General features: G+C 43.1%; 1 protein-coding gene across 1 annotated transcript; it reads left to right on the top strand.

Moving 5' to 3' along the window:
* Nucleotides 1–17386: 17386 nt before the first annotated feature.
* On the top strand, nucleotides 17387–101352 carry RSBN1L (round spermatid basic protein 1 like). The gene is made up of 8 exons (XM_060244684.1): nucleotides 17387–17837; nucleotides 25564–25683; nucleotides 43280–43923; nucleotides 88959–89096; nucleotides 89677–89819; nucleotides 97343–97510; nucleotides 100074–100182; nucleotides 100270–101352. The coding sequence occupies exons 1-8, from the start codon at nucleotides 17387–17389 to the stop codon at nucleotides 100885–100887; spliced, it is 2391 nt and encodes a 796-aa protein (XP_060100667.1). The 3' UTR covers nucleotides 100888–101352.
* Nucleotides 101353–101840: the final 488 nt, after the last annotated feature.

The raw sequence follows: 101840 nt of genomic DNA, 5'->3' as shown, positions 1-101840 counted from the left end.
TGGTGTGGAGTTGTTTTCTGTTGCCCCAGAAGGTTGGACCAGAAACAGGAAGTTGAAATTAAATCAGAAGTTTTTGACTAAATATTTGGAAGAACTTCCTGACAGAGCAGTTCCTCAGTGGATCAGGCTTCCTCGGGAGGTGGTGGGCTCTCCTCCTTTGGAGGTTTTTAATCAGAGGCTAGATGACCATCTGGCAACAATGCTGATTCTGTGAATTTAGGCAGATCACGAGAAGGAGAATGGGAAGGGCTACATCAGTGCTGTTCTCATGGTCCTTTCTTACATGCCCAGGGAAATGTTGATTGCCACTTTGGGATCAGGCAGCAATTTCTCTCCAGGTCAGTTTTGCCAGGGTTCCTGGAGGAGGTTTTTGCCATCTTCTGGGCAATGTACAGGTGTCACTGTGTGTGTATGGGGGGGAAGTATTTATGAATTTCCTGCATCGTGCAGGGGCTGGACTAGATGACCCTGGCAGACCTTTCCAACCTTCTGTAGTTTGTCTTTCCAGAAGCACATTCACAGTCTCTAAGATTATGGGAGTGTTTGTATTCCAGCTGACATTACTTGGGAAGGGACAGAATCACACATCTTGTGAACATAAAAGCTCTCCTACGTTGAGGAACAATAAAAACATCTAAATATGATTAGGGCACCTTTGGATAAACAGTCCCAAATATAAAGGGACACAATAGCTGAGAAAGAAAGAACAGGCAATTTGAGGGTATACCCTGGAAAATATTGAACAAAAGGGTCAATGGTCATAAGGCTAGGTTCTGCTCATTGGAGGAATACAAGGTGCCTGAACCACCAAATTTACTTGCATAGGGTTACTTTTAAAATTACTTTAGTGGATACACTTTCAAATTCTGACCATGTTTGAAGATCTATGAAAATCAGTGTTCATCCCTAATGAGAAGTGCCTCCAGAAATAGGTGTATAGTACATCTGTCTCATAATTTGCTTACAAAATATGGGTGTATATGAATATATCACATACATGTATTTATTTACATAAATAGCCAAATGTTCCAACAGATTTTATCTGCAATGCTGTATTCTATTATTTTTCAACAGGAAGCGTTTACTGGCATTTGACAGGAATGAGACAGTTTATAAAACCATGCTCAATATCAAATGCAAGAGAAATACAAGAAAACAGCGCAAAATGTTCAACTCAGAATCTGTGTATTACTGTTGTGCTTATCCCAGTAATCTTCCTGGAAAACTTTTTGAATAACCTCACACAGTATGATACATTCCTACTGTAATTGCACCTTTGCGTTTAGTATTTCTCATAAGAACATAAGAGAAGCCATGTTGGATCAGGCCAATGGCCCATCCAGTCCAACACTCTGTGTCACACAGTGGCCAAAAACAAAACTAAACCCAAGTGCCATCAGGAGGTTCACAGGTGGGGCTAGAAGAAGAAGATGAAGAAGATATTGGATTTATATCCCGCCCTCCACTCCGAAGAGTCTCAGAGCGGCTCACAATCTCCTTTACCTTCCTCCCCCACAACAGACACCCTGTGAGGTGGGTGGGGCTGGAGAGGGCTCTCACAGCAGCTGCCCTTTCAAGGACAACCTCTGCCAGGGCTATGGCTGACCAAGGCCATGCTAGCAGGTGCAAGTGGAGGAGTGGGGAATCAAACCCGATTCTCCCAGATAAGAGTCCGCACACTTAACCACTACACCAAACTGGCTCTTCCACTTTGCGCCCCTCGCCCAAGAATACAGAGCATCACTACCCCAGACAATGTGCTGTGGCTAATAGCCAGTGATGGACCTCTGCTCCATACGTTTATCCAATACCCTCTTGAAGCTGGCTATGCTTATAGCCGCTGCCGCCTCCTGTGGCAGTGAATTCCACGTTAATCACCCTTTGGATGAAGAAGTACTTCCTTTTATCCGTTCTAACGTGACTGCTCAGCAATTTCATTGAATGCCCACAAGTTCTTGTGAGAAAGGGAGAAAACTTCTCTATCCCATGCATAATCTGGTAAACTTCTATCATGTCACCCTGTAGTTGACGTTTCTCCAAGCTAAAGAGTCCCAAGCATTTTAACCTTTCTTCATAGGAAAACTGTTCCAAACCTTTAATCACTCTAGTTGCCCTTTTCTGCACTTTTTCCAATGCTGTAATATCTTTTTTGAGGTGTGGTGACCAGAATTGCACACAGTATTCCAAATGAGACCACACCATCGTTTCATACAGGGGCATTATGATACTGGCTGATTTGTTTTCAATTCCCTTCCTAATAATTCCCAGCATGGCGTTGGCCTTTTTTTATTGCAATCGCACACTGTCTTGACATTTTCAGTGAGTTATCTACCACGACCCCAAGATCTCTCTCTTGGTCAGTCTCTGCCAGTTCCCACCCCATCAACCTGTATTTGTAGCTGGGATTCTTGGCCCCAATGTGCATTACTTTGCACTTGGCCGCACTGAACCTCATCTGCCATGTTGATGCCCACTCACCCGGCCTCAACAGATCCCTTTGGAGTTCCTCACAATTCTCTCTGTTTCTCACCACCCTGAACAATTTAGTGTCATCTGCAAACTTGGCCACTTCACTGCTTACTCCCAACTCCAGATCATTAATGAACAAGTTAAAGAGCACGGGACCCAGTACTGAGCCCTGCGGCACCCCACTTTTCAATGTCTCTGTATATGCTAAACTACTGGTTCTGCTATAAATACAATATTAGGCAAAAGCTTATTATTTGTACAAATACTCAAATCAAATGGACATCTTTTTTAAACCTCTCAAGGCTGTAACTACAAACAATAAAGTTTTTTGGCAGGAGTGATTTTGAATGTCTGGAGCATAGAAAGAATTGTGGATGAGTTTTTATTATGATGGTTCTAAAATTAGAAAATGAAAGTTTCTGCTTTGGGTACTGAAAGTTAATTCAAAGATTCAATTTTCTTGATCTAAGCTGTGAGTGATCTATGGCTGAGTTCAGACATAATGGTAAAGCCTCAGGCTTATATTTCTTCCCCCTCCTGTGCCATAAGCTAATGAACAACTTACTGCTTTTTGCAACAAACCACTTTTGCATTTTGGTCAAAATAACAAATTATGGGGGCATAATGCCAACAGGGAAGATAGAGAATGCCTGTTAGACTAGCTCCTACACTTCCTGCCTTGAAAACATCACTGAAACCGGATCAAGAACTCATTTTCCCGATTACGGGAAAAACTGGTAAACATAAAGATAAGTCATTACCAACAGAAACAAAGCTGCTTACCACCTTTGTTTTAATAGGACAAGTGGGGGGCCTCATCTCCTTCAACTCAAGTCTCTCCAACAAAGATGGCTACTAGGACAGACACCAAAAAACCAGCATGAGACAACCTCACCAAACAGGACCTTATGGACTCTTTCGAGGATTTCAAAAACCAAGATTCAAGAGAATATACATGAAATTTTAAAGACAGTGATCAATTAAATAGAAACTTTCTAGACTTCACTTCAACAGACCTCACAAGCAGCAGATATGGCACTGGAGTTGGGTCAAACCAACCAGGAGGAGACTCAGCATCTGCAAAACCAAGAGAACTAGGCCAAAGACAAAATACTCTTGACAATAAACTGACAGAGGAAATTAAAACTGCACGGCTTTGCAGAACAGGTTGAGGAAAACAACAGATTTTATAAGTTTTATCTCAACTTCATTAGCGTTGGCCCTCCAGCTAGCCTGTGCAAGAGGCTCAAGTGACATAATCACTGAACTCACTGCTCTAAGTTCTCCAAGAAGTGTGGGAGAAAAAGTGGTCTCCAACATCAAGGCTTAACAGTCTTGGTCTTTCCTGACATTATCACATAGGCTTCAAACCACAGTAGATTTGTAAAGCCTATCAACTCAAAACTTAAGAAAGCAGGGGGGAGGGGCGGCGACGCGGAAGATGGCGGACGCTTGAAGCAGTGGCTCCCGGCTCACAGTCCCTTCCTGCTTCTCCCGCTCCCGTTCCCAACCATTTCTTTCACCTGGCATGGGCAAACGAACTGCAGGGAACACCAAGGCAGCCAAGAAAACTCCTGCGAAAGCCACACCGACGCAGCAGGTATTAAACTTTCTTCCAACGAGCCCCGGGCCCTTACCTCTCTCTGAAATGGCGTCCAGCCCTTCCCCCGGCCCTGCTCAGGAAGAGGGCTCTTTATTAACAACTCAAACATTTCAAGAGGCGATTTCACGCTTGGAGGTCTCAATAGGGGTCACAATGGGGGAGAAGATCAGCAAAGCTATTACCCCCTTGCAATTAGAACTAAAAAAAATTAATGAAACACTTTCAGCAGTCACTCAAACTGCAGACTCAGCGCTGGAAATGGCTACGGTGGCCCACGAGGCTGTACAAGCCCTGCAAAGCTCAGACTTATGGCTCCATGAGAAGGTGCTTTACCTGGATAACAGATTAAGGGCTGCCAACCTGAAATTTAGATGCCTGCCAGAACAGGCGGAAGAGAATCAGGAGGTAAAAACCTTCTTAGCCTCGTGGCTTGCTTCAGCCCTCCACCTCCAAGATGGAGTCGCCCCTCTTATTGATTCTGCCTACCGTCTGGGGGCATTACAGCCCAAGTCAAAAGACTTTTCAAGAGACATACTTGCCACGGTTCCAGACTCCAGGACCAGAACCCTGATTTTACAGAGAGCCCGATCTGAAGAGGGTCTACTCTACAAGGGCAAAAGGATCTTGGTTCTAGCTGATCTTTCACCAGAAACCCTGCAGCATAGGAAAGAAATGAAACCGATTCTAAATTCACTATTTGAACACAAAATACGCTTTCGCTGGGCTTCTCCTATCCAGATACTGGTTGTTCACCAGGGCCTTCGGCTAACAGCTTCTGACTTCACCTCCGGCTGTGATCTCCTTAAACAACTAAACATTGACTCTCCTTCATCTCCTGACTCAGGTGGGGCTACTTCATCTCGTTCAACTAACCCACCATTTTCTTTCAAGCCAAGAAGACGACGCTGACTTCTTCATGGACGTTCAGTTCACCTCCTGTTACTTCCATCTCCTGCTACTGAACAGTCGTATTTGCACTGCCCATGCCATCTTGTTCTGGTTTAAGGGAGCGGGGTTTTTCTTTCCTCTTATTATGTCACATTGTTAAGGGAACAGCCGGGATGTTCCTTCCTTCTGCTCCCTTCATATTAGATTGTATATTTCTTATATACTGAGTAAAGTTGCATTGTTTCCTGGTAGGAAACAATGAACAGTTTGGTAAGATTTATGTTGTTAATATTGTTGATTTGTTTTTTCAAAGGGAAAAGGTACCTTTTACTGGTGTTTATTTATGGCCCTCTTCAGACGGTGCCTTTTGACCAGCACTGGTATGTCCTGGTATATTCTGGCCACGACCCTCGAACTCAGTGGATCCCTTTAGCGGTGTTTAGGTTTTTGGAAATTTTTACATTTATACTGAAAAGTGTTTTGTGTTTGTTCAATTTGGTTCAGACAAATATGGTTGTTGTTGTGAACCTAGACTTTGGCAGCCAGGTCACCAATCCTGGTACTCCCACCCCAATGTTCTCTCTTTGTTTATTCTGTGTTTTGAGAACAAGGGAAATCTGGTCATTGTCACCTGTTTATTCTATTTTTTTTTTTCATCATTGTTATACTGAGCCCCAGTCCGGGTTCTGCAGGCGTTATATGGATTTTAACAATGTTTTTTTTTACTTTAATGTACCTAAATTATGTCTGACTTAAAGCTAATTTCTCTTAACTGTAGAGGTCTCAACAACATTATTAAAGCCAAGCGGCTTTCTTCTGCTTTGACCAAACTACAACCTGATCTTCTTTTTCTACAAGAAACTCACATTAGGTCGGCAAGCTCCACCATACTTCGATCTAAATGGTTCCATACACAGTATGTAGCTCCCGGTTCTTCTAAATCATGCGGAGTCGCCATCCTACTTTCAAAAAATACCCGATTCGTTTTGTCAGCTCAAGAAGTCGATCCCCAAGGACGTTATATCTTTATAAAAGGTACACTCAATGACTCTCCTTTCACTTTGGTTTCTCTATATGCTCCCAATTCCTCACAAATTACCTTTATAAAAGATACGCTTTCTAAACTTGCCCTTTTCCAAGAAGGGGCAGTCATTATAGGGGGGGACTTTAACCAAATCATAGACCCCAAGTGGGACAGATCATTTAAGCCACACTCTCCCCCGACTTCTCTCCCAGCACCTATGCAATCTGTCCTTCATAATTTTAACCTATGTGACGTTTGGAGATTGCATAACCCGGGGGTTAAGGACTACACCTACTTTTCGGCACTACACAATACCTTTACAAGGATTGATTATTTTCTTATTTCTCCCTCCTTATTGAACCAAGTTTCTCACTCCAATATTGGCCTTAGGACACTTTCTGACCACGCTTGGTTGGAGTGCACACTGCACGTTGGTTCTCAGGACAGGCCTTTATTCAATTGGACATTAAATAAATCACTCCTTCTGAACCAAGAATTTTGTACACAATTAGAGCAAGAGATCAATCTCTATTTTAAAAACAATCTGGATTGTGGGGTTTCTAAAGAAATTGTGTGGGACGCAATGAAAGCTGTTCTGCGAGGCAAGTGTATTTCCCTGCATTCGGCCTACAAAAAAAGAAAATTAGAACTGAAACAACTCATTTTAGACAATATTAAACACTTGGAACAAAAACACAAGCAAACCTGCTCTAATAAAGTTTACCAAAAACTTGTTCTCGAAAGACAGAAACTAGACTTATTGGAAACATCCAATATTCGAAAAAATCTACTATTCGTGAAACAAAAATACTGGTATAACCACCCCCGTTCGTTGAAACTACTCTCATGGAAACTCAGGAAAGAGTTAGGTGAGAGACAGATTAAATGTCTTAGAGACAACTCTGGCAAAATACACTCATCAAACAAAAAAATCTTGGACACTTTCCATCAGTTTTTTCAACAGCTATACACCTCGTCCAATCCTCCTTCTCACCTAATAGACCACTTTTTTCAAAACCAGAAGATCCTTACCCAACTCTCCCACGAACACCAAGCCTTTCTAGATTCTCCGATTTCTTCTCTTGAAGTTGTTGACGCCATTAAGGCCTCTAAAATCAATAAAACCCCAGGTAGAGATGGACTACCTTCAGAATTTTACAAAAAATTCAATCTTTCCCTGGTACCTCACCTTACTACTGTTTGTAATTTCATTCTGGACTCCGGCCGTATGCCTCCCTCCTGGTCCCAGGCGAAAATAGTTATGATTCCCAAAAAGGACAAAGACCCATTAAATGTTAAATCTTACCGCCCCATTTCTTTACTAAATAACGATTATAAAATATTTACTTCCATTTTGACTGCTAGATTGAACACAATCATAGGGCTCTATATTCACACCAACCAATCAGGCTTTATTCCGAATCGCGATATCACAGACAATACTAGACAAACAATTAACTTAATTCAATATTGCACTTTTCAGCCATACGACTCTTGCATTCTTGCTTTAGATATAGAGAAGGCCTTTGATAGTGTAGAACCTCTCTTCCTTAAAAAAGTCTTATATCATATGGGTTTCGGACCTAGGTTCAGAACGGTTATAGATTCTTTGTATTCCTGTCCATCGGCGTTTATACAAATTAATGGCCAACAGTCCCCTTCACTTATCCTAGAAAGAGGAACTCGTCAAGGGTGCCCCCTATCACCACTGTTATTCGCCATGGTCATAGAGCCCTTTGCAAATTTGATACGGTTTTCTTCAGAGTTTTCTGGTATCACTGTCCAAAATTCTACTTTCAAAATAAGTTTATTTGCCGATGATATAGTCTTATATATTACAAATCCACTACAGTCTATTAAAGCTGTTTCCTCTCTCCTGTCTGATTACAGTAAACTTTCAGGTCTTACAGTTAACCACTCAAAATCAATTCTCTACCCAATTAAAATCTCCGATACTTCTAAAAAAGACATAATTGCAAACTACCCCTTCCATTGGGTCTCTGATTATTGGTCCTATTTGGGGCTGAAAATTCCCTTAAACATAGCTGGCCTATTAAAAACTAACTACACGGCCACGGCTTCTGAGATTACTACCACGCTAAAGCAATGGGATAAGTTGCAATTATCCTGGATGGAAAGAATCCATGTAATTAAATCCTTTATTTTTCCCAAGTTTTTATATCTTTTTCGGGCTCTTCCTATTGAGATCTCTCAGCCTACCTTAAAATCCTGGCAACAAATACTGACCTCCTTTATCTGGAAATATAAAAAGCCTAGAATCAAAGTTTCAACTTTATGTCGATCAAGACAAAAAGGTGGCCTAGCAGTTCCCGACATTGCAAAGTATTATAAAGCTACTATTTTATCCCAGATGACCAAAATACTGTACCAACATCCCCCACCGCCATGGACGCCCATAGAGGAAGCTCACTTTACCCCACTGAAATACTACGAACTACTATGGCTTAAGAAAAATGAACGCCCACCGTGGCAATTTATGAACCCATTCCTCAGGGCGCTCTTGTCAGTATGGGATTCGGAGCGTTATTTTCTAGCTCCAGGTCTCTCTACCATCTCATCCTTTGTGGGACAAAAATATTTCCTCCCTGCTCAACTACCCTTCTCTTTCAAGGTCTGGAGAGACTCCTCAAAAGTTTTTTTCTTTAATCTTCTTTCATCTTCTAAACAACTTCTACCTAAAAATGACCTAGACCAAGTTTTGACCAAGCCAGCACCTTGGTTTGAATACTTTCAAATCAGGCACTTTCTTCAGGACCCTAATGTGATTTCTTCATTTTATCGCCCTTCATCTGACTACGAATATCTGGTTCTTCATTTTCACGAAGAGAGAACGCCTAAAAGTCTCATTTCACGGCTGTATCGAATCCTATTGTCCAAACTTGAAGCAACCTTACCCTCTTACACCACTCAATGGCATAAAGACTGTGGCATCACCCTTTCCCCCGACCAATGGGATTCTATATGGGCTAGTGATGCCCTACAATCTACTATTATAAATATATCTCAACAAAACTTTAAATTGATTGCACGTTGGTACCTTACTCCTAACCAGTTCTCCCATATGACCCAGTTAGGCTCTTCAGACTGCTGGAGAAACTGTGGGCTCAAAGCCTCTTATTTTCACTGTTGGTGGGACTGCCCTAAAATCAGATCATTCTGGACCTCAATTTGTGCCCATCTCTCCTCCCTAGTTGGGGTCCTGATCCCAGATGACCCATCAAGGATACTTCTTAATCATTGGTCTGATACCCGTCTCTCACCTTCTAAAAAATCCTTGATAGTTAAACTCCTGACAGCGGCTAAAACCACGATCGCGCAGTCCTGGAAAAACACATCGAATTTGACACTTGACAACTGGCTACTTAAGGTCTGGGAACACATTGTAATGGATAAAATTCAGGCAGCCATAGACCACAAAGATCCATACCAAGCCTACGCTAAATATCTGGCAATTTGGCTTCCCATTCTGGAAAAGCTTGACACCGATCCATTTTATGCTAACTCTTATTCTAAAAATAAAATGTATAAGGATTTCCTGTTGTTATAAAATTTGTTTTTTAACAAGTTAATTTCAAGTTACTTAAAGGGTATTATATCTTCCTTTTTCCTTTCCCTGATCTTATTTTATTTTTAAATACTGTGTTATAACAACTATAATTATTATTACCTTCTGTTTGTATTTTGTTTATTTTGTTTTTTAAATGTTGTTTTTGCTCTGTATTTTGTCTATTAAGCTTACGACGTTATCTCTGTTAATTTTCACGGTAAACTTCTTGTGTTATGGATTGTAAGCTACTTTTATACCTCAATAAAAATGTTTAACTTGGAAAAAAAAAAAACTTAAGAAAGCAGGGGTAAAATATTGCCAGTCACCATCTGGATAAGTACAAATGCGACATCAAAACAGCTTCTATGCTACGGATCGTGATAGCAGCTGCTTGATTCTGTAATCTTTGGTTTTAAACAATTTTATTGATAACACATGGTAACAATATCCATTTATATCGTCTTTATCTCTAACCCATATGATATTTTCTAATCCCCCCTCCCTCCATTACTAGACTCCCACCGAAGTTATATACTTAAAGTTAACTTCTAAAGGTACCTTTAACTATAAAAATCTAAATTCTACCTTTTTCTAATACTTAATCATTATTAAAAATTGTCCAATGTCTTTTTACATTCCATTCTTTCTCTACATAACATCTAAATTTCTTCCATTCCCTTTTAAACACTTCCAAATCATAATCTCTTAGGATTCTTGTTAGTTTATCCATCTCGCTCCACGATAAAACTTTCACAATCCAATCCCATTTCTCTGGTATTTTTTCTTGCTTCCACAACTGCGCATACAATATCCTAGCAGCTGAGAGCAAGTACCAAATTAAAGTTCTATCTTCTTTTGGAAATTTTTCCATTTGTAATTCCAACAGAAAGGTCGATTCTATAATCTTGTTCGGAAATTCCCTAGGCAGACTCAAAAAAGATGATATTGAATTTATATCCTGCCCTATACTCTGAATCTCAGAGTCTGAGTGGTCACAATCTCCTTTACCTCCCCCCCCCAACAGACACCCTGTGAGGTAGGTGGGGCTGAGAGAGCTCTTATAGCAACTGCCCTTTCAAGGACAACTCCTACAAGAGCTATGGCTGACCCAAGGTCATTCCAGCAGCTGTAAGTGGAGGAGTGGGGAATCAAACCAGGCTCCCAGATAAGAGTCCATGCACTTAACCATTACACCAAACTGGCCCCAGTAAAGAAAGTTGGACCTTCCGTCATCACCAAAGAGGTGGAGCAAGATTCTCACTGGATGTGTAAATTGTCTCTTTTGCTTTACTTGATCACTGACTGGGTGGGACATTGCTCTCCTCTGCCAACACATGCTATAGAACTCTTCTGCCAAACGCTGCTTCTGCTGAACTATAAGCGTCCAGTTTGTAGTGGCACACGAAGGTCGAAACCAAGGACCAAGTTGCCGCTCTGCAAATTTCTTCTATTCAAGTTTGTCAAGGGCGGTATTGGCTGCTGCACCCAACAGAATGTGCTGTAATACATTTTGGCATGTCTAGCTTCATGGCTTGGTGTGCTTCTGATATACACAGTCTAATTGCGTAGCTGACAGCTGACACCGACATCTTTAGCCCTATTCTTGGAGGGAAAATGTTTATAAACATGGCATTGGTTTTCCGAATTGACTCGGTTCTAATTAGGTACGCCTTGAGATGTTGTACATCTAAGGTATGCCAGGTCTTTTCCCTTGGATGTCTCGGATTTGGATAAAGAGGGTAGGTAAAGTTTCTGTGATCTGTGGAATCTAGATGTGACCTTCGGCGGAAAGGTTGGGTCTGTGCGTAGAATCACCTTGTCTTTTTGAAAAATGCATGTCCTTTTTAACTGAAAGAGCATTGATTTCTGAGACTCGTCTTGCTGATGTAATTGCTATTAAGAAAACAGTCTTCAATCGTAACCATTTCAGTGAAATGTCCTGTGCAAAAGGTGGTTTAGTAAGAGCTACAAGAACAGTGTGTAATCTCCACGTGGGAAATCTATGGAGCTGTGGTGGACTCTGTAGTGTAGCTCCCCTCAGGAATCTATGGATGTGTGGATGACTGGCCACATCAGCTCCATTCATCAGGTGGAAAACTGAAGATAACACTGCTACTTGTCTCCGTAGCATCGCAGGCTTCAGACCTGACTTCAACCAGTCTTGCAAGAATTCAAGAGTGGATTGAACAGATGGCTTTAACGGGTCTTTAGACTTTATGCGACACCACCTGTGGAACGCCTTCCATGTAGCATTGTAAATTCTGGTTGTGGAATTTTTTCTGGATGCCAGTAATGTTTGTCACATCTGACGAATAACCAAGATTCAGGAAAGTAGACCATTCAATTTCCACACAGTCTATGTATTTATTTCCCCTTGAAGCTGGAAGAGATAATATTCTTGAATCATATAGCTATAGTACAATCTGTTACAGATTTAGCCAAACAATGGAACCCCAGTTCTTTGTCACTGATGGAAGGGGTCATGTTAGTAAAAAGTTTTGTTTCCTACACTTTTTTACTTACAAGCAATACCCTTTGACATTCCAGATAATCTCTTGAGGCAATGGCAAACCATGTTTAATAATTTAATCTGGCAATTTAAAAGCCCAAGAATTAATTTTGACACAATCAGAAGGCCAACCACTGCAGGTGGCCTAGCTGTACCGGACTTGAAGAGTTATTATCAAGCAATGCTCTTAGCAAATTTAGGTGAACAATATAAAGATTCTTATGAAGATTATTGGAAACACATAGAGGGATGTTACTTATTTCTCCAATCTTTTCAAGGGACCTTATGGACAGATCACCAGAAGTTTGCATAGATTTTACAATAATTTCTTTATTAATGCCACATTAATGGTCTTGTTTAAAAACCATAATATTTTAGCACCACCAACTTAGTTATTAACAAGTTTTGTGGGACAATCCTGGTTTCCCGCAGGAATGGAAGGTAAGTCCTCTGCAATGGAGAAAGGCACACCTGACTAGATTTTTGGATGTCACAAATAAAGGCCCGTTTCACAACAAATCTAAACTGGAAAAGAATGTAATGTTTCTCTACCCTGCTATGAACACATGCAATTTAACAATCTCATTTCTTTGTTTAACATCAAAAAAGATTCCCCTACACAAGTCCTTGACAAATTTTGAAAATCTGCTGGCTGATTTAACTTAAACTTAATAATGTTTTTAGTTTCTAAAATCTATAAAATTTTCATACATGACTCCACGAAAACAACAAAGTAGGAGTCAAGGTGCACCTTTAATCAATCAATGAAACAATATTGCATTAGCAACAAAATGCCATAGCAACCAACAACTAGACTCAACAATAAAAAACCTCAATAAAACATTCAATACAATAGAATTATGTTAATCATGATAAAATTTAGGCTGAATTATCAATAAAATTTATCCAATGACATCCTAAGAAAACAACCCACAGTGGTAAAAAGGCGAGTAGTTAATATATCTCATTACTCGTTTTTTAAAAAATCTTTAAGACCAATAAAGTCAGTGGAACCAAATTTGGAATTCACCATATACTACCTCCAAAGCTCCGAATATTGAACTATAAAACTATGAAGTTAACTTCACGATGGTACTTGACACCAGTAAAATTAGCACATTCCCTCAGTACCTCCCATTTGTTGGAAGCTCTGTGGGGAATGAGGGACCTTTCACTATGGCTGGTCTTGCAAACTAATTAAGAAATTTTGGATTCAAGTTCAAACTCAGATTGAAACAGTCACCAGTTATTTGATCCCCATGACTTCTGAATTAATCCTTCTAAACGTGTGCAACAGTCCAAGAATGCCTAGAATACAGCAATAATTATGATGTTAACTGTAGTAGTTAAAAGGCTTCTTGTATCCTATTGGAAGGACACATCTATTCCAGCATTGTGAGAAAGTGTGGGATATTTTTTCTTTTAGATAAAATCACAGACAATATAATTAGGCTTAATTCAAATTAATCCACTCTTAGAAAAATTGTATCAATTCACAACCACTGGTTGGGCATAGCTAATAATTGTTATGTATTAAGTCAGTATCTCTGCTCACACCAATTTCATAACAGTTTACTTATCTGAAAGGTTATGTATGCTGTGTTGACTGTATCTGTAAGTTATGATAAAGCACCCAGATGTATATATGAGTTTATTATTTATTTAGCTTACTTGTATTCCACCCTTTCACAAAGGCAGGCTCAGGGCAGATAACGTAAGTTAGGCAACAATTGACTTACAAATTAAAACATAACAATACAAATAAAACCATAGAACAATAATATAGACCATAGATAGCTGTATCAGTTGGGCACATTCTACAAATCAGTATACTAATGGTCCAAAAATACATAGATGGATGATGGTGATAGGATAGCATCACAGCAAGGAAGGCCAACAGATGGAATAGGACGTCTGCTTCCTCAACTGAAAGCCTGGTGGAATAGCTCCATCTTACAGGCCCTATGAAATGATAACAAATTCAAAAGGGCCCAGATCTCTACGGGGAGCTGATTCCACCAAGCTGACATCCCTCAGGCCATGGATGGCCAACAGATGTTGTGAACTGGATCGTAATGATCTCTTGGGAACAAATGGGGAAAGGCAGTCCCTTAAGTATGTTGGTCCCAGTATCTTTCTCTGTACCTTAAGACTTGTAGTCTATTATATCATAAAGTTGTAATTTTCAATGATTTTTTTAAAAAAGCAACAAATTATGGTTCTGTACAGGAGTTTATTCCTAGTTTCAAATCCTGGTTTACAGGGGGAGTGAGAATTAACTGGGCCAAAGTTCCCACTCCCCCCAGATTTGTTCATCTGACCTCAAACTGCAATATAAGTCAAGTGTAGACAGATTATTCTGGACTTTTTGATTGTATTTTATAGTTTGAAGGTTTTATCTTGCCTTGAGAATCTTTGTATTGAATAGGTTATGAAGCATTTTAACAAGAAATACTAGACAAATATGAAAGATGAAAAAGTATTAACATTTTCAATAGAGAGTTAATTTTGTAAAAATAGTTGGTATGTTCCAAACAGAGACCTTACTATCAATACCTTCACTGGTACTTTATAATTCTCAGCCAAATGAGTGGACAGTTTTCACTGACAGGCATTACAGAAATGAAGTGATTTATTAATATATGGAAATCCTCAGTTAATGCTGCAATCATAAGTAAATACACTGGATCAAAGACCAATTATCATTTTTAAACCTTTGTATCCCAATGACTTGAATAAAAACTTAATGATATACAGACAGGCTGCCCTGTTTATCTGAAAAATCCTAAGAGTACAGCAAGACTTGCTTGGAAGTGTGAATAGGATTTCAGCCACCATTGAAAACTGAAGTCTCCATTTTATAGGGCAGAAGCAGTATATGTTTAGAAAATTTTTGTACTACCTCTCCAGGGAATCTATATGAGGCAGCTTCTGGGTCCTTAACAGTTTATATCAGCTTGCTGAGAGAACTTGCCCATGGTAGCAAGGTTTTGTAAATAAGTGTGAAATTTACTAAAATGTTCTCTGCCATAAAAATGACCAGCTCTATTTGCATTCCTGTATCTGTTACGGATGTAGCAAAGTCAAACAAGGCCAACCTGACTGATGAATAAACCCAGTGACACTTCTGTACAGCCACTATTGCAAAAGTCATGTATACATATGATGTATGCTCCTATGCATAAAAATGTATAATCATACTACTGCTTCTTTTCATTTATGGCAATGTGCTAAAATTTAATTATGAACTGCTTATGTAAAGTACTGTCAAGTCATAGCCTATTTAGGGGGATTCCTTAGGGTTTTTAAGGCAAGAGACAAACAGCAGTGGTTTGTCATTCCCTTCCTATAGCAACCCCAGACTTCCTTGGTGGTCTCCCACCGAGGCTGATCCTGCTTAGCTTCAGAGATCTGATGAGACTGGACCAGCCTGGGCCATCCCTGCTAAGTAACATAGTCTTACGAAATTTTAAACATGGTCTTACTTTGGATGTAACACAGAAAATGTATATTTGAAAAGTTGCTCAGCCAAGGTGATTCCTCAGTCACTTGCAGTTGTGGAGGCAGATGAAAAACACCCTATGAGCAAAGTCCTTGTTCTCTTCAAATGTACTGCTCATTTAGGCCCAGGGCTGGAAATGCATTTAATACCAAGCAGCAAAAACACACTATACAATACCAAGAAGCCAAGTATTACTTGTTAGTCTTTGTTACCTACTAAATTTCAAGAGCTGGCTAGCAAGCTTAGCAATGCTTGTATCTACAATAGTTTCTAGGCTATATTTTTTTTTAAAAAAAACACTTGCTTGGGTAATATGACGACAGTAGACTAAACCTTACTATATTTGACTATGAATACTTTTGTTTTCAGATAATGTATTTCACTATAAATACCTCAGGAGTGTCAAACATGCAGTTTGGTGGCTGAATAAGGCCCCCAGAGGGCTCCTATCAGCCCCCCCCCCGGGGCAACTGGCTAGCATCTGCTTCCTTCTCCCTATATCTTGCTTTCTTCTGCGTAACAGGTTGCTTTGCAAGGCTTGCCCAATCACACAGGAGCTACAGAGCAAAGCCTCTTATTTTCTCCATTGGCTTCCTCCCTTGGAGAGGAAGAGGGAAGGAACAGCTTGCTTTGCCAGGCTCTCTCAATTGCACAGCACATCTTCTGATCCAATCCTCTCTTCCTTCTATTGGCTGAGGCTCCCCTCCAGTCCCCTGGGGAAGGAAGGAAAAAGCCAGAGCTTCCTTTACCCAGTTCCCTGGATCCCATGGGAGAAATACAAAGAAAGCATCTTCTTTAAAACTAATGAGTGCTAATATTTTAAGTATGTTTTAAGTTTTAAAAAATATATATACATTAGGGTTTGTCTGTGTTCTTTATAAAATTTATATCTGCTACCTAATCTTAACTAGGTCCACGCGTGGCCCAGCAAGGTCTCATTTGTGGCAGATCTGGCCCTTGTAACAAATGAGTTTGACAGGCCTGGTCTTAGATGGTATAATACTGTGATGCCAATTTTTGTAAATTCTTGTCTTTAAAATTATCTGGCGACTCTCTTGTATATAAGCACATTAAAAGGCTTTTAAACATTTTGCATATCCAAGAGACCATCTTCGAGGAGGAATTCTCATCTGCGTTGGAGGGATGGCTTTTAAGATGGCTGCCACCCAGTTTGGGCCTTCAAATATGTAACACAAAATGTGTTTAAATACTTTTTATGCACTCCAACGCCTTTGCAAAGCCAATTGCAGGGCGCTTCAGCAGGCGGTCCCAGCAGAGGAAGGGGAAAGGGGCCTCTCGCAAGATGGCTGCCAACAAGTTCCTACAATTAAAGGAATTAGCCTTTAGCCGCTGTGTGGCCACCTTTCAAAAGTAATTCAGAAGACTTCTGTGTGAAGCCCGGCGGGGCTGAGGAAGTTTTGCACGAGGCGCATCTCCGCCGCGCTGCACGGAGCCGATCCTGAGGCAGGTTCCGCCGCGGCCTCCCCCTCTTTTCCCAGGCTGCGTGCGGCCTCCGCGGCTCCCTCTCCGGCTCCTCCTTTCCCGCCTCCCGCCGCCGCCGGGCCTCCTCAGGGACACCGCGGCCACCCTCGCCTCACTTCCCCTTCCCAACTGCGCCACTCAGCCGGGCGACGGCGGCCCGCTCCCTTCCCTTCCCTTCCCCTGCTCCCCGCAGCCATTGGCGGCTCGGGCTGTCGCTCCGGCCCCAGCGCCGTTCCTATTGGGCGGAAGGCAGGGCGGGCGAGCGGCGTCCCGCCCCCCCGGGCCAGCCGGGCTCTCTCTCCAGCGACTCGCGCCGAGGTAAATACAAGCAGAAGCTCAAAATGGCGGAGCCGCCGAGTCCCCTGCGAGGCGCAGTGGTGGCGCCGCCGGAGCTCGTGGCGGCAGAGGCGTTGCAGCCGCCCGCCAGGCGCGCGAGGGGGGCCGAGGAGCGGGGCCTCAAGGGCCCGAAGCGCGTCAACGGCGAGGGAGGCGAGAGCGGCAGGCGGCAGCCCCCCCACGGCGGCCCGGCCCTCTGGAGCTTCGCGGCCTTTTCCTCGGCGGCGCCCGCGGGCGGCACCAGCAGCAGCAGCAGCGCCGCCTTGGTTTTCCCGCCTCCGCTGCCCCACGAGCTGCTCCTGCCCGCGCCCGCCCACTCCCACCGCTGCCGGAGCAGGAGCAGGAGCAGGCGGCCCAAGGGGAGGCGCGACAGGGACAAGAAGAAGCTCGCGGCGGCGGCGGAGGAGAACGGCGAGGTGAAGCGGCTGCTGCAGCAGCACCGGTGCCGCCAGGAGGGTGAGCCGCACACTTGCGGGAGCGGGAATGGCCGCGGGCCCCTCAGCCACATGCGGGGAGGGAGGCGCCGCTCGCCAGACCCGGAGGGCGGCCGCAGCAGCAGCACCCTTGGGCGGCAGCGGGGTCGGGCGCCCAGACCCAGGAGGGAGAAGAGCTGGGAAGGAAAGGCGTTCTGCCGCGAGGGAGATCAGCTGAAATCTCGAGATTATGCATTGGTGGGCGGAGGTGACCGAATAGGCATGGCAGAGGCTGGATTTGAGTTTGGGTCTGCCAGATTCTAGTCTGGCCCTCTAAGCACTCTTCCATACTCTCTGAAATACCTGTTATTTGTATTGTCTACACTTCAGCCCTGCATGATGTTGTACAATGATTATGGAATTGTTCATGCAAGTCCTATATATATATATATATATATATATGACGGCTGTTGAAGGTGTACTCAAGATCATAATAGGACAATTCTCTGAATGCTGTTAAAGATAAGCATTTGATTAGTTTTAGCTAAAATTAAAAGTTCCTTAAAGTGAGTGGAGTAATCACCAATGGCTCAATTCTATGTTTATTTGGGAATTGAACACTGGCTCTAATTCCCCAGGAATTGTCCTTAACGTTGCCTTGCTATGGGGGAGAGAGTAGTAACCTTAATTGGGCACTACTGCCAGCAGGAATTCATTCTTCTTTAGACTAGCTCAGGCTATCCTGACAGCCCTGCTGTACCACTGCATTGATTTCATGTGGGCATCAATGGGACATGGTAGTTGCAGTTTGAAATTGGGAAGCATTGAGGCCAGTTGGAAGCTTTGAAAAATGAGAGAAATTGCTTAGACAAGATTGTCAGTGCAGTGCCCAGCAGTGGTGGTGGGAGGAAGCAGGCATGCTGTCCTCTGTGCACATGGATGGTAGGAAACCAAGAACACTGAACACACCTAACAGGCCATGCTTCTCAGACACACATATAGAGCCCACCAGGTTGCCTTCCAGAAACTTTCTCTATCCAAGTCTTGAACTTCTGTTTATAAAAGTTGCAAGCTGCAAACTCTTAAAAGTGTTGGTCACATGTTTGTTGGGGTATTTCTAGGAATCTGCATACGTCGTTCCAGAACATTGTTTATTTAATGTGGGACAATTTCAGAGGTAAATTCTTAATTATTTAAAACAGAGTTAAACCAGCGCAACCCATTGATTCAGAGCTCTAATGGGCTGCACTGTTAATGCTTGTAAGTTCAGAACTCGGTTACACCTCTGAGGATGCCACTCATAGTTAGCCAGTCACAGTTGCTGGCGAAATGTCAGGTTTCACACAGCCCGGAAAATCTACAGCAACCAAAATAATTCTGAACAGTTTAAGGAACTCTCATTAACCTGAAACATGAAAACTGAAGTCTGTGCATGTATTGGTTTTACCTCAGAAACTTTACCACTGCTTTTACCTAATCTTTCTCCTCTTTGTAGAATAAAATATTTTGTTAATTTGGAATATAAAAATGTATTGAGTGCTATTTAAGGCAATGGCAAACCACCCCGTAAAAAAGTCTGCTGTGAAAACGTTGTGAAAGCAGTGTCACCCCAGAGTCGAAAATAACTGGTGCTTGCACAGGGGACTACCTTTACCTTTTTTTTAAGTTAAAGAGGGCTCCCATTCCTCCTCTCAGGTTCCTGGGCTGAGCAAACAACCAAAATATTATACTGTGACAGGGTGGGGCAGCCAGAACTCTTCAGGAAAGAAGAAAACAGACAACTAGGGTGGCTTTGTCACAAAAGGGACAGAGAAACAGAGCGGAAATCTTGTCCCTAGGAGAAGGAACAGGGGCATCATAGAAACATATTGGGCTGTGGACCGCATTGAAATGAGAAATATACTTCACCAAAAATTAATAATAAATTGATGCATACTTCCATTCTTGTCCTTAAATTTCATTGCATATATTTATATTAGCCTTTAGACCTTGAGGGAAATAATATCAAATTAGATGCTTCTACCTAGACCGGGGTGGCCAACGGTAGCTCTGCAGATGTTTTTTGCCTACAACTCCCATCAGCCCCAGCCATTGGCCATACTGGCTGGGGCTGATGGGAGTTGTAGGCAAAAAACATCTGAAGAGCTACCGTTGGTCACCCCTGACCTAGACCTTATTCTAAATATTTTTTTATTAGCCCCTTAGCAACAGTGGACTCATTTCTTGGGCGGGGGGAGGGTGGATTATTCATAGACTGGAATAAGCATTTGAAACTTCAGTTGTAAAATCACATAGATGAGATGAAGGTAGGATTGGGGGGGGGGGAGCAGTGCAGGACTGATGATGTTAGGGGCTGGGTGAATATTCCTGAGCAATAGTGGCTTAGCACATTTTGCTTAAGCATTGACAGCTGAGGTTTCAAGTTAGGTGAGCTGGAAGCAGCTGGTTTTGCCCTAAACTTGAGCAATACACTGTGGGGAGGAGGTATGAAGGAGCTTGAGGGAGGCAGCGCGCATTTCATGATATGCATTCTTAACCCTATTTTTACACAAACACCATTCCAGGAACACTTCAGTCTTCCAGAACATTCAGTGGGTGACCTCAAAGTAGCTGTTTTACTGCAAAGGAACTTCAGGAACAGAATGGAAAGGGAAATTGCTAAATTACAAGTTATTATGAAAATTGAAACAACACCTCCCCAGGACTGAACCAGGGATATTGGTTTCTTATCTCATTACATACGCTAAACCCATTCACAACAATTAGAGCTATATATCCACTGTATTCCACTGTATTTATTTTTAGAATAATGTATCAGAATAAGTTCTGTGATATTATACAATATAACAGAGTAGAAATCTCTCTGACAGAACTACTCTTAGAAAAGGATGATGTTAGTTCAACCCATAATCCGGGAAATTACAGGCCAGTCAGTCTGACTTCAATACCGGGAAAGTTGGTAGAAACCATTATCAAGGACAGAATGAGTAGGTACATTGATGAGCACAAGTTATTGAGGAAGACTCAGCATGGGTTCTGCAAGGGAAGATCTTGCCTCACTAACCTGTTACAGTTCTTTGAGGGGGTGAACAAGCAGGTGGACAAAGGGGACCCAATAGATGTTGCTTACCTTGACTTCCAGAAAGCTTTTGATAAAGTTCCTCATCAAAGGCTCCTTAGAAAGCTTGAGAGTCATGGAGTAAAAGGACAGGTCCTCTTGTGAATCAAAAACTGGCTAATTAATAGGAAGCAGAGAGAGTATAAATGGGCAGTCTTCGCAGTGGAAGATGGTAAGCAGTGGGGTGCCGCAGGGCTCAGTACTGGGTCCCATGCTCTTTAACTTGTTCATTAATGATCCGGAGTTGTGAGTAAGCAGTGAAGTGGCCAAGTTTGCAGATGACACTAAATTGTTCAGGGTGGTGAGAACCAGAGAGGATTGTGAGGCACTCCAAAGGAATCTGTTGAGGCTGGGTGAGTGGGCGTCAGCGTGGCAGATGAGGTTCAGTGTGGCCAAGTGCAAAGTAATGCACATGGGGCCAAGAATCCCAGCTACAAATACAAGTCGATGAGTTGTGAACTGGCAGAGACTGACCAAGAGAGAGATCTTGGGGTCGTGGTAGATAACTCACTGAAAATGTCAAGACAGTGTGTGATTGCAATAAAAAAGGCTAACGCCATGCTGGGAATGAGTTCGCTTGTGGAGAGGGTGGGATAGAAATTTAAAGTAATAAATAAATAAAATAAATTAGGAAGGGGATTGAAAACAAATCAGCCATTATCATAATGCCCCTGTATAAATTGATGGTGTAGTCTCATTTGGAATACTGTGTGCAATTCTGGTCACTGCACCTCAAAAAGGATATTATAGCATTGGAAAAAGTCCAGAAAAGGGGAACTAGAATGTTTAAAGGTTTGGAACACTTTCCTTTTGAAGAAAGGTTAAAATACTTGGGGCTCTTTAGCTTGGAGAAACGTCGACTGCGGGGTGACATGATAGAGGTTTACAAGGTTATGCATGGGATGGAGAAAGTAGATAAAGAAGTCCTTTTCTCCCTTTCTCACTATACAAGAACTCGTGGCCATTCAATTAAATTGCTGAGCAGTCAGGTTAAAACTGATAAAAGGAAGTACTTCTTCACCCAAAGGGTGATTAACATGTGGAATTCACTGCCACAGGAGGTGGAGGCTTCTGCAAGCATAGCCAGCTTCAAGAGGGGGTTAGATAAAAATATGGAGCAGAGGTCCATCAGTGGCTATTAACCACAGTGTGTGTGTATGTGTATTGGCCACTGTGTGATACAGAATATTGGACTGGATGGGCCATTGGCCTGATCCAACATGGCTTCTCTTATGTTCTTACTTGAGAGGTATACAGCTACTGTATTCTAATGTATTTTTGTATTTGAACAGAGTAGACTCCAGCTTCATTCTACAGAAAAAATGTTATTTTAACCCATGCTTTGGAGGAGATTAATGGAATATTACAACAGACTCTAATTTATTATTCTTCACAATTAAGACATGGACATCAGTCTCCAATTCTGATGTTTATTGCCTTTGATTTCCCCCCCCCCACCCAGTCAACCCAAACCAACAATTACTAGACCCCAACTTCTTATTCTTTTAATTTGTTTTTTAAAATTTCAGTATTTTGCCTACTAATTCACTGCCCTCTCTCTATATACATAGAACTGCTAATTCCATCCCATACTATTGTTCAATGAAGTGTTCTTTAAGCACACAAAAGCTTACACTCTCAATAAAGCTTTGTTGGTCTTAAAGATGCTACTGTACTCCAACTTTGTTCTGTTTCAGAGCAACAAGTCTGCCCACCTGGAACCATTCCAAGATACATTAAGATAGAACTTGACAGATCCCCCAAACCAAGTAGCCCTTGCACCTAGAAGTCTTATTGTATTGTCCAGTATTTCCAGCAGTGATTATATTGTAATGTTTGTCATCCGCAGTAGGTGATGCAAAGTTTATTTATAATTTTACATGAGAATATTTTTGTATGACATAAAAATGCATGATGTTCTTGTCATTGCATGTTTATAGGTTAACTAGATCAGGGTCCCCAACCCCTGGGCTGTGAACCAGTACCGGTCCGTGGCCTGTTAGCAACCGGGCTGTGGAGTGAGGCAGAAGCACCACACTGCCTCTTTCATTCGCCCAAGTCTCGCGTGGGCAGAAGGGGCAGTGCGGCAGTGGCCTTCGCCTACCCCTCATTTAAAGACCCCCCCATAGGGGGGCAGGGACAGGGTGTGGGGCCAGCCTTGGGCAGCAATACTCCGGCACCCCCACCAGTCCATGGAAAAATTGTCTTCTACAAAACCAGTCCCTGGTGCCAACAAGGCTGGGGGCCACTGAACTAGATGATTCTGTAGTAGTTGATGCATTAGTTACTTAAGTTGCTTTCTGTACTGGTTCCAATATTCATATATTGCAAGAGTGTTAATCTTTTAAGCATGTTTTAACTTAATTTTTTAAAAAAGTCTTTAATTATGTTTGTGCCCTTTATAATGTTTACATCTTTGGTACCCGGCATTACATTTTATTGCACACATGGCCTGACCTGACGAGGTCTCATTTATTCAGATCTGGCCCTCATAACCCCTGTGCTTGGTTAGTTTCTATTTTCTCGTCAGTTGTCTATGTAAAAGGTAAAGGTAGTCCCCTGTGCAAGCACCAGTCGTTTCCAGCTCTGGGGTGACGTTGCTTTCACAGCGTTTTCATGGCAGAATTTTATGGGGTGGTTTGCCATGGCCTTCCCCAGTCATCTGCGCTTTCCCCCCAGCAAGCTGGGTACTCATTTTACCGACTTCAGAAGGATGGAAGGGTGAATCAACCTCGAGCCAGCTACCTGAACCCAGCTTCCGCCAGGATTGAACTCGGGTCGTGAGCAGAGCTTAGGACTGCAGTACTGCAGCTTTACCACTCTGTGCCACGGGGCTCTTAGTTGTCTATGTAATTTGGTACAATTTGTTGATCAACTTCTAATAAACTTTTTGTTTTCTAGTAGTATGCTTTAGAAAACCGATATAATATATAGAAAAGATCTTAGAACTAAGTCAATAAACCTGGATTCTCAAGTAGCAACTTACTTCCCTTGTTTAAACTTTTATGGCATGAGGATTACTATTTAGAGAAAAAGTTAGAAGTCCCCTTGGGTACATTCGTAAACCAAGACATGCCTGATGTATTTTATTGGATGCTAGAGTCCAGACTAGCACGGACTATTCTTTATCCTTGGCAAGTTGTTCTGAGCTGGTTGTAAAATAGGAATGATACTGGCCACAATTGTGTTAACTTAAAGTATCATATTGATGGTAAATAGTTATAGTAAACAGCATTGCATGGAGTTCAAATAGTATATTGTAGTATTTTCTTTGTATTCTTAGGTAACCTGAGGTGCCGGGAGATAAATGAATAGGAATGGGCATGAACTGAATTATAAACCAGATTTCATTATGAACCAGGCCGGTTTGTGTTTCATGAATTCCTTGTTTGTGAACATGCCTGGTTTGCGATCTGCCCATGAACTGCCATGGCATTTGTGGCAGTTTGTTTGGTTCTTTGCCGTGGCTGAAGTTCATCAATCAATCAACATTTTATTTATATCCCGCGCTCCCTGCCGAAGCAGGCTCAGGACGGCTAACAACATCAAATACAATAGGTTATACAATAAGTATTTAAAATCAGTATTTAGCTTTAAAACAGTCTAATTTAAAAATAACATTCTGGTGCTATTTCCAATAAGCATGGTGGCGAAAATCACTTGAACCGTGGTTTGTGAAACCCAATGAACCATGGACATCAATTCCCCTGGTTCATGCCCATCCCTATAAATGAGTATGTAAAAGTAGTAATGACAGAGTGCCATAGCTAACTTCCAAGTACTTTTTGCTTATATACCAATATCATAAAAAAAACAGAGTTTACCCATGATTCACATCAGTTTTTGAAGTGAACTGATCTGATCAGTTGGCTCCTTGGCCTCCCTTCATACTGAGTTATAACCTGATTGCCGTTTCTGTGCAAGGATATAGCCATTGACATTTTTAAAACATTTGCGAAGAACAAATTTGAAGATATCAAATTACTATGGGCCAGCCTTTAGTCACATGACAAGCAGTTTGAAATTTAGTTCCTGTTTTCAGAAAGCAGTTTTGTCACGCTCAGTCAGTATGATTTTGGAGAGTACATTGGAGCTGCAATCATAAGAATACTTTCCTGGGAGTAAGCCTTACTGAGTGGTATTGGGCTTACTACTGAGGAGACCGGCTTAGGCTACCTCCCTCCCTCCCTGCCTTTGTACACACACACATAATTACATCTTGCATTTACTAATAATCTGTCATCTGCCTATCTGTCTGTCTGTTGATAGATTTTTAGTAAACCTTCCTTCGTACTGAGTTGTAACCTGATTGCCATTTTTAAATATATTTTATATATAATATATATATTTTATTTATATGTATTGTTTTGTTTATGAATAAATATTTATGAATAAATATGAATACAATTACAAATACAAAAACACAAATACATCTTGTATGCTTTACTAAAAATCTAAACATACATGCATACATTCATACATATATGTGTGTGTGTTTAGATTTTCAGTAAACCATTCAAAATGTAATTGTGAATAAAATGCCTTCTCTTAACAATTCAATACTTTTTTGCCTAAGAACTATTTGACTATATAAAATATAACTATTTTAATTTTCCTGCATTGGTTCAGTATGAAAATATTTCCATTTTAGATCAAATTGCCAGAGATAAAGTTACAGAAAGGGACAAGGAAAAGCAAAAAGAAAAGAAGAAACACAGATTAATATCTGAAATAAAGAAAGAGAATGGAGAGATGAAATTATTTCAGAAAGGTAAGTTTGCATGAACTCACAACAAAAAGTTGTGTTTATTTTTAGGTTGCTCTTAGTGTACCCATTGAATTCAGCCCCGTTTTTAAACTACAATATAGGTAAGGAATGTCAAAAATATGGCCCGGCAGGTTACTGACTCTCTTGCTTCCTTCTCTGTGGCTGCAACTCCCACTGCATCACAACTCGCTTTTGCCCAGCTCCCTCTTCCTGGTTCCTGCTTTGTGTAGGAGAGAACCAAGCCAAACCTCCCCTTCTCTCCATTGGCTGAGTTCTCTTCCTTTGGGTGGGAGGGGAAGGAATGCAGGAGAAAGAGCAAAGCCTGACTCCCTTGGCTCCTTTAAGACCTGCAAAATGTTATTTTCAGGTATAAGCTTTAGTTCTTCTTCAGTCATTGCTCACTTCTTCAGATACAGCTAGAATGTGAGTCCACTGGTTCTTATATCTTGGAGAGTGGAGTGATTGCAGATGCCAAATGACAATAGCAGGCATTGGTAATAAGTCAGGAAACCTAGGTCTCAATTCAGTCCTGAAGGATGCATTGAGCTTCATTACCAGTTGCAATTCAGTAGTTTTTCTTTTTAATTTCCCTTTGAAGTTCCTTTGTAAGAGAACTGATGCTCTTAAATCAGCAACTGGATGTCCTGGAATTTCCCCCACTGATTTCTGAATATTGTGGTTTCTGTTGTCAGACTTGTGTCCATTTATTCTTTACATGCTTCTGGATTGAATTCTCCAGGACTGAACTGAGACCTAGGTTTCCTATCTCATTACCAATGCTACTACCCTCTGGTTATCACACCTAATCCAATCAAACTTACTATTGTGATTCATCTGCTATTGCAATTTGGCATCTGAAATCACCTTTATAAAGTTTATATCTCTGGTACTTTGTGTTACATTTTATGGCATACATGGCCTGACAAAGTGACACTTATGGAAAACTAGCACAATAATACTATGTCAGTAAGGAACAATTGTGACAACAATTTCTGTATCCAACCTCTGGTATATTATAATAAAGAAAATAAATGTAGCTGACAAATAGGCACTGTCCATAAGGTTGAACAAATAATGTCCATCAACAATATCAGTCCAAGTAATATTCCAAAATAATCCTGGAGTGGATCACAAATTTGAAGAACAACAAAGGTAGGACACTGCAGCCAAATCAAGAAGCTCAGGACTGGTTTTGGTGAAGACACCTTCTTCAACTTTTAGGCTCCACCTGCAACTGTATAGAAATCCTAGAGAGGTAAAGTAAAAAATCAAACATCCACAGTTTTTCATTTTTTACTAATAATTTCAAACTGTGGTTCTTACTTGTTTTTGCTTAAAGTGACACTTATGTCAGATCTGAGTTAGATAGCAAGTTAAAAATAATCCTTTGCCACTTCTAGATTTCTGTTCCCACTGAATCCCCTTAACTTTCTGCCTTTAAATTCTTCCCCATGTGATAATTTCACCACCCTTACTGCCATTTTCTTTGCCCCTCATCCACAGTAACCCCTCTATCACACCTTTCCTGATTTGTTCCTGTTCCCTTTATACAGAGTTTTCCATTCCCTTCCACCATCCTTGAGAGCTTTACTCACCTCATGCGTACATCCTTTCTATTCTTCCTTCTGTCTCCCTCTTCTTTCAACCCCCTCTGCAGCACTCACTTAAATTCCTTTTTCTTTATCCCTTCTCTCTTCCTTGCTGCCCTGGCTAGTGCCAGCTCCTTCCCATCTCCATTGGGGTCCTGTGGCAGTACTTGGGGCATCTGATCAGCTTGCTCAGGCAACAAAAACAATGCCTGATTTCTTATAAACTCAAGTGAATTAATTTCTTTTTAAACATTTCCTTTATCCTCTTTCTTTCTCTCCAGTTGGGATCCAAAGTAGTTTATATCATTCTCCTCTCTTCCATTTAATTGTCACCACAACCTTGCAAGGTAGATCAGACAGAGTATGTTAGTTACATAAAGTCACCCAGCAAGTTTCCATGGCAGAGTGGGGATTTGAACCTGCAGTCAGATCTGAAACTAACCACAGCGCTAGAATAATCTGTTTTGGGATATAAATATGTGAAGGATCATGTTCTTACTTTTGTCCCTGTGCACCAACTAGAACGTGGGTGTCAAAAGCCCAGCTTGTGGGCCAGAACCGGTTTGCCCAGGACTTTAATACAGCCTGCAAGCTGGGCTCGATAACTGGGTGTTTTCCTGTTTTTTTGCTGGCCTTCTTTTGCTTGATTCTCGGTGCAGGTGGCTCCACCTCCCCTCCTCCATGTTTTGCCTTCCTACAGTGTTTCTTTCTTTCTTTCTTTCTTTCTTTCTTTCTTTCTTTCTTTCTTTCTTTCTTTCTTTCTTTCTTTCTTTCTTTCTTTCTTTCTTTCTTTCTTTCTTTCTTTCTTTCTTTCTTTCTTTCTTTCTTTCTTTCTTTCTTTCTTTCTTTCTTTCGCTGGGTTTCTTCTGCCTTGGCTTTCCCCAGTGCAGCTGGCTCCGCCTCCCCTTCCCTCTTCAATGCTTTGCCTTGCTACAGTGAGTATGTTTCTATTTTTTGGGAGGGCTGGGCTGCTTCTGCCTTGGCTCTCCCAGTTGGAACTTCTTCCACCTCCCCTTTGCCTCCACCATGCTTTGCCTTGCTACAGTAGGTAGGTGTTTCTGTTTTGGGGGGAGAGGTCTGGGCTTCTTCGGCCTTTGCTTTTCTGGGTGCAATTGGCCCCGCCTTCTCGCCTCTTCCGTGCTTTGCCGTGCTACAATGGTTGTGGGTTTTCCCCCCCTTTTGGCTACGTTCTTCTGCCTTGACTCTCCCAGGTGCAACTTGCTCCATCTCCCCCTTGTTCCTCCGCTCTTTGCTTTGCTACAGTGTGTATTGTGTGTTTTGCTGGGCTTCTGCCTTGGTTCTCCCAAGTGCAATTTGCTCCCCCTTGTCTCCACGGTGCTTTGTCTTGCTACATGAGTTGTGTATTTATTTTTCTTTTTTGCTGGGCTTCTTTTGCCTTGACTTTGCTGGGTCCAACTGGTTGTACCTCCCCACAGCCGCCTTTGTGCTTTGTCTTGTGTGTGGGGGGGTGTTTCCATATTATTTTGGGGTGGGCGGGCTGAGCTTCTTCTGCCTTGGCTCTCCTGAGTGTAACTGGCTCCTCCTTCCCCTTGCCTCCTTCATGCTTCTCTTTGCTACACTGGGGAGTGTGTGTTTCTTTTTTTGCTGGGCTCATTCATGTTGACTTTAGATTGGGGGAGTGAGTTGTGGTTCAGCTGACGAGCCTCTTCTTGGCATGCTGAGAGTCTCAGTTTTTATCCCTGGTACCTCCAGTTAAAAGGACCAGGCTGTGGCTTATAAGAAACACTTCAGCTTGAGACTCTGGAGAGCCACTGCCATTCTAGACTGGGGGGGGGGGAAGCTTGCAGTGCCCAGCTATTTCATGTTTACTCAAGAATCCTAGGCTGGTTCAGAGCATTGACCATGAAAGCTGGTTTGGGAAAGTGTTTGCTCCCCACTCTAGGCAGCACAGGGGCATCAGCCCAGTGCTGCTCTCTGGCTCTCCAACCTGCCTATGTGGATTTTCCTCTACACCTGGGGCCTTGTGGTGGGGACGCACCAACTTGACGCTTACCAGGAACACACCAACTCATGCCTGCCCAGAAACTGGTAAAATATCTTTAATTGTGTGTGTCCTGGTTCTTTATAAAGTTTAAAAAACTTTAGATCTCTGCTACCTGACATTACATTTTTTGACACAAATGGCCTGGTCTGACAAAGTCCTATGTATTGTAAGATCTGGCCCTCATAACAAGTGAGTTCAACACCCCTGCACTAGAATCTTCAGACAGCCATTTGTTCGCTGTTGCACTACTTAGAGTGATCTGCCTGGCATTGACTAGAGCTCTTGTAATTTCCATTGTGGCTACTACTCTGTAGAATACACTTCCTGAAAAGGAGGTGAGCCCCTCCTTGGAGAGCTTGAGGAAGTGCTGCAAAGCTTTCTTGTTTCTCAGTTCTTTTGAAGGGAAGTATCTCTGAATGGCAGGTATTCTTTGGGGGAGGAAGGGATAGAGAGAGAGATTGGGGAGTTGTTATTGTATTCTGGTTTCAACTGGAAATATAGTAAGCTATTTATTTTATTTATATTTTTAATTTCTAGGCTTCCCTCTCCACAAGTGGGCTAAGGGTAGGTAACAACAAAATAGGATAGAACAATCAGAATAGCATAAAACCATTGAACAATATAAAGTTAAATCTAAAATAAAAATTAAAATATCAGTGATGAAAGTATACCTTTATATAGGACCCCACAGCTGGAAGAGCCAATGAAATTGAATCACTTTTACACAATGTTCAAAGTGCTTTGGGCAGAATTAGGGCTATTATAAGCAGGGAGGCCAGATGGTTTGGTGTCCACCACCTCAACCAAAAGCCTGGGGAAATAACTCTGTTTTACAGACCCTGTGGAATTGTATCAAACTCTGCAGGGTCCAGATCTCCAATGGGAGCTTGTTCCACCAAGTAGGGGCCAGGACGGAAAATGGAGAACATAAGAGAAGCCATGTTGGATCACGCCAATGGCCCATCCAGTCCAACACTCTGTGTCCCACAGTGGCAAAAAACCCCAAGTGCCATCAGGAGGTCCACCAGTTGGGCCAGGACACTAGAAGCCCTCCCACTGTGCCCCCCCAAGCACAAGAATACAGAGCATCACTACCCCAGACAGAGAGTTCCAGTGATAAGCTGTGGCTAATAGCCACTGATGAACCTCTGCTCCGTATGCTTATCCATTCCCCTCTTGAAGCTGTCTATGCTTGTAGCCACCGCCACCTCCTGTGGTTGAGGTTAAGTGGGATAGCCAGTAGATGTTGATCAGCAGAGCACAAGGTCCTCCGGGGTTTGTATGGAGAGAGACTGTCCTTAGGTACACTGGTTCCAGGCCACTCAGGGATTTGAAAGTTAATACCAATACCTTGATTCAGTACTTGATTGGTAGCTAGTGCAGCTGGCAGAGCACTAGCTGCATGTACATCTGCATAGGCGCTGCAGTTAGCAGATGAGCCACTGCATTCTGCACCAGCTGGAGTTTCTGAGTCAGGTTCAGGGGTAAGCTGTGGCGCAGATTTTCTGGAGCAGAGTCCGGGCAGCTGTCCATCAGCTGGGTGTCATCAGCATATTGATGGCAACCCAGTCCATACCTCTGTACCAATTGCGTGTAGGGGCACATATAGATATTAAATAGCATTGGTGAGAGGATTGCCCCTTGCAGCACACCACATTCTAGTGGATACCACTGGGAGACTGCCTTGCCAAGTGCTACCCTCTGTCCTTGACCCTGGAGAAAGGAGGAAAACCATTGCAAGGCAGTCCCCTTAACTTCTATGTTGACAAGGTGGTGGGTCAACAAGTCATAGTTGACCATGTCAAATTCTGCTGTCAGATCTAACAATACTTGGAACTGTGAAGGAAGGCGGGGCATAAATGTTTACATAAATGACTCCATTGTTTATTACAGTCCTTGAACAAATAAATAAATGCAAAACAGCAGCAGTGTTCATGAATGCCAATCAGTAATTCACTAGATTACACAGTATATATACTTGAAATCTGAATTCTTGGTGTTACTGTTGATCATGGAATACATTTTCATTTGTTGTTTTTTAGTATCGTTCCAATTTTAGTATATATGCTGCTGAAGCAAGCACAGTTTCTGTATCAATCTTGTATTTTAAAACTATTATCCTGAATAAATTAATTTCTGGCTTATGTTGAACAACTTTTATTTCTGTGCTTTAATGCTTAGAGAAATAGAACTCTTAAGAGCAAAACCTACTGTACTGTGGTGATCAAACTGTGGTTTGGTTTTTTTTGTTTACAAGGATGGAATGTAAGCCAGAATGTGGCTCACCTTGTTTCCAGAGTGTCATCTTGCTCAATTTGGATGTTACAACAAATAGAAGAATTCCAGACTTGGAATTAACTGCAGCTTCCCACCTACATATAATGGGGAGCAAGCATGTGAGCCCAGGGATTTCCCTGAGGTTTGTTCATGGTACTGGAATGGTGTTACTAATTGTGTCCTTTCTGAAGATTTATTTCAGAGCTTTGTTAATGTTCAAATATAACAATCCTTGTTTACAGTGGAGAATATTAAAGTTGTAATATAGAGACTTTGCTAAGTCTGTTGGTAGATCAAGTAAGCAGGTAGAGCAGCAGAAAAGATTTGAAATCTTAATTGTGATAATGAAGGAAAGGGAAAGAAAGTCCGGTCATCTTTGGCATTTCCCTTTTGAAGGCTGGCAGGCCTTGTAGTTTGTGTGTGTGGTTTTCCTCACACATTAATTTACTACATTATTTTACTTGCTATGTTAGTAAGAACATATAAGAACATAAGAGAAGCCATGTTGGATCAGGCCAATGGCCCATCCAGTCCAACACCCTGTATCACACAGTGGCCAAAAATTTATATATATAAATTAATTATATAAATTATATATATACACATATACATATACACACTGTGGCTAATAGCCACTGATGGACCTCTGCTGCATATTTTTATCTAACCCCCTCTTGAAGCTGGCTATGCTTGTAGCCGCCGCCACCTCCTGTGGCAGTGAATTCCACATGTTAATCACCCTTTGGGTGAAGAAGTACCTCTTTTTTTCCGTTCTAACCCGACTGCTCAGCAATTTCATTGAATGCCCACGAGTTCTTGTATTGTGAGAAAGGAAGAAAAGTACTTCTTTCTCTACCTTCTCCATCCCATGCATAATCGTGTAAACCTCTATCATGTCACCCCGCAGTCGACATTTCTCCAAGCTAAAGAGCCCCAAGCGTTTTAACCTTTCTTCATAGGGAAAGTGTTCCAAACCTGTAATCATTCTAGTTGCCTTTTTCTGTACTTTTTCCAATGCTATAATATCCTTTTTGAGGTGCGGTGACCAGAATTGCACACAGTATTCCAAATGAGACTGCACCAGTAGTTCTCTATTTCAGCACAGTGGCTGGATCAAAGGAGTGAGATATTTGAGAGGTGTCTGAGGTAGCTCAAAAACCAGTCATCTTGTCATGTTTCTAGGGCTGAAATGCATATAGCAAGTGGCCGCATTTGTATTTTTTAAATTGTAAGCTCTTATACAGTTAAGAGGATGTCCATGTTGTTTATATTGAGATTTTTTGTTTTGCTCCTTTTCTTCCTCCTGTTTTTACTTCAAAACTCGCAGTCTGAATTTGCCAGTTGTCCACTAGCTTTCTTTTCCTCCTAAATTTTCCACTTGGGAGAACTAGAGTTCACAAATTTTGGTCTACCAAAAATTGTGGTTGCCATGGTTTCAACTCTTCTTTAACTTGGATGAGGAGGGTTCACACTGTCCTTTGGGAGCTCTTTAGATGGCTGAAGCACTGTGCGAGAACCTGTGCGAGATCTTTTATCTCAAGAAGATTAGAGGCTTGTGTTGTTCTTGAAAGAGACTTGAAATTGCACCATTAGAAGAGTGACTACAGGAATGATCCTCTTCCTCAAGTTTGGAGGAAGGGTGTGCCTTGCCATATTTGCACAGAAAAAGGCAGGTTTTAGTGTAGAATGCAAATTTGTGCACCCTAGGGAAAATTCTGAAGGTTCCTTAAATCAGGGGTCCCCAACCACCGGGCTGCAGACCGGTCCTGGTCCGTGGCTTGCTAGCAACTGGGCCTCGAAGCGAGGCAGGGCAGCCCTGCCCCCCTTTCATCCATCTGAGACCTAGGCAGGTGAAAGAAGCAGTACGGCCTTACTCTGAGGCAGGGAGCCAGCCACAGTCTTGAAAGCATGCTGCAGTCCATCCATCTGCCTGCCCGGTGCAAAGCAGCCATTACTCAGCCGGGAGGTAAGCGCCCTTGGGGATTGTCCTGCTCCCTCTCCAGTAAAATTTCCGGAAATTTTGAAACTTGGGAAAAACTCCGTTTTTTCCATGGAAAAAAAATGGAAATTTTTAGAAAAAATTTTAAAAATGCTACATTAGCGCATTTTTTCTTTTCCAGATTGGAAGTCATTCTGTTACTCTAGGAACATAAAATATGACTATGGACAATTTTACTTTTTACCGATAAATGAAAACTCTTTTAAAATTAAGTATATACTTTCAGGTCCTTTTTGTTGCCCTGTATTTTCTTCCAAGGTTTTGAGACCGAGTGAAGCCTGAGTGCCAGTATACCCACTCACATGCAAAAACAAAACTGAAACCTTTTTATTCTCTTGTGACAATAGTACCTCTTAAAGGAAGAAATGCATCTTGGTCTTGCATTGGAGACTTCAGTTTGTAACCTAGGAGTTGCTTGTCCTCAGTGCACAGAAATTAGAATGATACCATACATATTTTTTAGAAATGATTTGGAAAATATTTGTCTTAAAATATTTTACTCATCATATTAAAATAAAACCTTCCATAATCAATTTTTTTCTTTTCTTTTTTCAATTTTTCCAGAAAAACCAAAAAAGGCTTCAGAAAAAAATGTTTTTTCCCGGGTCTTTTTTTCTCGGGCCTTCACATTTCTACTCCCCAGGCCTTGAACTTTTTGCAAACTTTGGGAAGGGCAGGGTGGAGTGGGGGCCTTTACTTCCAAGGAATCTTTTGTGGAGGCTGTCCCTCCTGGAGAATGCTATGGTGGGGGGAGTTTAAAGTTGGGAAGAAACTTTTTGCTCACTTTTTAGAGGTTTGTGAGGTTTTTTTGCACATGCAAGGGGATCAGGGTGAGAACGAGGTTGTGTTGCAGTGACCCATGAGTAAGCAGAGATAAGTGGGATGCACATTCTGCAAACAAACAAGGCTCTGGTTTAGGGGGGGCATTTGAGTTGGGATTGGGGCCACATTCTGGTCAGGGAGAGGTCTGTTTGTGAGTAAGCATGTGCAAGCTTGAGATGGGCCATTGCTCAGGGAGGGATTGGGGCACAGGGGGGTGGTGAGCTTACTCTTGAGTCAGCTCTCAGGCTGATGCATGCACTCTCCTGGATCCTTCACCCCTCCCTCTCTTGTCCTTTCATTGTTTGTGTGTGTGTGTCTTGCAGGGAAGGGGGAAGCCTTGCAAGAAGTGGGAAGGGGCAAAGATGTGATCCAGGAGCCTGTTGCGTACAGCTGGGAGGAGGCTGCAAAGCAAGAAATGTAGTCTCTAAAAAGAGTGACACTTTGTGGAGGGTCTTGGGGGAAGCGAGGCTGCCTGGGGAAGGAAAGGAGGGGAGGGAGAGCCTGCTTCTTGGAAATAATCAAAGTGAGGAGGGGGGAGCCAGGCAAGTTTCTGCCTTGGAGCCCCCTTTCACCCTGGCTTTCTCTCTCCAGTCCCATCCTGTGCCCCTCCACTCCAGAGTAGTGGGGAAGGGGCTGGACCCTCCCCCCTTTTTTCCAGTGGCCAGCAGAGACCCAATTTTGCCAACGCTTGGGGGGGCTTCCCCTCCTCTCTCCTGCTTGGCTGTCCCCAGATCCTGGAGTCTCAGAGCGAGGCTACACAACCTCTTTTGTCTGCCCCATCAGTTGATCTGGGGGGGTCTTTAAATGGGAGGGGGAGGTAGATTGGCCTTCTACCACCTGGCCACCCAGCGGGAGGCAGCAGAAACAGCCCTAATTTCTCCCCCCCCCCTCATTTTAAGAGCCCCCCCATGAGGGGCAGGGACGGTGCGGGCAGCCTGGGGCAGCCAAAACCCCAGCACCCCCACCCCCACCAGTCCATGGGAAAATGGTCTTCCATGAAACCGGTCCCTGGTGCCAAAAAGGTTGGGGTCCACTGCCTTAAATAATATGTAAATATTGAGTGACCTTTCTCCAGTTATTCAGGTCTTAGTGATTTAAGATCTTGGTGACATGTTCTCAGTTCATAATATTTGCCTTTAGTCAAGACAATCCAGCATTGTTTTGTAGAGGCAAAAAGCATGGTGTTAATGTTTGACATTAAATCCATTACTCACATCTTCACGGACTTCATTAGATTTAGTTACAGTATACATGGCTTCCAGCAGACAACTTAAAGGTTAATCCTTGGGAGCCAGCCAAGATTAATCAAAAGAAAGCTCCACTTCTCTTGTTATGTTCAGGAGCTGAACTTTATTTTATTTCAAGTGTGTTCACTTTTTTAAATGAAATTTCTAGTCTGCTTTTGAACTTTGGTTCTCGAAGTTGCTTGCAATAAAAAGACTTGTTCAGAGATGTATTAAGGCAGGGGTGTCGAACTAATTTGTTATGAGGGCTGGATCTGATATAAATGAGACCTTATCAGGGCAGTCCACGTGTGTCATAAATGTAAGGCCAGGAAATGGAGACATGAACTTTATAAAGGACACAGGCAAACATAATTAAGGATTTTTCTTTAAAAAAACACACCTTTGAATAAAACATGCTTAAAAGATTAGCACTCTTGCAATATTTTATTTAACAGTCTCTGATAACAGAAGAAAGCAAGAGAGAGGGAGAAGGAAGCAGACTTGCTCATGGGCCTGATAGGAGCCCTCTGGGGGCCTGATTTGGCCCCTGGACCTGCTTGACACCCCTATATTAAGGTGTTCTTAGGTTAGTTAAGCAGGATCTGGTTTCTCTTGCCATTTTGCCAGTATTAAGGATTATATGCTACTTTCAGTAGGTCTGGTAAACTGGGTTACAGGCTTGTGCACCTCTTAGAGTTTTCTGTTGAGGTACATCCAAAAGATTGATCTGGGGGTGTATATCCTGATATTAATAAGGTTAGTTGATATTGGGCGATTCTTCTATTTGAGAGTTGTTTCCCAGAAATACCTGTTGAGTCATTTCATAGTTAAAAAGAAGAACATAACTGATGTTTTCTCTGAGCTTTGGGAACAAATGTTCCTACTTGAATCTTCTTACTTTCATAGATTTCTCCCCTTGACTGAACGTGCGTGTTTAACAGAGATCTATTTTGTTTTTCCAAGAATCTGTACAAATATGCTGGATTTGATCCCATCTCTTCTCCATGTAAGAACTGGAGCACATGCTCATGCATCGGTTATCTTTCCCTACATCAGAGATTGGAGCAGAAGTGTAGCTTCTTGTAAGGCGTTCCCTTCTGTCATTAATTGAGTTTGAATTTATTAGACTTATATCCCTCCCTCCCCACCGGAGCAGGCTCAGAGCAACTCACAATCAGTAAAATCAAAATAGTTCATATAAATTGCATTATACATTAAAATAAACAATTAAAACACGTAGAACAGTCTGGTGCTAATATCAGTTGACAATATTACATTTCAGATGGCGTTCAGTATATAAGATGTCATTCCCTGCTCCCACATCCGTCATTCCAGACTAAAGGTCAGCTGGATTAGTGTTGTTTTACGGGCTTTGCAGAACTGGGCAAGGTCCCGCAAGGCCCTAACTTCTTCCAGCAGATGATTCCACCAACAGGGGGCAGCAATCGATAAGGCTCTCTCTCTCTCATAGACTTTAATCTTGCCTCCCTCGGCCCGGGGATCACCAATAGATTTTGTGTACCAGATCTAAGTACCCCCTGGGGAACTTGTGGGGAGTGACGGTCCCTGAAGTAAACACGTCCTCGGCCATATAGGTGATAACCAGCACATTGTAGCGAATCCAGTATACTATTGGCAGCCAGTGCAGTTCCTGCAGCCCTGGCTGTAAGTGCTCCCACTTGGGGAGCCCCAATAGCAGCCCAGTCACCGCATTCTGCAGTAGCTGCAGTTTCCGGGTTTGAGATAGGGGCAGCCCCATGTAGAGGGTATTACAGTTGTCCATTCTCTAGGTGACCGTTGCATGGATCACAGATGCTAGGTTGCAGTGTTCGAGGAAGGGAACCAACTGCCTCACCCACCTGAGATAGAAAAAGGTGGCTTTGGCAGTGGCAGCTATCTGGGCCTCCATTGACAAGGTCGGCTCCAGCAGCACCCCCAGGCTCCTGACCTTGGACACCATTGTCAGTGGCGCCCCATCAAAAGCTGTTAAGGGAATTTCCCTGCCCGGACCACCACGACCCAGACAAAGGACCTCTGTCTTCGTTGGATTCAGTTTTGGTCGGCTCAGCCTAAGCTGTCCTGCCACAGCTTGCAGCACCAGGTCTAGATTTTCTGGAACACAGCCAGACCGGCCGTCCATCAGTAGATAGAGCTGGGTGTCATCAGCATACTGATGGCAACCAAGCCCACACCTCCGGGCAATCTGAGCAAGGGGGCGCATATAGATGTTAAATAACATTGGGGAGAGCACCGCCTCTTGAGGCACACCACAATTAAGTGAGCGTCTCCGTGACAATTGTCCCCCGATCGCCACCCTTTGTCCCTGACCATAGAGGAAAGAGGAGAGCCACTGCAAGGTCAACCCACGAATCCCTGCGTTGGTGAGATGGTGGGTCAGCAACTGATGGTTGACTGTATTGAATGCAGCCAATAGGTCTAACAACATCAGTACTGCTGAACCGCCTCGATCCAGATGCCGCTGGAGGTCATCCACCAGGGCGACCAGAACTGTCTCTGTCCCATGACCTGGGTGGAAACCGGACTGATGGGAATCTAGGATGGAAGCATCCTCCAGAAAACTGTAACAGTAGCACTACTGCCCTCTCAATGATCTTGCCCCAAAAGGGCAAGTTCGAGACTGACCGGTAATGTGCCAATTTGGCTGGGTCCAGTGTGGGTTTTTTCAAGAGAGGGCAGACCACTGCCTCTTTCAGAGGCATTGGAAAAAGCCCTTCAGAGAGGGATCTATTTACGATATCCTGTACAGAATATCATAGCTCCATCTGGCAAGCTTTAATCAGCCAGGATGGGCAGGGGTCCAGATCACACGTCGTTGGGCACACAGTGGAGAGGATTCTGTCAACTTCCTCCAGTCTGAGTCTTGTAAAATGGTATGGAACTGGTCTGGAAGACATGCACAGAGTCTCAAGTTCACATACTGTGTTTCAAATGTGGCAGGGAGGTCGTGATGGAGCGATGAGATCTTATCTGCGAAGAAAGTCGCAAAAGCCTCACAGTCAATATCCAATTCCCTAAGATTTGGTCTGCCTTGTGGTAGTCCTAAGAGTCTGAATTGTGCTAAGCAGTTGTGCCGGATGCAACGTTGCAGATGCAATCTTGGCCGCAAAGTAAGCTTTCTTTGTGGCTTTGACTGCCGTCTCATAAGACCCCAAACACTCTATAAGATGTTCTAGTCACTTCGTCTCGAGTCCGCTGCCACTGACTCTCTAGCCGTCTGAGGCTTCATTTCATCAGCTGCAATTCCGGGCTATAGCACAACTTTAGCCTAGAACAAAGTCGCAGAGGGCGTCGGGGTGCAATCTCATAGATGACCCTAGAGAGCCAGCCATGCCAAGACTCAACTAGGTCATCCAGAGGGGCCAGGGATCCCTTAGAGCCATCTAGAACCGTGTTGGGTCCATCAGGCTCTGCGGGCGAGCTAAAATATGCTCACCGCCTAAACAGTCTTGGGGTGGGACATCCATATAAGCCTTCAGGACATAGTGGTCCAACCATGGCACTGCTTCCACAGTAATCAGATCCACTAAAACTCCCGCTGTAAAGATCAGATCCAGCATGTGTCCCGCCTGGTGGGTGGGCGTAGTTACAAACTGGGAGAGTCCCAGTGTCACCATGGATGATACTAGGTTTGCCACCTGATTGAAGGTTGCGTCATCGGCATGAACATTGAAGTCACCCAGGATCAAAAGCCTTGGGTGCTCCAATGCCCAGCCTGTTATGGCCTCCATCAGGGATGGTAAGGTATTGGCTGGTGTGTTAGGCGGACGGTGCACCAGCCATATCGCCAACCCTCCCCAACATCCCACGCCAGACCGGCACATTCAACGCCGTCAATCTTTGGAGACAGGAGTGCCCGAAGGAGTAAGTCTCCCATATGAATAGGGCCACCCCTCCTGCTGGCCACATGATTGGTGAAAGACTGAGTATCCTGGGGGAGTTACTTGGGAGAGAGTTACAGTCTCACAGTCTTGTACCCAGGTCTCAGTCACGAAAGCCAGGTCCATATCCTGCTCAAGCAGGAAGTCCCGAAGTACTGAAGTCTTATTTATGGACCTGGCATTGCATAACACTAATGATGGAGGCGAGTAATTCGACCTGGCCCTCCTACCTGCTACCATTGGGATGGGACACAGACTGGAAGGGGGCCAAGCACCTCTGGGTCTTGGCCACTTTCCCTTTCCTCCCTGTCTGTTCCCACCGTCATACTTTCCCCTACCCAGGAGTACCAGGATCCCCTAGGCCGGTCATCCCTTAATGGTCTCCGCTACAGCCTCAGACCGATATGGAATTTACAGCTCAAAGCCTTATTGTTGTTCTGTAGGGCTTCCCTCTCCACCTCTGCTAGCCAAAATCGCCCTCCCAACCTAACCTACTGTACCCCTCTGCTAAATTCGTCCTAACTAGTTAATTAATATTAAAACCCCGTCTTCCATAGTGTCTACCCCAATTAATTAGCTAAAAATCATTCAATTTTCTGATGGCTCAATTAATTCTAAAAACCCACTCCTAATAAAACTCCCCTGATTAATTTGCCAATAACAATTAGATCAGATAGCCAATTAATTTAAGCAGTGACTCCCCAACCCAATTTAATTCACCACCCTATTAACTAACTACTGATACAAGAAGTAATTTAGCAGCCAGTAATCTCTATTTTGAACCAATCAACCTAGGCATGAATTCCAATTCTTATAGCTAGCAGTTGGGGGTAGAAGTGTGGAACGAAGGTAAAGTCCTGCAGTGCTTTGTATAAAGATGTTAAAGTACAGCAGTGTTTGGTGCAAAGATGTTAACTGCAAAATGTCTTTAAAGTGCGGACTTAGTGCAGGAATCTTCAATGACCCAGTTCTTCCCAGGACTGCTAGCCCCTTTTTTGTTCCAGACTCTGGTATCTTACTAATGTCAAGTTCAGAGGTTCTTAGTCCCACCAAGATCAAATTCCAGCCTTTGCTTATTCTTTGAGCTTACAAGTCTCAAGGAAGGTAGAAACCTTCCCTGCATCTCCCAGCTATTCTTCTGAGCTCTTCCAGGAGGCAGGCTAGGCAGTAGTGTGGAAACAACAGGCTGGGCAGCAGTAGAGAGGCAGCGGCACCAAGCCGGTAACAATCCAAGCAGCAGCCAGAATGAAACTCGCGGCTGGGCAGCAGCGTCGGAAACTACAGCCACAGGCTGCCTAAGGGACCACTGAAATGGAAGCTCACGGGGCGATTCAAGGGTGTAGTAACAGCTGGTCAGTTACAAGCCAGACAGCCGTCGGGATATATTCCATGAGTGAAGAGCAGCACGGTAGCCAATGGCGCCAGGCCAGGCAGCAATCTAAACTCACTGCCGCAGCGGCGTTCGCGGCTAAGGACTTGTTGGTAGCGTCCTCACCTCCACAGCAAGTCTAATTGCCTCCGTCGTCGCTCTTCACTCTTAACTCGAGTCACTTTATATCTGTTCCCCGGTCGTCCTTGTTCTCCATGACCCGACCACCGCCGTTGCTGCTGCGCTCTGCCTATAGTCCGGGCAGTCCCACACTCTACCCCGCGGTCGCAACAGTCCTGCGCGTCAGAGCTAGGCTGATTCTGCTGGGGGCGTAAGTGTTTCTTTTTGTATAATTCCGAGGGGTTAGGATCCGTAAAGTTTGTAAAGTACCTTCCTGCAATCGCCTGCAGCAGCATATTACTAAGTCCACCATTTGTTATAAAAGGCATAAGGCAAAGCAAGCCGTAGACTTATCTCCGCAGGAGCCTTAGCACCTGAGCTCCACGTGTGTCGCCATCTTAGTTTACGCATTGGATTAATGTTCCAATCCTTTGAAGGCTGTACAAGCATAGCTAAAGATAAACTAGTATTTTTAGCGTTGTTTTGACTTCTTCATCGTTTCACTAATCGCACAGATCTCTTCTCAAACTGTTAGCTATAGAGGTGTGTTTTGGTTATTGATTTCTTATGGAGCAAGAAGAGATTGTGAAGAGGAATCTCCCTCTTGGCGTAGATTCCTTGTATGGTGAGAACATTTGTTAAAGGGATGCTTTGCATATTATGTCTTCAGGCGCATGCTTAAAAATATGATTAGGACATGCTTGCTCATTTTCCTTTATTCCTTTGATATACCTAAAGCAACGTACAGCATAAGTGGCAATAAAAGCATAATACAATTACTATATAAAGCAAGAAGAACAAAAAATATGTACATCCAGTTGACATGTTGGTCCTCAAAGAGGAATCAGGATTGGCTGGTTCTGTGAGTAGATGCTTAGCAAAACTCAAGAAAACATATTTTGTGAATTCAGTTACATTTTGATTTAGTATAAAAGCTTGGACTGTTACATGGAGTATGTTTAATCAACAGTTGCATTTGGGTTTCTTTGGATCTCGTTAAGGGGTCAGGATGGCAGTTTGTAAACTTTAAATTTGGACCCAATGTAGAATTTGAGGCCCAGTCAGTCCAGGCCAGAAATATGATAAGAGAGGAGTAATTTGTCAGACAGTTTCCTTGTGTTGGTTGAGGCAGTTCTACACAGTGGTGATCAATGGGAAAAGGTTCTTGTGCATCAAATCAGCATGCACAATGTGGTCAGTAAGGAGCAATTATTTGAGCAACAAGCAAGTAGAGTAGGACTCCGATTTATTGGCTTCTGATGTTTTTGTCAGATGAATAAGCTGCATCATTATTAGTCATGTTGTAGAAGGTGGGATCTGATGAATTGTGAGTACAGTTCTCTTTGCAGAATGGGGTTTCGCTGTCTCCTGGCTTTCCAAAGCCTCAGCTGAGGTTCAGGAGCCCTTCTGGTTTTATGTGGAACATGACATGGCCACAGCATCGGGAAGGGGAATTTGTTGGAAATTGCAGATTCTCTTTTGTCCATGCTGTGAAGTGTCTTCTGCTCACATAAGGCAGCTGTTTGAATTTGATGTATTTGTACTGATTGCAAATAACCAGTAGATGTCCATTTTCCCATGAACATCTTTAACCCCTCAGTTAGCTGAGTTTTGTTCTTGCATCTACTGACTCTTTCACCTTATCTCCAAAATACAATCCATTGGCTAGTATAGTAGCTGAGCTTGAATTCTTGCTGTGCTGTACTTGTTGCAGAAACCATGACAAACATTTACCTATGATGGGCTTTAACAAGGCTTGTGCCCATGTTCCCTCCTCCTCTCATGCATGGTGCATGACTGGAGGTTTCCCAGTTTGGGAAGCCTTGAATCAAGCCCCAGTTTGTCATTGTGCCCAAATGTAGGTGCTTGAATAAACTGGAGCTTGCTTATTCTTCCACAAACTGCAATTTTTAACTGAGATTAAACCAAGGAACTAATCTTTCATTTGTCCAGGCACCTGCATTTGGATTTTGTGACAAATTTGAGTTTGATTTGAGGCTTTCTAAACCATGAGAAGACTTAAGTCATGCTCTGCACATGAGGGTAAGATGTAGCAAAGCTACATGACCTCAAGAACAGACTGCATTCTTGCTCATAACAAATTTCTCAACATGGCTAATCAAGCATAAAACCTAGCCATGCTGCATGTGCTGTTACTAGGAGTTGGGTGTACTCTGTGGCAATACGTATTCAGATCTCACACCAGGAATGTGATCCGTGCTGCATCTTTTTTCTTGGAGTGCCTTTGTAGTCTTAGAAAAATTTTAGAAATATCTTTCTTCCTTTTTAACAGGTATGAAGGAGAAACCAAAAAGCAGTGCAGAAGACCTACAGATTAAAAAAGTGAAGAAGAAAAAGAAAAAGAAACACAAAGAATGTGAGAAAAGGAAGCGTCCAAAAATGTATAGCAAATCCATTCAGACCATCTGTGCAGGATTGCTTTCTGAAGTTGAAGATCAAGACTCCAAATACATTGTTGATAATCATCTTAAGGATTTCAATGGAAAAAATATGGATCCCAAGAAGGACTCTGATTGCAAGATACCAGAGAACAGTGAGTTTCCATTTGTCTCGTTAAAGGAGCCACGGGTTCAGAATACAGTCAAAAGGTTGGACACATTGGAGTTCAAACAGTTCATTCATGTTGAGCACCAGCCTAATGGAGGTGCTTCAGTTATCCATGCCTACAGTAATGAACTCTCCCACTTGTCTCCTGTGGAGATGGAGAGATTTGCAGAAGAGTTTGTGGGTCTGGTTTTTAGTGAAAATGAAAACTGCGCAGCTTACTATGTAATGGGTATTGTTCATGGGGCAGCTACTTACTTACCTGACTTTTTAGACTACTTTTCGATTAATTTTCCCAATTCACCAGTGAAAATGGAGATTTTGGGAAAGAAAGATATAGAGACAACAACTATGTCAAATTTTCATGCTCAGGTAAGAGGTTATTTTTTACTCTCAAAGTATTTTTTTAAATTCCCCAAAAACTTTGTGTGCAGTTGTCATTAATTTATTCTATGTAAATGATATATCTTAAACAGAAGAACACTGGTTTATTTAAACATCAGATGTTACTGTGCAATTGCTTGCTGTGCTGTTGAGGAACAGAAGCTGTCTTTAGTGATTTAGATTTTTGCAGCAGTAATTCCCAAGTTAGTGTGGTAGAATGTGGCAAGAAATAAAATAGTGAAAGATTCCTGTAGGCCAGAATTACTCATCTGTGCAGTTGCATGCTAAATCTCTGCATGATTTACTGTTTGAAATGAGACAAGCAGTGCAATCCCGCACAGAGCTAGAAGATAATGATGATACTGGATTTATATCCTGCCCTCCACTCCGAATCTCAAAGTCTCAGAACGGCTCACAATCTTTTTTATCTTCCTCCCCCACAACAGACACCCTGTGAGGTGGGTGGGTCTAAGACAGCTCTCACAGAAGCTGCCCTTTCAAGGACAACTCTGCGAGAGCTATGGCTAATCCAAGGCCATTCCAGCAGCTGCAAGTGGAGAAGTGGGAAATCAAACCCGGTTCTCCCAGACAAGAGTCTGCACACTTAACCACTACACCAAACTGGCTACTGTAGTATAACGAATATAATATACAAAATGGAGTGACGGTATACAAAACCATACAATGTAACAACACCCAACACTAGGCTTAGTTGAAGAATTAAGTAATACAATGTCACATTGTCTGTAAGTTCTGCCCACTCGGTCCCTGACGGAGACCCTGGGTTCTTTATTACTCTGTTTCAATGTTGTTTCTTCAGTGGTACAAGCTATAAACAGAACAATGATAATCATTATAATTCCATATTATTAATTATACATGATTTTTTAAAAAATTAATTACTTATAATATTTTTTAGGCTGACCTGCAATCAATTTTTATCGGACGCGATGCAATCCTATTGAATCAAAGCATCAATCTATACGATGAAATGAAATATAAATTATGATTGTTTATTGCTTATGTAATGTGTGTACTTAATAAAAGGGGGGGTGGGGGGATTACCTTTAAATGTTTATTTCCAATTTCTTTATATCAGAGCAAGTCAAGTTAGCCTTTATTGGCATAAAATATATAGATGTATATATCAGAGCAAATTGGTTTTTTAAAAAAAATATAAAATGGAATGATTGCATACATATACATCAGGAAAAGCATAAACATAATTTCTATGAGATCCTCTGACGTGCCTTTAATATAGAATGAAGAAACTTAGCCACTTTCTCAGTGACACTAGATGAAGTATCGTTCAAAAGATTATAGACCTTAAGTGCATCAGAACAATCAACCATGCTAAGTAAAAGAGGATGTAAATACTTGTGACGAAGATCTGTATACAAATTACAATAAAGAAGAATATGAGTAACTGACTCCACACATTTTTGCTTACAGAGACAATATCTGACTGAGTAGGCTGTCTTGTTAAATCTGCCATAAAGAATGGCAGAGGGCATGGCGTTGCATCTGGCGAGGGAAAAAGCTCTACGCTGCTGTGGCATTTGCAAGACGGATAGATATGAGGCCATTTTCCCTGTACTGAGAGATCTCAAAACTCAGTGGGGAACGAGTTTTCTTAGCCAGACTGTATAGGTCTTGGTGCTCAATGGTGGTGAAGGACAGCGGTGGTGAAGGACAGCATGGATAATAGTTCTAGGGATAAACCCATTGCTTTTATTCTCTCAATTTGTGCTGACCAGTTTGACAAATTACATTCAGAGAGCATTTGAGAGATATAGCTCCCTGGTTCAGAGTTGTAGTGCAAGCATAGCCAGAATTTGAAGGTCATGAGCCATGCACTAGGAACCATTAAAGACATGCCAGTTTCTAAGCAGATAACTGCATATGAGACATTTTAGCATGCCCAGAATTTTACGCAAGAATTTGGATTGGACACGTTTGATAGCACCTTCATAAGATCCAATCCAGATTGGGATGCCATACAGAAGTTGTGAAATCACTTTGACTTTGAAAATTTTTATGGCAGCTGGCACAAATTGGTTACCTCTGCCATAAAGAAAGCGAGCTATGGCAGATGCACTGTTAGCTATCTTCACTGCATACTTGCGATGGGTAGACCAAGTCACATTATATTGAAAATAAACACTGAAGTATTTAAAATACTTGACTTGCTCTATCTCTTTACCATCAATAACCTATTTGTAAACTCTCCACTTTTTTGAGAAAACTAAGATTTTGGACTTTTCATAATTGAACTGGAGCTTATTACTAGTAGAATACAGAGCACAATGGGACAACACAGCGGCTCTCTGGGGTCTCAAGCTGAGGTTTTTCATGCCAGGCAAATAGGCATGAAAAACCTCAGCTTGAGACCCACTGCCAGTCTGAGTAGACGATACTGACTTTGGACCTAGGGTCTGATTCAGTATAAGGCAGCTTCATATGTTCATATGTTCAACAGACGTCTTAAGCCCACTCTAGAGCAGGACAACAGCACCATATTGTCTGCATAAAGTAACAAGGGTTCATGTAATTCGCCAAGTTTTGAACTATGGCAGTCAGGACCAGACAACTGAATAGCCATTAAGGAAGAGATTGAATAAAAAGGGAGCCAAAATGCAACCCTGTTTGACACCCTTATTGGCAGCAACAAATAATTTCTGGTTATTATGCACAGTGTGCTTGTTGACTAGATAGTCAATTAATAAAAATTAAGTCATACAACACATATTATTCAAAAACTTCTACATTATACATTAGTATTCTATTTATCCAAATCATGCTTACCTCATGAGGTATACAGGTGTAAAGAGCATTCACATCCAAGCTCATCTGTACTACATCATTATTTACATGCATCCCTTCTATTTGTTTAATAAGATTCGTGGTATCTTTCAAAATCTCAGGTATGACTTTAACCATTGGTTTAATAAAAGAATCAATGTATTGCGATAGTGGTTCTAAAATTGAGCCACACCCAGATACTATTGGGCGTCCTGGAGCTGGCATCCCTGCTTTATGAACTTTGGGTAAGAGATAAAAAATCAACACTCTAGGAAACTCATTTATCAAGAATTCAGCCGTTTTTTGTGAAATATATCCCATACTTTTAACCCCTCTGGATAATTTATAATTTTAGAAAATTTATCCATGAGGTCCTCATTTAAAGGTGAATAAGATCTAATATCCCAATTGGTGTCTAACCGCTATATCATACTCTGAAAAATTAAGAACCGCTATCCCACCACCTTTGTCTGCTGGTTTTATAATAGATTCATCCTCCTTTATATTTCGTAATATTCTGTTTTCCATTACAGTCAAATTATTTTTTGCTCTAACATTCTGTTCTAATTCCTCAATTTCAGTCAATACCAATTCTTCAAAGACTTGTAAAGCCGGATTTGTAATCTGCGGTACAAATTTAGACTTACGTTTTAAGGGATACTGCTCAACATCTTTATTAATATTGCCAAAGAAACTGTGTGACTTTAATAATCTCACTAATTTAAACAAATCAGTCCTCATTTGGAACCCATTATAAACTGGTGTGGGAACAAAACCTAATCCTTTTACCAATGTTTTTAACTCAATTTCTGAAATGACTTACTAGATAAATTAATAATCACACTTTTTCCCGATTCTTTCTGCTGAGGCGTTGGGATAAAAAAGGGGGACGTTGATCTTGTTTACTTCTCTCTAAGTATGGTCTGCCCGAAGTTCCCTCCCCCCCCAAGCATTAGCTGAATCCTCCCCTTCAGTAGTATCCACATCTTCATTCCTAGTCCTATCAGCCCATGTTACTTTCTTAAATTTCCTACGGGTTTCTTCTTGTGTAAACCATTTATATACATTAGATTGTGTGTAATCTCGCTCATCCCCTTCAAATGTCCTTATTTTAATCTCTTGCCTTTTTCTCAAAACTATCCAGTTCCTTCTCTAGTTCTTTCACTTTATTATCAAACACTTCCGTAGAACAAGATTGTTTTAATTGACTCTCCATCTCCTTCACTTCTTTGTTAGTCTCCTTTATAGTACGCATTGACTTCTCTATGATAAGTAGCATAAGGTCATAAGCACGCTTATTTAAAATGGTTGCCCATTTTGCCCAATCTTGTTTTTTATGAATACGATGCTATCCTTTTAAGTGACACTCCATCACGGAAATGGCCACAGTATATTAACTAGGTAACATAGGGTTATTCTAAGAGGCATTTGATATATGAGGCTTGAGTCCATACATAAAATAATTTGGTAAACAAGATTTGGATAAATAATAGAATACTAATATATAATGTGAAAGTTTTTGAATAATGTGTGTTGTATGACTTAATTTTTTTATTTCATTTTAGTACATGAATTATACTATGTAAATAAATTGAAAATAAACATTTAAAGGTAATTCTATTTTATTTTATTAAGTACACACATTACATAAGCAATGAACAATCATAATTTATATTTCATTTGATTGTATAGATTGATACTTTGATTGAATAAGATTGCATCGTGATTGCAGGTCAGCCTATAAAATATTATAAGTAATTAATTTTATTAAAAATCATGCATAATTAGTAATATGGAATTATAATGATTATCATTGTTCTGTTTATAGCCTGTACCACTGAAGAAATAACATTGAAATGGAGTAATAAAGAACCCAGGGTCTCTGTCTGGGACCGAGTGAGCAGAACTTAGACAACGTAACATTATATTATTTAATTCTTCAACTAAGCCTAGCATCGGGTGTTGTTACATTGTATGGTTTTACTCTAGTATAACCGCATTGATTTCACCGGACTTAGACTGGAGCAACACTGCATAGCATTGGCTGGAAAGCTCAGCCAGCTGCCACTGGGTGCGGAATTCTTTTGGGATCATTATGTTGGACATGACTGAGAAATCCAACCATTCTTAATGCAAAGAAGAAACAGAATTATCCTCTTTTGAGGAAGTTCACCTAGAACAGTAACTCTCACAGAAACTAGATGAGTAGGTTAATCTTTTACATATAAGAATAAAATATATTTCAGTTTTTAATTTTTTTAAAACGATGTGCCTTGATTTTCAGAAGTGGAGGAAATGTCGTTTTTGTATATATCCCAGTGCCACTAGAGGTGTAACATTTCTGGGAATCAGACCATGCAGATAATCCTAAACTTTACTCTTCACACTATATGGAAGATATTATGTAAAGCCATTTGTGTAGAAACTTACAGTTCTCTGTTAATGAAATTTTAAATGTTTTTATTTTATTACTGTTTATAAACTATGCTGTATTAGAATTGGAGTTGTAAGATGATGGGTATAGATTAATTTATGTACGTTGGGTAAAAGATTAAAAAATTGATAGTTGAATTCATCAACTAAACAAAACAAAAAAAACCTTTGTGATTTGAATAACAGGTGGCTTCAGCTACCTTCATTCTGACTGAGTAGTTCTAGTCATGACAAAGAGAGTGAATTTCTCCTGCACTGCAACATTCATAGATTTCACTAGAGCAGGGGTGGGGAACATCCATCCCGAGGACCGTTTATGGTCCTCGAGATCACTTGGTCTGTCCCTCGGAGATTGCTGGGTGGCCGGCTGGCCAGGGTTGCTGCAGGACCTGAAAAAGTCACTGTCACAGTTAAGTAAGTTTCCCCCCTCATTTCTCAATTTCCCTTTTTTCTATTTCTTCCCCCCATTTCTTTATTTCCCTTTATTCCCCTTTCTTGCCCCCTTTCTTTATTTTGAATTATTGCCCTTTCTTCCTCAATTTCTTTATTTTTCTTTCCATTTCTTTATTTCTTTTTCTTTATTTTTTTTTTGGTTAAAACAATTTTATTTGGTAACATATGGTAACAAATTATATTTCTTGCATCATTAATAACTTCTTTTATCTATCCCATATATTACTTTCTACCCACCCCTCCCCCTGTTACTTGACCTCTGCCGGTGTTATTTACTTAAAGTACTAATGTTTAAAGGTACCCTTAACTAATAAAACCAAAAATTAATATTCTTCTTTTTTCTAAGACTTAATCATTATCAAAAATTGTCCAGTGTCCTTTTATTTTCCACTCTTTTTCTACATATCTTCTGAACTTTTTCCACTCCATCTTAAAAACTTCTAAATCATAGTCTCTTAAAATTCTTGTTAATTTGTCCATTTCACTCCATGTCATAACTTTTACAATCCAATCCCATTTCTCTGGTATTTTTTCTTGCTTCCACAACTGCTCATATAATGTCCTAGCAGCTGAAAACAAGTACCAAATTATAGTTCTGTCTTCTTTTGGAAATTTTTCCATTTGTAATCCCAACAGAAAAGTCTCTGCAACTTTCTTAAATTCATATCGCAAGATCCTAGAAATTTCTTGTTGAATCATCCGCTAATACTTTTTTGCTCTTTCCCAAGTCCACCACATATGGTAGAAAGAACCTTCATGTTTTTTACATTTCCAACATCTGTCTGGCATAGTATTCATCTTTGCCAATTTCTTAGGAGTCATATACCATCTATACATCATTTTAAAACAGTTCTCTTTAATATTATGACATGTCGAAAGCTTATAGAGTTCTTCTACAAATATTCCCAAGTTTCCATCTGTATTTCTTTATTTACATTAATTGCTCACTTAATCATTTGAGATTTCACTACTTCATCTTCCGGAAATCATTTTAAAAGTAATTTATATAATTTTGAAATTAATTTTTCGTTGTCTCCAAGCAGAACTTTTTGCATTTGTTTGCTCTTTTCTTATTCTTTCAGTTTTAATGTCATTCTCCACCAAGCTCTTTATTTGTTGCATTTGAAACCAATCATATTTATTATTCAGCTCTTCAGCAGTTTTCAATTCTATTTTGCCACTTTATATTTTTAATATTTGATTATATGACAACCACTTTTCTTCACCCATCTCAGCTATTATTTTTATCACTTCGGCTGGCACTATCCATAACGATTTTCTCTCATCTCCATATTTCTTATATTTCATCCATGTATTTAGCAAGCTGTTTCTTATATAATGGTGAGAGAAAAAGCCGTCTTTTCCCCCTCATAATACGTATAAGCGTGCCAGCCAAATTTATTTCCATGACCTTCCAACGCTAAGAGTTTTTTGTTTAACAACATTATCCACTCTTTTATCCATATTAAGCCAACTGCTTCATGATATAATTTTAAGTCTGGTAAGTGAAATCCGCCTCTCTCTTTTGCATCTGTTAAAATTTTCATTTTAATTCTTGGTTTCTTCCCCGCCCACACAAACTCTGAAATTTTTCTTTGCCATCTATTAAATTGTTTACTGTCTTTCATAATTGGAATAGTTTGAAACAAATACATTATTCTTGGTAGAATATTCATTTTAATTGCGGCTGTTCTACCCAACAGTGACAAATTAAGTTTATTCCACTTTAACATATCTTCATCCATTTTACACCATAGCTTCTCATAATTATTTTTGAACATATCAGTATTCTTCATTTTTATCTCCACACCCAAATATTTTAGCTTGGAGGTAACTTCACAGCCCGTTAGTCTGCAATTCTTGTTGCTTATTTATTTGCATATTTTTACATAGAAGTTTTGATATTTCTTTATTAATACGAAATCCTGCCAACTCCCCATATTCTTGTATTTTGGCTAACAACAAAGGTGTGACTTGTATGGGGTTTTCATTTATAAACACTATATCATCTGCAAATGCTCTGTATATATAAGTAAATCCTTTTACTTTTAATCCTTTATTTCTTTATCTTCTTGAATTTGCATCAGTAATATTTCAAGAGTCATTATAAACAACAGTGGGGAAAGTGGACAACCTTGTCTTGTACCTTTATTAATTATCTTTATTTCCTTTTCTTTCCACTTCTTCCCCCCATTTCTTTATTTCTCTTTCTTCCCCTCATTTCTTTATTTCCCTTTATTTCCATTTCTTCCATTTCATTTCCCTTTCTTTCCCCCATTTCTTTATTTCTCTCTCTTCCCCTCATTTCTTTATTTCCCTTTATTTCCATTTCTTCCATTTCATTTCCCTTTCTTCCTCCCATTTCTTCCTTCCTCTTTCTTTCCCTTTCCCCATCTTTCTTCCCCCCATTTCTTTATTTTCCTTTATTACCCTTTCTTCTGTCCATTTCATTTCTTCCGCCCATTTCTTTATTTCCCTTTCCCTCCACCCCTCCCTCCCTCCCTCCCTCCCTCCCTTCCTTCCTTCCTTCCTTCCTTCCTTCCTTCCTTCCTTCCTTCCTTCCTTCCTTCCTTCCTTCCTTCCTTCCTTCCTTCCTTCCTTCCTTCCTTCCTTCCTCCCTCCCTCCCTCCCTCCCTCCCTCCCTCCCTCCCCTCTCTTTGAGTGCCTGAGTAGTGGGCATAGTGAAGAACAGTTTCCACATGGAGGGAGGGATGGCAGGGGTGGGGGGTGCGAACCAGCTATCACCAGTTCAATTTGCATTTGATTAGCCTAATATGCTAACATTAGGGGATGTGGTCTAATATGCTAATGAATTCCTGCTGGGCTTTGTCTACAAAAAAAAAGCCCTGGGCCTAGGCATTTGCCTAGTGCGGCGGGCTGTGTGTGCGCGCCAAATTAGGCTCTCCCCACAGGACTTCAAATAGAAAAACAATTAGTTGATTAGTTTTGTCGGCCTAAATCGTTCTCCCTCAGCAGAGCACTGTTTTTTAAGTTGATAATTTTGTATGGCCGGCAAATGATATTACAAATATCCAAATGGCCCTTGACAGAAAAAAGGTTTGCCACCTCTGCGCTAGAGGGTGATAAGAGAGGGAGAGAGAGGGTAAGTTTATTGTATATAGCTATAGGCCTTTATAATCATAAGAACATAAGAACATAAGAGAAGCCATGTTGGATCAGGCCAACGGCCCATCAAGTCCAACACTCTGTGTCACACAGTGGCAAAAAATTTTATATACACACATACACTGTGGCTAATAGCCACTGATGGACCTGTGCTCCATATATTTATCTAAACCCTTCTTGAAGGTGGCTATACTTGTGGCCGCCACCACCTCCTGTGGCAGTGAATTCCACATGTTAATCACCCTTTGGGTGAAGAAGTACTTCCTTTTATCCATTTTAACCTTTCTGCTCAGCAATTTCATCGAATGCCCACGAGTTCTTGTATTGTGAGAAAGGGAGAAAAGTACTTCTTTCTCTACTTTCTCCATCCCATGCATTATCTTGTAAACCTCTATCATGTCACCCCGCAGTCGACGTTTCTCCAAGCTAAAGAGTCCCAAGCGTTTCAACCTTTCTTCATCCATTTGCAGGTAGTGAGGTACTCATTGTTGAAACAGTTGTGACCACAGTGCAGCTAAACAACAGTTACATAAATAGAAGAACTCAGTTTGGTCTCTAGATTTCTGAGGAAACAAACAACATCTCAAAAATAAGAGAAGAAATTGGATTTATACCCAGCCCATCACTACCCGAAGGGGTCTCAGAGCAGTTTACAGTCTTCTTTCCCTTCCCCTCCCCACAACAAACACCCTGTGAAGTAGGTGGGGCTGAGAGAGGTCTCTCAGAACTGCCCTTGAGCAGAACAATCTTCAGAGAATTTGTGGCTGACCCAAGAGGATTAGTTGAAGCTCTCAACTTTAATGCCGGTAGCTTACAACTTTAATACCAGTAGCGCACAAAGTAGAATTTTTGCTCACAAGACTCTGCAGCTTAGAGGGAAGATTGATTGGGACCTTATGCAGGATGACGTCAGTGCAGTAAATGTTGATGGGGAGGAATTTTTTTCTGATGAAGATGAGTAGGAGTTACAGGTTCTTGAGCAGTCTGTGCAATTTTTTAAATTTGAGGACTATCAGTACTAGCTCACAAAGACCTTGGCTGCTTTAGAGCTGATTGCAAAATCTGCAGTTGGGGGCCAGGATTCCCCTAATGCCGCATCTAGCATTAAACCTAAGGGGAACAGGGGATTTTTCCATAGAACCCCAGGGATGGAGAGGAGCTTTTCTTTCCCAATTTTTTGGAGGAATAGCTAAAGAATGAGTGGTTTAAGACTATGGCTAATAAACAGTGCCCTCCAAATGTTAAAAAGCTGTATAACTTCATTATGCCATTGATGGATGCCCTGATAACCGCACTCCAATCTTCTGGTCTACTTTCGGAGGAAGGCAAAGGATCAATTAAAGACAGCCTGGACAAGAAGGCAGAGTTTGCCTTAAGAAAAGCACATGAGGCCACAGCAGCTTCAGCCACCATCGTAGTTAGAACAACAATAGTCTGAACTAGAAAGATCCTTCAGTTCATTCCTAGAACCAATAGACATTTAGTAGAAGGAACCAACAAAGTGCTAAAGGCCTCCTCATTCTCAGCTGACATTACTCTGGATGCAGTGATCTTCTCTATTTTCAGCTGTGACGCAAAATGGACACTCTGGCTCAGGATGTGGCCCACAGACCTCCATGCTGAAATCATAGTCACAGCTTACCCCTTTCAGGAGGATCACTTATTTGAAGACTCTATGGACAAGATTCTTGTTGACACTAAGGACAAGAAAAAGGTAATACCAAAGTCTCCAGGATGGTCAGACAGAACGGAGGGGATGGGTGGCTACTACTTCAATTCCCAAAGGTCCCTTCCCAGATTTAATGAGAACAGGAGATCATCCTTCGGGATGTCCAGACAGATTTCCTCCCCAACAAGCCCTTCCCTAACAGAGATGACAAATCTGGATATGATTGCTCTGAGGGTATTCACAAAGATCTTAATTCACCCCATTGGCAAGTGGTGAGAAGAAGGCATTCATGTTCACCCATATCTTAAAGATCTCTTGATTTGTTCCAGCTCAAGGCCCAAGGCTCATCAAGATAGAGAATCAGCCATTTCATGTCTGTAATTGCACAGATTCTTAGTGAATGTTTTAAAAAGCTGCTTGATTCCATTGCAGTTGCTAGAACCCTTGAGTCCTTCTGGATGTAGTCTACAGCCACATGTTCTTACCAGAACCCAAGGCTTACAAAGATAAAATCTCTGTCTCAACAGGTTATCAGGAGCAGTCAGTCTTCACTGATGACATTGGCCACTCTAATGGGGCTTTCTATCTTTTTCATAGAGTCAGTGCATGCAAGACCCCTACAACAACTCTTGAGACCCTTCCAACTCAGTATTATGAAGACATTGGTCAAGGTTCCTCTGAGGGTGAAACTCAGTCTTTTGTGGTGGACCAAAGCACAGAACCTAGGTCAGGGGAAGCCATACTACATCACAGTGTTCATACAAGTAGTGACAGATGCCAGTCTCTCTGACTGGAAAGCAACCTGTCAGAATGTACCAACATAGAGAACATGGTCTGAGATGGAGAAGCTACTGTCAATCAACCTGTTGGAGCTCAGGCTTGACATAAATCCAGGACCCCATTGCTTCACAATGAAACCAGCAGCTTGCTCCTGTGGGCAGAGAAGAATGTCACTTTCATCAGGATAGAACACATAAAGGGATCACTGAACACTCAAGTGGACTGGCTCAGCCAGTGGAGCCTACAGAAAGGGAAATGGTCACTGAAGAAGGAACTCTTCGAGCTCATCACAGCCCACTTCTGCTGTCCAGCAGTAGACCTGTTTGCATCTCCACTCAGTCACCAGGTGGAGAGATTCTTCATGACATTCCATCACCGCAGACAGATGCCTTGGTGTCTCCATGGTTGGTGGGTCTAATGTTCGTGTGCCCTACCACCCAAGTGATACCAAAGCTCATAAGAAAGGTCAAGGAAGAGAAGGCAGAGATAATTGTGGTGGCTCCATACTGACCTTGAAACCCCTGGTTTTCTGAGCTACAGAGCATGTCTCTTTGACTGTTACTCTGTCTACCAGTGTACATGCTAACTCAGGGTCCCATTTGGCACCCTGACCAGGATGACTCCACTTGACTGTGTAGAGGTTGTGCACCAGTGAGTTTCACTCTTAGGATATTCTACCAAGGTGACAGACACTACTGGTGTCAAGACACGCCTCCACCAGCCGAATATACAACATTTTCAGATAGAGCATGAGAAAGAGGCTTGATCCCCTGAAAATTAAGAAGCTTCTGTATTTTCTTTAAGATTGACACAACAGTGGGCTGAGGGCTTCCACCTTACGACGGCAGATAGCAGCTTTGACAGGAGTCCTGCCATCATTCTTGGGTTGGCTAATGGCTAGACACCCCCACATCTGGAAGTTCCTGAAAGAGGCTGCTGTTCGGTATCTGCCAACATTTTCAAGATCTGGACGCATTTTGGCCATTTCAGCCAGCATGCTAGAGAGAACTTTGAATGCCCACCCACCTGATGGTCAAAGAAACTTTATACCATGTATACAAACATAAAGTATACCATGTTAATATCACACAGGAGCTTTTACAGATGGAAAGACCAGCTCCTGTTCATTACAAGCAATATTGTGATAAACAACATGCTATTAAAGAGAAGGAGCAAAAAGAAAAAGGGAAATGGCAGAGGAGTTAGGCTTAAGAAGATAGACAAGGGGTGTCGAACTCATTTGTTATGGGGGCTGGATATGACATAAATGAGACCTTGTCGGGCTGGGCTATGTGCGTCATAAAATGTAATGCCAGGAAGTGGAGATATAAACTTTATAAAGAGCAAAGACAAACAATTAAAGATATTTAAAACTTAAAATAAAATATGCTTAAAAGCTTAGCACTTCCAATATTTTGTTTATTTAACAGTTTCTAATAACTGACACCTCTTGCTCTGAATTATTGCATCAAAATCTGGAGACAGTGTCTGTGCTGCAGCAATCTTTAGTATGCTGTTCAGGTGCGTATCTGAAAGTTGCAAACCTACTTTTGATTTATTGACATTCATTACAGAAATCTCATAGTTCCAGGGGAAAACATGAAATGGCTGGGCATTGTGAGCTTTTGGACATAAGGTGCTTCATGTACTGGTCAGCCAATGGAAAAAAATAGAGGCTTTTTTCTGTAGCTCCTGTGTGATTGAGCAAGCCTGGCAAAGTAAGCTGTGATGCAGAAGGAAGCAAGAGAGAGAGAGAAGGAAGCAGGTGATAGTGAGTTGCTCATGGGCCGCATGTTTGACAGTTGAAAGGATAGTATACAAGTAAAAGGTAAAGGTAGTCCCCTGTGCCAGCACCAGTCGTTTCCAACTCTGGGGTGACGTTGCTTTCACGTTTTCACAGCAGGCTTTTTGTGGGGTAGTTTGCCATTGCCTTCCCCAGTCATCTACACTTCCCCCCCCAGCAAGCTGGGTACTCATTTCACTGACCTCGGAAGGATGGAAGACTGAGTCAACCTGGAGCTGGCTATCTGAACTAGCTTCCGCTGGGATCGAACTCAGGTCATGAGCAGTACTGCAGCTTTACCACTCTGTGCCATGGGGTTCTCTTTCTAGTATACAAGAGAAGGAAGCAAAACTGAAAAAACAGAGACAAGGACAGAATGAGAAGAGGATGATTGCTTGAATGTTCTAAGTGATGCAACCAAACATGTAAAGGAAACTGCTGAGAAAAAGGATATGGTGAGATTCAACATGACACAGTTTATGCTAGAAAAGGTAGAGGAAGCAAAGGAAGAAGAGGACAAGAAAAAATGCTTGCGGATGCAGTGCAGAAAAATGTTGCGAAATGAAAGAATTCTTTAATTTCTTTTTTCAACAAAAACACAAAGACAATAAAAGCAAAGACAAGTCTTAAAGGTAAATAAAAAGGTAGTCCTCTGTGCAAGCACTAGTAGTTTCTGACTCTGGGGTGACGTTGCATCACAATGTTTTCACAGCAGACTTTTTAATAGGGTGGTTTGCCATTGCCTTCCCCAGTCATCTACACTTTACCCCCAACAAGCTGGGTACTCTTTTTACCTACCTCGGAAGGATGGAAGGCTGAGTCAGCCTTGAGCCAGCTACCTGAAACCAGCTTCCACTGGGATTGAACGCAGGTCATGAGCAGAGCTTGGACTACAGTACTGCAGTCTACCACCGCGCCGTGGGCTCCCTTACTTTACAGTAATTCTGCTTTGTTCTCATAATTATTATTTTATGTATGATTTTAGTGTTTTGCTGTGTTCTTATCTGCAATATGTGATTATTTTTAAAAGAGAATCTTTTTTGCCTTAAATTTTATACAATAATTCAAACATTGTCTTCTCTTCTTACAAAAAAAATTTTCCCAATAAAAAGATGTGCGATGGCTAGCTGTGGGGATGGTGGAGGCCAGATAATAATAATTTTTAAATGAAGTCCCAGTTTTACTTTTAGAACACTAATTTATTGATTAAATTGTTCAGTTTTGGGGGGGATTTTGGTCAGTAAAATAAGTAATTTTGACCCTCTGACTAGTTTCCAACCCTGCCTGTCCTGCTGCCAGTTATTGAAGTGTGTTCTCTGTGCTTGTGCAGAAAATACTACTTTAATTGGGAAGGGAGATTTAACCCCCCCCCCAATAGTTTTTCTGCACACCTGGGAAGTGTCGCAAGTGTTCAGAAATAATCTCTTTACCCCAAAGCTGCAGAATAATATCTGCATATGCGGGGGGGGGGCACAGTGAGGCATTAGTGGATGTAAATGTTATCAGAGGACACGAGGGGCTGCATCCTGGTGGTCCATTCCGTCAGCAGCAGTGCACCTTCTGCTGCTGCAAGAGGCTCTTCCGCTGAAGGGTATCTTTTGTCTGAAGAAACTACAGAATTGACGTGCAGAATCCTGCCTGGTCACATTTTCAATGTCATGGAATTCTTATAAGTTATTTGTAGGTGACACTTTTCCTGGAATTGGACCCAGGTATTTTCAAGAAGTAGAAGCAAAACTAAAGCCTGTTTTGGTAGCTTCTAATATAACCTTCCCTCCTTTGGAGAGAGTTGCAAGCAAAAGGGGGGGGGAGGGGCTGAGTAGGCAGCTTGGGGAATAAAGCAGTCATACACAGTTCAGTTGAAATTATGAAACATCAATTTAAAAAGAGGGTTGACCAAAACTTAGGGAGGAAAGAAGCTCATACAGTTATCAACACCCTGAATTGATTTGTTATGAGAATTAACTTCTTTGTTTTAAAACTTTAGTTCTTTTAGATTCTTCTCATTTCTTGTTATGTTAAAGTAAAAATCCCCTAAAATTCCTTGCAATAACAAGGATCCCAGATACGTAAGAGGGGCTCTGCATAAGATAAGCTTTGTGTACATTCTCTGTTCTCATAGGACAGAATGGGTACATATGCTGAATCTGGCCTGCCACACACCCCAAGCCAGTGCTGAACATAAAGATTCCTGGTCTTCACAGTCACATCCTCTTGTCAGAACATATCGGTTATATTAATATTAATATCATTAATATCGTCATCAGTGTCATAATCATATGGCATTGTGTGTAGAACAGCCAGGAGATCCTAAGATTGTCTGGTGGCCAGAAGTTCTACCTCTTTTAGTGCTATGCACCATTAGGTGGTGAGTTAGACTTGTTTTTTAAGCAAGAGACATTTCAGAGGTGGTTTGCCATTGCCTTCCTCTGCATCATGACTCTTGTATTGCTTGGAGGTCACCCTTCCAAGTACCAGCCAAGACCAACCCTTAGCTTCTGAGATCTGACAAGATCAGGCTAGCCTGTGATATCTAGGTAAGGGCATATATAGGTGATTCATGCTGAGTAATTTTGCCATTTGCCTTAACTCTCATTGCTTAAAATTGGTGCTAGAAAACGTCATAATTTTAAGAATAAACAAAGGATTTTTACCAAGCATAGGCATATAAGACCACCCAAAACGTTTTTGAGGTTTCGATGGAATTTAAACCAGTAAGAAGATAAACTCTTTTGGAGGGACAAAAAATTGGTTGCAAACAAAGAAATATTGATGTTGAGTATTTAAACTATTAGCTGTGCCATCTTTCATCAGATTTTTTTCTGAAATTTAGCCAGATTGTATCACTACCCAGGTTTTTTTTTTTTTTTGTACCAAACTTTAAACCCACCTTGATTTCTGAGAAATGTTCAGACTCTATGATTTTTGGGGGAGGGGATTTTTCAGGACGTATAGTCAATGAGGACGCATACCTGCTAAAATTATCCATTAACAGACATGGTCACATGAAACCACTTGTTTTCTCAAACTGGGAGAGCCAGTTTGGTGTAGTGGTTAAGTGTGCGGACTCTTATCTGGGAGAACCAGATTTGATTCGCACTCCTCCACTTGCACCTGCTAGCATGGCCTTGGGTCAGCCATAGCTCTGGCAGAGGTTGTCCTTGAAAGGGCAGTTGCTGTGAGAGTCCTCTCAGCCCCACCCACCTCACGGGGTGTCTGTTGTGGGGGAGGAAGGTAAAGGAGATTGTGGGCTTCTCTGAGAATCTTCAGGGCGGGATATAAGTCCAATATCATCATCATCTTCTCATTTGGCTGGGTAATGTCAAGTGTAGGAAAAGGCAGATATGCTTTCAAATCTAAAGAATACAGGGGGATCTATTTATAAAGCTGTGTAGGTGTGCTATGAGGATATCAGGTGGTATCATTTGAAATGGCTAAAAATGTTAAATTTGTTAAAAATGTTAAACTTCTATTGTACTTAGATTGAAGATGCAGATAATAAATTCACAACTAGTGGATTAAAATACAAATGTGAGATTAAAAATTTGCTTTCTTGGGTAATGAGGTTTAGGGTGGTGGGAACTGTTTGTAGGAAAAACTATCAATGCTTTTCTGGAGCATTTTTTTACACAGATGAAAGCAAGAGATTAAGAAAAGATTGTGAGTGTATTCAGTTTCAACTAAAGATGTGAAGGTCAAGGGAAGAAATTGAAACAAATTCAGAAAAAAGCACTTTCCCCCATTTCCCCCCCAACATTTTTTTGGCAAAGTTTTTGTCAGGGAAAAATTGTGAAATTTCGGAGCATTGATGATAAACTGCTGCGAACTGCTTTCACTTTATTAATGAAAAATTAGAAAAGGTTTTTCACACTCAAAATGTACACACAAGTCTGAGGACTTTTTCAATTTATTCAATGAAAACATTGCAGGGGAGAGAGGGGGTATTTTGGTATTTATATGTCCCTGTGTATAGAGCCCCGTGGCACAGAGTGGTCAGCTGCAATACTGCAGTTCAGGCTCTTCTCACGACCTGAGTTCAATCCTGGCAGAAGCTGGGTTCAGGTAGCCGACTCAAGGTTGACTCAGCCTTCCATCATTCTGAGGTCGACAAAATGAGCACCCAGCTTGCTGGGGGTAAAGTATAGATGACTGGGGAAGACATTGGCAAACCACCCCGTAAAAAGTCTGCCAAGAAAACGTCATGATGCGACATCACCCTATGGGTCGATAAGTAGGTGCTTGCACCTTTACCTTTACCTTTGTATGTGTGAGAGTGTGTGCACCTGGAAGTCATGACAAGCTCTGGTTCCTGACCCCACTTTCACCCCTATATTCAGGAAAGTGGCTGAATAAAGCCTGCCTCCTCGTATTCTAAGGAGGTTCTCCTCCAGGTACTTGCCAGAGTTGACCCTGCTCAGATTCCGACAAGATTGGGCTTGCCTGGGCTATCCAGATGAAAAATTGGAAAATTTTGAAGGATCACTGGGAAAACTTAGGACATATTTACTCTTTTGAAAAGAGTGAAACGCTTTTTGAGATATTCTGCTAAAAATGTGTAATATAATTTTTAATGAGACCAGATAGCATTTGGCAATTATGGTTTTTACTGCTACAACATTTTCAAGAAGATGCTTATTTAAATGTAAATAATTTTGGCACCAATTAATGTATTGAATGATAATACATTATTAAAGAATTCAGTGTTTTGAATATTTTGTCCAAATAATACATTTTTGTTTGTTGACTTTTTACCCAATATGTTTTCTAACTTCAATTTTTTTAAAAAAAATAATTAACCTCTTCATGTGGCAAAGATAAATATGCTAAGCTAGTATAGATAATCTGCAGTTTTCTCAAGTGTTGTGTAAAATTGGAATTTCTGTAGCTATTTAGTGGCATGACTTTCTTACTGAGACTCAAGGTGGGTTACACAGTGTAAAACAATGTAGTCTAATGGCATGATACATCCAATGAACAATGCAGTTGAACTAGGATTACAGAAATTGTAAACAACATAAAAAGAAAATATCAGACATGATATGTCAGAAAAAATGCAGAAGATAGTTACAAAAGTAGAAGATAGTACAATGAGAATGACCATTGGTACTTACTGTGAAGGGTTCTTCTCCTCTGAGGTCAGGAGCTTTCTCTGTGAGTTATTCTCATCCATCCTTCAGGGAGGCAGGAAATACTTTTTCTACTTCCTGTTGGTGCCTTCAGAATGACCTGCCCTTCAGTTCTGGGACTCTGAAAGCAGTAACCATAATTCAAGTAATACTCTAATTCTGTTAAAGAAAATGTACTAAACAAGAGCATTAATAGCCACATAACAATACCCGGTGAGATCCAGGGTAGAAAAGAAGAGAACAGCACATAGAAACAGGAATGTCGATTATGATTGGAGGGCCGAGATGGCCTCCTGACCTCAGAGGAGAAGGACCCTTCATGGTAAGTACCAATGGTCATTCTTCCTCTGAGGCGGAGGCCATCTCTGTGTGACCTCCCAGAGCAGTGTCCTTTAGATGTGTAGGTCATCATCATCGGCTGTTATTGCAGTGTGCTGCAAAACTCTTCTTCTAAATAAAATACAAATAAAATTAAAAAAATAATAAAAAATAAATAATTCAGCTTGTAATGACAAAAGTGGAAATGGAAAAACATGCAGTAGCTGGTAGGTGTCTCCAGGCTAGAAGCCTTGTGGGCTGCATATCATAAGCCTTGAGAACTAAACTAATGGAAGACTTGGACATTCAACCTCCAGACCTAGAGGGTGATATGTTACTGAAGCAGCTGTCTGTTTTCCTGATGCCTGTTCCCGAATCCTGCAAATGGTTTTGGGAATGAGTAGAGACAGAGGGAAGCAAAGAGGAGTCCTGGGGCAGGAAGACGTGAGAACATTGGTTCTCCACCTTCATGCAGTAATATCCTGTGAAAGAAGCAAGGAAGATGATGATTCATGCTTGAAACAAACTGGTTTAGGAAAGGACATCCTAGGTGTTGGCGAATGAAGTTGAAGATCTTGGGATGGAAGGACCATTCCCCTCTGCCAGTCCAGCCATGTGCTGTCCACCCCCCTGATATACTCCACTCTGATGGGAGATTCCTCTCTTCCCAGGCCAAGATCCTCAAATCCACTTGAGATGACTGAGAGCCCCTTCTAGTACAGATATGCCTTGGTAGCGATGTTGTCCATCCAGACAAAGACAGACTGATGGGCCGGATCCAACCTAAAGTAATTCAGAGCCAGCTGGATGAAGTTGAGTTCTAGAAGTTGATGGGAAGACTCTGTTCTTAGAGAGTCCACTGACCCTGTAGCAGAACCTTGTTCATGATGGCTCCCCAGTGTTGAGGGCTCACAGCTGTGAAGAACTCCCTATAGACTTGGGCATAGAATACCTTGCCCTGTCAAAGACTGCTGACCTTCACCTGCCAGAGAAGACTGGATCTGATGGATACAGGAATCCAGAGATGAAAAATCTTCTTTCCCATGATGGACAACTGGTAGGAACGAAGGGAATGCTGCAGTGGTCTGGAATGAAGCCTTGCACACCAGACTGTCTAAACAGGAGATCAGCAGACACATGAGTTTGTCCAGAAACAATAAGGATGATAAGTTGTCCTGGATTACCAGGATTACAGCAGCCTGGATCTTGCACCTTTTTCCAGTGGGAGGAAAAGAGAACTGCAGGATGTGTCAATGATGGTTTCCTGTTGAGACAGTTAAAGGGAACTCTTTGACTTGTTTACAATAAAACCATGTTCCTGTGAGCGGAGGAGGGTGGACTAGTTGCCCCAAATGTAATTGGAGAGGCTTCTGGACCTGGTGAGAAGGGCTTCCAATTATGGATGGACGTAAATCCCCTGGTGCCTGAGGTGGACTACAGGGTTTACCAGGATCTTGGTACATGCCTTGGGGGCCTTGGAAAGTCCAAAAGGAAGTGTCCAACATTGGAAACATTGTCCATTCAGTGCAAATCTGAGAAATATTCTGTGAGCAGGATTAATGGGGATGCATAAGTAGACATCAGTCAGGACTACCGAAGTAAAAAAATACCTGGGGTTGAAGGGCCTCTATCGTGGACCTCAAAGTTTTCCTGAGCAAGCCCCGAAGCTTGACAAACTTGTTGAAAAACTTGAGATCCAAACTGGCCCTCCAATTGGTATTCCTCTCAGAAACTGTGAATAAAATGGAATATACTACCCAATCCTACTCTGGAAGGTGCTGTATAACCCAAATGTGACAAAACGTTGTATGGCCTGTTCAGTGATTATTCTTTGGATGCAGACCTTGGACACCAGAGACTGAATGAGTCGTTCCACTGGGAGATTGTGGATTTTAAGGTGAAGCCATGAACAATGACATCTAGGGTCCACAAGTCTTCCTGAGAATACCTCCAGACCAGAAGGAAGGTCGAAAACCTGACTCCCATTGGAAAGGACATGCAGCCATGCTTGCATGGAATTGAACTCACATTGCCTTTTTGGGGCGGGGGGGCACAGACCAAAACCTGGACAAGGAGTGCTAAGCACAAAAGGAGTGATTTCCCTATCTGTCAAAATGACATGTACTGAGACACAGGGTGTTTCTAGTCATGTGTCTTCACCAGAAATCTACCAAGGCAGTCACCAAGGAGACTTTCACTCTGGAATGGACAGGCAGATACCGCAGATTTGGAAAGCATGCTTGCAGGCCAAGCACTCAACCTCCTAGCCACAGCGGTGGAAGTCATGGCCTTAGAAATGGACAATAAGCTGTCTAAGGTGTCATCAGCAAGAAAGAAGGTAGCCTTCAGCCTTCTGCTAGTGCCTTCAAGGAGGCAGTGGTTGTTAAGAACATAAGAGAAGCCATATTGGATCAGGCTAATGGCCCATCCAGTCCAACACTCAGTGGCCACACAGTGGCCAAATATATATATTTAAATATATACACATACACACACACACAGTATATACACATACATACATACATACTGTGGCTAATAGCCACTGATGGACCTCTGCTCCATATTTTTATCTAATCCCCTCTTGAAGCTGGCTATGCTTGTAGCTGCCGCCACCTCCCGTGGCTGTGAATTCCACATGTTAATCACCCTTTGGGTGAAGAAGTACTTCCCTTTATCTGTTTTAACCCGACTGCTCAGCAATTTCATTGAATGCCCACGAGTTCTTGTATTGTGAGAAAGGAAGAAAAGTACTTCTTTTTCTACTTTCTGCATCCCATGCATAATCTTGTAAACCTCTATCATGTCACCCCGCAGTTGACGTTTCTCCAAGCTAAAGAGCCCCAAGCGTTTTAATCTTTCTTCATAGGGAAAGTGTTCCAACCCTTTAATCATTCTAGTTGCCCTTTTCTGGACTTTTTCCAATGCTTTTCTGGACTTTTTCCACTGACTGACTGGATCTTCTTGCAGTCCAAGGGACTTTTTGAGGTACGGGGACCAGAATTGTACACAGTATTCCAAATGAGACCGCACCATCGATTTATAACAGGGCATTATGATACTGGCTGATTTGTTTTCAATTCCCTTCCTAATAATTCCCAACATGGCATTGGCCTTTTTTATTGCAATCGCACACTGTCTTGACATTTTCAGTGAGTTATCTACCACGACCCCAAGATCTCTCTTGGTCAGTCTCTGCCAGTTCACAATCCACCGACTTCTATTTGTAGCTGGGATTCTTGGCCCCAATGTGCATTACTTTGCACTTGGCCACATTGAACCTCATCGGCCACATTGACGCCCACTCACCCAGCCTCAACAGATCCCTTTGGATCTTCTTCGTGGTCTCTGTGCATCACACTTGTGGGATTAGGCGCCTGCGCCGATCTCGATCGGTAAACTTCAAAGCTGTGGATTTCCGCGGGCCGACCCAGCGCGCATGCCCAGGCGCCCCACCGCGCATGCCCACAGGGACGGCCGCGGACATCCCGCCAGTTCTCTTCTGACCGCCGCGCTGATCGGTTGATCTCTCCGCCACGGTCGGTGAACTTTCTCCTTTTCGGATTTGCATAGTTAGCTGTATATAGTTAGTTTCGTAGTTAGATAGTTTAGATAGTGTAGGTTTGTTTCCTTATTTTATAGAGAGAGCGGGCTTCCTTTTGTTTCCCGCCCTTCGGGGTTGGGACACCCCCCCTCTCTCTCTTCGTTTCCCGCTTTCCTCCCTCGTATGGAAAGGAGGTGGGGATTTTTTCGTCGCTGCTCCGAGTGTGGGAGCAAGATTGCCCCACCAGACGGCCATTCGCTCTGTTTACTGTGCTTGGGGGAGCGACACAAGCCTGATTCCTGCCCCCATTGTGCAAAATTCTCGAAGCAGACGCGCAGGAACAGAGCGGCCCGTCTTGCAGCGGCCCTGATGGAGCGAGCGCTCTCCCCGCGAGCGGACCAGACTGAATCCGGGCCCGGCCAGACAGATCAGTCGTCATCGACCCCAGTCGATACCGAGCGGCCAGTCGTTACCGACCAACCCCGGAAGCGATCCGGTTCGGTAGCCGCTTCAGAGTCCTCGGTGCCGATAAAAAGGCCCAAGGAGGACAAAGGGATGCCCTCGGAGAAAAAGAAGCTTAAGAAGTTAAAGCGATCGGACTCTCAGTCCTCTCCAGCATCCCCGGTCGATCCGACCGCGCCGATTGTTCCGCCGCTGAAGCTCTTCGCGTCACCGGTCAAGCGCCCGGGCTCTCAGCTGGCGTCGATGTCGACTCAACTTATCATCTCCGATTCGGAGTCGGAGATCGAATCGGCACAACGCATCGGTACCCGGCACAGTCCAGCCGAAGGATCGGTCTCTCAGCCTCGGGGTTCTCCTGCTCGACAGCGATCTCCCCGTCGGGACGGCTCCCCGGTTCGACACCGATCTCCCCGTCGGGATCGCTCTCCCGCTCGGCACCGATCTCCTCATCGGGACCGATCGTCCAGCAGCCGATCTCCGCGCCGCAGAGATGACGACCCTTCACCACATCGTCTACTCACCAAGGTCCCCTGGGACCAGAGACAGTGGCAGTACCTCTATGGGGCTTACTCCATGCAGCACCCATTTCCGTGGCTTCAACCACAGAGAGACTGGGACCAAGCCTCTGAGACTTCATATCGCTCTAGGATGTCTCATAGATCGCAACGTAATGAGCCGTCGGCATCAGCGTCGAAGCCCCCCGAACTCGACAGGCCAGTCCAGAAGGAACCCAAGCGTTCTCCACCAGCCAAGGAGTCGACACCGATACCTCAGGAGCTCCCTTCCCGGCATCGTTCCGAACCCTCTGACTCCCCCGAGCCATCTTCCAGGTCAGTGGATGACTCATCGGGGACCTCTGATGGTGAAGCCTCACCGCCTCCGAAGACTTCGGAGGAACAGCCGATATCTCCGTCTGAGGACCTCAAATCCTACGGAGATCTTATAAGGAGAATGGCCCAGACCCTCTCCCTCACTACCGTTCAGCCTCAACCTACAGTGACTGACACGGTTTTCGATATAGTGCAGCAGGACACTTCGAGGGCGATTGCCTTACCGCTCACAAACGTCATGTTGCAGACGGCCAAGGCCTCTTGGGACAAACCCTCCTCTACACCTGTCTCCTCTCGCAGGCTGGATCATATGTACAGGATCCAGGAAGCGTCAGCGGAATTCCTCTACGTCCACCCCAGACCCAACTCGGTGGTAGTATCGTCGTCCTCCAAGGCGCGGAAGACCCACTCCACCCCGCCAGATAAAGAAGGCAGGAAACTGGACGCTATGGGGAGAAGATTGTACTCCGCCGGTTCCCTAGGGGTTAAAATAGCAAACTACGCTGCATGCTATGGCCGTTACCAATATGCCCTCTGGGACCAAGTCTCCACCATAATGGGCTCCCTTCCGGAGCAGAGCCGCAATGCATTGCGAAAGTTACAGAAAGAGGGTATGGCGCTGGCAAAGCAACAGCTAAACTCTGCCAGACACTCAGGGGACACGTGCGCAAAAGCCCTCACATCGGCTATCACCCTGCGCAGACATGCGTGGCTGAGATCCACGGCTCTTCAACCCGATACACAGGCATACGTCGAGGATCTCCCCTTCGATGGAGCAGGTCTGTTTAGCTCCACGACGGACTCGGTCCTCCAGGAGCTGGATAAAAGTATCAAAACATCCAGAGACCTGGGGGTGTCCGGGCAGCGCCCTCCGTCCAAGCGTCAGTGGCCTAAAACTTGGCAAAAGAAGCCGTATTCCAAGTCACCCGACAGACAGTGGCGTTCAAAATCAGCCCCTTTCACTCGGCCTTCTTTCCAGTCGAAACATAAGTACTCCCCATCCTCCGCCCAACCTGCCCGCCAGAAGGCCGCCAAGCAAGGCAAGCAGGGCCTTTGACTTTCCTCCAGTTGTGGCCGGCCCACAGGACCTGGACTCTATCCGCCTTGCCAATTTCTTCCCTGCCTGGTCCCGTGTCACCTCGGACCGGTGGGTATTGTCAATAATCAAACGGGGGTACTGTATAGAATTTTGCCACCGCCCGTATACCCCGAGGTTTGTCTCTACAGCTCCTTCTCTGACCCTCTGCGAGGAAGTCAAGTCGCTCTGTCAAAAGCATGCCATCCAGAAGGTTCCCAAGGGCCAGAAAGGTCAGGGGTTCTACTCCCGATACTTTGCGATCTTGGGATGGGGGCCTCCGACCGATCATGGACTTGCGGGCCCTGAATGCCTTCATAAGGTGCGACAAGTTCCGAATGACATCCCTGCCTTATATCCTCCCCCTCCTGAGCGAAGGAGACTGGATGGCGACTCTCGATCTGAAGGACGCTTACTTCCACATCTCCATTCACCCTCGGCATCGGAAGTATCTGCGCTTCACGGTCGGAGACGACCATTTCCAGTACAGAGCCCTACCATTCGGCCTTTGTACAGCCCCAAGGGTTTTCACCAAGACCATGGTGGTCATTGCCGCTCATCTTCGGCTTCAAGGAGTGACACTTTTTCCATACATCGACGACTGGCTCCTGGTGGCGGTGTCGAGGGAGCAGTTGCTGCGTCACATTTCCATCACCTTGACCTTGGTGAACGAGTTGGGGCTCCAAATAAATCTAAAGAAGTCTCATCTGACGCCTTCTCGGGAAGTACAATTCATCGGGGCGATCCTGGACACACGAGTGTGCAGGGCGTTCCTCCCCTCAGACAGGGCGGACGCCATAGTCAAGCTGGTGTCCTCCCTCCGACTGAACCCGACCGTTCCGGCCCGGATACTCCAACGGCTGTTGGGACTTATGGCGGCGACGACCTCTGTCCTTACGTTTGCGAGGCTTCGGATGAGGCCCCTACAGCTCTGGTTTCTGCGGAGCTTCAGGTGCAACGTGGACCACCCTTCCATGTTGCTCACGGTTCCAGCGGAGATCCTGTCGTCCCTGTCCTGGTGGGGCTCGAAGAGTCACCTGTTGGAAGGGGCTCCCTTTCACAAGCCAGAGCCGACTCGCACGCTCACCACGGATGCCTCCCTGTGGGGTTGGGGTGCCCACATGGGGGGGATGTGTGTGGGGGACCGATGGCCAGGCCATCACGCCAGTCAACACATAAACTTCCTCGAGTTGCTAGCCATATTTCATGCCCTTCGCTCCTTCCTGCCGCTCCTGGAGAGCAGGGCAGTAGCAGTGATGACGGACAATACCACTGCCATGGCTTACATCAATCGGCAGGGGGGCACAGTGTCCAAGAGGCTTTGTCAGCTGGCTCTCCAGGTCTGGGAGCTGTGCATCTCTCGGGGAGTGTTTCTACGGGCAACCCACCTCCCGGGAGATATGAACTCACAGGCGGACTTTCTGAGTCGGGGCGGAGCTCTACTGCACGAGTGGGAGCTCAATTGGGAGTTCCTACGCCCTGTCTTCCGCCGTTGGGGGACTCCGGAGCTGGACGTTTTTGCTACCAGGCAAAATGCAAAATGCGACCTGTTCTGCTGCAGGGGGGGTGCGGACCCCTTAGCGCTGGGGGACGGGCTCCTAGTGCCATGGAGGCATCATGTAATCTACTTGTTTCCGCCTATACCGCTCCTCACCAAGGTCGTTCAGAAGATCCTGAAGGAACGCCCGAGGGGGATTCTGGTGACTCCGTGGTGGCCCCGGCAGTCCTGGTTCCCGGTGGTTCTCCGTCTGTCGGGGGGGATGTACCATCGTTTCCCTCAAGTGCGGGATCTCCTGCTCTCTCACCGAGGGCAGGTCCTGCATCATGATATTCCTCATCTGCGCCTAACGGCTTGGCGCCTGGACCCAGATTCTCAGACAGGGCCCAGTTCGTCATCATGAACTGCAGAAAGTCTTCCACAAGACGGTCTTATGCAGCCAAATGGGCTAGGTTTGCCAACTTTGCTGCAGACCGTTCTGCGGTGCCTGATAGGGCAGACCTATCAGTGATTCTGGACTTTCTAGTCTCGTTGTTGGACGGTGGCCTGGCACCCTCCTCGGTAAGGGTCTACCTAGCCGCGATCTCTGCAGAGCATGGGCCGATAGACGGCCATTCACCCTTGCACACCCGGACACTAAACGTTTTCTGAAAGGCATGGCAAGACTGTACCCCACGGTTAGGGCCCCTGCGCCTGCCTGGGACCTTCCCCTGGTTCTCAAGACTCTGACAGGGAAACCCTTCGAGCCAATGGCGACGTGTTCGTCCCACCTCCTGGCGTGGAAGACGGCCTTCCTCGTGGCAATCACTTCGGCGAGGCGGGTTGGGGAACTGGCAGCACTCAGGTGCGACTCCCCCTACCTGGTGTTCTCTGCTGAAGGAGCCACGTTGCGTCCAGATGTCACCTTCCTCCCAAAGGTGGTGTCCGCATTCCATCTCAATTCCGAGATTCATCTACCAGTTTACTTTCCCTCTCCAGCAAATGACTATGAGCGGGCGTTACACGCCCTTGATGTTAAGAGGGCACTTTCCCTTTACCTGCATCGTACGGGCCCTTCCAGGAAAGATGCTAGGTTGTTCGTGTCATATGCGGAGCCCTCTCTGGGGCAACGCATTTCCTCTCAGCGTCTGTCCAAGTGGATTACAGGGACAATTCGCTTGTGTTACCTTCTCCGGAAGCAGCCTCTTCCAGGTCCGCTCCGTGCCCACTCGACTAGAGCGGTTGCTACCTCTGAGGCCTTCATGAAGGGAGTTCCCCTGCAGGATATCTGTAGGGCGGCCACGTGGTCCTCGGCGCACACCTTCGTGACACACTACGCCCTGGACCTGCGACGCAGACAAGCTTCCTCGGTGGGCCGTGCAGTGTTGCAGTCTGTTTCAGAGTGACGGACCGGCTGGCCCTCCACCAGGTAGGCTTGAGCTTGCTAATCTCCCACAAGTGTGATGCACAGAGACCACGAAGAAGATAAACAGGTTTCCTACCTGTAACTGATGATCTTCGAGTGGTCATCTGTGCAGTCACACTACCCGCCCTCCTTCCCCGCTGCAGCCGGTCCCGCCATGGGGCTGACGCGGCGGCCAGAAGGAACTGGCGGGATGTCCGCGGCCGTCCCTGTGGGCATGCGCGGTGGGGCGCCTGGGCATGCGCGCTGGGTCGGCCCGCGGAAATCCACAGCTTTGAAGTTTACCGATCGAGATCGGCGCAGGCGCCTAATCCCACAAGTGTGACTGCACAGATGACCACTCGAAGATCATCAGTTACAGGTAGGAAACCTGTTTTTCTCACCACCCTGAACAATTTAGTGTCATCTGCAAACTTAGCCACTTCACTGCTTACTCCCAACTCCAGATCATTAATGAACAAGTTAAAGTGCTTGATCATTAATGAACAAGTTAAAGTGCCCAGTACTGAGCCCTGCGGCACCCCACTGCTTAAAGTGCTTGGGGCCCAGTACTGAGCCCTGCGGCACCCCACATCTTCCACTGTGAAGACTGCCCATTTATACTCACTCTGTTTCCTATTAATTAGCTGGGTTTTGATCCGCAAGAGGACCTGTCCTTTTACTCCATTATTCTCGAGCTTACTAAGGAGCCTTTGATGAGGAACTTTATCAAAAGCTTTCTGGAAGTCAAGGTAAACAACATCTATTGGGTCCCCTTTGTCCACATGTTTGTTCACCCCCTCAAAGAACTGTAACAGGTTAGTGAGGCAAGATCTTCCCTTGCAGAACCCATGCTGAGTCTTCCTCAATAACTTGTGTTCATCAATGTGCCTACTCATTCTGTCCTTGATAATGGTTTCTACCAACTTTCCCGGTATTGAAGTCAGACTGACTGGCCTGTAATTTCCCGGATCTCCTCTGGAACCCTTTTTAAAGATGGGGGTGGCATTTACTACCTTCCAGTCCTCAGGAACGGTGGCAGATTACATATTTTTGTCAGGAGATCCACAAGTTCAACTTTTAGTTCTTTCAGAACTCTTGGATGTATGCCATCTGGACCTGGTGACATTAATTTTTAATTCATCAATCATTTGTAGGACCTCCTCTCTTGTCACCTCAATCTGACTCAGGTCTTTCCAAAATTAGTGGCTCTGGAGCGCGCAAACACTTATCATCTACAGTGAAGACGGACAAGACTTGGATAACCTTGCGAGCCCAGACAGTTGTTGCTTTGGATGTGATGGAAGCTGTAGTGGAAGCTCTCACCATCCTCAGAAAGCAGACCAGTAGACTGCAATGCTGCCATGGGCCGTCAACTGGGGAGACCTGTAATAACTCATCAGCATAATTAGAGCATAAAGCATTTAAACAAATGTGGAAACTGCCCATTTGAGTCAGGTTTGCCCCATTCCACTCTGAAGTGGCATTCAAATATTCAACCACAGTATGAAAGGGAAAACTCATTAGTACTGGTGGCCCATAACCTTTCTACAAGAAGCCTTAAGCGCCTATGCATGTGAAAGGTAAGCATAAAACGCAAGGGCTGCTATAGTCTTTGTTAAGCATGCCACCTGGGTTTCTTCCTCCTCCTCTTCTTTGATAGGGATTCCCCCTCCTCCCAGTTGTCAGGCACAGAGAACCTTAGGTTCTGCTTGTGACTCAGCTTGTGGAATGGCCCGCCTGAGGAGACAGGCTCCCACACTGCTTTTGTTTCACAGATCGTGTAAAACAGAAAGGGCATTTTCATAAAGAGAACAGAGCACTAGTACAACAGACTGCTTCAGAAGTGCTTTTTGCAAAAGGAAACAGGACTACAATCTGTTTATTCTGTGTATTATCTTGTTCTCCCTCTGGGGCGGAAGCCACCTCTGTGGGTTATTCCCATCCATCCTTCAGGGAGGCAGGAAATACTTTTTTCTACTTCCTGTTGGCACCTTCGGAATGACCCGCCCTTCAGTTCTTTTTGCTGAGATGAGTGAAGGTGTTGCAGTGAAGCACAGTGGAATACGTGGTCCTGCATGTATAGTGGTCCAAGGGTTTTTGTATGTAATAACTAGTACCTTGAACTGAACCTGGTAATTGATAGATAACTGGAGTGATTGCAGAATAGGTGTTACATGCATAATCAGCCTAGCTCCTCATAGTAACCCAGCTGTGGAATTCTGTACTAGCTAGAGTGGCTGTGTTGACTTCAAAAGCAAAGCCATGTAGAGTGAATCCAGTGGCACCATTAAAACCAACAAAATTTTATTGACTGAAGAGGAAGAGCTCTGGCTGGCTGCAGCAAGTTCGGTCATTTGGTTTATGGAGATGGGGAGGCCCACTCCACAGCCTGGGCGGACTGACCAGAAATGACAGCCGCATTTGAAGTTGACTAGGAGGGGTAGCACCTCTTTTTGACATGCTTTATATGCTGTGGCGCCTCTTCCATGGATGCAGCCATTCCTTGGGTGTTGATTGAGCTGGTGTTGGGGAAGGTGGCTGAGCTGAAGAGAGCTTCCAGCTCTCCCTTGGAGAGACAGCCATCTGATACACTGTGGTTCAACATGTTAAAGAGCAGAGGCGGGAAGGCAGGAGAAAATGACCTCTGTGGTCAGAAGATTGAACCCTGCAAGGAGTCTCTATTCCTCCCTCCTTTGACTTCTAAGAAGGGGAGGGGGTAAGGGTAGAGAAGGAAAGGGGGAAATAGGAGGAATAGCAAGAGGAATAGTGAAGTAAGTAGTTAGAACAAAGTAGGAGTCCAGTAGCACCTTTAAGACCAACAAAGTTTTGTTCAGAATGTAAGCTTTCGTATGCATGCAGACTTCTTCAGACAAGGAATGAGGTACAGTGAGCAGAGCTACATATAGCTGGTAGGCAGAGGTCTAGAATGCAAAATGGTACAAAGTTAAAATCCAATGGCAAAATAGTGTAATTAACAAGTTAAAAGAACATTTGGTCTGGATAGCATTTGCGTGGGAAACCAATTAAAGGTAATAAAAACTGTCTGTTAATTGCCCTATTGCTAGCAAGTAGGATTAAACTAAGGACACTTTTTTTCTTAAAGATGTTTTTGTCAACCTGATTTACTTTTTAAAATGTAACATGCATTGTAAACATCATTTTAGTTTGTCATTACGAAAAAGGATACATTCAAATATAGTGAAAATATGTTTAGTATATGTATCAAGATAAACAGCCAGTATTCTTTATTTGAGTATGTCAGTACAAAAAACATTATTCTGATACATGATTCTAAAAGAGAAATACATTGGAACTTTGTGGTTATGCAGCTATAGTTAGTGAGAATAGGTTTAGCATATGTAATAAGATAAAAAACCCAGTATCCCTGTTCAGTCCTGGGGAGGTGTGTGTTCCAAGTTTCATAATAATTTGTAATTCAGCAGTTTCCTTCTCCTTTCTGTTCTTGAAGTTCCTTTGCAGTAAAACAGCTACTTTGAGGTCACCCATTGAATGTTCTGGAAGGTTAAAGTGTTCTCCCACAGGTTTCTTAGTTTTGTAATTCCTGATGTCAGCTTTCTGTCCATTTATCCTTTGGTGTACCTTAATTCTTGTTCTGTCCTAGGCAATGTGGTGGTAACTATGGATAATTTATCCAGTGCTGCTCTCCTGGAGAAATGGGTGCTCCTACCAGAGGAGACAGGAAGTGAAAGAGTTGTTTCTGCCTCCATGAATGGAGGGTGGAAAACACCAAGATGTCCTCCTCTGAGAGGGAGAATTTAAGGGCATTGTTTGGCATTTAATGGCTTATACAATGTTAGAAGATGAGCACTTCAGATATAGTGACAACTTGTTCCTTCAGATCAATGGTACAACCATGGGCACCTGCACAGGCCTGTAGCCAGGATTTTTTATTTGATGAGGCACAGGGCAGGAATTTTGGTTTTGGGGGGGCACCAACTGTGTTTTCACAGCCACAAAATGAAGTGTTTTATGCTAACATTAAAAAAAAAAAATAAAGATCTGTCATCCATTACCCCCCCCCCCAAAAAAAATTCCATTGCTTAGTTTTCTCCTCCCTTTTGGTATTTTTAAATACAGACCAACTAATAGCCTCCTGCTCTGGAAAAGAGAGAAGTTCAGCTCCTTAGGGATAACAGGGAGGGGCAAAATAAGGTTACCAACTGATCTCCAAGTCCCCTGGAGAAAATATTTGCTTTGGAGGGTAGACTGTATATGACTTTATGCCTAGTTGAGGGCCATCCCCTCCCCTCAAGTCCCCCCCCCCCAAATATCCAGGATTTTCCCACCCCAGAAGCTGGCAACCCTAGGCCCAAAGGAATCCTCTCTGTTCCCCGCCTGCAGTTCAAATGCACTGCTCCCATAATCAGGCTACCAGACTGCAGTCTTCTTTTGTGAAGGCAACAATGCAAAAATGTTGGGGAAGCAGGCAAGGGCGGCAACAAGCCCCGCTCCCCAGGCAGGCAAAGTTTGAGAAGCCAGCTGTGGAAACAGGAAGAGCCGATGAGGCCATGCAGTGGCTACCCCTCTCCCTTGACTTGGCCAAGTTCACTCAAGTTTCCCTACAGCTCAGGTGGCCATTGGAGCCCTCTGAAGCAAGCTGTTGTCACAGAGCCACCGCTGTGCTGGTGGAGCTGCTGGTGGTGACAGTGGGTGAAGAAGTGCTGCCTGGACATGACTCAAGTGGGCAGGAGGCAGGTGATGTGGCAGTGGCAGGGCTCTGAGGGCAACCTCTGACTCTGTGGTGGTAGAAGTGCTGCTTGATGGGAGCGACGGAGGCCTGAGAAGGGTGGGGCCAAAAATGTTCCATACTTGGTAAATTGGTGGGGCCAGGGTCCAACCATAGCTATGGGCTCGCACCTGTGCACCCCCACAGTATGCTAACATCTTTATGACTTGGAGCAACACTTCCTAAACTCCACCCACTCACATGTGTTATACTTGCAATACCCTGTTTTCTACACCCTGTGGCTTTTCGTGGGGAACAGAAAGCAGTGGTTTAAATCGCTCTTGAACTGATGTGAACCAGTTTGGTTCATACCCATCTCTAAAGATACAATTGAATGGATCCCTCTGCCAATGCAGTATTAGCCTAATCAAAACCAAAAGAGTTTTTCTATTAATAATGTCAACACCCACGACATATCATGCATGTTTCTCTCAGTGTGCTAAAAGGAGCATATTTACAGTTTTCAGAACCTTTGTCTTTTTTCTTAAATTTAAGCAACACAAAGGAAGCACATGATATATTGTCCTTAGGTTATTAACAAATATTATTCCAATAAAATCCACATAATTTTTTTGATTTTTAACGTAATAGTTGAACTATACTCGATTTGTTTTTTTTCCTTATCATTCTCCCCTCCCCCCGAAATTTTATGTATATATTGTTGATGGGACCTAAAATTATCACGTAAATGTGATTTTTTTTTTTGTTAATATAAGTCAAAACAAATACCTAAATCAGAACATATGCAATTTAGGAGACTGGAAATTTTTCCAATTCAATTTTTTCTGAATTCCTGTTTATAACTTTGGTGGCTATGTATCTATTTAAGAGGCAGCATCCTTTTTATACAACTGTTGGCTAAAGATCACTCTTTTAAAACAAAAATCTGATGGTAATAAATACTTGGGAGATGATAGTATAGTATATGATTTAGTAGAAGGTAATCAAAATTAAAATGCGGGGGATAATAACAATAATAATATAATGATAATGTAGGAAAGTTCTAGGCATCTAGAATATAATGCCAGCCAGACCCATGGCTATGGGAGGCCCTCTGCGGGCCCTGCCTCCTGACTTCCCAATGAGGGCCCCTGACCTGGCAGAGCAGGATGAGAGGGTTAGAGGCAGCCACAGGGGTCTTTGTGTGCTTGCAGCTGGCTGGCTGTGAAAGCGGGAAGACCCAGCCTGCCTGCTGCCTCCACCTCCTCTCCACCCTCACCTGGCACCATCCCAGCCTTACCTCCGCAGCCACGCCATTGTGTGCAGCCTCAACTCACCAACCAGCCCCATCATGTGCTGCCTCAGTTGCTGGCTGGACCCTGAACAGCCATGCCATTATGTGCTGTCCCACCTGCTGGCCCCTCAACAGCCATGTGCTACGTCGCTCACTGCCTGGCCTCTCAACAGCGACATCATTGTGTGCTGCCTCACCTGCTGCCCTCTCAGCGGACATGCACCATCTTGCTCACTGGCTGGCCCCTCAGCAGCCACGACATTGTGTGCTGCCTCACCCACTGGCCCCTCAGCAGGTATGTGCCACCTTGCTCACTCGCTGGCCCCTCAGCAGGTGCACCACCTTGCAAGCCGTCTGGTCCTTCAGCAGCAACACCGTCATGTGTTTCCACACTAGCCGGTACCATCTGAGTGCCACCTCACCCATCCACCAGCCTTTCAACAGCCACCCCATCTGTTCTGCCTCGCCTCACCTGCCCCTCAGCAGCTGCACCATCTGAGCATCTGCTCCTCGCCAATGTTGCTACCCTTCTTGTGTGTGGAGATTCCCGCCTCTTCAGATGTGTGAGAGAGCAGCTGGAACCTGTTTGCTTTCCATTTGGTCATCCTCAAAGTAGCACCTCATGACGGGGGGCATGGTGCAGGGGCGCTCCCCAAAGAGTGGGAGGGAGGGGCGTTATGTCTGGGAGGGGCAGATAACTTTAATTAAAATACCTTCAATTATTTTAGTTCAATTTAATAAATCGTAATTCGATTAGCCAGTGCCTCCTCATAGATTTAGATGCCCCCCAACTTTTAAATCCTAGCTACAGGCCTGATGCCAGCATTTAGACACTGAATGGTTTTGCCTTGACACTTGATATTCATGGGGTTTTTTGCAAAGGGAAGGAGGTATGGTCTGTAGAAACTAGAACAACCACTTTCGGTTGTGTAAATTTTCAGGGATGTCAAATGTGTGGCCTGTAGGCCAGATCAGGCCCCTGGAGCGCTCCTATTTGACCCACAAGCAACTCGCCGTGTTCCTTCACCCTCTCTTGCTTCCTTCTGTGTCACAGTTTGCTTTGCCAGGCTTGCTCAATCACACAGGAGCTACAGAGCAAAGCCTCTATTTCTCCTTTGACTGAGGCTCCTTCCTTGGGGAGGAAGGGGGGGAGGAAGAGCTTGCTTTGTCTGTCTCTCCCAATCGCACAGCAGAGCTACTGAGACAAAACTCTCTTCCTTCTATTGACTGAAGCTCTTCCCCCTCCTTGTCCCCTGGGGAGGGAGGTAAAGAGCTACAGCGGGGGTATCAAACTCATTTGTTAAGAGGACCAGATCTGACATATAAATAAGACCTTGTCAGACCGGGCCCTGTGTGTCATAAAATGTAATGCCAGGTAGCAGAGATACAAACCTTGTAAAGAACACAAACACAAAGATTGTTTTAAAACTTAAAATATGCTTATAAATCAGCAGTTTTGCAATAGTTTATTTGTTGCTGATAACTGACACCTCTGAATTAGTGCATCAAAATCTGGAGAAAATGCCCGTGCTGTAGTAATCTTGAGTTTGTTGTTCAGTTGTGTATCTTTAAGTTGCAAACCTACTTTTGATTTATTGACGTACATTACTGAAATCTGATTGTTAATTATTTGAGCCTAAGATTCAGGGGAAATCATGAAATGGCTGGACATTATGAGCTTCTGTACATAAGTTGCTTTATGTGCCTGTCAGCCAGTGGAGAAAATAGAGGCTTTGCACTGTGGCTCCTGTGCAATGAGCAAACCTGACAAAGCAAGCTGTGATGCAGAAGAAAGCAAGAAGGAGAAGAAAGCAGATGACAGTGAGTTGCTCATGGGCCTGATAAGAGCCCACCGGGGGCCTGATCCAGCCCTCGGGCTGCATGTTTGACACCCCTGAGCTAGAGCTTTCCTTTGCTCAGTTCCTTCGATTGCATAGGAGAAATACAAAGAAAGCACCTTTAAGTCCAACAGTTTTATTCAAGGTATGAGCCTTTTGCCTTGCTACAGGTATAGAGTTTTGTTGGCTCATTATGCCAGGGCTGTCCTGGGTACAACTAGGTTTGGCTCCCCCTTTTCACTGTATTTATGCCATCATGATCCAGTCTTTCTCAATAACAAAACAATGTGAACTATTTAGATGAGGAATAACAACAAACCAGTCAGGTGGATTAGTCTGAGAGTATCTGTTTAAGTTCACCCAGCATATTTCCTTTGCAGACTGGGGATTTTTAACCTTGACTTCCCAGATAAGAAGGCTAATACTGACCATTATACATTGTTGTCTCTCTATTGTTGTATTGCTACATAGGAGCTGTAGTTATTTCTATGGGGAAGACTTGCAGACAAACACAATCCTCAGTCTGTGTTATGGTGCCTTCACATGTTCTTGACTAGCAAACAAAGAAACTTACATACAAAAGCTCACAATGCCCAGCCATTTCATGTTTTCCCTTGGATCTTAGGCTCAAAGTATTGTCTATGAAATTTCTGTTTGAATGTCAATAAATCGAAAGTAGGTTTGTAACTTACAGGTACACACCTGAACTGCATACTCAAGATTGCTACAGCTCAGACATTGCATCCAGATTTTGATGCAATAATTCAGAGCAAGAGGTGTCAGTTATTAAACAAACAGAATATTGCAAGAATATTTTAAGCATGTTTTAAGTTTTTAAAAATCTTTAATTGTGTTTGTGTGCTTTATAAAGTTTACATCTCCACTACCTGGCATTATTTTTTATGACATACATGGCTCAGGTATGAGCCAGTTTGGTGTAGTAGTGAAGTGTGCGGACTCTTATCTGGGAGAACCGGGTTTGATTCCCCACTCCTCCACTTGCACCTGCTGGGATGGCCTTGGGTTAGCCATAGCTATCGCAGAGGTTGTCCTTGAAAGGGCAGCTGCTGTGAGAGCTCTCTCAGCCCCACCCACCTCACAGGGTATCTGTTGTGGGGGGAGAAGATAAGGAGATTGTAAGCTGCTCTGAGTCTCTGAGGTAAAGGGGTATAAATCTGCAGTTCTTCTTCAGCCCGACAAGGTGTCATTTTTGTCAGATCGGGTCTTCATAACAAATGAGTTTGACACCCTGGCTTAGGTAGGTGTTGCTGCTGCCATTGTGATTTTTTAATAAACAATTTGCACAAGAAAGAAAAGAAATGTATGGTATCCTAAGTGATGCATTTCCTTGATGATAGCTTGAGAGAATCATTGTATGGATTGCCCACTAGTGTGTGTTCATGTCATTCTGTGCGTGGCCTGAAAAATCAGAATCAGACATGTTCCATGCAGAGTTCATGGAAATACATTCCAGTGCCTTTTTTTCTTCTAACAGGTAAATCATTAAGTTTTTGTGCATGAATATCATTCAGTTTCTCTTAATTCCTTGCTGCACTTACCTGAAGCCTTGTAATCATTTTTGTTGTTCTAATCTAGAATATATTGAACAGAGTTGCTTTTCAGATAAGGTGTAGGTTTGTATTGAATGAATAGTGGCATTTTACATTAAAGGGGCACCCTATCCTTTTGCTTCTCTTTTAATTTATCTCCCTGAAGAGATAGGTCGAGCATCATCTGTCTTCCAGCTAGGTTGCAGCGTTATTGAAATATAGCTATTTGTTGCACATAAATTGCTCCTAAGGTTCTGTGCTTCTTTCTTCTGGTCTCTGTGCAGATGGGCTTTTGCACCCACACAGAACAAAGCTGTGAACCTTCTAGAGCAGTGATGGCAAACCTTTTAGAGACCCAAGTGCCCAGACTGCAACCCAAAACCCACTTATTTATCGCAAAGTGCCAACACGACAATTTAACCTGAATACTGAGGTTTTAGTTTAGGAAAAAACAAACTCAGTGAAATTAACAAATGGAAAAAAACATTTGGTCTGGATAGCATTTGCTTATGAAACCAACAAAACAGTAACATGTCAGAATGGGAGAATGATGGCGAGAGTGTCATAAGGCAATAAATGGAGGCTGTTCATTGCTCTGTTGCTTGCAAGTCTGGGTTAAACTAAGAACATGCCTTTCCCAGAGGTGTCCTGTCCACCTAATTCACTTTTGAATGTGTAACATACATTATAAACATTCTAGTTTGCCATTATGAAATATAGTGTATTTAGTAGGAGCTGGTGGTTAGGGTGTCCAAATCAGATCTGGGAGGTCCTGATTCATATGCTCACTCTGCCCCAGCAGCTTGCTGGGAAACCTTGGACTGGTAATATACTCTGAGTTAACCCGCCTCATAGGTTTGTTGTGAGGCTAAAAAGAGAAGGGAGAGTGTGTCAAACCACTTCAGTGTCCTCCTTGGGGAGGAAGGCAGGAGATAAATGATGTTAGTTAATAAATAAAGTTGATGAAAGGAGCTCACTGATTTATATGGCTAAATCTGAGTCCAGCAGCACTTTAGAGAACAAGATTTTTGAGAGTCAAAGCTCCTTTTATCTCATCGAGGGAGCTCTAATGCTGGAAGCTTGTGCCCACTCCTCCAAATCTTGTTGGTATCTAAGATGCTCCTGTGCTCGAATCTAGTTATTCTACTATGGACCAGCATGACTACCCTTGGAAACTTCAGGGATAGTCTGAATTGTATTAACTGGAAAGTCTGATGTGAGAAAGGAGGGCCAGTTTGATGTAGAGGTTAAGTGTGTGGACTCTGGGAGAACCGGGTTTGATTCCCCACTCTTCCACTTTCAGCTTCTGGGAAAGCTTCTCTCAGCCCCATCTACCTCACAGGGTGTCTGTTGTGGGGGAAGAAGATAAAGGAGATTGTGAGCTGCTCTGAGACCCTGAGATTCAGAATGAAGGGCGCGATATAAATCCAATGTTTTCTTTCTTTAAACTAAAACTGCAATCCTGTGCCACAGTGCTCACTATAGATTACTTCCAAGTTACCATGGAGAACAAGCCCAATGAGGAAAGGCTAAGGGACTTGGGGATATTCAGTCTGGAGAAGAGGAGGTTGAGGGGGGAGACATGACAGCTCTTTTGAAGTATTAGAAGGGCTGCCACTGAGAGGAGGGCAGGGAGCTGTTCCTGCTGGCGGCAGAGGAGAGGACTGGCATAGGAAATGCTTTTTAACAGTAAGAGTTGTTCAGCAGTGCAATTGACCCCCTCACTGGCAGTCTTTAAGCAGCGGCTGGACAAACACTTGTCAGGGATGCTCTGGGAAACCAGAACAGCGCAGTGCAACAGTTCAAAAACAGCTTATCAACAATTTGCCTTGTGGTCCCTGTAGCTTGAAAGAGCTCTGCTCAGATCCTGCTATCAGAAGCATCGTATTTGAAAACAAGGAAGCCTGCAGGTCCTCCCTTTCCACTCCTAAACCAGAGGCGATCCTGGCTGCTGTTTCTGCCAGATTAGTGGGATCCAACCTTTCCTGTAATAAACCCACATCCCTTCAAGAAAACGTGTTTGCTTCAAAGTCCTGATGTCTCCTCCCCCCCCCCCCCCTCCCCATGCTCTCTTCTTCCCTTCGGCTTGGACCATTTTGAAATTTGGAACAACCAGGTCTTGGCTACATGAAAATGTGAAGCTACCTTACACCCATTTCTCTAGTGCATGGGTGGCCAAATTCTGGCTCGGGAGCCACATGTGACTCTTTCACACACATCATGTGGCTCTTAAAGCCTCCACCGGAGAAGGCATTTGTCTCTTTAAAGCACTTCGCCAAGCCAGCCAGTAGCTTGGGGAATACATTTAAAGTTCAAGTTGCTTTCTTTCCATCTCTCACCCCCTGCTCCCTCCCACTATCTTCCTTCCTTCCTTCCTTCCTTCCTTCCTTCCTTCCTTCCTTCCTTCCTTCCTTCCTTCCTTCCTTCCTTCCTTCCTTCCTTCCTTCCTTCCTTCCTTCCTTCCTTCCTTCCTTCCTACCTACCTACCTACCTACATCTGATGTTCATGTCTGGTGGCTCTCACACATCTGTTATTTATTCTATTCACATTTATTCTATGTGGCACTTATGTTAACAAGTTTGGCCACCCCTGCTCTAGTGGGTCCCATCTAACCCCCTCCCTAATCGCTTATCAGCTGGAGATTCATTGTAATTCCAGGAGGTTTCCAGTCCCATCTGGGGGTTAGCAACCCTGTTCTGCACCCATGCTCAGAAGGGTATAATGCCACAGGATCCACCTTCCAAAGCAGATATTTTGTCCAGGTGAATTGACCTCTGTCACCTGGAGATCAGTTGTAAAAGCCAGCAACCACCAGCTACCACTTGGAGCAGGGGTGGCCAAACCGTGGCTCGGGAGCTACAGATGGTTCTTTCACAACTATTGCGTGGCTCTCTAAGTCCCCACCACCCCAACAGCCAGCTTGGAGAAGGCATTTCTCTTTTTAAATTCCTCTCCAAACCAAGCCACTCAGAGCCCTCTCCCCCCCGCGCATGAGGGTTGGCTCCCCCCCGCTGCAGCCCCCTGCCTTCTCTCCCTCCCCAGAGCTGCAATGCAGCCACGCTCCATGGCTCCCCTCCTCCTCAGAGGCATGTCAAGCTGCACTGCGCCGAAGCTGGACCCTACCGGCTTAGATGTGGCCGGCGCGCCTTCTAACTCTTTGAAACCAGAAATGAGGGGGAGCGAAGCCTTCTCCTGCATGGGCTTCAAAGAGTTAGAAGGCGCGCTGGCTGCATCGAAGCCAGTAGAGTTCTGCTTTGGCACAGTGCGGCTCGGCGCACCTCTGAGGAGGGGGGCCATGGAGCACAACTGCATTGCAGCTCCGGGGAGGGAGGGAAGGCAGGGGGGAGCTGAGCCTCGTGCACAGGGGGGGCGAGGGAGCACGCATGCCCACAGAGAGGGCTCTGAGTGCCCCCTCTGGCACGCATGCCATAGGGTAGCCATCACTGTTCTAGAGCTTAACTAGAAAGAATTTTGGAGGTTGGCCATACCAGAGTGCTAATGCATGTGCCTAAAGGGGCAGGGCTGCTTCTTTCTGTTAATTTCATCTGATGGAGATATGTCTTTGGGAAATTTCTACTCTCTCTCTCTTTATAATTTAGAACCCAGCTCACTCTTGGATCTCTCTTTTCTTATTCATATCTGGCCTCCAATTTTCTTATTTTTCTTCTGTGGTGTCTTATTCCTCCTCCCCACTGCATGTGCCTGTGGCACAGCAGCTAAAATTTGAAAAGTATCTTCAGTATTAGGACACATTGTCCTGTGATAGATGCCTTTTGGTAGCACTCCACATCTTCACCACTATGACACTGAAGGCTGTATCCACATAGTTGACTGGTTTCCAGTTAGAGCCCCAGCAATTACTCTTTAATTATGTGCACACAACCATGTGTCTGCTAGAGTATCTTGGCCAGGCCCATAGGCAGGAATTTTTGGCATTTTAGGAACATCAGTGGCTAGTTTAATTACCTTAATTTAATTAGCAGTTCAGAGCGCAGCCTTACCAGCTTCACATTCCTGGTGAATTTCCTGCACTCTCCAAATCCTGGTTCCTCCAGGCTCCATGCCCCAAATTTGGAAAGGGATGCTTCTCTATACATTTCCCCTCTATCCTTCATAATGGATGTTCTCAACAAGATCATTTAGGAGAACTCATGTTCCATCTTGATTGTCCTATGGGATCATCCCAGTCGTAGTTCATGGCTGTCCTGCAGGTCCTAGGTCAACCTTGGGCCATCCTGCAGGCCAGATAATTCCATGGCAAGAAACTGTCTCCAGATGTTGCCACTGCTCGTGCCAATGGCTTGGAGAATAGCTTTCTCTAGGAATTCTGATGTTCCCTGTAGGGAGTATCCGTGTACAATTCCTACATTTCTAAATGGAATCAGTTTTGCTTCTTTGAGAGCCAGTTTGTTGTAGTGGTTAAGTGTGTGGACTTCAGTGTTCCCTCTAAGCTGAGTTAGTGTAAGCTAGCTCACAATTTTTTTGCCTCCAGCTCACACATTTTTGTCTCTGCTCAGGAAAAATGGCCCTAGAGCAAACTAATTTATGCAGTAGCTCACAACTTTAATGCCAGTAGCTCACAAAGTAGATGTTTTGCTCACAAGACTCCACAGCTTAGAGGGAACATTTGCGGACTCTTATCTGGAAGAACTTATCTGGAAGAACTGGGTTTGATTCCCCACTCCTCCATATGTATCTGCTGATGTAGCCTTGAGTCAGCCACAAGGTTTCACAGAGCCGTTCTCTCAAGAGCAATTTCTGTCAGAGCTCTCTCAGCTCCACCTACCTCACAGGGTGTCTGTTGTGGGGAGGGGAAAGGAGATTGTAAGTCCCTCTGAGACTCCTTCAGGTAGTGAAGGATGGGGTATAAATCCAAACTCTTCTCTTCTTCTTTGCTAGATCGCAAGTCTGGGATCCTCTTAATCCTCCATCCTGGTTTTGTAGTACCTTTTCCATTTACATTCCCAGTGACTCTATATAATCTTTAAATGTTTTAGTGTTTTATCTTATTGTAAGCTTCCCTGAGTCCTGAATGCAGGGAAGAGTGGCCTAGAAGGCTAAACAATAAATAAATGTGACAGCTCTTTCACAGTTTACAAGATTGGTACTCCCCCCCCTTTAATTCTCTGATTAAACAATTCCTTGAAGGTTTTCTCAGTTTTCTGCCTCCCCGCCCCATTGTATTGCTGTCCCCACCTGAGTTCTCCCAGTTTATGAAATGTCCCTTCATTGTTAGGCTGACATTCTTGCAGAAACAATTCCCCAAGTCAAACATCCTCCAACAATTGTTCAGTTGTGTCTCCACACATCTTTTCTATTCACCGCACGACGGTATTTCTTGACAATTATTGCTATGCAGAGCCTTATAATGACGCTCCAGATTACCCTTTTTGGGCAAGGATACAGCGGTGTTACAAAGTAGACAACAACACTTGTCTTTCACCATGATGAAGTAGTAGTCCATTTCCCATTCATCATGAAAGTGGTAGGTTTTGCTCTTCTTTGGAACATTCATCTTCGTTACACTGGGGTGGCTGGGGTGCTAAGTTAACACTGGCTGAATCTGGTCCAAAACTGTCACTGTCCCAAAGTATTAAAGATCAACAAGAACTGAAGACCTCTGGATGATGCCAAAACCACACATGCAGTTCTAAAAGTAAATAAGTATTCATCGTACTGGCACCAATAATCAAATACCACCACACCATACAATCATCAAAAAACCCCAAACACCTGTCCAGCAAACCATGAGACCAAGTGGGGCTGGTGATCTAACTCTGACCCCTCTGCGATCTACTGGTAGATCGCGATCTGCCTGTTGGACATACCTGTGCTAGTCCATTTTCATGCTTAAGGTTTTTTTTTTTAATTTCCCAAGAAAAGGTGGGATACAGAAAGGAAAAAAATGGGTAGGAAAAATATAAATTCATCAGAAATTTTCAAATATTATGAATAATTACATACAAGAAGATCAACTATAGTAGTAAAAGTATATGTTTCAAATGTAGAAATAGATGATAAAACATCACTATTACAATATTCTGAGGTGAATTCTCTCTTTAAGGGAATAGGCAACAACGTTATGAATAGTGATAATCTATTAACAATAATAAAAAGGATTACATCTTTAACAAAGTAAGAGTCAAGTGCATCTTTAAGACCAACAAAGTTTTACTCAGAATGTAAGCTTTTGTGTGCTCCGAGCACACTTCATCAGACGAGGAATCAGGTACAGTGAGCAGGGCTACATATAGCTGGTAGGCAGTGGTTTAGAATGCAGAATGGTACAAATTTAAGATCCAGTGACAGAATAGTAAAATTAACAAATTGAGCAAACCTTTGATCTGGGTAACATGAGTGTGAGAAACCAATAAAACCATAACGTCAAAATGTTAATCACTGTATTGTTATAAGCCTGGACCAAAATGAGGGCATTTCTTAGATTTTTTTTTCCATTCAACTAATTCACCTCTTAACATGTAACATACATATAGTTTGCCATTAGAAGAGAAATACATTAAAATATAGTGGAAGATGGGTTCAGTATATGTAATGAGATAAACAGCCAATATCCCTATTTGAGTATGTCAATACAGCTAAAAGAGCAATACATTGGATAGTGATGTTCTTGTCCACCTAATTTACTTTTTAATTTAATTTAGTTTAATTTTTAATTTTACTTTTAAACATAATTCTAGTTTGCCATTAGAAAAAAAGAAAGAATACAATAAAAAACAGTGAAAATTAGTTAAGTATATGTAATGAGATAAACAGTCAATATCCCTATTTTGAGTATGTTAATACAAAAATTATTCTGATACACTATTGTAAAAGAGAAATACATTGGAATACTATGGATGTATAACTATACTCAGTGACAGTGTGTTTAGCATATGTAATGAGATAAAAAACCCCAATATCTCTGTTCAGTCCTGGGGAGGTGTTTGTTCCAAGTTTCATAATTTGTAATTCAGCAATTTCTCTCTCCATTCTATTCTTCAAGTTCCTTTGCAGTAAAACAGCTACTTTGAGGTCACCCATTGAATGCTCTGAAAGATTAAAGTATTCTCCCAGTGGTTTCTCAGTTGTGTAATTCCTGATGTCAGATTTTTGTCCATTTATCCTTTGGGGGAGGGTTTAGCCTGTCTGCCGTATGTAGAGAACTGAAGGGCATTGTTGGCATTTAATGGCATTAAATTTTACTATTCTGTCATTGGATCTTAAATTTGTACAAATTTGTACAATTTTGCATTCTAAACCACTGCCTACCAGCTATATGTAGCTCTGTTCACTGTACCTCATTCCTCGTCTGATGAAGTGTGCTTAGAGCACACGAAAGCTTACATTCTGAATAAAACTTTGTTGGTCTTAAAGGTGCAACTTGACTCTCACTTTGTTCTACTGCTTCAGATCAACATGGCTGCCCACTTGGATCTATCTACATATTTAACAGTTAGTCCTTTAGTCTTCCTTTATGAAGCACTGTGCCTTAGATGTTCAGGCTCAGTGCTTTATTCTCCTGATATTCATAGAATCGTAGAGTTGGAAGGGACCTCCTGGGTCATCTAGTCCAACCCCCTGCACAGTGCAGGAAATACCTCCCCCCACACCCCCAGTTACCCCTGCTCCATACCCAGCAGATGGCCAAAAAACCAGCTAAAACCTCCCCTCCAGAATCTTAGGCCAAACTTGCCTGGAGAAAATTGCTTCCTGACCCCAAAGTGGTTATCAGCAATTTCTCTCTTCCAGGTGAGTCAACTAATTATTCTTCAGTTAGTTAGCCTGCACAGAAACCATGACGACAAAGACCTTTACATGGTCTCCTGTGCAGTTACACAGTCTGTTCTTCTCCACTACCTATGTATGTTTGGGCCTTCTGTATCAGTCTAGGTTCAACTGAACATCTTAAGGCATTTGCATTAGCATGCTTCTCACAGAGCTGAAGGGCTCCGGTCTTCAAAGTCCTTTTTAGTTTAGGTCTAATAGGTGATTCTGGATTCTGCACAGGTACAAAATCCCATTAGTATGACTGTATAGATCACAGACACCAGTTACGGTAAGCAACCTGCTCTTCCCTTTACTTTTCAATTAATTGCAATCTATTTATGTATTGTGTATTTTTGCAGCCAGTTTTGCATTTAATTTTGGATATCGTGCTGTATTTAAATGGTAAAGTAGGATTATACTCTCTTGCTTACACAAGTGGTCATAATTTTCCAGAAATACATATGTAGTATTAGAAGAATTTAATTTATCATCAAATAACTTAGTATTTCAGAAAATGTTAGTATTTGAATGAAACTGGTTTGGTAAATATATTTGAGTACAAACTAATTGACTTTTTTAATTTTTACTTCGATGGCTTTATTTCAGGTAAAAAGAACATATTCCCATGGTACATATAGAGCTGGCCCAATGAGACAAATCAGTTTGGTTGGAGCAGTGGATGAGGAAGTAGGGGACTACTTTCCAGAGTTCCTTGATAAACTGGAAAATTCACCTTTCCTAAAAGTAAGAAAGAACTGAGGAAAGAAGCTATTCTGAAGCATATGGGCATGTGGGCAGGCAGCCCCTGATGTGTTTCTGTGTGGTCCCTGGCTTCTTGTTAAATTGAGGTGCCTGACTTTTATTTAAACAGAAGCACATTTCTTATACTCAAGGTTGCAGACATGCATTTCAAATTATTATGACAAAAATTGGACAATGAACAAATAATCAGAAACATAGAAGCAAATAAGTAATTACACACATCCATTAATTTTCCTTTGATTTTCTTGTTCAAGAGCTGAATCAAATTTTTCATATTAGAGGCTGCTAATTTTAGAATGAGATTGCAGTCTAACACAAAAAATATTGGAATTATTAGGTAAGGAAAGTTGGATGTTCTCATTAATATACCAGAATTACATGACAGTAGAACTGTGAACTTCTATACTGACCAAGTTGCCTTTCTCTGTCCTGTAATAAGACCAAATGTGTATGGACATCTGTGGTGGTTCCAGAGTATTTTAATTCTTGTAGATAATTAAAATGTCAAGTATAGTGGTACTTGAAAATAACTTCAGGTTATTTTTTTAAATAATTGTTTTAGTGTACTTTGCCATGGGGGACACTTTCTAGTCTGAAACTAGAGAGTCGTAAAGATAGTGATGATGGTCCCATCATGTGGGTGCGTCCAGGAGAACAGATGATACCTGTGGCAGACATGCCAAAGTCACCTTTCAAAAGGAAAAGGTATGTAAAATTAAAGTTCATTGTTTATAGTAATATATCAACACTTGTAGAACAGATTTCAAACACAAATAAGATATTCATATGGAAATACAGTGACAGGCCATAAAACTTGAGAGCAAAAATGTTTTTGTATTAGTTTAAAGTATAGGAATATCATAATCCCAAATTCAAGAAATATCTGGATAAACATGTTTAATTTTATTAGTAGTAGCAGTTAATATAGTTTGTGAGCCAGGCCTTAAGAAAAAAAAAATTGGGTCTAGAAATCAGCCCAAAATTTTAGAGGCTTGGCTCATATTTGAGCCTTCAGGGTTATGTATGGCCATGTTTTCTCATTATTGGTGCCACCAAAAGTACTTGGCTCCATAACTTGGCACCTGGGATTTGTCAAGCCTTATTGTAAGCAATGCATTTTTTCATGGTTCATGGTTGACAAAATCTAGGAAGGTGGAAAAGGATTTTGACAACTTGGATAGGAATCTGATTCTTGGGCCCTCATATAATGGGCAGTATAGTAAATAGTGCAGAAGATCTTTTTCCTTTGCCTGACTACATAAACACACAGTTTATGTGGGGTTTTTAAAAGCTTGTTATCCAAAAAAGCAGTTTCCAAAGTCTATATATAGCCTCCAAAGAAGACATCCTGAGAAGAGGGAGTGTGGTATAAGGTAGGTATTATGTTGGATGCTGTCAGCCTTAAGGAGATAACACAGCAAAAAGGAGATTTAGATATCAATATATCAAGTTGAGTCTTTGGGGGAGGGGAATTCTGATCAACCTCTTCCTCCTGATGAGTCTTTCAGATATACTGGAAACGTACAAGGGAAACCATAATATCAGAACAAATTCACGTTTGTTATCCTAATTACAAACTGCCATAAACTTGGTCAGACATAATCTAAGTAGCCTAGTACAGTGGTCCCCAATCTTTTTGTCACCAGGGACTGATTTCATGGAGGACAATTTTTCCACGGTCTGGCGGGATGGTTTCAGGAGATTCAGGGTGATTGGACTGATTCAGCCCAATATTTACCAGAAATTATATAGGACTTGTCTGTAACTTTATTGCCATTATCTGTGATTGAGCCTGAAAGGTGCAGCATGTTAGAAATTAAACCACAGTGGTGACTGGGTCATGACGCCCCGGCCTCTCGCAGGCCCTTGGCAACCCTGCCCTGGGAGAACCCTGCCCCCCACGAAGGAGCAGCTCCCAGGAGACATCCAGTCCTCTCATGGGCCTACACACCGCTTCCTACCCTGCTGGCAGTGGGTGTCTTGGGGGCCCTGTGGGGGAACTGGGACAGATGGTGGAGGCGGCGTGATGGTTCGAGCTGCAGCAGCAGCCAACAAGTTGGGCATGCCCAGGGCTCCGGAGGAGTCGCTCCAGGCATGGAGGAGCTGTGGAGCCAAATGAGGCCGCCGACACATGGAGGCCTGACCCCACCCCATAGAGGGGAAAGTCCAGAAGCTCAGCACAGGTGGCGGGGAGGGGACAGAGCACAGAAGGAGGACACCAGTGGGGAGGAAGGGACTGACTGTGGGATTGGCACCAGGGAAATGCACTGGGAACGGAGGTCTGAAGCATTAAAAAGGAAATTAACGCTGCTGGCCAGGGAGAAAAAAAGGAGAGACGCGGAGGAAGGGCCAAGGAAAACAGAGAGAGAGGGAAAGCAAGGCCCAGTGACAGTACTCCATGGAGTAAAGGGGACAGAGTGCACTAACTTGCCCACTCCATATTCTGAGGCCTGAAGTGCCCTTAGCCTCCCTTCCCTACCACGGCAGAGACCCCGGTGGGCGGGGGTGCCGACAGGGGGCGCCACAAGTGGTGATGGTGGTTTAACTATGTCATTTATGCAGCCTACTTGCTCTCATTCCAGGAGTTGCCCATATGCCAGAATGAGAGTGTAGAGGCTGAGAGGCTCTTCGAGATCAGGGGCTCTTAATTTGCATCAAAGATTACCTATTCCAGGTTGGGAAATTCCTGGAAATTTGTAGGTAGAGTTCCCTCCTGAGGAACTGATCTCTGTAGTATGGAGTTTTTCTCTCCAGCATCTGCCTTTGCCAGCAACCTGCCATGCCAAAATCTTAACCATCAGTTTGAAGATTGAAATTTCTCCTCAGCCATATATCATGGGCCCAAACCAGGGGTAGAATTCAGCAGGAATGCAGGGGAACACAGTTCCAGAACCTTTTTGGCATGGGGGGTGGGGAGGAGCCCAGGAGAGTGCCAGGGGAAGGGAAGGGAATGAGGAAGTTGCAAGGGAGGCCTCACCAGGACTGGATCTGGGGGATGCAGAGAAGGCAGCTGCTGGGTTTAATTTCCCTCTCTTTCTCTCAATTTTCCTTCCTTCCTTCTTCCCTCCCTCCTTCCTTCATTCCACATTTCCAGTGGGGCTTCATCTTTAGAGTTGTTTTGTGCAGAGAATATGTGTAGGGGCAGAGAGAGAGATGGAAAGTGGGGGGAGAGAGAGATGGAAAAAGCGGATTAATTGGAAGAAAGAGAGGAAGATTCTCCCCCCCCCCATCACAATCCAGCAATCACTGGTGTCCTCTTGGCAGTGCGGGCGTGGGCTTGCTGCGGTGGGGGGGGGGCAGTGGGGGTGGGCTTTCTTCAGGGAGGGGGGGGGGTAACTGAGAAGAGTTCCACCACATATTTTTTTTACAAAACTACCCCTGACCCAAACACTTGAACATGCATTCTGAACACTGAAGAAGAAGATTATATTGGATTTATATCCTGCCCTATACTCTGAATCTCAGAGCAGTCACAATCTCCTTTACCTTGCCCCCTCCTAACAACAGTCATTGTCTCCAAAATGCTCTTATCTTGGAATCGAGCCTATGAGAGCCCCTCTGCAGCATGCTAGTCAGGCCCAGCCAACTCTTCCTTTCCCACCTCTCCCCCCTCCCAGCTGAGCCACAAGGCTGAAGTTGACTCCCGTTCTGGCCGTCTCCTTCTCTGGAGGCTTCCAGTCTCACATATTACTGATACCAAACATTCATAGCCCCCAAATATGCTTCAGAATCAACCCCAAAGCAATGCACCCCCCCCCCCCGATTCTGGAGCCAGATCACGCACACCCAATCTTGCCTCACCCTCCTCCAGCCAGCTACCTCTCTTATCTGTCTGGCTCCGCCACTCCCAGGGCCCTGAAACAGAGCAAGCAAAGCAAGCAGTCACGTGGCAAGGGCACCCAGCCTCCATGCCGCTTCTGCTGCATCCCAGACTCCCACCTCATCTGGATGACTCAGCCTCTGTGCTGCTGCGGCTGTGCCCCAGGTCCCCTTCCTCCACCTCATCCCAACTCAGGCTCAGCCTCTCAGCATGGGTGCCTGGCCTCCACATCTCAGGTCCCCTGACTCCTCCCGTCCAGACTTGTGGCGGCTGTGCTTACCAACAAGCAGTGGCAGCAGCACCATGACCAGCACGTGCTCTCTCATTCTGCTCCGCTCGTACGGTTGCTGCTGCGGTATGCGTGCACAACGGACAACACTGTAAAGGGTGGGGGCAGTGCATGCAGCTTTCCCCAGCCCCCTAGGCATCCTCCTTGTGTGTGCTTAGGGCAGCGCAGCAGCTTCAGCCCCTGGCTATGTGGAATCGCTGTGTTGGAGGCTGAGAGGAGGAAAAGAGCTGGGTGAAGCTTGGTGGGCCAGTCAGCGCCTCTCACTGCAAAGGCAGAGGCTTGTCCAGTCGGGCTCACTTCCTGTGCAGCCTGGTTGCTAACAGACCACAGACTGGGACCGGTCCTCAGACCAGGAGTTGGGGACCCCTGGCCTAGTAGATGGCAAGTAGAGTCTTGTGTAAATGGGCCTTAATAGAGGGAAGCTTAGCTTCAGCATAAAGAAGGGATATCCCTAGGAAGGCCCCTGAAATTTGTTTTTAAAGTAATTTCATAGGATTTGAATAAGCTACATACCGGATTTCAACAACATACAAAATCTGAACTGCTATTTTCCAAAGAAAAATTCTTAGTAGTTGGGATCACAAATAGTCTGCTCTTTCTCAGAATAGAATCTAAATAGCTTGAACAATTTTAGAAGTTAAAACTAACAGCTGGAAAGGTATATTGAAATCTCTAACTTGTTAAATGTCTGGCTGTTGTCTCTTTTTCTGTCCTAATCTTTGTTTCTCATTATTTACTGCTTCTAGAAAAATGATGCTATGTGTTTTGTTCCCTTTTTTGCCACAAACATTTACTTAAACATCTTAGTTTTTAGGCCTTTGTTAAAAGAGCATAATTTAAGTGCATGCTTTCTTGACGAGGAATGTCATGTTTTCCTTCTAGATGAGCTAAGAACATAAGAAAAGCCATGTTGGATCAGGCCAATGGCCCATCCAGTCCAACACTCTGTGTCACACAGTGGCTAAAAAAAAATTTATACACACACAAACACACACACACACACATATATATACACACTGTGGCTAATAGCCACTGATGGACCTCTGCTCCATATTTTTATCTAACCCTGTCTTGAAGCTGTCTATGCTTGTAGAAGCCTCCTGTGGCAGTGAATTCCACATGTTAATCACTCTTTGGGTGAAGAAGTACTTCCTTTTAACCCGACTGCTCAGCAATTTCATTGAATGCCCACGAGTTCTTGTATTGTGAGAAAGGGAGAAAAGTACTTCTTTCTCTACTTTCTCCATCCCATGCAGTATCTTGTAAATCTCTATCATATCACCCCGCAGTTGACGTTTCTTCAAGCTAAAGAGCCCCAAGCGTTTTATAGGGAAAGTGTTCCAAACCTTTAATCATTCTAGTTCCAAACCTTTAATTACTCTAGTTGCCCTTTTCTGCACTTTTTCCAATGCTATAATATCTTTTTTGAGGTCAGTAACCAGAATTGCACACAGTATTCCAAATGAGACCACATCATCGATTTATACAGAGCATTATGATACTGGCTGATTTGTTTTCAATTCCCTCCCTAATAATTCCCAGCATGGTGTTGGCCTTTTTTATTGCAATAGCACACTGTCTTGATATTTTCAGTGAGTTATCTACCATGACCCCAAGAACTCTCTCTTGGTCAGTCTCTGCCAGTTCACACCCCATCGACTTGTATTTGTAGCTGGGATGCTTGGCCCCCAATGTGCATTACTTTGCACTTGGCCACATTGAACCTCATCTGCCACATTGACGCCCACTCACCCAGCCTCAACAGATCCCTTTGGAGTGCCTCACAATCCTTTCTGGTTCTCACCACCCTGAACAATTTAGTGTCATCTGCAAACCTGGCCACTTCACTGCTCACTCCCAACTCCAAATCATTTATGAACAAGTTAAAGAGCATTGGACCCAGTACTGAGCCCTGCGGCACCCCACTGCTTACCATCCTCCACTGCGAAGACTGCCCATTTATAATCACTCTCTGCTTCCTATTAATTAGCCAGTTTTTGATCCACAAGAGGACCTGTCCTTTTACTCCATGACTCTCAAGCTTTCTAAGGAGCCTTTGATGAGGAACTTTATCAAAAGCTTTCTGGAAGTCAAGGTAAACAACATCTATTGGATCCCCTTTGTCCACATGTTTGTTCACCCCCTCAGAGAAATGCAACAGGTTAGTGAGGCAAGATCTTCCCTTACAGAACCCATGCTGAGTCTTCCTCAATAATCCGTGGTCATCAATTTGCCTACTTATTCTGTCCTTGATAATGGTTTCTACCAACTTTCCCGGTATTGAAGTCAGACTGACTGGCCTGTAATTTCCCAGATCTCCTCTGGAACCCTTTTTAAAGATTGGGGTGACATTTCCTACCTTCCAGTCCTCAGGAATGGTGGCAGATTTCAATGAAAGATTACATATTTTTGTCAGGAGATCCACAAGTTCAACTTTGAGTTCTTTCAGAACTCTTGGATGTATGCCATCCGGACCTGGTGACTTATTAGTTTTTAATTCGTCTATCAGTTGTAGGACCTCCTCTCTTGTCACCTCAATCTGACTCAGGTCTTTCAACACCCCTTCCAAAATTAGTGGTTCTGGAGTGGGCAAACACTTCTCGTCTTCCACAGTGAAGACGGAGGCAAAAAATGCATTCCGCTTCTCAGCCATTTCCCTATCCTCCTCCAGTAATCCTTTGACCCCTTGGTCATCTAAGGGCCCCACTGCCTCCCTGGCTGGTTTCCTGCTTCTAATATATTTGAAGAAATTTTTATTGTTGGTCTTTATGTTTTTTGCATTATGCTCCTCATAGTCCCTTTTTGCCTGCCTGATCACAGTCTTGCATTTGATTTGCCTGTGTTCCCTTTTTAAAATCTCACTTATAGACTGTAATGGCTTTCCCTACTCTTCAGAGCCTGTTGCTGTCTGCTTAGCCCAACCAGTGGAATCACTGGCTGAATGGGAGGAGGAGCTCTTCACCAGTCCTATTATCTGCAGTCAGGGACCTAAGTGCTGGTGGGAGGAAGAAAAGACTGCATGGTTGATTGCATGTGCTAAATAATTGCTGAGAGAAAGAGAGGAGGGCAGCTTAAGTACTTGCAGTTAGTCTACCATAAATGATTGCTGCAGTCTTGTCAGAGGAAGGAGCAAGTCAGATCAGTTGAATGGGGCGGGGGGTAATTTTGAAAGAGAAAATTATTTTGATTGTATGCCAGAAAGTAAGATAATTTTAAGCATCCTTTTTATCTAAGAGGAAATGAGATATTCAGAAAGCAAGAAACCAGCCCTTTATGTTAGGTCAAATACAATAGGATGGTAATATAGTACATCTTACATTCCAACACAGTAAATTGATCTATAAAAGGTAGAGTTGCTTTCATTACTGCAAGAGGGTCTAATTTTCATCCAGCTGTGACCCATACAACATGGACATTTTGTCCTTCCCTGTAAAATATCTGTGGGATGGATCTGGGTGATGTTGCCCCCCCCCCTCCAAATATGAAATTAGAAGTTTGCTGTCTTCCCTTCTCCAGTCTAGCAGTTTAGGTTCTGCAACCCTTTTCATCAACAGCATGTAGCTTTTCAGTTCATAGTTTTTCTGTGGTGGAGCAGATGCATTATGAAAATGTTTCTGAACATTCCATTATATGGTGGTGTTCGGCCAGTTGTTAGAGAGGTCTCAAAGATAATCTTGTGTTTTGTGTATCTTTTAAAATTCCTGTGTCATGTTTGGCAAATTGTGTTAGGACACATCTGAGCTTTTTAATTTCATTCATAAACTGAGCAAACTGAATATCCATAAATTGAATTTGGAGTAACAAACTATCATTATATATTTGTTCTGTCTTTAAAGATGGGGCAGTCGCTGTCACGGAGTTTGAAACCTGCTGCCATGTTTATGTAATAGTCATAGAGGAGAGATCTAATTTACGAAACCAACCACTGAAACCTAGTAATATAAACAAAAGTGATTAAATTGAAAAATGATGGTGTGTAATGATAAGCTTTTATCACTACGTAAAACTTCAGGCTAGTGTCTCACTCTTTATAGTTTTCCTCTTTTTTGTCTATATACTGTAATTGATTACTAACAAAACCATAAGGAGAAATTGGACATGTTTGTACTTTTTAAATAGAACTACCAATGAAATAAAAAACCTGCAGTACCTACCTCGTACCAGTGAACCTCGTGAAATGCTCTTTGAAGACAGGACACGAGCCCATGCAGATCACATAGGACAAGGATTTGAACGACAGACAACAGCTGCTGTAGGAGTCTTGAAGGCAGTGCATTGTGGAGAGTGGTATGTATTAGCCAGCTTATTCAGGGAAAACAGCAGAACATAACCTGCATAAATTTCCTAACAGCTGCTTTCAGGGAATTGGGAGCATAATAGAATACAGCTCCGTCACTGCTCAGACTGTACATCACTTTTGCCTCTAGGCTGGCAACTGGAGAGGTCAGATTTGACCTGGGGGCTCCATTTTGCTATCTTAAATACATTTCAGAATTAACACCATGTATGTGTTCATAAGCCACACCTTGATGTGGCAGTAACAGATTTGCAGTATCTTTGGTATTATTGAGTTCCAGCTATTTGTCTATTTTTGGAAATGATTCACACTGGCATTTCGTGACTGGGGAAGGCAATGGCAAACCAGCCTGTAAAAAGTCTGCCGTGAAAATGTTGTGAAAGCAACATCACCCCAGAGTCGGAAATGACTGTGCTTGCACAGGGGACTACCTTTACCTTTTAAATAAAATCCTAGAATTGAAGTGTCCCAATGACAGCTGAAAAGCTAGTGCATGTATTGCACACTCACAATACATCGTTTATAGCAGGGCTGTCCTGAGGGCCGGATCTGACATAAAGGAATCCTTGTTGGGCCAGGACATGTCAGGTTGGGTCGAGCCATGCTGGACTGGGACATGATTAGGGAGCAGAGATATAAATTTTATAAAGAACACAGACAAACACAAATATACTTTTTAAAAACTTAGAACATGCTTAAAATGTTAGCACTCATTGGTTTTAAAGATGCTTTCTTTGTATTTCTCTCATGGGATCGAGGGAACTGAGCAAAGGAAGCTCTGGCTCTTTCCTTCTTTCCCCAGGGGACGGTGGGGGGAGCCTCAGCCAATAGAAGGAAGAGAGTTGTGCAGTTGAGAGAGCCTGGCAAAGCAAGCTATTCCTTCTCCCTTTCTCTTCAAGGGAGGAGCCTCAGCCAATGGAGGTTTTTTCTGTAGCTCCTGTGCAATTGAGCTAGCCTTGCAAAGCAAGCTGTTATGCAGAAGGAAGCAAGGGAGAGGGAGAAGGAAGCAGATGACAGCCAGTTGCTTGGGGGCCTCATAGAAGCCCTCTGGGGGCCTGATTCGGCCCCCGAACTGCGTGTTTGACACCCCTGGTTTACAGCCTTCAGAGTTTTCTTCTGTTGTCACAATTTGTTTAAAGTTGCCCTGTTAAATTAAATGACTAGGCTACTGTAGCAAATCAAGACCACAGTTCCTTAGAACAGAAGCATCGCTAATGAGAATCAGTTGTCAAATGATTCTTGTGATTAATGTCGTACTCAGATCTTTTCAGGTTTTGCATTTTTTGCTAAGAAGAGTATAGACTGGTTTATGCTGCTTTTTAATTATTTTTATTTGTTCTGTTTTTTAAAAAGCAGTTGTGTGATCTGCTTTGCAGTTGTAATGAATTGTTAGCTGATGTGTAGGAAAAGTGTATGTTTAAGTAAAAAGCTTTTAATCATCATCATCATCAGCCTTTATTGGCATAAAAGAAATCAGTTATACAGAATAAAGATTACCCATAAAATACAAAAGGTACAGTTAAAATTTAGAAACATCGTTATCAATTAAAACTATGGCTACAAAATTCTTTGGCATATCGTGGTGGCCAGAAAAATGAACTTGGCTACTATTTCAGTGTCTTTTGGGGAGTAACCACTCAGGAGCCTACAGACTTCCAAGGCATCTGAACAGCCTCCTGATTTCTCCAAAATGGGACGCAGAAGTGAGTTACGAAGCTGTGAATATAACAAATAGTGGAGCAAAACATGTTTCAGCGGCTGTGTGGTCACAAGGACAGGATCTAAGAGAGCAGGTCGTCTTGTTAGACCTGCCAAGAAGTATGGCAGAGGGCAGAGCATTGTATCTAGTAAGAGAGAAAGCTCTTTGGTGCTGGGGTGTCAATAAAAGGGGAAAGTATGAGGACATTTTCCCCATGGTGAGAGGAATCTCAAAATACAGTGGAGAACAAGTTTTATTGGCCAGACTGTATAATTCCTGGCGTTCAAGTTACTGGACTGTAATAATAGGAAGATAAAGTCTAGTTGCTAATCTAACTGCATCAGTACTCTTAACTCCTTCTGGTCCAACAGGTTGCAGTGTTTCTCCCCTCTATCCGCTGAATTGAAGGCCACACCCAGTCCCTGTCTGATTCTCCAGTCAGAAAAGCAAAAAGCTAGATTATTTTTTTTTAAAAAACCAGTGTTGGTCATGAGTTGAATCCGAATTGAGTTAATGGAATGACACCTTTAGATCCAACTCCATAGGCTTACTGTACCTCTTGGTTTTCAGGCACGCTAGAAAAAAGGAGGAGGGTGTTTTTCATTGGGGACGGGCTGTACTTCTATGATTTCTCATGCAGACTTGCCTGAGGTCACCTGATAGATGTTAGTCATTGTTGCTACTACACGTATAAAAATATGTAGCTTCAGTTGGTCTCAGCCTTCTGCATGGCGCTCATGTGAAATGGAGAGCATCTTCCTTCAACTTCAAAATATTTGTGTTTAAAAATATTTGCAAACAATCTGTTAATTTTTTACAGTGACCCTGATGGCTCAATTTTTTCCCTTGCTTAGGATGGAACAACCTCGAATAACCAAAGACGTAATCTGTTTTCACGCAGAGGATTTCTTAGAGGTAGTTCAACGAATGCAGTTAGACTTGCATGAACCTCCACTCTCGCAGGTATCTTCCCTGATCGATTAACCATCCTTGACATCAATTATTTTTTTCATTCTTAACAGTTATTAATTTTATTTTCTTTCTCCCTAGTGTGTCCAATGGGTGGATGATGCAAAACTTAACCAATTACGAAGGGAAGGCATTAGGTATGCCAGAATACAGTTGTATGATAATGATATTTATTTTATTCCAAGGAATGTTGTGCATCAGTTTAAGACAGTTTCAGCTGTGTGCAGTTTGGCTTGGCATGTTCGGCTCAAGCTATACCACACAGAGGGAGAACATAAAACCATCCACGAGAAAGGCCCACCAACAGAGCCCACATCATCCATGCTGGAACTTCAAACTGATAGCGTAATCCATGCAGAAAACAAAAATTCCTCCGAAGACAGCAAATTTTTAGGCAATCTGCACTCTAAATATTTAAAACAAGAATTTTTATGCACACATTCTGAACCTGCTACATCTCACTGGATTAAAGAGCAACCAATTAAAGTTAATCTTCCTGAAAAGACAATGGCCCCAAATGTCATGGTATATCAGAATGTTAATGCAGAGCTGGGTCGTGTTCAGTCTGAAACTGACTCAGAATTTGAATCTGATGACAAAGACTTGCAGGACAGCTTGAGCCTAAAAGGTCACATGAACCTGGAGGACACACGACAGAGCAGTCTGCACGGCAAGAGAGAAGATGACTTTTTGTGTTGAAATTGTATATACATTTGTAAATTGCTTTTAAAACCTAATGATACAATAATGTAAAGATGCTTAAATTCTGTGAGGTAAGTTTGTTACTTGCCCTCACATCTGTTACAGAAAATAGTTTATGTAGCTTTGTAACATTCCTCAGTGCCTGTCCATAACTGTGAAAGTATCAAAGCACTTAGGGCCAGATGCACTGTAAACACTGCAGGTGTAACATAAAGAAATCTTTAAATATGAGTTGTAGGTTTTAGAGTAGAGCTGACATTTAACATATATTTTTTGTATAATGAGCCAGAATTCTTTTTGACAATTCCAGGCTTTTCCATAGAGCTTATTTATACCAATTTTTTTTCTTTTTAATGTGTCAGCAATGTAGTGTAAATAGCTTTTTTTTTTTTTTAAAGGATCTTTTTAGTGTGATTTATATTGAAATGTGAGCCACTTAATAAAGGTTCATAATAACAATAATGGTTTTATTTTTGGGTCCCTAAAAAAAAATCAACCCAGCTTTTCTTTTTTGCTTATACCTACTGTTGCACAAACATGAATATTCTCACGTGAAATAACAGAATACTCAGATACAAGCTTAGAGTTAATCTTTGCACGGAAGTAATCGTACTGTTGAAATTTTCACAGAATCTCATTATGAGTACTTGGGTATTTTAATATTAATTTGGATGAACAGTTAATGTAGTGGTTAAACATGAGCGAAACAATTCTTTTGTCATATCTTCCACTGACAGTTGTGTAATATTTTAATTGTTTTATGTTTTTGAGCCAAACAGTCATTAGTTACAGCAATCTTTTGCAAACCTATCAGCCTAGGTGTAGTACTAAAGCTCAGAAAAGTACACACTACCTTGCTTTTAACTTCTTTTGTTCTTGCTCTTCTGCATACAGAAAACATTGCAAAGTGTTCAAAGGAAGCTTGAAAAAAATACAGCTGTTGGAATTTT

The sequence above is a fragment of the Heteronotia binoei genome, chromosome 8 (assembly GCF_032191835.1).
Source record: "Heteronotia binoei isolate CCM8104 ecotype False Entrance Well chromosome 8, APGP_CSIRO_Hbin_v1, whole genome shotgun sequence".
NCBI lineage: Eukaryota > Metazoa > Chordata > Lepidosauria > Squamata > Gekkonidae > Heteronotia > Heteronotia binoei.
This window is presented reverse-complemented; position numbering and strand designations above follow the sequence as displayed.

Coding starts and splice junctions, on each gene's coding strand:
- RSBN1L (XM_060244684.1), top strand. CDS start 17,387: ATGGCGGAGCCGCCGAGTCCCCTGCGAGGCGCAGTGGTGGCGCCGCCG. Junction 25,684..43,279: donor GATGAAATTATTTCAGAAAG/GTAAGTTTGCAT, acceptor CCTTTTTAACAG/GTATGAAGGAGAAACCAAAA. Junction 43,924..88,958: donor TGTCAAATTTTCATGCTCAG/GTAAGAGGTTAT, acceptor GCTTTATTTCAG/GTAAAAAGAACATATTCCCA.